At 50.6% G+C, this 121,896-nt stretch overlaps 8 protein-coding genes and 1 pseudogene across 11 annotated transcripts; 6 read left to right on the top strand and 3 right to left on the bottom strand.

Annotated features, from left to right (window-relative positions):
- Window positions 1-10,046: 10,046 nt before the first annotated feature.
- Window positions 10,047-21,047, top strand: Peli3 (pellino E3 ubiquitin protein ligase family member 3). 2 transcript variants are annotated; one of them, XM_047517335.1, is made up of 8 exons: window positions 10,047-10,177; window positions 11,283-11,432; window positions 11,969-12,040; window positions 14,002-14,131; window positions 14,749-14,850; window positions 15,561-15,755; window positions 16,017-16,205; window positions 17,436-21,047. In XM_047517335.1, the coding sequence occupies exons 2-8, from the start codon at window positions 11,284-11,286 to the stop codon at window positions 18,003-18,005; spliced, it is 1,407 nt and encodes a 468-aa protein (XP_047373291.1). In that variant the 5' UTR covers window positions 10,047-10,177; window position 11,283; the 3' UTR covers window positions 18,006-21,047. The 2 variants fall into 2 exon arrangements, with proteins under 2 accessions (XP_047373291.1, XP_047373292.1); XM_047517336.1 differs by lacking the exon at window positions 11,969-12,040 and having other exon boundaries at window positions 17,436-21,046.
- Dpp3 (dipeptidyl peptidase 3) lies at window positions 16,081-44,003 on the top strand. Of its 3 annotated transcripts, none has more exons than XM_047517334.1 (18): window positions 16,081-16,205; window positions 23,683-23,957; window positions 26,097-26,186; window positions 26,779-26,916; window positions 27,502-27,576; window positions 28,196-28,289; window positions 30,915-31,045; window positions 31,153-31,283; window positions 31,355-31,413; window positions 32,286-32,480; window positions 32,636-32,748; window positions 33,029-33,121; window positions 33,703-33,765; window positions 33,858-33,982; window positions 34,071-34,191; window positions 35,209-35,388; window positions 42,334-42,496; window positions 43,442-44,003. In XM_047517334.1, exons 2-18 carry the CDS (start codon window positions 23,688-23,690, stop codon window positions 43,612-43,614), a joined length of 2,214 nt encoding a protein of 737 aa, XP_047373290.1. In that variant the 5' UTR covers window positions 16,081-16,205; window positions 23,683-23,687; the 3' UTR covers window positions 43,615-44,003. The 3 variants fall into 3 exon arrangements, with proteins under 3 accessions (XP_047373290.1, XP_047373288.1, XP_047373289.1); XM_047517332.1 differs by lacking the exon at window positions 16,081-16,205 and adding an exon at window positions 22,231-22,408; XM_047517333.1 differs by lacking the exon at window positions 16,081-16,205 and adding an exon at window positions 22,635-22,728.
- Window positions 44,004-44,698: 695 nt separating this feature from the next.
- Bbs1 (Bardet-Biedl syndrome 1) lies at window positions 44,699-61,433 on the top strand. Its single transcript, XM_047517656.1, has 17 exons — window positions 44,699-44,783; window positions 45,073-45,149; window positions 45,269-45,303; window positions 46,235-46,507; window positions 46,998-47,044; window positions 47,159-47,197; window positions 47,281-47,353; window positions 49,567-49,698; window positions 50,888-50,994; window positions 52,271-52,391; window positions 52,549-52,707; window positions 53,738-53,807; window positions 54,269-54,427; window positions 56,963-57,096; window positions 58,053-58,187; window positions 58,862-58,948; window positions 59,207-61,433. The coding sequence occupies exons 1-17, from the start codon at window positions 44,737-44,739 to the stop codon at window positions 59,291-59,293; spliced, it is 1,782 nt and encodes a 593-aa protein (XP_047373612.1). The 5' UTR covers window positions 44,699-44,736; the 3' UTR covers window positions 59,294-61,433.
- A 32-nt stretch (window positions 61,434-61,465) lies between these two features.
- Zdhhc24 (zinc finger DHHC-type containing 24) lies at window positions 61,466-68,975 on the bottom strand. The gene is made up of 3 exons (XM_047517655.1): window positions 68,652-68,975; window positions 67,179-67,456; window positions 61,466-63,824 (listed from the first exon to the last, which is right to left on the bottom strand). Exons 1-3 carry the CDS (start codon window positions 68,930-68,932, stop codon window positions 63,529-63,531), a joined length of 855 nt encoding a protein of 284 aa, XP_047373611.1. The 5' UTR covers window positions 68,933-68,975; the 3' UTR covers window positions 61,466-63,528.
- Window positions 68,976-69,824: 849 nt separating this feature from the next.
- Actn3 (actinin alpha 3) lies at window positions 69,825-82,495 on the top strand. The gene is made up of 21 exons (XM_047517627.1): window positions 69,825-69,996; window positions 73,396-73,510; window positions 73,650-73,769; window positions 74,283-74,369; window positions 74,454-74,541; window positions 75,002-75,080; window positions 75,162-75,243; window positions 75,960-76,045; window positions 76,375-76,467; window positions 77,003-77,233; window positions 77,358-77,505; window positions 78,523-78,673; window positions 79,224-79,332; window positions 79,421-79,561; window positions 79,791-79,973; window positions 80,415-80,549; window positions 80,642-80,821; window positions 81,207-81,353; window positions 81,442-81,507; window positions 81,956-82,114; window positions 82,203-82,495. The coding sequence occupies exons 1-21, from the start codon at window positions 69,853-69,855 to the stop codon at window positions 82,359-82,361; spliced, it is 2,703 nt and encodes a 900-aa protein (XP_047373583.1). The 5' UTR covers window positions 69,825-69,852; the 3' UTR covers window positions 82,362-82,495.
- Window positions 82,496-82,624: 129 nt separating this feature from the next.
- Ctsf (cathepsin F) lies at window positions 82,625-87,537 on the bottom strand. Its single transcript, XM_047517628.1, has 14 exons — window positions 87,222-87,537; window positions 86,921-87,019; window positions 86,529-86,613; window positions 86,375-86,436; window positions 86,183-86,258; window positions 85,475-85,588; window positions 85,221-85,366; window positions 85,037-85,133; window positions 84,877-84,957; window positions 84,013-84,132; window positions 83,869-83,933; window positions 83,680-83,770; window positions 83,240-83,298; window positions 82,625-83,163 (listed from the first exon to the last, which is right to left on the bottom strand). The coding sequence occupies exons 1-14, from the start codon at window positions 87,432-87,434 to the stop codon at window positions 83,089-83,091; spliced, it is 1,383 nt and encodes a 460-aa protein (XP_047373584.1). The 5' UTR covers window positions 87,435-87,537; the 3' UTR covers window positions 82,625-83,088.
- A 9,421-nt stretch (window positions 87,538-96,958) lies between these two features.
- On the top strand, window positions 96,959-97,752 carry LOC124960446 (60S ribosomal protein L17-like; annotated as a pseudogene).
- Window positions 97,753-104,781: 7,029 nt separating this feature from the next.
- Window positions 104,782-108,721, bottom strand: Ccdc87 (coiled-coil domain containing 87). The gene has a single exon (XM_047518125.1). The coding sequence runs from the start codon at window positions 108,708-108,710 to the stop codon at window positions 106,152-106,154; it is 2,559 nt and encodes an 852-aa protein (XP_047374081.1). The 5' UTR covers window positions 108,711-108,721; the 3' UTR covers window positions 104,782-106,151.
- A 144-nt stretch (window positions 108,722-108,865) lies between these two features.
- Ccs (copper chaperone for superoxide dismutase) lies at window positions 108,866-119,519 on the top strand. The gene is made up of 8 exons (XM_047519475.1): window positions 108,866-108,998; window positions 109,526-109,598; window positions 113,503-113,640; window positions 113,853-114,030; window positions 114,545-114,605; window positions 118,873-118,950; window positions 119,021-119,124; window positions 119,221-119,519. The coding sequence occupies exons 1-8, from the start codon at window positions 108,960-108,962 to the stop codon at window positions 119,372-119,374; spliced, it is 825 nt and encodes a 274-aa protein (XP_047375431.1). The 5' UTR covers window positions 108,866-108,959; the 3' UTR covers window positions 119,375-119,519.
- The last annotated feature ends 2,377 nt before the right edge of the window (window positions 119,520-121,896 follow it).

The following is a 121,896-nucleotide window of genomic DNA, read 5'->3' as shown; positions in this document are numbered from 1 at the left end:
CCCTATGGTAATACTATGTTTAACTGTGAGGAACTGCCAGGCTGTTTCCCAAAGTGACCACACATTCCATTCCCACCAGTAGCGTGTGACAGTCCTGAGTCTCCAGGTCCCAGCTCAGACATAGTTGTCTTTCCCCAGCTTGTGGGTCATACTTTGGCTTCTTTGCATAGCTTTTCGTTGGAGGCTGAAGACTAGATTTGCATTGCAGCGACTCTGCATAGTGTGGCATCACCTCTAGGGCTGTTGTTGTTTGCTTGTTTAGTTAATGGAAGGTTATTTTAATGAAATCACCTCTTTCCCACATCATCATGATGTCGCCCCTGGGAGGAGCGGGGTGCAACCTTGGGTACTCATATCATCCTGGGGTAACAATGGCTTTGGCAGATTCTCCCTGGCCACACCCAGCTGTGAGACTCCGCTATTGCCTGTTGAGTTTTTAATTAATTTTTATCAATGTTTCATGGCATAAATTGCTCCACAAACTGATCCAGTCATCAGACTCCCAGACTTCTTTGCAAGGATAGCCCCTGAGGTCAGTGTTGGTGATTCTTCAGAGTCCAGCAGGGTTCTCCAGTTCCTCTTCTCCAATTTCTCTCCAGTGAATGAGCCAGCCTAAATTTAGCCTTTATCTCCAGAGTTCATCAACACTCCACCCCAACTGCCTTTCACCACAACCTCCACCTTTATTAATTTATTTTTATGTGGTGCCGAGGACTGAAGCCAGTGCCTCACACGTGCTAGTCAAGCGCTTGGCCACTGAGCCCGTCCTGGCCCCAGCCCACCCCCACTGTTTTGAAGAGCACCCTTAGGTTTGAACTGCTCTACAACCTGCTGCAAATGAGGTCAGATCTTTGGGGAAAAGATTTGGTGATCTTTCTTTCACAGCCACTTTCTGTGCAGGGGCAATTCCTGAGCCAGGGCCGGGGTGCTGGCCGGGGAACAGCATACCTCTCCGACTCCCTCTCTGACACCCTCATCCAAGGAATTGAGTGTTGACAGAGAAGGGGTGCAGCAGCCTCAGGTGTCCCCAGTTCCCTTTCTACCCCTCAGTGGAACCCCTGACTCCACAAGCTGGGGAAAGGGGCAACAGTACCCCAAGATTCTCAGGCGAGGTTGAGGATCCATCCCACCATCTCTATTCACCACAAACTGAATCTCAACAACGGGGAGCTGAGCGGGGGAGGAGGGTTGAGGTCTTACTCACCTGGAGCTGAGGCGGCAGGAAGCCAGCTGTTCTTAGCTGCCCAGCCTGGAGTGCAGTTTTCTTTTCCATCTTGCTGGACTGAGGGTGTGGGCCTTGATTTATATACCACAGACTCTTTCTTCTTATTGAATTTTAATAGCTTTTCTTGCATAAATGCTTATTCATTTACTGGATGCTCTTAGGACCATGTCCAGAGGTGAAACCTCAATGTTGTTTTAAGATTAATCTATATTCTTGTATTCAGCTACCTTTTGTCCATTTTCACTGGTTCATTATGTTAATAAACATTGTGTTTGTTTCTTGTCACTTAATGACTAATAAGGGCTTTGGATGACTTATGACCTACAGATAAAGCATCATTAAGTTAGGTGTGAGAGAAGTGGGGAAGGGCCTGCCTGATCCCACACCTCAGCAGGTGATCAGGTGTGTTACGGTTTAAACACAAGGTGACTCCCAAAAGCTCATGTGTGACACAATGCAAGAATGTTCAGGGGTGAAGTAATTAGATTATGGGAGCTGTAACCTAATCAGTGGATTAATCCACTAATATGGATTAACTGGGTGATAACTGTAGGCAAAGTAGGGTGTGGTGGAGAAAGCAGGTCATTAGGGGCAACTTTGGGGTTTATATTTTGTTCCTGGTTAGCAAAGCACTCCCTCTCTCTCTCTCTCTTTCTGCTTCCTGGTTGCCACATCCTGAGTTGCTTTCCTCCACTGTGCCCTTCCACTTAGCCAAAATAACCTTTCCTCCTTCAGGTTGTTTGTGGCAGGTATTTTGGTCACAGCAATGCAAAGCTGACCAAAACAGGCAGCTTGTGGTTTGCTAAGGCCAAAAATTCTTCCATATTCCTCTCATTAAGGGATGAGGCCTGAGTTTCTCCCCTTGAATCTGGGCAGGCATGTGATTGTTTTGAGCAGTAGAGCAGAAGGGACATTATGTGACATTGTGGCTTCATTGGAAAACCCAGCTGCCATGTTGCAGGAGCACTCAAGCAATCCTCTGGGGAATCCACATGGAGGAGGGTCAAGGCCTCCTGACAACAGCAGGCACGTGTGAATGAGCCTCCCTGGAATCGGACCCTCTGGCCCTATCAGCTAACCCCCAGCTGACCTCCTTCCTACAACCCCATGAGAGACCAAGCCAAACACCCAGCTAAAGTACTCTCGAGTTCTTAATCCTTAGAAACTGTGAGATTATAAATGCTTATTTTTTTAAATTTATTTTTATTGTAAGCAAATGGGATACATGTTGTTTCTGTTTGTACATGGAGTAACAGCATACCATTTGTGTAATCATACATTTACATAGGGTAATGATGTTTGATTCATTCTGTTATTTTTTCCTCCCCTCCCACCCCTCCCACCCCTCTTTTCCCTCTATACAGTCCCTCCTTCCTCCATTCTTGCCCCCCTCCCACCCCCCATTATGTGTCATCATCCGCTTATCAGTGAGATCATTTGCCTTTTGGATTTTTGAGATCGGCTTATCTCACTTAGCATGATGTTCTCCAATTTCATCCATTTGCCTGCAAAAGCCATAATTTTATTATTCTTTAGAGCTGAGTAATATTCCATTGTATATATATATATATATACCACAGTTTCTTTATCCATTCATCAATTGAAGGACATCTAGGTTGGTTCCACAGTCTGGCTATTGTGAATTGAGCAGCTATGAATGTTGATGTGGCTGTATCTCTGTAGTATGCTGATTCTAAGTCCTTTGGGTACAGGCCGAGGAGTGGGATAGCTGGGTCAAATGGTGGGTCCATTCCAAGTTTTCTAAGGAATCTCCACACTGCTTTCCAGAGTGGCTGCACTAATTTGCAGCCCCACCAGCAATGTATGAGTGTACCTTTTTCCCCACATCCTCTCCAACACCTATTGTTGCTTGTATTCTTGATAATCGCCATTCTAATTGGGGTGAGATGGAATCTTAGTGTAGTTTTGATTTGCATTTCTCTTATTACTAGAGATGTTGAACATTTTTTCATATGTTTGTTGATTGCTTGTAGATCTTCTTCTGTGAAGCATCTGTTCATATCCTTAGCCCATTTGTTGATTGGGTTATTTGTATTCTTTGTGTAGAGTTTTTTGAGTTCTTTATATATTCTGGAATAAATGCTTATTTTTTTAAAGCTGTGTGGTTTAGGGTAGTTTGTTACTTGGAAAAACTAATATATATAGCTCATTCCAGGAGTGAGGTCAATAACAAATACCTAAAATGTGGGAGTGGCTTTGGAACTGGGTGGTGAGCAGAGGCTAGGAGGACTTTGGGGTTAGTTAGTACAAGTCTGCAAAACTTTGTATTAGTTATTTACAGCTGTGCACCAGTGTCACCACAAATAGCAGCTTAAGACAAAAACCAAAAAAGGTAATTTTTTTTTTTACCCAGAGATTGAACTCATGGGTGCTTAACCACTGAGCCACATCCCCAGCCCTTTTTATATTTTATGTAGAGACAGGGTCTTGCTGAGTTGCTTAGGGCCTTGATAAGTTGCTGAGGATAGTTTTTTTAAAAAATTTTTTAATAACTGCAGATGGATAGCATGCCTTTATTTTATTTGTTTTCATTTTTTTATGTGGTGCTAAGGATGGAACCCAGGTCCTCACCCATGCTAGGCAAGCACTCTGCCACTGAGCTACAGCCCCAGCCCTCAAGGCTAGATTTTGGTTGAGATTCTAAGCAGTCCTTGTGCCTCCACCTCCTGAGCTTCTGGGATTACAGGTATATGTCACCACACCTGGTTACAAAGGTAATTCTTTTAAAAATTTTTTCTTTGTAGTTGTAGATGGACAGAATGCCTTTATTTTATTTTTATGCGATGCTGAGGATCCAATCCAGTGCCTCAGACATGTTAGGCAAGTGCTCTGCCACTGAGCTACCAAAGGTAGCTCAACCCCCAAAGGTAATTCTTATTATCTCAGTTTCTGTGGGATCAGGAGTATAGGTATAGCTGAGCAGGGTCCTCTGCTTAGGGTCTCACATGACTTCAATTAAAGTGTTAGCTGAGGCTGTGGTCTCATCTAAGACTCAAACAGGGAAGGAACCACTTTTGTTGGCAAATTCAATTCCTTGCAGCTCTACTGAGAGCTTCCTCTTCCCCCTGTGTGGCTACTGGCTGGAAGTCATTCTAAGCTCCTAGAGATGTCAGTTCTTTGACACCTGGGCTTCCCCCTACAGGCAGTCCACAAAATGTCAGCTTATTCACAGCAAGCAAAGGAGAGAGATTCCAGAAAGACTGATGCTATCAACTTAGGAATATATTCGAATATTCGAATCACGCACGCCCATCACCTTTGCCATGTACTGTGTCCGTCAGAAGCAGGTCAAGGCCCCACCCACACCCATTAAACAAGGATGCGAATCCCAAGAGGGGAGGATCATGGAAGCTGCCTTAAGACACCTGGTGACCTTCATAAGTCTGACGGTGAAGGCTAAAAGGAAAGTGAGAAAAAATGCCATTGCAAACAAGGAGATCCTCGCTACATAGAGGCAGGGAGTTTAGCAACCCTGTCACCTGTGGCAAAGTGGAAAGTGGAAAATGCACCTAATGAACTGTACGATCTAGTAAACAGGCAAGATGTTGAAGGCACCCCCTCATTTCTTCTTCTGTCTTAGAACAAAATGTGAGAGGTGAGATATAAACAGATAGAGGCACTGCAACACCAAAAAGAACTAGGATTTGATGAGTTTGAAAATTCCCAGGCTCAAAAAAAAAAATGTCTCTCCAGCCAGCAACAATGTTAGAATTAAGAAACTGGCTTCTGGGAAAAGATCAAACAGGACAGTGTCAGGAAAATATGGTATAAAGTTGAAGTCAAGGGTATGACTATAAAATTTCCTACTAAGATCTTAGATCAAGGTTTCCAGGACCCTTAATGGTGTTTTCTATCAGCATAAGCCCAAGATAGAGGGGAATTTAACTCAAAGAGTTTTGGGGGTTTAGTCTAATGAAGTGAACCCAATAAGATTCATAAAAATCTACAAGGATTTTAAGAGAATTGTATTGACAGAAACATTACCAGTTTAAATTGTAAAGGACAGAGGCAGCATAAATGGAAAAGAGGTATTTGGACTCAGACTTCTATGGATGAAAGGCAGACTGAGAAAACTACTCAGCTGCAAACACATGCTATCTTTTGTGGAAAAGGATAGATGACTTGGGGGTAGAGCCAAGATCCATGAATGATATTCTTAGGACTTAACTGGAGTCTTAATAGAAGAATTGCCACTGAGTCCTGCGTGTTTCTCACACTTCCCCCGTTGAACACAAGGTATCACTGCTATGAAAACATAGCAGTTACCCCGTGCCTGCCCCGCCTTGTTTGTTGGGTGGGTAGGGGAAGATGATATATCTTTCTATTCCACAGGTTTTCAGAAGGAAAGGAAAAGCACTTGGGGAGCTGTATCTAAGGAGCCATACCTGAGGTGCCTCCTGTATACCTGGACCAGCTGTCATGATGTGAGGACATTCAAGCATCCCAAGGAGAATCTTTGTGCACAGGAATGGCTGACCTCCTGCCAACATGTAGCACTCACTGCCTAGGTATGTGAGTGGGTCCCCCTGAAAGGGGATTCCACAGCCTCAGTCAAGCTTTTGTATGACAACGGCTCTGACTGACATCTGATCACAGCCTCCTGGGTGACACAAAGTCAGCCCCCAACTTTCAGCAACTCTCAGACACTGAGTAAGATAATAAATATTTATTATTTAAGCCACTAAGTTTTAGGGTAACTGATTATGCATAACGAAGTTTCCCAGGGCCATTTGGTTTAATCCTCCCAATGAACCCAGGTGAGACATCAGGAATGTCATAGATTCAAGCCATCAGTCATTTCATTATAAAAGGGGCAAAAATTATAACTTGCATTACCTTCTAGAACAGAAGTCAGCAAACTTTTTTTGGAAGGTACCATACTATTTTAGACTTTGAGAGACATACTGTCCCCCTCATAACTACTGAACTCTGAGTGGCTTGTAAGCAGCCACAAAGAACACAGAAACAAGTGGGTGTGGCTGTGCACCCATAACATCTACAAAACACCCCCCAAAACAAAAATAAATAAATAAATAAAACAGGCAATGGGCTAGATTTGGCCAGGGAGCTTCAGTGTGCTCGTACCTGCTCCATAACCAAACATCATCTCTTTCCATCATCATTGCACCGTCGGGAGATGTTGTCATCGAGTAAGTTTCAGCTTTTCTCAGTCATTCCAGAGTTAAACTCAGTCCTCTTGAGTCTTCTGTCCTCACTACCCTTCTATTTGGAATGGCCTCTCTGATCTCAGGACACTTCCCTAGTATCGTGGCATTGGAAGGAGACAGGACCATGGACCAGTATTCCAGACTACTGAGATGACCACTTCCCTCCCTCCCTCTCTCTCCCTCTCTCCTCTCCCCTCCTCTCCTCTCCTCTTCTCTCTCTCTTTCTTTCCTTCTTTCTCAGTACCAGGGGTCAAACTCAAGGGCCTCAATGCATGCTAGGCAAACGCGCTACCACTGAGTTACATCCCACCCCTTTCTATCTTATTCTGAGACACGGTCTTGCTAAGTTTTTACTGAGGCTGTCCTCAAATCTGCCATTCTCCTGCCTCAGCCTCCTGAGTAGCTAGTGTTACAGGCATGTACTGCTATGCCTAGCAAGACACCTTCATCTTGCTGACCTCTGGCTGTCAATCCAGGTACCCTGAATCTCCCTCCTATGAGCTGTGAGACCCCACAGGACCCACCAGAATCTCTCAGCTCTGCCCTTTTTGTATACAAAAATTCCAACATTCTTCCATGCCACTCACACATTCAAGACCTCATGGTGATCACAGCACAAGATAGACACACTGTGATTGTCACCCTAAGCCTAGGGCTTCCTGCTGAAGCTATACTGAGAGGTGAGGCCAGGAGTCCTCTACTCCGGATCCCCCAATTTATTTGAGGGTTTCTTTCTTTTCCAACCTCACACTTCTACCTCCAGAAAAGGTTCAAGGACAGAGCCTAGCATCTTAGCTCTCCCCTCCCCACTCCAATCTCCCAGCCCAGAGTTTGCTGCTGCTTCTCTTTGTTGTGCTTTTTCAACATCCTATCTCAATTAGATATTGAGATTCTTCCAATCTTCAGATACTTGAACCCAAGAAACAGAAGAAATAAGGTTTGTATCTTGTTCCTTTCTTCATCCCTTCCTTTGAAGCAATAGGGACAAGACCTAGATTGAAGACAGAAAAAAGGAAGAGGTCACATGTAGAAAATTTAGAACAATACTGCAAAATCATGTTCAAAATCTTCTTGTTTGGGGCTGGGGTTGTGGCTCAGTGGTAGAACACTTGCCTAGCATGTGTGAGGCACTAGTTTTGGTTCTCAGAACTATGTACAAATAAACAAATTAAATAAAGGTCCATCAACAACTAAAAAAAATTTTTAAAAATCTACTTGCTCAACAAGTAGATATTATTATTATTTTTAAACTATATATATATATATATATATATATATGTATTAGTTGTAGTTGGACACAATACCTTTATTTTATTTATTTATTTTTATGTGGTATTGAGGCTCGAGCCCAGTGCCTCACACATGTAAGGCAAGTGCTCTACCACCAAGCCACAGCCCCAGCCCCTAGATATTATTATTATTACTATTTTACATATAAGGAAACTGAAACCTACAGAGATTAAGAAGCTGGGGCTCTTGGCACAAAGTCCTGGATTTAGAACCAGAAGTCAAGACTGGAACTTGGGCATCCATTGGTGGTGTCCCAACTCTCCCTTCCTCTTCCTGACCCCAGCACTGTCCAGGGCACAGATGGACCCTGGCTCCCTGAGCCCCTGCCATACCATACAATTCTAATCCCAGTACTCTATCCTAGAAGAATATGGCACTTCCTCCTTTGTCAGTCTTGGCGATCTTTCTCAGAACCTCCCTCGCTGCTGACCTGTCAGGTGGTAGCAACTGGGACGCTGGTTCTTAGTTCCACCCTTGTTTGGCTGCATGACCTGGACCCTCGGGTCTCAATTTTCTCACCTGTAAACTGCAGATTACAACAGTGATTCAGTACATGGCCACTGAGGGCCTGCTCTGGCAGGCAATGTGCAGGAGGCTGGGGTTATACAAGAGACTAACACTGTGGGCATTCAGCGATGAAAGCCATCCTGTGGTGCAGGATTTGCCCTGCTGATGGGGGCTTCTCAGGGAGGTTCTTTTGATCCGTGAGTGCTTTTTTCCCTAAAGGATGTGTTGATAGGTGCTTTCTTGTTTCATCAGGCTGCTGGAGCCCCAGAACAGTTGGCAAAGCAGTTGGTCTTTTTGCCTCCTATTTTTAGGTGGGGTAGATGTGGTGGGACCCAGGGGGTCTGGGAGATTGGGAGCCTCATATTCAACAAGTTGCAGGGAGGATGGGGGGGCATTGGCAGATGCTCCCTTTCAGGAATGGATGGGAAAATTCCCATTCATCCCTCCCTGATAACAGAAGTCAAAGGCCACCTCACCTCCTTAGTGCACTTCCTTGACTTCCTCATAAAACATATACCTCAAAGACGGCTTAATGGTCCACCCTCTGGGCTTCCCCCAGCCCTTGCTTGTTGTTCCATACCAAGAGATACCGAACAATAGGGGCCTTATCTGATGCAGATAGTTTCTCCTCCGAGCCCCCATTCTAGTGTCCCTAATTATGAAATGTTAGAAATTAGGAGTCCAGGGGCTGGGAATGTAGCTCAGTGGTAGAAAGCTTGCCTAGCATGTGGGAGTGCCTGGACTGCATCCCCATTACTGCCCCCCACGCCCCTGCAAAATGAGGAATCTAGAGTTTGGAGTCACCCATATAGCTGACATTCCCCTCTTGGCCCTTTTCTAGCAAAATAACCCTGAGCAAAGTTATTTCTGTAAATTCGTTTCCTCTTCTGTAAAAATGAATGATTATCATGCCTGCCTCCCCAGAATTAAAGGGTTTTTTTTGTTCAAAACCAGCGATGTCTCTCAGACCTCCCTCGCTGCAGACCAGTGTCAGGTGGTAGCAACTGGGACGCTGGTCACCTGGTATAGGGGGGTAAAAGAGGTCTCTTGCAAGCCCCAGACCTAGAGGGGTTGCACCGCCAAAGGTCTGTTTATCCTTTTGGCATCACAGGCCGGGTGTGCGTGGTGGCGGAAGAAGAGGCACGGTGGGTGCCTCTGGATACCCAGAGACCCAGAACCAGCTGTAGGTCAGATCACTCAGAAAGTGGCCAAGCTGAGCTGGAGACAGGTCTGCAACTCAACCGCAGTCGCTTTCCACGGCCTCTGCTGCTGACGCACACCCACCTCCTTCAGTATTTTCCTTCTCTTTTCTCCTCGCCCCCGCTTCTCTCCTCCTCTAATTCCGTGGCTTCCCCACGTGGGAGGCGGGGTCTCTAGGCAGGAGATGGGATGTCAGACCCCCCAGCCTAAAGCTGGGGAAAGGACCCTCCAGACCCGGGCTCTGGCTCTGGTTCACAGTGGGGTGACGACGTCAGGGTCTCTGGAACCCCCGCGAGTCCCCGGAAATGGGGGCGGAGTCTGGGGAGCCCGAAATGGGGAATGGGACTCGTAGACTACCAGGGAGTTCCTCTGCCTGCGAGGACGCGTGAGGGAGTCCCTCAGCAGAGTGGTGGGCAGGGCTTCCCTGTGCCCTGGGCCTTGCCGGAGGAGGCGTGGTCTCCCGGGAGGGGCGTGGTCTCCCGAGAAGGGGCGTTGCTCTGCGGACTAGGGCAAAGCTAGGCCGCAAGGGGCGGAGCCTTAGGTGAGGCGGGGCTTCCGTGGGCGGAGCCAATTAGGCGGGGCCTCGATGTAGGGGGCGGAGCGTCGCAATTCGCGTTCGTCCCCCTCCCCGCGGCCCCGGGTGTCCCCGTGACGAGGCAGCGCGGAGCCGCCGCGGGCCCGGCCCATCCCGCCGCAGCAGCCCGGGGGCCGAGCGGGGACGAGGCGGGGAGGGAGCAGCACACAGCGGCGATCCGAGCGCGGCCAGGTGAGGCCGCCAGGGCTGAGGGGGCGGGGGCTGCGCCGGGCGGGCACGGGGGGCGTGTTTGCGTGTCTGTGGGTCACCGGGGGAGTGGGTCCGAGGCCGGTGCCTGTAGCTGTTTGCGCGTCTTCTGGTCCCTGCAGTCGCGGGTCGGGGCTGGGTTCTGCGCCCGTCCGGACTCTGCCCGCGGGCCCCCGGTGTGCAGGACTGTGCACGCGCGCGCATGTTTATGTGGAGGGGCCGTTGGCTGTGTGTGTATCTGCGTATGCGCTGGGCCGTCATTGTGCCGCCCCGGGCGCGGGGCGCGGGCCTGCCCAGCCAGTCCCTACAGCATAGGGATGTTTTCCAAACAGGCTGCCTGCAGGAGACAGCTCTGCTGCAGCCTGAGCCAGAGGGGGGAGCGCCGCCGCCCCCACAGGCTTCCAGAGACCCAGCGGCCTGGGGACCGCGGACACCCGAGAGAGGGAGGGGGTGCGCACCCAGGGAAGTCCAGGGGCCTGCCCTCAGGGCGAGGTCAAGATGGAGAGACTGAGGCAGATGGATGGTGAGGTGGAGGTAGACGACAGGAGGAGAGGGGGAGGAAGGTGGAAAGAGAAAAGGACAGTGCTGGGAGGACAGAGAGTCATTGAGAAACAGACAGACGGACAGAGGCCTAGACCTACAAAGGGGCAGAAAGATGATGATGGATAGATGGGTGCAAAGAACCTGACAGATGGTAACTCAGAGGTGCTGGAGCTAAAAGCTCAAGTCAGGAACTGAGTCCCAGACCAGGTTAAGAGCCCCCAAGTCCTGGGTTGCCCTCCTTCCAAGCCCATCCCAGACTGGAATCTTGGTCACCAGCCAAGTTGTTCCATCCCTCTGGCCCCACCAAATATCTGGGACCTCTGACTCTGCCACCTCCCCGTCTTGTTTCCATTCCACCCATCTGCCCTTCGTGGTGTTCCAGCAACCTGTGTCAGTTGAGGGGAGGCAGAGGTGAAAGGTTGCCAATAACAATAGATATTCGAAAGGTCACTCTGCCTTAACCTGGGTCTTGCAGCAGACTGGACCTGGGATTGAGGAGAACTGGGGTGGGAAGCTGCAAAGCTCTCTTCTTTCTCACTCTGACCAGAATGGTGCTGGAAGGAAACCCTGAAGTGGGGACCCCCCGAACCTCAGACCTCCAGCACCCCGGGAACAAGGGCTCTTGCATCCTTTCTTCCAGTGAAGATGCACAGCCGGGCGAGGAGCCCATCAAGTATGGTGAACTCATCGTCCTGGGGTGAGCCTCCCTGGTCCAGGAGGAACGGGCACCCAGCAGCCAGAAGTAGGGCCCCAACTCCCCACAAGTAGGGCCTTCTGCTGTTTGTCCCTTGTTCCCTTCCCAGCTGAAAGACAAAATTGACCAAACCCACCTCAATTCATAAAGATTATTTTATCTTCCTGTTTCTCATAAATTCCTGAGACAACTCTAACAGCCCACTCAAGTTTCTGATCATTTGAGAAAAAAAGTAACATCAGCTGCCTTCTGCAATGCTCCTGCGATGTGTTGTGTGGGGCAAAGAACTCTGGTTCTGCAACAAAACTGCTTGATTCCAATTCTGCCTCTGCGAGTTGCTGAACTTCCCTGTGCCTCCGTTTCCCCGTTTTACAAACAGGGATGATATTATTCCCTACCTCAGAGGGTTGTCGGAAGGAAGGAAGGAGGTGATTTCTGTAAAGTACGTAGAACAGCGCCCGACACGTATCAAGTGATCTGGGAGGCAGGCCTGTGCCAAGCCCTTTCATGGACATTATTTCATTTCAATCTTCACAAAGATGCTGTGAGGAAGGAGGTGAGGAAACCGAGGCTCAGAGAGGGGAAGTGACTGGCCCAAGGGCACACAGCTGGTAAGTGGCAGGGCTGGAATTTGGACCCAGGTCTTTCTTACTCTAGGTCTAGTGCACTCTCACGAAACCACAGCTCACCCTCGTGCTACAGATGGGAAAACTGAAGCCAGGAGAGAGGAAGCAACTGGCATTGGTGGCTGGGCAGTCCTTATCCTTTCCTGGTTTGGGCCTGACCTGAATCCCTGCCCCTCCCTCACAGCTCTTGCCCCAGGCACAGGTCCCTCTTCTGCCTCCTTCATCCATGTCTCCTTGTGGCCTCTCTCTGCCATCAGTCCAGAAGAAACTACTTGATAAGCTACAGTCTCATGATGATGATTATCAAGGATTAATAATAACTACTGTTTGTTGACACTTAGGTGTCATGGGCTTTTTTTCCCTTCATAACAATAATAGCTAACACTTATCAAGGGCTTGCTGTCACTGTGCCCAACTCTGCCAAGCATTTTCAAATGTTTTATCTCATTTGGTTCTCAAAATGAAACTACTAGGTAGGTTCTGAAAAATGAGCCCCATTACTCCAGGCCCATCTGGATCCTGATCCTGGGTTCTGACCACTGCCATCTAGACCACCCCTCTCCCCATGGGAAGAACTGAAAAGGGCAAAAGCAAGGCCTCTCTCAGAGTGCTTGCCTGAGAATAACAGCTGCTTGTTGTCCACAAGGGCTGGCTTTGCAACTGAGGGCAAGGCCACTGATGGGGGAGTATGCAGACCTAACATACCCTCACCAGCCATCTGTTCTCTGCAGAGCAGGGAAGCTCCACCCTGCCTGTGCATCAGAGCGACTGGAAAGCACATTGAAAACACACATTGACAGGCTCACCCCAAACCTACAGAATCAGAATCTCCATGGGTAGGGCCAGAGAATCTGGACTTAAAAAAACTCACCAGGAGATTCTGATTTAAATGGTCTTTGTCTGTTTGTGGCAGCTATTCACCCATCAGTTCCTGCTCCAAAACTTTCTGTGGCTCCCCACTGCCTACAGAATAATTCTTGACTTGTGCTCAGGGCCCTTCTACCAACTTCATCTTCCCCTGCTACGCTTTACAACCCAAATCACCAATCCCTGATCTCACCAAATCCTGCCAGCCCCTGGGCCTCAGCTCAGGTGGAGACCTCCATCTAGAAGGATGTCTGCGAGTCTGGAGTCAGGCAGACCTGAGCTCAAATCGGGACTTTTTAACTTACTAGGCTGGGGCAAGTTTCTCTACCTCCCTGAGCCTCCATTTCTCTTATTCGTAAAATGGGAAGAAAGACACTTGCCTGGCAGGACATTGCACAGATTCCATTAGGTAATTAATAACGTGAAGGGCCAGGAACACAGAGGCAGCAGTACATGGCAGCGACCAAGGCTCTGACTCACCCCATCTTTGCTTCTCATCGTCATTTCCCCGGGACAAGAGCTGCAAAGGTGGGTGGCAGTGTGACACGTATGGAGAGACAGAGGTAGTGGCGTCCTGGACCTGCTCATGTCCTTCATTCATGTTCTAGTAGTGGTGTAATAAATCATAGTTTGCTACAGGTGAATCCTTTCTAGCTCTTTATGGCCTTATATAGGTGTTCCCTCTCCCCAGAAACCTGAACCTAGGGTCAGAATTCCCTCTGCCTCTGGGCCTGGGGTGTGCTTGGCGTGGGCCCAGGGGCATGTTGTTGTGCCTGGGTCCTTGGGAAATTGGAGGCCCCCTCCACTGGTGGCTCAAAACTGATCACCGATATATCATTTCTGCCATCCCAGCATCCAGCAGCTGCCCGGGCACAGCTCAGGCATCCAGGAACACTTGGTTAATTGAACGCAAGACACCCCCCCACACACACACCCAACTCCCCAATCTGCTAGCTTTGGTTGGTTCCCGATCTTGTTTAAGAAGGTTGGCAGTTTTCTTCAAGTCTTGCCGGGGGCTCACTTTCTCTTTCTCTCTCTCTCCTCCTGCAACCCTTTTTTCTTAATCCCCACAACCACAGCTACAATGGGTGTCTGGCAAGTGGGGACAAGGGCCGTCGGCGAAGCCGCCTGGCACTGAGCCGCCGGCCACATGCCAACGGAGTGAAGCCAGACGTCATGCACCACATCTCCACACCACTCGTCTCCAAGGCAAGCAGTTTATCCCAGCAGATGGCACCGTCCTGCCCACCCTGCCCCAGGTCCAGCTCTTCAGCCTTCCCAGACCTGCCAGCTGCAGCCTTGGTGGCGCCGGGGAGTGCACTGTGCTGTCACTCACAGCCTCGTGGCTACCAGCAGAATGGTGATGGTGGGAAATCCTGTAGTGTGCACAGGACTTTACAGTTTGCAAAATGTTTTCTTGACCACCAGACCTCACTCACTGGATGGAAATGATTGTTTTAGAGGTCAGCCAAGGCTCCTAGAGTGGAATATGATGGTTACACAGCAGTAGCAAAGAGAAAAACTTGACCTTAGAGGATCAGGGGTAGAAATCAGCTTCTGCTAGTTCCAGCTGTGTGGAACCAGGTCACTTCTCTCTGAACTGCAGCTCCCTCAACTGTAAAATGGGAACCATAAGTCCATCTTTGGGGTGACTGGAGGATTAAGTAGGATAATAGGTGCAGAGCACCTGCTGTGCAGACCCTCAGCACAGGATGCAGCTGCCCTTCCCCGGGGATAGGCACTGGGCCCTGAGCTCATTTCTGGCTCGGAAACTTACACCTCTCATGGTCACATGCCCTGGGAGGTGACTTCTTTCTCCCCACCAGGCACTGAGTAACCGAGGCCAGCACAGCATCTCATACACGCTGTCCCGGAGCCACTCAGTCATAGTGGAGTATACGCATGACAGCGACACAGACATGTTCCAGGTATGTTCAACCCCTCCACCAGCCTCCTGGCCTCTGAGTCCGCAAGCCAAGAGGAGGAGCTTTGGGGCATGCAGGGCAGTGCTCTGCTCTTCAGACGAGGAAGCAGGTGTCCTAGCATGGGCCACTGGCTGTGCAATGACAAGCAAGGCAGCAGCTGTGTCACCATGCGAACTTGAGATGCCTGGCGTGGGGGCCTTTGGCCTCTGAGGCCAGAGGGCAGGTGTGAGAGTCCTCATATCTGGGTTCAGATGCCAACTTCATCACTTATGATGGGATGACTTTGGGCAAGAGCCACCTGACCTCTCTGGGCCTTGGTTTCCCCAACTGTAAGTGGTACGGATAACAACACCCACCCCACAGGAAGATTAACTGAGGCGTTACACATAATGTGCTTAGCTTAAAGTACTCTTACTAAACAGTCACTGTTCGCTGTGAATATTTAAGCCTTCCATGCCAGAGGTGCCACTTTCCCACTGTTACACAAGCAGATCAACTAGCTTTTACTGAGTGTGGGGGAGGCAGAGAAGGAGAAGCTTCACCCGTGTCCAGTTGGATGTGGAGACCCCATCTGGAAGCCCAGAGCCCCTTCTCTGGCAGCCTTGTCAGGTGGTGGCCCTGCACACAGAACAGCCGCTGGGACACTGGGGAGGGAAGCCATGATTCCAACTGTGTGTGTGTAACCCCTGTGCTTGCCCTCCCCTCCCTTGCAGATTGGCCGCTCCACAGAGAACATGATAGACTTTGTGGTAACGGACACGTCCCCTGGAGGAGGAGCTGCAGAGGGCCCCTCTGCCCAGAGCACCATCTCCCGCTACGCCTGCCGCATCCTCTGTGACCGCAGGCCACCCTATACTGCCCGCATCTATGCCGCTGGCTTTGACGCCTCCAGCAACATCTTCCTTGGAGTGAGTAACCCCCAGGCAGGGACCAGCTCTTCATCAGAGAGTGAGCTAAGCGGGAGGCTGGGGAGGTGCAGGGCCCTGCAGTGGTGGGTCAACCCACAGTCAACCAAACCGTGACCCATGCAGGGCTCCAGGTCAGGTGCTGCCCAAGTCATGCGGGCCTCTCTGGATTGCCTCTGAACTTGGGGTAGAGAGGTAGCCCCTCTGGCACGCAGCCTGCTGGGGGTACTCAGGGATGTGATCTGATCCCTCATGTGGTCCCAGGAGCGGGCAGCCAAATGGCGGACCCCTGATGGCCTGATGGATGGCCTGACCACCAATGGGGTCCTGGTGATGCACCCTGCGGGCGGCTTCTCTGAGGACTCGGCCCCAGGTGTCTGGCGGGAGATCTCGGTCTGCGGTAACGTGTACACACTGCGGGACAGTCGCTCAGCCCAGCAGCGGGGGAAGCTGGTAGGTGGCCCACTCCATTTCCCCGACAGTCCTTCCCAGGCCTGCATAATATGTCCATCCCCCCGCCCAAGGTGGGAGATAACCTGCTGTCCTCATGCCCGAGGGAGCTCCAGTGGGCTCCATCTGGAATCCCAGGCTCAGGGAGTTCTTGGCACATGCCGCTTGCCTCCAGGCAGGAGCAGACCAGCATCCCCAGACGTACCTGTGCAGTGCTGGAGCTCCCTGGGGTGCTGAGGAGTGGAGCTACGCAGACACGCCATGCAGGGCAAGAGCAGTGAGGCTGCGGCAGCTTCAGACATCACGCCCTCTTATGAGGATGACACTTGGCCCACGTGTGAGCAGTTTATAGCCTTGAGTGCTGGCAGTTTGTAGCGTGTCTGTCACTTATAAGCAGGTTTTGCTTTATTATCCTCTCCCAGCAGGAGAGGGCCATTGGAGTAGTTCTGACAGTACCCGCCACGTGGAAGCACCATGTGGCACAGATCAGAGCATGCAGGTTCGGAGCTGGGAGTGAGTCCTAGTGAGAGGTCGCATGTGGCCACACAGGGCTCTTCCCAGGTGTAAGCACACCGGCCAATGAGATGGAAACCTCAGAGAAAAGCAGGGCTGATCTAGAGATTCTACTGGGAGAGCTGAGAAGCATTATTTTAAAAATCTATGCACACGAACTATCCAGATACTTGTTGAGCTATGTGCCAGGAACTTTCCCAAGTGTTTATGTTGATTGATTCATTTAATCTTCATGAGACCCACTTGAGATGGGGACATGGAACCCACCTTGAGGATGAAGAGACTGACACACAGAGAGGTTAAGCTGTTCTCTTAAGAACACAGAGTTGCTGAACTGTGAGGTTACTCCAGAGTCCTTGCTGTTAACCATGAACTCTAGGACAGCTGATTTGACCTCAGTATCTAGCATTCTGCATGAGAGGTGTTTTCCGCCTCTACCATTATGGGACAGCTTTGGAAAGTGTTTTAGAAAAACTCTATTTGGGTCCTAACTCCTGGTTTGACCAGTGACGACACCAAAGCCCAGGCTGGGAGTGAGGGACAGCAGGTGCCTGGGGAGCATCTGCTGCCCTCCCACGTGGCCTCCCAGCCTGCCCTGCTGACCCAGCATGCCTGTCTGGAGAGTGTTAGTGGGATGGACGGATGGCTTGTCTGGGGTGAGGCTGCCTGATGGTGGGGCTGGGGCCTCTAAGGCTAAGGCCCCTCTGCTGCCTCTGGCAGGTGGAAAATGAATCCAACGTGCTGCAAGACGGCTCGCTCATCGACCTGTGTGGGGCCACACTGCTGTGGCGCACTCCGGCGGGGCTGCTGCGGGCACCCACGCTGAAGCAGCTGGAGGCCCAGCGGCAGGAGGCCAATGCAGCGAGGCCCCAGTGCCCTGTGGGCCTCAGCACCCTGGCCTTCCCCAGTCCAGCCCGCGGTCGCACAGCACCTGACAAGCAGCAGCCCTGGGTCTACGTCCGTTGCGGCCATGTCCACGGCTACCACGGCTGGGGCTGCCGGCGGGAGCGGGGCCCCCAGGAGCGCGAGTGTCCTCTCTGCCGCCTTGTGGGGCCCTATGTGCCCCTGTGGCTTGGCCAGGAGGCTGGCCTCTGCCTGGACCCTGGGCCGCCCAGCCACGCCTTTGCACCCTGTGGCCACGTCTGCTCTGAGAAGACTGCCCGCTACTGGGCCCAGACACCGCTGCCGCACGGCACCCATGCTTTCCACGCCGCCTGCCCCTTTTGTGGGGCCTGGCTCACTGGTGAACATGGCTGTGTCCGCCTCATTTTCCAGGGGCCACTGGACTAGGCTGCTGGGGCCTTTGCTATCATGCCCACCTGCCCGCCCAGGTCCCCCACCCCCTGCAGCCCAGATGGAGCTCTGCATGTGGGACTCTACCTGTTGGCACATAGCCTCACCGGTTGGACACATTGGATGGGCTGTGGCCCTCCCCTAAGCTCCGGTTCCCAAGGGGTCCCCAAGATCTCTACCCTGGTCATACTGGTCAGCACCAGTGCTGCCCCAGGCTGATGGAGGGAGTCCAGCCCCATGCCCCTGCCCTTCCTGGGGCATCCCACATCTTGCCACCTACACTGTGCCCCTGGGGGAGTGAAGGAGCTGTGGTTCCTGACCCCCAGCTTAGGCTGGCTGTGCCCTGAGCCTGCCAAGTCAGTAACAGATATCTGTCCTTCTGCTGCTGCCCCGGGCTCCCCTATAAACCTCACTGCTCAGGACTGCCCTGACAAATCCACGTGTCCCGCATGCATGCAGATCCTCCAACCCTGAGCAAGTGCTGGGTGGGCAGCGGGCTGGCACTGGCATTTGCTGATGCCCACCACAGGCTAGACTCTGTGCCCAGTGGGCTCTGGGGATGCAGAGATAATCAGGTTCTCCACATGATCTAGTGGAGGATGGACCAAATTACCAAATAACAGAATTCTTGGGGACTGGGGAAGAGTCCTTGCTGGCCGTGGGAAAGTGAGTGAGGCTGAGATTCAGCTTCCATGGTGGCTCAGAATCCTCCAGGCCCATAGGATGGGATGGATGCTGTGCATACTCTGTGCAGGCTGCAGGCAAGGAAACAGGGCTGAGCGACAGATTCTAGGGACTGGAGCATGGACTGTAGGGGGCAGATGGGGCTAGAGCAGGAGGCAGGGCCAGGCTGATGGGAAGATGCTGGATGGAGGATTTGTACCCTTATTTGTGGACAGCCAGGAGTCAACAAAGCAGGGAGAGGACTCTTGGCTTCAGAGCATTGGCTCTGACACAAGGGCTACCATCACTGAGTGCCCACATGTGCCCCACACTGTGCTAATCGTAATAACAACTGTGTTCATTGAGCACTCACCAGGCACCAGGCTCTGCTTCTCGGAGGTTTTGTTGTTTAATCTTCACAGTAACCCAGGGAGGGAGGTGTTACCATTTGCATTTACAGGGAGATAAAGGCACATAACTAGAAAGTGGCCAAGTCAGGACTTGAACCCACAGCTGTCCATCGGGGTACAGCCTGCCCCTCTCCCTTATGCTGTGGCTTTCCTTCAGTGAGTGGGGCTAAACTGAGCATGGTGTTCAAGTCTGTTTCATCAAAGGGCTGGAAAATGGGTTGGTGGACATCCACTGCTCCATGACCCAGCCCCATGCAAGGCCCATCCTCCCCAGCTTCCTGTCTAAGGAGAGACCTGCCCAGGCTGGCATCAGAAGCTGGCAACCACATCTGCTGGCCACCTGCACCCCAGCCAGATGCAGTGGGTCATCAGCCAGACTGGGGTGTTCTGAGCAAGAACTGAAGGTTTTCTGAGAAGATACAGAGAGTCTCTCCAGAGGAAGGGCAGAGTTGGGAGGGCATCCCAGGTGAGGGAACAGCATGGCAGGACAGGGAAAATACTTGGTGACCAATGAGCTTGGTGTTCAGGAGGTGGGAAAGAGGAATGGGGCTGTGGGTGTTTGGGCTGGGGTCTGGTGAGCCCTGGTTGTCATGGAGTCCAAGTCTGAGTGGACTCCTTATGCATCCTGGTCATGGGTTATCTCTTTTTGTGAGCCAAGAGCCAAGCTGGGAGTGTTGCTAGGGTTGCCCTCTGACCAGCCAGGAAGTCAGGTAGATGGATGTTCTGGAGATATGAAAAAAGAAGGTTCTGCATGCAGGCAGGATCGGGGTATCATCCCAGTGCAGCAGGGATGCCAGACCCTTAGGAGTGCAGATTCCTGATGGTGCCCACCTGGAATCCAAGCGACTCAGGAGGCTGAGACAGGAAGATCTCAAGTCTGAGGCTACCTTGGTCAACTTAGCAAGACCCTGTTTCAAAAAAGAAAAACTACTAAGGATGTAGTTTAATAGTAGAGAGGCCCTGGGTTCAGTCCCCCGAACTGCAAAAAGGAGGAGTGCAATTTCCCCTGGAGGGAACGTCCCAAGGCCACACAGCTGGTTGGGACCAGAGACCTTGGCTGTTGAGAGGACAGAGGGCACCCTTGTCCCTTGTGTGATTAGAAGAGAGAGATGTGATTGCATCCTAGCTTCCTTGCTAAGTACTGCTCAGTTAGCATGGGATGGAGGGCAGAGAGGGATGCTGGAGTGGGTGTGGGAGCATTTCAAACCGCCCTACAGTGGTAGAAATACAGTTCTCCTCAGTCATTCCCTCCTCTGACCCTGTTGGGAACCAGAAAAGGGAACAATCTGATCCTATTTTTGGTAGGGAGTTGCAGACTCTGGGAGGAGAGACAAGGGGCACTACCTGGGTGCTGGAGAGAAATTAGAGGTGATGGCAGGAGGGGTCAGATGGCCCTGGACTTGCCGCAGCTCTGCCACTTGCCAGAGCTTGAAGCCTCATTTCCAAAGTTGTTAAATGGGATGATAGTCCCTCCTTGTCCGGTGGCTGTGAATGTCTGGAAGGCACCTGTGGCATAGTAGACACTTAACACTACTTCCTCACCTATCCCTTTGACATTCTCCTGGGGAAGGGCCAAGACAAGAGATGAGCATGACTCCAGTGAGTAGATGGCTCTACGTGAGTGTGTGTGTGCACGTGCGTTTTGGGGACAGGTGGAAGGGACAGTGTGGTGGAAGGTTTGAATAAGGCTAGACCCTAGTTCAGGGACTCTGGAAGACATCTGTGTGTTCTTAGGGAAGTCAATGAACCTCTTATCTTCAGTCTTTCCATCTGTGCAATGGGTAAAGTGGTATCCTATCTCAGGGGTTTTGCAAGAATTAAATGAGATTCTCCATGACAAGCGGCTGGCCAAAGACCTCAGTTAAGCGCTCCCATTATCTGCAATCATAAAAATGGGATCTTGAGCTTGGTTGAGGGGCCTGTGTACCCGGCTCTTTAGCTTGCCCGAGCTGCCCTCTGGTGGTCATGGACAGCTTTACCTCCTATGACATTTGACTTCACCATTTTATAACCATTTTAAAGACAATGAGAATTGAGAGGCAGGGAAAAAGGATGACTTTCCTATGGACATAGAGTCCTTTATTGGGCTCCTCCTTATAATGACAATTGTCAAGAGAGCCAACCGCTAGTAGCATTGTCGTGCCAAGCAGAACCTTGTGCACCTTTGTGAACGAGAAATTTGGCACCTGTGATGGGCAGTTGCTGCCCTCCACCTAGACGCAGGCATTGCACATACACGCACATACACGCACACAACTCTAGAGGGCAGTACTGCCCAGTCGACAGTCACTGAAGCCTACAATATCCTTGGAGTGGTTTCAGTTAGCCCGGTTTTCCAGCTGATGAAGCCAAGGCTCGGAGAGGTAAAGTGACCCACCTAAGGTCACAGAACCCGTTGGTGATAGAAACCCGATTTGACCTTAGGCAACCTGACTCCGCCCTCCGTCTGACCCGAGCCTGTAGCCATGCTCCCCACTCGGCCCACGTTCAGCACCAGACACTTCCACTTGCATGCCGCACCCAGGACCAGACTCCTGACTTGTTTAGAGTGGACTTCCCACCCGCCTCTGCGCTGGGCTGCCTTCCGGGGTCGCAGGAAACTTTCTTATCCTGCAGGCACCTGGCAAACACCAAGAAACCGCCAGCCCCTTCCTGCCCTCGCCCTGTGTGCTGAGGAAACTGTGGCTTGGAAATGCTTAGCGGTTGCCTCCAGGCCCACACGGGTGGGCGGCGGTGCAGTGAAGCACTCGCGAGTGTTTCTCTGCGCCCCGGCGCTGGTGGGATCACCTCGGTTCGGGCCGGAGCCTGCAGCCTGGATTCCCCGCACCGAGAGTTCTGCGGTCTCCAGAGAGTCTCCCCGCCAGACCCCCGTGTCCAGTGAGGACGCGAGAGCCGCATTCCCATTGTGCAGGTTTCCACCTGCAAAATTGAGGTCGGGGACTGAGGCGAAACCCCAAAGAGCAGGGTCTTGGTTGTGTGTAAGTGCTTCGTCCATGACACGCACTCCAGCCCCGCCCAGGCTCAGGTATCTTGTCTGCCCCGACCAGGCCGCGGCCAGGCGGGGAGCCGAAACGCCCAGCTCCTGCGCGAGCGTGGCCCACGGACAAAAGGCCAAGGCCGCAGGGCCCGGCCGCACAGCACCCTAACGCCTGGGGGCGGGAGCCGGGAGGCGGAGGAACTCGCCTTCGCGCGACTATTGGCTGATGATTCTGCCCATCTTGGCTCTGGGACCGGACAATTGGCTGGTGGGGGCGGGGTTTGCGGAGCCCCAATGAATGGGGGAGCCGGAAGCAGGAAGTGAGTTTGCGAACCGAGCTGCTGCTGCAGGTGAGGAGCGGCGCCTGGGTTTCGGGGTCATGGTGTGTCATCCTCCGGGGACCTGAGCCAGGCTGGATTGAGAGCAGGCTCATTCCCTTTCTGCCCACCTTTAAGTTACACCTTCCAAATCCGTCCCTGTCTCTAGGCCAAGGAAAGTTCCGGGAAGCAAAGAGTTAACACCTGTTTCGGAACCCGCGGGACGCGCTGTGGGGGCGGGGCCTCGTGAGTGGGTGGGGGAGACTGGAAACTCATTCTCTGTCAGCTAGGGGTGGTGGAGAATGCCTTGGGTTCGGAGACCCCCTGATCCCAACGGGGCAGTGAGACCTTTGGTAAGTGCTTGGCCTCGCCAGGTCTCATTTTCCTCCCCACGTGTCCAATGGGTTGTGGACGTCCGACTTCCCCGGCCGAGCATATGTAGGGGGATGAGAACGGGAGAAATGCTGGGAGCCATGCGGGAGGAAGAGTTCATGGGAAGTCATTGCTGCTGTAGGTACATCCTGCCCAGGGCGACCTTATCTAATTTGTGCACACATGTGTTGAGGTTAGGGTTATTTTCATCCTCCTTTCAAGAAGAGAAAAGAGGGATGCGGAGCTGGGGTTGTGGCTCAGTGGTAGAGCGCCTGCCTGGCATTCGTGAGGTACTGGGTTCAATCCTCAGCACCACATAAAAATGAAAAAATAAAATAAATGTATTATGTCCATCTACAACTAAAAAATTTTTTAAAATAGTTTTAAAAAGAAGATGCAGAAAAGAAACAATTGACTTGATTTTTAGGAGTCTAGGGCCAAGTCAGGATTGGAACATGGGGCTTCCAGCTAGAAACCTGGCTTTCTGTCCTTGTGAACAGTGGTGGATGGTGGTGGGGATATGTTGAATAATTCTGAACAAGGAGGCTCGGTGGTCAGAGAAGGAGAGAAGATAGGGCAGCATCTGGACCAGAAGTCTAGAAATGAGGGTTCTGTGCTGACCCTCTGCTGTGTGATTAAGCAAGACTCCTGTCATATCTGGGCCTGTTTCCCCACCAGTAAACTAGGTGGTTGGATTCAGACTTGGAGATTGAGGGGCCACAGGCAAAGTATGACTCAGTAATGTATTTTGTAATCTCATTGGGGGAGTCACCTAACCTTCTCTGAGCATATCTGGTGAATACTGATCCGTTGGTATTCAGTTGGTATTCAGTTTCTCCTGGGCTTTTGGGAAGCTAAACAAGCTCATGGGAGTTCAGAACCAGGTGTACTGTTAGGGTGTGTTAAATGATAGATGTGATGATGATTCCCTTTAGGGCCAATGGCGGACACCCAGTACATCCTGCCTAATGACATCGGCGTGTCTAGCCTGGACTGCCGTGAGGCCTTCCGCCTGCTGTCACCCACAGAGCGCCTCTATGCCCACCACCTGTCCAGGGCCGCCTGGTACGGAGGTCTGGCTGTGCTGTTGCAGACCTCCCCTGAGGCCCCCTACATCTACGCCCTCCTCAGCCGCCTCTTCCGTGCCCAGGACCCTGACCAACTGCACCAACATGCCCTGGCTGAAGGTCTTACCGAGGAGGAATATCAGGTCAGTTCACCCAGGCCAGCCCTCGTTTCCTGCGTGGTGGCTTCTGGGCGTAAGGAACCAAGATGCAGGTGGAGGATTAGACCAAAGATTACAAACTCAGGACCCTTCTCTCCTAGAGCCTAAGTCTCTGTAAAAATACACAAATGGTTTGTCTGTACCTTTGATGTTGTAACAAATCACTTAGAACAGTGCCTACTTCAAGGTAGGTGATGGCTGCTGAGATTATAATGAAGGCAGAGGAAGGAGTCAAGGCTAGACATCAGGCAGTCCACATTCTGAAATCTGAACCAGTTCTGGCTGTGGGCAGAATGTTCTGCCTGCTCCTGGTTTTTGTTTGTTTATAGATCTATTGGCTAAGTAATACATGAATTCTTAGAGCATTGCAGCAATGCAGAAGGGCACAGAATAAAACACAAAGATTGCTCTTTCTCAGACCTCTCCAGAGGTGACCACTGTGGCTGGTGTTTGTATATTGCATGGCTATACCTGTATGTGCACAAGGTGTTAGGTTCTTATTTTCTCTTTCACATAAATGAGATCATGCTCTTGTCACCATCTGTGAACTGCCTTTTTTACCAAACACTGTGTCTTGGAGAACTTCCATGGGTACATGTTAATCCACTTCATTTTTTTTTCTCCCCAGTACTGGGGATTGAATCCAGAGTCTTGTACATGCTAGGCAAGCTCTCTACCATTAAGCTCTATCCCTGTCCTTTTTATTTGTTTTGAGACAGTGTCTCCAAGTTGCCCAGACTGGCCTCAAACTTGCTGTCCTCCTGCCTTAGCCTTCCAGGTAACTGAGAGTACAGGCGCATTCCACTGCACAGGGCTACCTCATTCTTCTATTGGATTTGAAGCATCCTACAAGAGTGTATATTATAATCAATTTAGTCGTTTTTTAAATTGCTGGACTTTTAGATTGTTCCTGGTTTTTCTTACAAACAGTGCCACAGTGAGCGTTCTTGTGCACATGTGTGAGAAAGATCTATTTCTGGAGGTAGAATTGCAGGGTCAAAGCCTCTGTGCATTTATAATTAACTGATTCTGTTAAATTTTCCTAAAAAGCTTCACTGAGTTATATTCCCACTAAAAATGAACAAGAATACAACCTGGTTTTTTTTTATATACTAAATAAAGAGATTGGATTGCTTATCTCTGAAGTGATGTGCTGTTTCTTCTACCTTTTTTGAACTTTGGGTATTCACTTTGCATTCCCAGGCTATGTTCTTTCTACTCATTAAAAGAGCTAGTCTGTGGGGATGCTTATAAATGGGAAGGTGCTACCCAACTGCTACTATTTTTAGTAGGATTCTTTCGTTTGCCAGTAGCAAAAACCCAGCTCAGAGTAGCTTCAATGAATCACTGGTTCACATAACTGCTTCAGGCATGGCTAGATTCAGGGGCTCAGTACTACCATCAGGGTACAGCCTTCATCTCTCAGCTTTGCTTTCTTTCCTCACTATAGCAGGGCTGCTCCAGGGTTTCCTGGGCTGATATAAGAGAAGACCCTTCACCAGTGGCAAGTTTCCTGGTTAGGGCTTATTGGCCAGCTGAAGCCTCATGCTCATCCTTGTAGTCAGAGAAGGTGATTTCTCTGTCTAAGACAGCTTACATACCCACAGGAACTAGGGGGAAGGGGATTCCCCCCACTACCACCACCAAAAAAAGGAAGATTGAGGTCTTGTTACTGAGAAAGTGAGGCTGGTCTAGGGTAAGCAGAAAATGTGGCATAGGAAGATGTTTGAGGCTGCCTGGTTTGAACATTTGATGTTTCCAGTGCCCACTACCTGACAGTTTGGGAGCTGAGGATGAGCTCGCTAGAGAAGGAGGTGGTGTTGGGACTGGGCCTTAAATGTCACAAGGCCATAGGTGGCTGAGAGGGTGCTGGTGTGGAGGAAGCAATGGTGGATGAGCAACTAGGTGTTTTCAAACTTAGACCACCATGACTGGATCACAAGGATGTGGAAAATTGGTCTGTGAGCCAGACTGGGGCTCCCTAGGATCTGGGGCTCCCTAGGATCCCTTGGTTTCCCAGCCTCACCCTTACTGGCTGCACCTCGTGTGCTTGTCACATCAAGTCTCAGTTAGGGACTTCCCTCCAGTGGGAAGTTTCCGATGAAACACCACCTCGCCCCTCAGGCGTTCCTGGTCTATGCTGCGGGGGTCTACTCCAACATGGGCAACTACAAATCCTTTGGCGACACCAAGTTTGTTCCCAACCTACCCAAGGTGAGCTGAGGGAGGGTTGGGAAAGGTGGGGAACAGGGTGCGGGGGCGGGGGGGGTGTGGCGAAGGTAGCAAAAGGAGCCCTAGCTGGATCTGGGACTGAGCAGAGCCTTGGCCTTGTCACTGCCACACTGTGTCACCCTGAGTGTCACCCAGCCTTGCCCTGTGCTGCAGACACATACAAAGGAAAAGCACAGATCTTGCTGACCTGAGGGTCAAGCAAGGGCAGAGTGTGGAAGTGTGAACGAGCGAGTCAGTTCTTGCAAGAATGGAACCTGCTGTCCTGGCAGAGAACGGGAGGAACCTGAGCTCAGGGCATCCCTCCTCGGGACTGTGGGGTTTGCGCCTGCCTGGGACAGATGTTGCTCATACTCTAGGGCTTGTCAGACCTTAATGACCTACACAAGTCACCTGGTAATGTCAGAATGCAGCATCCAATTTGACCAGTCTGTGGTGGGCCCAAGACACTTCTCAGGCACTGCCAGTGCCACTGGTCCCTGGACCACACTCAGGCAGAAGAGCTTGAGGGCGAGAGGGGGATCTGGAGGGCAGGTCTGTGAGAAGCACCACCAGGCCAGTGTTCTTTCCCCCACAGGAGAAGCTGGAGCGTGTGATCCTGGGGAGTAAGGCCGCCCAGCAGCACCCAGAGGAAGTCAGGGACCTCTGGCAGACCTGTGGGGAGCTTATGTTCTCCCTAGAGCCGAGGCTTCGGCACCTCGGGCTGGGGAAGGAGGTGAGGCCCCAGCTGTTGGGGCAAGTGGAGGGCATCCTTTGGGGCCCCTTGGGGTGGAGGGAAGGGCGCTGACAGGAAGGCACTGGGCTTTTTCTCTCGCTGTCCAGGCAGAGCCGCTCTCCACTGCAGGCCTCTTTTGTCATCTGTGAGTTGGGAAGCAGTCTGGATGGAATGCTCTCTGCATGTCCTCCCAGATCTGACCTGCCAAGATGCTGTGTGCAGGAGCGGGGAAGGAGAAAAGCTGGGAGGTGGAAGGCGCTGAGGAGGGGATGGGGACGGAGGGGGATGGGGACGGAGGGCTCCCAGCCTGCCCACCTCTGGAGGCTGCTTGGGCTGCGTGGGGAGAGGGCATGGCAAGCCTGGGGGTGGGCCAGCTATAGAAGTTAGGCAGTGCAGAAAGGCCCAAGACGAGCATCTGTCTGCTTTATAATTTTTTCCCCTGGAAAGAGAGGGAGCAGGCAGGATGGAGGCTGCTGGGAAGAGGTATAGGATGTCTGGGAAGAGAGCCACCAGCTATCCCTGTAAGCCCCTCGCCCCTGACTGCAGTAAGTCCTCTTTCCCACCTTCCCCTCTTTTCCCCAACAGGGAATCACCACCTATTTCTCTGGGGATTGTACTATGGAGGATGCCAAGCTGGCTCAGGACTTTCTGGACTCCCAGGTTCGGGGACTGGGGACTCGTCGTCAGTGGTTCAGTGGGGCTCCTCCTGTCAGCCCCTCATGATCAATGCCTGCCCTGAGTCTCAGCTCACACTCAGAGACATGGGCATCTCGGGTCCTTGAGGTGGAAAAGACTCGGGCAGCCCTTGTCCTTGAGATCAGCCTGCACGAACCAAGAGGACATGATGCAGATGTCCCGGATGTGCCAGGCATCAAGCTGACCCTGCCCCTACCCGGTCACGGGGCCTGATGACAGCCTCAGAGCAGGATGAGGTAGAACATTAGAGCTGCACTTCCAGGCTTGACTCTGGACAAGCTGTGTGACCAGTCTGTGAAAGGGCATCCACCTCCTGTAGCCCTGGTCAGCTGCAGTCATGCAGTGCCTGCCATGTCCAGTCCATGACTAGTACAACTAGTGCTCAGTGTAGGGAGCTGAGCAGGACCCTTGGCCCTGGCCTCCTGCCCGCCCGTACCTGCTCCCTGTCCCGCTGATTCAAGAGGATCCCTTGCCCTGATTTGCCTCTGCACCGTCTCCCTTGCAATGACCTCTCCCTCCTCGCAGCCCCCTACCCTCTCTGGACCTTTTTCTCCCCCCAAATCCCTGCTTTGTTTTTTTCTAGAACCTCAGTGCCTACAACACACGGTTGTTCAAGGAGGTGGACCAGGAAGGAAAGCCCCACTATGAGGTGCGGCTGGCATCCGTGCTCGGTACAGGTGCGCTCGGGCCCCTTCCACTTCCTCTGCAGTATCTCTGGATCCTAGTGGCTTAGGATCCTTCTAGAGGGTCCTTCTCTCCCAGGAGTTTATAGCCTGGGAGTGGCTCCAATCTCCATTTAGGGTCCTCTGTTATCTGTGAGCCATCCTTGTGGATGGGCCAGGGACAGGTCTCTGGGCTCTGCCTAGTCTCAAGCCCACCCAGGAGCCAGGCAATGAGCTCTGCCCCTCCCAAGCCACCAGGACGGAGTAGTAATCTCAGGGGGCTTCCACTATGAGGTGAAGGCAGATGTGCACAGTGTGGGTAGAAATATCCAGGCCCCACGAGGACATTTTCCAGCCCTTCTTTACCTGCCCACAGCCCCCAGCCCCCAGCCCCTGCCCCCCAGCACGCACTGCGCTATAGCGCACTCCAGAGCGTCTGGTTCCTGCGTTCCCCTCTCCAGGCCTTTGCACACTCGTTTCCTACCCAGAAGGCCCTCCAGGCCCTCCACATTCACCCAGCCAGCTCCACCTCATCCCCAAGCCGGTGTGGACATTACCTTTGCCAACACCTTGTCTTCCCACAGCCAAGTCTGTGCTGCCCTTCTTGATTCCCAGGAGCACACCCCGTAATTCCCTGTTGTTTTTTGTTTTTCTGTTTCCCCCACTTGACTACAAGCCCCCTGGAGAAGGGATTGGGAGTTTTCAGACATCATTATCTCCCCAGAGCCTAGCACGTGCTGGACACTCAGGTGCTCAGCGTGGGAAAAAATGAAGTCAAGTGGGAACTTGCCTCCAGATGGAGAGAATGGCGAGAGCCCAGCAGAGTGGTCGGGGAGCTGAGGGGATTGGCCAGCAGTCCGGTTGACTAGGAAAAGGGTGTGACCCAGGCAGAGGAGGGGATCCTGCCAGCAGAGAAGCTGGGCCTGTCCTGACACAGGATGCAGGATAGGACAGTGGTTAGGAGTGGCTCAGTGGCAGAGCACATGCCTGGCATGCACAAAGCCCTGGATTCAATTCCCAGCACCATGAAAACATTAAAAAAAAAAAAAAAAAAAAAAAAAATAGGGCTCTTGGGGCTGGAGCTGTGACTCAGTGGTAGAGCTTTTGCCTGGCATGTGTGAGGCCCTGGGTTTGAGCCTCAGCACCACATATAAATAAATAAATAAACTAAGAGATCCATTGACAACTAAAAGATATTAAAAAAAAAAAAAAAAAGTTTGCCTCTGGAGCCATGCTGCCTGAGTGTATTAGTTACCTATGGCTGTGTGACAAGTACTCCCGCCCCCTGAATTTAACCATACAAAACCACCTTTTCATGCTTTCAGACAATGAGTCTGGAGTTGCATGGAAGGTCCAATAGTCTTCTCTTATCCATGATTTCAAGTTACATGATTTCAGTTCACCACTCATGTTCAACCATAGTCCAAATATGTTGAAAGGAACATTTTCAGAAATAAGCCATTCACCAGGTATAGAGGTGCATGCCTGTAATCCTAGCAACTCAGGAGGCTAAAGCAGGAGGATCACAAATTGGGGACCAGCCTCAGCAACTTAGTGAGGTCCTGTCTCAAAATAAAAAATAAAAAGGGGCGGGATGTTGCTTAGTGGTAAAGTGCCCCTGGGTTAAGTCCCTGTTACCCAAATAAATAAATAAACCATTCAGAAGTTTTAAATGATTCTTATTTCAGTATATTGTTGTTCTATCTTATTTGTAATTGTTGCAAATCTGTTACTATGCCTCCTTATGAGTTAAACTTCATCATAGCAAAACAAAATATATACAGGGTTCAGTTCTATCCTTGGTTTTAGGCATCCACTGGGGATCTTGGAATGTGTCATCCATAAATAAGGAGGGACAATTTTTTATTTTACTGATCACAGACGATAAACAAAATATAGTAGTGTATCCAGGCATGGTGCTGCATGCTCAGGAGGCTGAGGCGGGAGGATCGCAAGTTCAAAACAAGACTGGGCAAATTAGAGAAACCCAGTCTAAAAATTTTTAAAAAGAACTTGGGGTGTAGGGAGGGAGCCCTGGACTTCGCCCCAGAGCCACCGACAGCAGTGCCATGGTTTCCCTTGCTTCTGCGATGAACCACCACAGATTTACTCCTGTGCAGTTCGGAGGTCCAGATCTACGCTTCAGGGTCAGCTGGAGCCCTGGGGGGCATTTCCGTGGTTCTTGCAGCTCCTGGAAGGCCTCCTGCATTTCCTGGCTTGTGGCCCCTTCCTCACTGCACCCCAGCTTTCTTCTGCCGTCTCAGCTCCCACCTGTCACCCCTGCCTCCCCATGAGGACCACTGTGGTCAGTGTTAGAATGTGACTCTTTCTAAACATAGGCTGCTTCCCTGGGTTTGTGTCACTGCTCTGCCACCTGCTATCAACATGACTTGAGAAAACTTTATTAACTTCTAGTGCCTTAGTTTCCCCTCCCCACCCAGGTTGGTATGAGGATTAAATAAGTTAACACATGTAGGCACTTAGAACGTCCCACATTACATATTCCTTTAAGATGAGAGTTCATGCTGATTCCTGCTGGCAGTGGGGAGCACTGGTGATCTTAGTGTAAGAGTGCCGTGGTGAAGAGCCCGCTGAGTATTTTATACTGGCCTCTTCCCTCAGCGGCCCCTCTTTCCTCAGACCCTGCTCTAGATTCTGAAGTGACTTCCAAGCTAAAGAGCTATGAATTCCAGGGGAGCCACTTCCAGGTGACCCGCGGGGACTACGCCCCCCTGCTCCAGAAGGTGGTGGAGCACCTGGAGAAAGCCAAGGTAGGGCTGGCTGGGCTGAGGGGTTTGGGCTCAGGACCCCCTGGGCAGTCGATGGGGCCTGGGGACAGGTGGGTGACCTCAAGCTGACCGGACCTGCTCACTCCCAGGCGTATGCAGCCAACAGCCACCAGGAGCAGATGCTGGCCCAGTACATCGAAAGCTTCACCCAGGGCTCCATCGAGGCCCACAAGAGGGGCTCCCGCTTCTGGATCCAGGACAAAGGCCCCATTGTGGAGAGGTAAGGTGACTGCCTTCCCTTCCCCGCCCCTCCTGCCCACCCTCTTCCATCTGCGCCTCTCTTTCCCCCAGTTACATCGGCTTTATTGAGAGCTACCGTGACCCCTTTGGTTCCCGAGGAGAGTTTGAAGGTAACTTGTGGGGGGCATGGGGAGGTCAGGTTGGGATCCTTTTCCCCCAGGCCCAAGTTTCTGTTCCCAAGTGTCCCCTTAAGGATTTCCCCTCCCTGCTCAGGAGTAATAACAATAACAACAGCCTTGCAAAATAAAACCATTTACCACGTTTTGGGCACTGTCACGGGACACTCACCTGTACAGATTCACTCAGACATCATCATCTGGTGAGGATTTTCATCAGTTGGTGACTGAGCCCAGGCACCCTGGCTCAGAGCCACCTTGCTGTGCTGCCTCTGGAGTGTGGTCAGGGCACAGGCTTCAGGCTGATAAGACGGTGTTCTGAGCCCAGCTTTGCCCATCACCAACTCTGTGACCTGGGCCACGTAACGTGGCCTCTGAGCTTCAGTGAGAGCATGTATGCAGACTGTTGTGCTCCAAGAAGGGACACCAGGACTGTGAACCTGCCCCCAAGCTGCCTCAGCCCCCTCCCCACAGCCCCTGGGACCCCCTGTGCGGGCAGTGTCCAGCCTGAGGATGCAGACTTGTCTGGGCCTACCTTTGTCCTCCGCAGCCCCGAATGGAAGTCTAGGCATCCAGCTGCAGGCCAGGGATTAGCCCAGAGGAGGGAGGGTGGCTCCCACAGCCCACTGGGGCTTGTCTTTGGACCACAGATCCAAGCCCCAGAGCCCGAGGGGGAGAAGGGTTAGTACCTGCAGCTTTCCTCTCCAGGGCCTGGGGCCGTGGGGCTCCAGGGGCGCTCTTATCTCCTGCAGCTAGCGCAGGGCCACCGCACACAGCAGGCATTGAAGTGATGGCCACAGGGGTTGAACTGGGTGGAGTGGATCCCTGCCAGGACCCTGCCAAACCAGCCCACCCCTGCCCTGCAGGCTTTGTGGCCATGGTGAACAAGGCCATGAGCGCCAAGTTCGAGCGGCTGGTGGCGAGCGCAGAGCAGCTGCTGAAGGAGCTGCCCTGGCCGCCAGCCTTCGAGAAGGACAAGTTCCTCACCCCAGACTTCACCTCCCTGGATGTCCTGACCTTCGCGGGCTCTGGCATCCCTGCTGGCATCAACATCCCCAACTGTGAGCGTCCTTGGAAGCCCCACCCCGGGAGCCCTGCGGGAGCGGCCCCTCCTCTCCACAAACCGCCCTGCCCCGGGCACCCTGCCTGCCGCTCCTCTCCCCTGACACTGGACCTTCGTCCTTCTCTCTGGTCCCCTCCCGGCCTTTTCTTGCAGACGATGACCTGAGGCAGACCGAAGGCTTTAAGAACGTGTCACTGGGGAATGTGCTGGCTGTGGCCTACGCCACCCAGCGGGAGAAGCTTACGTTCCTGGAGGAGGAGGACAAGGTGGGCACCAGCAGCCTATAGCAGGGACAGCAGGCTTTGGTCACAGCTTGGCCATCTCCCTTCCAGTGACTGCGAGCCACCATGGAGCCTGTTTGCTCCCTGGTCACAGGACAAAGGTGTCCCTCCCTGCTGGGGTGTTGCCGGGACAGGGTGGGCTGCGTGGGGTCGAGGCTCACTCGGCCTCTCCCGAGCACGTGCATGGCCCTGCGCCTTCCACCTGCAGACCCGCCTGGTGGCGCGGCGGGACGCGTGGCAGCAGGGACTCTGCTTGTCTTGGCAGGACCTGTACACCCGCTGGAAGGGACCCTCTTTCGACGTGCAGGTGGGGCTGCACGAGCTGCTGGGCCACGGGAGTGGCAAGCTCTTTGCACAGGTGAGAGGGCTGCCTGGTGCCAGCCTGATGGGGGAGCGGCTCTGCCCTGCGCGGGGGGCTTTGGAGAAAAGGGCTCCCTGTCTTGTCCTCCCCCAGGATGACCCAGGAGCTCAGGGTCTCTAGAACAGTTCTGTTGGTGGCCTTGAACCTGGAAGAACTGCTGAGGGAGCCCACCTGGAGGGTGTGACTTGGCAGCTCAGGGACAGAGGCTGGGAGGGTCAGTCTTTGGACCTTGCCGAGGCTGCAGCACTGTCTGTCTCCACGCTGCTGGTCTCTGAGCCTGTACCTCCTGGGTATTCTAGGGAGTCACTTATCCCCAGAGCTGTCCCAGCCTCCCACAGTGTGTTGCAGACCTTGACACCCCCTATGGGAGTATGGGAACGGCGGCCGAGGAAGCTGTGGCCCAGCGTGGAGCCACGCAGATGAGCTGAGTCCTAGGATTGAGGTTGCAGGCATCGGTGTGGGGCTGGACCTGCACCCCTGCTGCTCCCTGGCTTGCCTTTCTGGGCCACGCTGTGGCCTGGGGACCCCAGAGCTGAAGGTCCCCACCTTGCTTACCCATGTTCACGACCCTTCTGCAGGATGAGAAGGGAGCGTTCAACTTTGACCAAGAGACAGTGATCAACCCAGAGACAGGGGAGCAGGTGAGGACCGCCTTGTGGAGCCCAGACTCTGTGGAGTCCAGGGTGCTGGGTGCGGGCAGGGGCAGGGCCTGATTCCTGGCTCTCCCTCCCAGATCCAGAGCTGGTACCGGAGTGGGGAGACCTGGGACAGCAAGTTCAGCACCATCGCCTCGAGCTACGAAGAGTGCCGGGCGGAGAGCGTGGGCCTCTACCTCTGCCTGAACCCCCGAGTGCTGGAGTAAGAGCATTGGGCGTGTGGGGGCGAGGGTGCGGCGGGGAGGGTAGGGCCGCCCTGACCGAGCCTAATCCCGGCCCTCCTCCCCCAGGATCTTCGGCTTCCAAGGGGCCGAGGCAGAGGACGTGATCTATGTGAACTGGCTCAACATGGTTCGGGCCGGGCTGCTGGCTCTGGAGTTCTACACCCCGGAGGCCTCCAACTGGCGCCAGGTGGGGATGGGCCTCCCTCAGAAGGCAGAGGGAGCCAAGTCAGAATCTGGGTGCAGGGATGGGACAATGGTACTCACCAGGCAGGCGGATGGGGTTGAGCCCCAGAGTCCACTGTTGGCAGGACGAGTCGTATCACTGCAGTGAGCTTTGGTGCCCCTGCCCTGGTGATCACCTTTCAGGGTGATCAAGGAGACAGTTTGCTGTCACTAACAGGTGCCCAACTGTGCCCCAGGCACAGTGCTCTGCATGAGGCATGAGGGAACTGTTGTCCCCGCTGTCAGCCCTGGGGAGGCACCTTTATTATCCTCACTTCAGGATGAGGAATTCGAGGCAAAAGTGATTCATTAACTTGGTGCTAAGGAAGAGCCAGGATTCAGATCCCTGCCGTCCACCTCCAGAGCCACTAGAGTGGTCTGCTCAGTTATGGCATGGACTTTGGGAAAAGGGTAAATGACAGCAACATTTTAACAACATCAAGAAAGCATGTTTGAGGAGGCAGTGTTGTGTTATCAAAGGTAGACACATTGTAGAATCTGAAAACTTGGATCTGAGTCCTGGCTGTTTCCTTACCAGCTGTGTGGCCCTGAGCAAGTCACTGTGCCTCTGGGCCTCTGCTCTGTTATCTAGAAACTGGAGATGATGGTGCCTAGTTGGTCCTGCTGTTGAGCAGGAGGTAAGATTGTGGAGCAGAAAGTGCTCAGGGTCCTGGCAGTGAGGATCCTTCTGGGTGGCTGCTGTCCTCAGAAGGGTCTGGAGGAGCAGGGGCATGCTGAGTGATGTAGGCGACCAAGAATACCAGGTCCTGCCTGGGACTAGTCTCCCTGTCTCCCAGGGCAGCTTGCCCTCCCTGTGAGCAGAGGTGGGAGGAAACGTTTGAGGTGAGATCAGAAAAAGATCCAGAGGGCCAGGGAAAAGGAAATGGCTGTGATAATTGACAGTGAGCACATGCAATGATCATGCCTGGGGTCAAGCATTTGATATTATCTACAGATGACCTCTTCTCCCCTGCCCTGGTAGGCTCACATGCAGGCCCGGTTTGTGATCCTGAGGGTCTTGCTGGAGGCTGGCGAGGGACTTGTTACTGTCACTCCCACGACAGGCTCTGATGGCCGCCCAGATGCCCGCGTCCGCCTGGACCGCAGCAAGATCCGGTCTGTGGGCAGGCCCGCTCTGGAGCGGTTTCTACGGAGACTCCAGGTGAGTGAAGGCCTCATGCCTTGGAGCCCCCAACCTCTGCCCATCTTCCCATGCTGCTGATGCCACCTCAGGGCTCAAGGTTCATTCCCTCATTCATTCAGCAAACATCCCCCTGTGATAGGGTTCTCACACAATGGGGAGGAACAGAGAACAAGGAAGCAAAATAAAACTAGAAACTAAAAGTCATTAGGACCGAAACACAAGGCAACTTCTTGGGTTGGACCCTGGAATAGAAGAAGGACCTAGTGGGAAACCTAAATGGAGTTTAGAGTTAATGATAATGACTAGACCGGGCACGGTGGCACACACTGTAATCCCAGCGGCTCGGGAGGCTGAAGCAGGAGGATCTCATGTTCAGAGCCAGCCTCAGCAAAAAACGAGGTGGTAAGCAACTCAGTGGGACCCTGTCTCTAAATAAAATACAGAACAGGAACTTGGGATGTGGCTTGGTGGTCAAGTGCCCCTGAGTTCAATCCCCAATACCACCCCTCCAAAAAAAAATTAGTTTTGACCAGCTACCTAAGAGGTAACAAGGAGGGAAATTGCACTCGAGGCTATGGGAGCTCACCAGACTATCTGTGCAAATTCACAATAAATCTTAAGTCACTCCAAGTTAAAGTTTATTACTTATAACAAATCATTAGATGGAAGAATCAAATCTACCAACCCCAACGCCAAATTGAACTGCAACTGAGCATTGAACTGGCACGGAACTTTCTGGGAGCCCCTCTTAAAGACTGAGCCAAGTGGTTCTCTGTATTAGGAAAACCATACAGCACCATAGTGTCTTCAGCAATAATTGTGCAGAAGTTATGAAATACAGAATCATCTTGGGTGTAGCTGTTTGTCATATCAGCCCCATTACAGCTAAGGGCAGAGCCCATGGGACTGCAGTCAGGGACAGCCTTCAACAGGAATCCCAAACTGCCATATTTTTGGCCCACCTGGTTTGATAAAACTTGCAAAGGTTAGGTGTAAACCTACATTGCTGGCTTCTCGGAAGCAACCACAGGCTTAATTCCCACTTGAGGAACTGCCCAGGGAGCTCGGCCACTGCCCTGGGCCTGACAGTGCAAGGGCTCTGGTTTGCAGGGTGCCCACCATTCCTGATCACTCCAACGGTCCGCCTTCTGTGTGCGTGGGTCTGTGTCTGTGGATCCAGCCGGCTGCACAGTGTAGTACGGTCATTCTCCTCGTCATTGTTCGCTGAACCACTGTGTGCACAGCATTTACCTTTCCTTAGTTAGGTATTACGAGTGATCTAGAGATTATTGAGGCGGGTATCTGAAGCAGGGAACTTGAGCATCCATGGATTTTGTGTCCCTGGAGGGTCTGACACCAGGCCCCTGTGGGCGAGGCCTCCACCTGCCTGACTCATTCGTGAAGGACTCGGCCTGCCTCCCACAGCATCTGTGTCGCCAGCTCTCTTGTTTGAACTCCCAGGATCTGACAGGTCAGCCTGATTCGTGGGTACTCAGCACCTTGTAGGTGTTAAGAGCTGTTAGGAGGGAAAGTGAGCCTTTCCCCAGGGGCTCCCAGTTGGTTGTTTGCTCCACTGCTAAGGAAAGTCATTCTAATCCTGCGTCTAGAGAGGGCCCTACCTTCAAGGCCTGCTTTATCACTTGTAGATGGACAGAACGAACAAGGGTCAAACCGGCAAAATGTCAGATAGTTGGCAGAGAACCAAAGGGAGCTCCTTGGAAATAAACTGGGTAAACTGGGATTTTAAAAGACAGACTAACTAAGGCAGGATAAACAGGTTTTAGATCCAGCTGACAGTAAAAGAAATTACAAACCATGTAACACAGAGAAACAAAGATAGGAAATTTAAGAGAAGCTAAGAGACATGGAAGAGAGGGTGAGAAATTCTAATGTACATCTAAGTTCCAAAGGAAAAGGAGAGACATGGTAGAAGGAACATGAGTAGAGATAATAGCTGAGAATAACAGAATTGATTAAAGACATCACTTCATAAATCCAGAAAGCTCAAAAAAATAAAAAAATAAAGAAACAACCAGGAAGGAAAAGTGAAGCCCCTACTAGAAACACCATAATGATACGAAATATCAAAGCTGGAGAAAATCTCAAAGCAGCTGAAGAATAAAGACAGATTGCCTTAAAAAGAAACGTAATTGGACTGAGAGCTTACTTAACTACAGCGGAAGCCAGAGGACAGTGGAATCACATCTGCAGAGCGCTGAGTGGATTACTGTCAGTGCCCAGTAAACTCATATTTCAACAACAGGAGTGACTAGGCTGGGGTGTTGCTTAGTGGTTAGCGCTTGCCTGGCCTTCCCCAGGCCCTGGGTTCCATGCCCAGCTCTGCAGAAGAAACAGCAACAATGAATTAAAGGCAGGTTTAAACAAGCAGAAATGGCTTCCATTAACAAACCTTTAGTAACAAAACTTCTATAGGCTATGAGGAAAGAAGAGAAGGCCAGCTCCAGAGAGAAGGTTTGATAACCCCAAAGAAACCGTGTAATGCAAATAGTACTAAATATAAGGGTTAAAGGTACAATTCAAACTTTGTATATCAATACAAAAGTTCAGTTTGTGGGGTTACAAAGGAGCTTTAAACACTGGACCACAGCAGCATACAGGTCATGGAATAGATACTCTTGTGATATGTTTATAATTTGGGAGAAGGATGGAAAGTTCCACCGATTTTATTAAATGCACTTGTCATAATTTGTAGGGTAAACACTGAAATAATAAAAATAGAGTATAATTCTAAAATACATCCTAAAAGAAAGCAAGAAAGAAGGGGGGAAAAACTATCAGACCTACAACTTCATAACAAAAACAAATAATCTGATTGAAAAAAAGGCAAAGGACCTGAACAAATGACCCACAAGTGTATAAAAAGATTCTTGACATCACTAATCATTAGGGGAATGCAAATCAAAACCACAGTGAGGTATCACCTCACATTGGATGGGTATCATAAAAACAATAAGAAGGAGGAGGAGGAGGAGGAAGAGGAGGAGGGGGAAGGAGAAAGAGAAGAAGAAGAACCAAAAAATAGGGCTGGGGAGATAGCTCAGCTGGTAGAGTGCTTACCTCGTAAGCACAAGGCCCTGAGTTCGATCCCCAGTACCGCAAAAAAAAAAAAAAAAAGAACCAAAAAATAGAAGATAATAGGAAGAGATCCCTTTACATCCATGTTTATTACAGTATCATTCACAATAGCCAGGATGTGGAGATGACTTAAATGTTTGTAATTATTGGGGAAAGGTGGTGTATCCATGCAGTGGAATATTATACAGTCTTTAAAAAGGAAGAAAGCCCTGCTGTATACAACAGCACGGCTACACCTTGAAGACACTGTGCTAATGAAATTAGCTAGCCACAGAAAGACAAATGCTATGCATTTCTACTTTTGTGAGATTTCGAAAATAGTTATAAATATTCTAGAAGCAGAGAGTAGAATGGTGGTTGCCAGGGGCCCAGGGGAGGGGACATGATTTTTCATTCAGCAGTTATAAAGGTGCAATTATGGAGGATGAGCAAGTTTTACAGATGTGCTACAGCACCGTACCTGTAATTTATAGTCTTGTATGCTTGAAAATAGGGCCAGAGGGTGGATCTCATATTAACTGTTTTACCACAATGTAAAAAAAAAAATTTAAAAGTATGAGACATGGATTAAAAAGAAAAAAAGGAACAGAAATGGCAGGGATGTAAGAAGCACAGAATAAGTAGGTAAAAGAAAATTCCAGAATGTCAGTAATGAAAATGCACACTAACCTCTTTAGCTCACCAGACTCAGTTTAAAACCCGGGTTTTAATCTCTTTACTGGGGAAAGCCTTTAAAAAAAGGGACATAGATTGAGTGTGAAGGATAGGAAAAATATATTAAATGAAAGAAAACTACTATAGCTATATTAAAACCACAAGAAATAGACTTCCATACAAAAAACATTACTACAGACAGAATAAGATCTAATGGTGATGACAACAAAAGGTTCGCTTTAGAAAGATGTAAGAATTTTAAACGTGTGTCAAATAACATGGCGTCATTGCATCAAAGAAAATGTTCCGCATTACCAGGGAACTGGACTGACCTGCTGTCAGGAGGGGAAGAAATTTCTCCCTGAGAAATTGTGAGGTCAAGAAGACAAGGAGTAAATCGGGTATAGAAGATTTGACAGAGTAGGTAATAAGCTTTATCTACTAGATGTGTAAAAACCACCAACGGTTGGAGAAGATGCTTTTCAAACTAATAAAAAGGAGCCATCGCCAGGCGCAGTGACGTACACCTGTAATCCTAGTGACTCTGGAGGCTAAGGCAGGAGGATTGCAAGTTCAAAGCCAGCCTCAGCAACTTAGCAAGACAGTCGCAAAATAAAAAAGGACTGGGGATGTGGCTCAGTGGTTAAGCTCCCCTGGGTTCAATCCCTGGTACAAAAAAGGGGGTGGGGGCATCATGAGCCCTAGAGAGAGGGTGTTGCCGTTAGCACTCAACCCCACAGTGAGCATATTCCCTGACTGATGTACTTAAGTTAGGAGTTGAGTGTAAATTAGATCTGAACAGAGACTGGAAATCACTAGAGCTGACCATAACAAATAAGCCAACACGTGTGTGGTGTGACTGAGGTGCTGCCTAACCGCCCTCCGCGCGTGGACCACATTCTGCCTGCTGTGGGGGCAGGAAGGGACCAGTGCAGTGGAGCCAGGGATGCGGGCGTGAGACTGGAGTGGCAGGCGGCTGGAGAGCGGCTGCTGCCGAGCCGCCGAGATGGGTCATCCTGGTAGAGAAGCAGATTGGGTCTCTTCCGTGTTCCGGTCACACAGTCACTCGAAGACATCAGAGGCGTAAAGGTGAAGGCAAGGTTTACGCTCCCAGAAGAGTCGCTCCATCGCCTCGGGGAGCAGAATTCCTCAAACCCGAACAGCCTGAGCCAGCAAGGAAAACACCGCACCCCTTGACCACAGGAAAAGTAGTCTGTTTACCTGCTGCTGTAAAGACGACGAGAAGACACATCTTCAGCTAGGCTGGGCGCAGGCGTGTACTAACAAAACGTTCCTGCTTCTGTCGCCATAGCGCACGCCTGGGACCCAGCAGCTCAGCAGCCTGAGGCAGGAGGATGGCAAGTTCACGACCAGCCTCACAATTTAGTGGGACCCTACACAACTTAGCAAGATCCTGTCTCAAAAGATAAAAAAGACTGGGAATGTGGCTTGGGGGTAAAGCGTCCCTGGATTCAATCCCCCTGCCAAAAAATTTCCTATCTAAAATATGTAGGGATTCTTTTCAAAAACTGAAGAAAAGACAACCCAAGCGAAAAAAAGCAAAAACGAATAGAAGAGAAGGAAATGAATAGGCCACCACCTTACAGGAAGATGTTCAGCCTGGCCAGCCATCAGGGAAGTGCGACTTAAGCCACATGAGATACAGTTTTTACTAACCAGCTTGCAAAAATGTAAAACTGCCAGCATCCGCCTGGTAGACTGAGCAGTAATTAACAGTTATCCCCCTTACCTGGAGGATGCCGAAACTGCAGATCAGCAAACTCTAAGTACTGTTTCATTGTTTTATTTCCTATTTATTCATTGTCCTCAACTCTCTTGGGGACTGTAAATTGGTGCAACAGCTTTGGGAAAAGGTAGCATCATTGTTTGTGGGGGGTCACCCGGGATTAAACTCAGGAGCACTCGACCACTGAGCCACATCCCCAGCCCTCTTATATTTTATTTAGAGACAGGGCCTCACTTTTACTGAGGCTGGTTTTGAACTCACTGATCCTCCTGCCTCAGCCTCCAGAGCCACTGGGATTACAGGCGTGGCCACCACACTCGGCAGGCATCATCTTTTAAAGTGAGGAATCATGTAACCAACAGACCATAGATTCTAGAAAAATTTGTATCTCTTCATCAGGAGAGATACTAGGAGGCTCACAGCAGCATTTAATACCAAAAGCCCAGATCAGGGCTGGGGTATAGCTCAGTGGTTGAATGATGCTCACATGCAGGAGACCCCAGGTTCTATTCCAGCACCCCACAAGCCCACTGCAGGAGAGATGAAGTCGTGTGTGAGAGTGGAATACAATACAGCCATGAGAAAGAGGAGGAATATAGCTGCCTGGGTTAGCACAGATGAATCTCAAGCATAACGAAACAGAAAAAGTGAATCAGTATGTACAGTTCAAAAAGAGGCAAAGACAAATAGGTGATTCAACATAAAATTTGAATTTTACATGGCTGGTGGGCATATGGGCATCTGTTTCATTATCCTTTATAGCATACTGTGTTGTGTATATGAAACGTTTTATTAAAAAAGGGTGATTGGATACCTGCCTTGTCTACACATCAAATGAGAATCATACATCTTGGCTTAGTGGGCTTTTACTATGTGCTAAGCACTTGATCTGCATTCGTCAGTCACTCAGCACAACACTGAGAGAGCAGAATGTTCCCTGTTAGCCATAGCTCAGAGTGAGTTAGCAACTTATCTAAGGTTACACAGCCTGTGACAGCTGAGCGTTTTTGCAAATTGTCCATTATGTGCTGCTATAACAAAATGCCTGAGACTGGGTAGTTTATAAAGAGTAGACATTTAGTCTGGGAAGTCTGAGATCCAGGGATCAGCAGGCTCAGCATCTGATGAAGGCTGCTCTCCTTTTCCAAGGTGGTCTTGTTGCTTTATTATCCAGACAGGAGGAACTGTGTCCTCACATAGTGGAAGGCAGAAGGGCCTGCTGATGCAGGAAGCTTCTTTTATAAGGGCCCAGTCCCATTCACAGAGCCCTTGTGACCTAAGCTCTTCTAGAGGCCCACCTCTTAATACCACCACATTAGCCACTAAGGGTCAACTCTGAATTTTGAACCCAACACATTCAACCACAGCACCAACCTCTGGGGCTGGACAAAGCCAGCCGTGGCCCCTGGCAGAGTCCCGTGGACATGGAGCGCCCATCCTAGACACCTGCTCCTTCCTTCCTACAGGTGCTGAAGTCCACCGGGGATGTGGCTGGAGGGCGGGCCCTGTACGAGGGTTATGCAGCGGTCACTGATGCGCCCCCCGAGTGCTTCCTCTCTCTCAGAGACACGGTGCTGCTGCGCAAGGAGTCGCGGAAGTTGATTGTTCAGCCCAACACTCGCCTTGAAGGTAATGGACTTGGGGCCCCCTTGAGGGGAATCCAGGAAGGCTGCCTGGGGTGGTCCTTCCCCTGCCAGACCTTGGCATTTACCACCAACCACACACACGCACACACGCACGCACACACACACAGTTGGCGGCGGCGGCAGGTCTGAGGAAGGCCAGCAGAGCGTGGGCTCATTGGGAGGCCAGGCCAGTGGCTGGAGAATCATGGAACTGGGACTCTGCAGGCTGAGTGGAAGGAACCCAGAGGAGAACCTGGTAGTGTCCAGGATGAGGATCAGCTCCATCCTTCCTCTGCCTTCTCAAATGACAATTCCATTTCTAAAATTCCTGGCCCTCTCTACATGGCATTTGTACCTTCTGTGCCCTTGCATTTCTTCAATCCACTGAGCCCGCTGTACCCCTGTTGCCTCTGTACACACTGTTCCCTGTGCTTGGCATGACAGTCCCCAGATCTGTGCTTCTCTGGTACATTCAGGTTCCTGTTAAATGGCACCTCCTGAGGGGTGCTCGCCTGACCTCTCAAGGTGATCTTCTTCCATCCCTTGCTGTCCTTCAGCTTCATTTTCTTTGTGTGTCTGTCACCATTGGACATTTTCTCTTCCATCTCATCTCCATGACAGCAGAAACCGCACACTTGGCCATGGTCTAGGTATGAAGCCATTGCTGGACTGTAAGTCCCAGGAGGCCAAGGACTACAGCTGTTCCATCTAACACAGCACCTAGTGTTGATCTTAAATGATGAAAGGGAGGAGTTCCTTTAATATTCTCCCTGTAATATTTCCTTCCCTGAAAGATGACTGTGAAGACTAAGTTAGAAAACTAACTTAGACATTGAGCACAATTTGTAAGATAAGAGCTCAGTAAGAACTAGCGGTCCTGTGATGATATCACTATGATTCTACTTCCTCTTAAGATCTTTCTGCTGCTGTTTTCTCTGTCCACTCCCAGGCTCAGAAGTGCAGCTTCTGGAATACGAGGCCTCAGCAGCTGGCCTCATCAGATCCTTCACAGAGCGCTTCCCAGAGGATGGACCTGAGTTAGAGGAGGTCCTCACCAGGCTGGCCACAGCAGATGCCCGGTTCTGGAAGGGCCCCAGCAAGGCCCAGTCTGTCCAGGCTTGAGAAGATTTGTGTGACCCTGCACCCCCACTCCATCAAACCAGGGCTGCCAGTGGCCCTCCATTGTGTGTGTAGTTAGGGGTCAGTGGAGGGGCAGGGGCTCAGACTTTGGTGCTACCTCATCTGAGGGTGGTGACACTAACCCCTTCCATTTGTCAGCACTTTCCAATTTACCAAGTGCTTCCCCTCTATTATTTGAGCTGCACTGCCATCTGTGGAGTGGGCACACAGGGCTCCTTGTCCTGTTTTCCAGATGAGAAAACAGTAGTTCAGTGATTGGTCTAGATCCTGCAGGTGGTGTGACAAAAGCCAGGGCTCAAAACAGTTCTCACCAAATCCAGTGCTCTTCATGTATTACTTTTATAACCAAAAAAATAAATATGAGAAACAACCACCATCTTACAGTGTGCATGATTCCTCCTTTTTGCCTTCCTGTCCACAACAGGATTTAAAAAAAATATATTTTTGGTTGTAGACGGACACAGTATCTTTATTCATATTTATGTGGTGCTGAGGATCCATCCCAGTGCCTCACACATGCAAGGCAAGTGCTCTACCACTGAGCCACAACTCCAGCCCCCAGAACAGGATTTCGACATCATCTCTAAAAGAGGATGCACAGCCACACATAGGACAATTTTAGCCTCCCTCCTTTGTGACATTTCTTGCACTTTAAATTATTTGAGGAGCCTAAAAACTAGAAACAGGCAACTTGGGCAGGATCCCCAAGATTGTCCCTTAATCCCTGTGTTAGGCTTCCCAGAGCTTGGGCTTCTAGACTAAGGCAACCAGGGTGGACATGGCCCTCTTCAACTGGGTTCACCCTGTTGGCGTTCAAAGTCTATGGGGCTCTTCTCCAGGCCTCGAAGCCAGAGGGCCCCGTCCCTGACCCAGAGATTGCAGGGACCAGAAGCCATAAAGCAAAATAAGCGGAGATGAAGGGACTGCGCCTCAGCACGTTGCACCACCAGCGCGAAGGCCGGCGCATTCAGCATGGGGTCTCCAGGCCCCGGCGGGAAAGCTTCGCCCCGGAACCTTTGTAAGCGTGCTTCCCGGTGCCCGGGCACGATTGGACGCTGCGCCGCGCCAGGGGCGGGGCCGGTTGCCCAGACGACGCCTGCGAGGATGGCTGCTGCGTCTTCATCCGATTCCGACAGCGGCCTGACTGAGAGGTGAACCGGGTTCTCAGGGTTTCCTTTCCCACACTGGTACCGAGAGTGCCTTGGCCGCCGGGCTCTGGGCTCCCGCGGCTCTCGGGCAGCGCCGGCAGCCCTGGAAGGACTCCTGGGGCGGGGTAACCGACGCCCTGGGAGCGCTCGCGTGAGCCGCTGGGACGTGGACCCGACTTCTGTACGCCCAGTTCAGAGCTCCCCGCACTCCTCGGACTCAGGCACGAGCTCCGCCAAAGTTTCCTTCCCCTCTCGTGTTTCTCACCCCTCGACTCTGTCCCCCCTTTTCCAGCAATGAGGCCAATTCGAAATGGCTGGACGCGCACTATGACCCCATGGCCAACATCCACACCTTTTCCGCCTGCCTGGGTGAGTCTCCAGAATCAGGAACCCCTGGTGCTAAGAGGGCGAGGGGGCCAGATAATGATTCCTTGGCGAAGGCTCTGGGATTTTGAGAGTCCAATTTATGGCCTTTTTGTTTATTCCAGCCCTGGCAGATTTGCATGGGGACGGAGAGTACAAGGTAAGTTAGCCCAGCAGAGTTGGGGGTAGGCAAGTACCCATAAGTGAGAGCTTTCCTGTGACTCCAAAGAGACTCCGCGTAATCTGGAATTCACGTGTACAGTGAAGAAAGCACTCTTAGTGTTAGATTTAATTTTTGCTTGTAAAGCGGAAAGAACCTGTTGATTTCCTAATCCGTACTGAAGAAGGTAAAGCAGAACAGAATGCTGCTGGGGATTATATCAAGACAAACTTTTTTAAATTAGTTACCTTGACGTGATTCGTTGCTGGAAGAGCAAATTTCTTAGCTGGGGTCAGGCATTAAAATCTGGGGGGAAGTGAGTTTTGTGTTTATCAAGAGACCATTGATTTTTAAGGTCGGCCATAAGCTGATAATTATTGAAACCGGGTAATGGGTTTATGGAAATTCATTGTACACGTTTCTCTTATTTTGTTTATGACTGGGACTTTTCCATAATAAAAAAGTAAATTTTAAATTCAATTTTAATATAAAGATAATAAAAATGCAAAGAAATAATTGTTTGGCCCAGGGGTAGAGCAGTTGTGTAGTGTGTGCAAGGTCTTGGATATAAGAGAGGGAAAGAGGGAAAGGAAACAAAGAAAAGGAAAGAGATGAATAATGAGTGGACAAATAAAAACATCAGCTACCACCTATTCCTCACAAGCACTTACTGGGTTCTGTAATTCATTATCTCATTTTTTTCCCACTACTTGTATCATGAGGTAATGTTCCAATTTTGCCTGTGGGAAACCTGAGCTCTGAAAGGTTGATTTATAAGCCTGATGGCACATGATTTATAAGCCCGATGGCAAGGCCTTTGTTGGTATGAGGATAAAGAAATGAACATCAGTAAAAAGGCCCAGCCCAAGAGGAGGTCAGTGGAGAGACCTCTTGGACACTAAGCCTGGAGTGAGCCCTCTTTCCCCTGCAGCTAGTGGTGGGAGACCTTGGCCCTGGTGGGAAGCAGCCCCGCCTGAAGGTGCTCAAAGGACCAACAGTGCTGACAGAAAACCCACTGCCTGCTCTGCCGGCTGCTGCTGCTGCCTTCCTCATGGAGCAGCATGAGACCCGGACTCCAGCTCTGGCACTTGCTTCAGGCCCTTGTGTCTACATATATAAGAATCTCAGACCCTACTTCAAGTTCAGTCTTCCCCTGTTGCCTTTAAACCCTCTGGAACAAGACCTTTGGAACCAAGTCAAGGAGGTAAGCAGCACAGGGCATGGGAACAAGAAAGCAATGGCATAGAGTGAGGAGGGCCAGGCTCTGTGCTGGAAGAGTGGGCCCATAGGTGGAACAGTGGTGGGAGGTCCACCACGATCCATCTCCAACAGCAGCAGTGGTGGCCTTCTGGGTGAGGTGCTGGTTCAGATGCTGGAGCAGAACCCAGAGAATCCCTCTGCATTAGCCACACGCTTGCCCATCTGTGGAGCAAGGGAAACCAAAAAAGGCAGTGGTTCACAAGAGAAGAGTAGGGAGCTGGAAGCAGCAAGAGTAGGGGACTTTGAGGGAGGCATCATTAAAGAGGATGATGTGGTTGACCTTGGCCCTGAGGCTGGATTCAAATCAAGGAACTTGGGGCTCAATGCAAGAAAGTTGGGAAGGAAGTAGAAAAGAAGAGGGACCCCTGAAAGTGTGGGATCTCTGAGGGCATGGGTGCAGGAGCTCACAGGCTCTCCTTCTCATACTGTCACAGGACCGGATAGACCCCTTGACCCTGAAAGAGATGCTGGAGGGCATCCGGTGAGAGCCCGCCTTCCCCTTGACCCCTCCCACACCCACTCCTGCATCCCAAAACTCCTACCCCTGGGGGCCATTCTTCTACTAAACCTGTAGTGCTGGCTACTCTTCTTGCAGGGAGAAAGCAGAGGTGCCTTTGTCTGTACAGTCACTCAGGTAAGGATCCTGGGAAGAGCCAGAGGGGAGGGAGTGGCCATGGACTAGGCTGGGAAATGCATGTACCACTTCTCTGTGTCCAGGTTTCTGCAGCTGGAGCTGAGTGAAATGGAGGCATTTGTGAACCAGCACAAGTCCAAGACCATCAGGCGGCAGGTTACACTTTCTTTCTCTTTCTTTCCTTTCTCTCTCTCTCTGTCTCTCTCTCTCTGTCTCTCTCTCTTTCTCTCTCTCTCTCTCACTTTTTCTCCCTTTCTTCCCTTTCTTTCTTTCTTTCTTTTCCCCTCTGGTACTGGGGATTGAACCAAGGGTGTTCTACCATTAAGCTGCATTCCCAGCCCTTTTTATTTTTAGTTTTGAGGCAGAGTCTTGTCAAGTTGCCCAGGCTGGTCTTGAATTTGTGATTCTCCTGCCTCAGCCTCCTGATTAGCTGGGGTTACAGATATGTGCCACCATGCCTGGCACCCCCTTCTCTTTTTATTACCCTGTAAAAAATACTTACATTTTTTAAAACGATATAATATCCGTGGTAGTAAGTTCTATAGCCAAACCTGACCAGTTTGAGTTTGTAGTTTCCCTTCCAGCCACAGAACATATATGGAGTCATAATACAGCAGTGCCTTCTACATGTACAGTTAATATGGACAACTTTTAACACATAAATATACACTCTTATATAACTTACATGTAGTTTTTATTTTATTGAGGGTAAAGGTACTTTGGGAAAATAAAGAGAAGTGTAAAGGGGAAACGTAAATGACTCTAATTTCACTACCCAGAGATTTCTACTCTTACCATATTGGTACATTCCTTCAAAAATACCCCTGTATATCCTGTTTCCCTTGAGTATGTAACATTAAATTTTGAGCCTTCAATAATCTTCAAGAACTCCATTTTTAGGCCCAGACACAGTGGTGCACACCTGTAATCACAGCTACTTGGGAAGCTGAGGCAGGAAGATCACAGGTTTGAAACCTCAGCAACTTAGCAAGATCTTGTTTTAAGATGAAAAGGTCTAAGGATGTAGCTCAGCAGCAGAGCACCCCTGGATTCAATTCCCAGTATTGCAAAAAACCAAAATACTTTTTTAGTGACTCTTGATTATTGCATTGGTTATTCATGATTTCATTCATAGTTTGTTTACATAGCCATTCACATCCCAACATCAGGCAAGAAATGTTTCCCGTTTATTCTCTCCTTATTTTTCATGGGACCATCCATGCCTGTAGAGGCCACCTTAGCTAAACATGCTGGCTAACATGTGCTGTGCTGTTAGCATGACCCTCAGTTCTGTGAGATCAGTGCTCATTCCTGCTGATCAGCAGCTCAGGTCTGCAGTTGTTGGCACCTGAGTACTCTTCAAACTGAGAAGTGGATTAATTATCTGGAAGAGAAGGGGACAGTCTTTCCAAGCATGTGTTATGATTAGATGACTGGGAACCACTAATGTCCATCCATGTTTCTGTGACTGTTCTCCTCCTGTGTGCTGAGAGTGATCTTCTTTATCAGTCTTAACGATGATCACACAGTAGGAAGCTAATTTATCCAAAGAAAAATGTTTTGGTTCTGCTATTTTCCATATGAGAAATTCCTTAAAAAGGGAGCATCATTTTTCTTTTGTTTGTTGTCCAATTTTAATTACAAAAGAACATGTGCCCACTGTAGAAATTCTAAAAAAGCACCATGATCTCATTGTCAGAGATTAACCAGTCTTTGTATTTGAGGGTTTAACCTTCCAGCAATTTTTTTGTTGCTGTTATTTGAGACCTTATCTCAAAATAAAATTTAGAAAGGACTGGGGGTGTAGCTCAGTGGGAGAGCATCCCTGGGTTCAATTCCCAGTACCATTAAAAAAAAAGAAAAGAAAAGAAAAGAGAAAGGAAAAAAACAGGATCACGTAATGTGCTCTTTTCACATTGAAGTATATGATCAGTGTCTTTTCATATGTATAAAACCACAACCCAGGGCCTTGTGCATGGTAGGCAACCACTCACTCTACCACTGAGCTATGCCCAGCCCTCTTCCAGCATGTTTATATATTTTTAATATTGAGATTATACTAACATGACTTTATTTTTTCTCTCCATTAGACACATCCCCTATGTCATTGAATGTTTTAAAATATGATTTTTAAGGAATGTCCTTATTGGTTTGATCATGGAAATAACTTACAATTGACTGAGTGTTTCCTTTTGTTGTTAGGAAGCGTGTTGCATAAACATGTTTGCATATAATTCTGTCACATCTCTGATGCTTCCTTGTCATCCTCCTCCTCCTCCTCTCCTTTGCCCTCTTCCCTTCCTGTGGCATCAGGGGTGTCTGGGGGATGGTGTAGGATTCCTTGAGTGACCCCTAGAGTCCTTCTGCAGACAGTCATCACCTCCATGATCACCTTGAAGAAAAACCTGGCTGATGAGGATGCTGTGTCATGCCTGGTATTGGGCACTGAGAACAAGGAGATCCTAGTGCTGGACCCTGAAGCCTTCACCATTTTGGCCAAGGTCAGTGTTGGGTCTGACTGACCCTGGGCATACCCAAGGCCCAGGCTATAATCTCTCCTTGTGTTCCCAAGTATTTCTGCATAGGACATATTCACTGTAGAAAAATTAGAAACTAATGATAAGTATGAAGAAAAAAATATAAATCCATATCCCCAAATCCCACCACCCACAGATATCTATTATTATAAATTTGACTGGGTGCAGTACCACATGTTTGTAATCCCAACAGCTCAGGAGGCTGAGGCAGGAGGACTGAAAGTTCCAGCCAGCCTCAGCAATTTACCTAGGCCCTAATCAACTTAGTGAGACCCTGTCTCAAAATAAAAATTAAAAAGGGCTAGGGATGTGGCTCAGTTTGTTAAGCACCCCTGGGTTAAATCCCCAGTACCAAAACAAAATTTTTTGGCATATATCTTTCTGACAGTTTCTTATATGGACATAGATATATAACTTTACATCTTTATAAAAAACAGGATCATGGTTGGGCATGGTGGAGCATGCCTGTAATCTCAGCAACTCAGGGGCTGAGACAAAAGGATCACAAGTTCGAGACCAGCTTCAGCAACTTAGTGAGACCATATTTCAAAATAATATTTACAAAGGACTAGGGATGTAGCTCAGTGGGAGAGCATTCCTGGGTTCAATCCCTAGTACCATTTTAAAAAAAGAAAGAAAAAAAATAGGATCATGATATGGGATCATGTAATATGCTCTTTATACATTGAAGTACATGATCAGTTAAGTATACGATCATATGTCTGAAACCACTTCAGCCTTTTTAAAGGCCACACATACCCATTATCTAGAGTAGTGCAACTTATTTAATCTGCCATCTGTTGTACACTTGTTTTCATTTTTTTTTTCACTGTTAGTACCACTGCAATAGACATCCTTGCTTGGCATCTTTGTGTGTTGTAGAAATACTTCCCTATGATGGAGTCCTAGATGCAACAGAGTTTAGCCAAAGGGATAGACTAAAAGGCTTCTGCTACATATAGCCATGTTTCCCTCCAGAAAAATTATGAGTCTAACCTGTGACCAGCAGGGTATAAATGAGGACGTTGGGAGTTAAGACAAGGAAGGAGTTACTTTAGATAAGGAAGCCATTTAGACAACTCAGAGGAGTTACTTCGGACCAGGGAGGGCTGGGGCTCTGAGAGATCAGGATGTTTGAGCCTCTTCTTCGCAGATGAGCCTGCCCAGCGTCCCAGTCTTCCTGGAGGTTTCTGGCCAGTTTGACGTGGAGTTCCGGCTCGCAGCTGCCTGTCGCAATGGAAACATCTATATCCTGAGAAGGTAGCCATGGTCTCCAGGCCAGAGGAACATTGAAGCAACCTGGTTGTCTTGGGGGCTAGCAAGATGAGCAAGGGGGCTTTGGGAATCTAATATGGGAATGAAAAGAGCTGAGAGTTTTATGAAGGAGACTGAGCCCATTAGCATAGAGGGACTATCTGGAGGTTTATGAGATAAGGACTGGCAAAGCAGGAACCTGGTGAGGCAGCCATAATAGGTGAGCAATGCAGTCAAAGTGGAGGAACTAGAGAGTCTCTCATATTTGTTGTATCAGTTTGTGTATGTGACACTTCCTTATGCATTAGTTTGATATTTCATGTATTTTTTAATTCCAGAAATATTTATGGAGCACTATCATTTATTGACCACTGTGTAAGGAATTGGGGCTATGTTCATAAACAAGACACTATAAATATGGTCCCTCTCCTCTTGGGAAAGGCATGTATTAAAGTCAACATTATACACATTCAATTTGGAATTGAATGTGTATAATGAAGGAGAAATGCAGGCTCAATGGGAAAAAAATAAATGGTTAAGGTGATCAGGAATGCCCATCCATGGAGGTGGAATGAACCAGTTGCTCAAAAATGTACGGAAATCTGAACCTGGTGGCATGTGCCTGGAATCCCAGCTACTTGGCAGGAGGATGGCTGAGCCCAGGAGTTCTAGACCAGTCTGGGCAACAGAGTGAGTCCCAATCTTAAAAAAAATAAAATTAAAAATTACTCTGCTGGGCAGAGAGTAACTAGAAGGAGGCCCAGAGACCAGTGGGCTGTCGCAGTCGTCAGATGGGCCATGATGTTGACCTGGACTTGGTGATAGGGAAAAGTAGGACTTTGCCTGTGGTTGGAATGCAGGAATTGTCCCCACTCTTTGGATAAGGGAAGCAAGGTTGGGAGACCAGGAAATTGAGAACAGTGCATCTACCCAGGGCAAACTCTTCATCCTTTTCTCATAAATTAGTCAACTGCCCAAGTCTGCTAGCACTTGCTGGACTAGTCTAAAATAAGCTCACTGAAAGCTCTGTTAAATGTCAAGCTATCATATAGGTCGCCAGAGTGAAGGCAGGAGGGAACAGGGTAGGAGAACTCACATGATGCTTTCCAGTGTCACACATCTACTAAAGCGGTAGAGGTGGAAACAAACCCCTGGGCATCTGCTCTGGTGCCAGGGCCCCTCTGAGGTTAGGCCGGTTAGGCTGTGGGGCTTGGAAGGAGGAGAGTCAGCCAGGGAATGGAGAGGTTTCCCTTGATCACTATGATGTGCCTTTATTCCACAGAGATTCCAAGCGCCCCAAGTACTGCATTGAGCTGAGTTCCCAGCCTGTGGGGCTTGTCCGGGTACACAAGGTCCTGGTGGTGGGCAGCACCCAAGACAGCCTGCACGGCTTTACTCACAAGGTGTGGCCTCTGGCAAGCCCCAGCCCCTCCATATCTGTCCACACAGTCCCCTTGGCTAGAAAGCCCTCCTGACTTCTCCTACCCCACAACTTCAAGCCACATCTTCTTCCTACTCTAATCCCTGAGCCCCCTGAAGACACTGCCTGTTCCATTCCAGGGTAAGAAACTGTGGACAGTGCAGATGCCCGCCACCATCCTGACCATGAACCTCCTGGAGCAGCGCTCCCGGGGTCTACAGGCTGTCATGGCCGGGCTGGCCAATGGAGAGGTCCGTATTTACCGTGACAAGGCCCTGCTCAACATCATCCGCACCCCGGTGAGCCCCACCCCATCACCTGTTGTTGACCTCTCCTTGCCCCAGTCTCCAGGGCTTGTGAATTTTTTTAGCTGCCTCTCCCAACCCTATATCAAAGCTTTTCAGAAACATTTTTCAAGCACTTTATATGTACATCACCATTTGTGGTAGGGTGGGAGATAAAATAGTGTTTTCAGGGAGCTTACAATCTAAGGTGACAGCCAGAAAGAGACCCAGCATATTAACACAGGGCAGACCAGAGCAGAGCAAAGTGCTAGAAGAGCAGAGGGGCCAGTGACTAGGGGAAGAAGCTGAGAGGCAGATGGGGATGAAACTCATGAGGCACTTCACAGAGCAAATGGCCATTCACCTGGTAAATTAGTTTGTGGACAAATCGGGGGAGAATATTCCAGATGGGAGGCATCAGGAACGAAGGTCAAGAGGGACGAAGCGCTCTGATGGGAGAATCCAGGTAGTTTGGTAGGGTTTGGAACAGAGGTTTTTATACTCTCATGAACCTTTAATTTAATTTAGTGGATTACAATCAGCAACATTTTTAAAAATAGCATATAAATTTCAGAGTGTATGCCACGTGAAAACATGATGTGTATGTATAAACTTTCCTGGGTCGCACTCTAAAATCTGAAAGCAACAGGTTTGAACCTTCAGGTGCTGTGAGGGCAGGTGGTTGGAGAAGTAAGGAGGAAAAAACTGCTGGAGGAATCAGGTTGGAGTCCGATATATGGAAGGTCTTAAGTGAACTGATGAGGAGGACAGGAGAGAAGCCATTGGAGTCTGGTATTTCTCAAAGACAACAGAGGTAGCCTTGTGAAGGATAGGGTGGGGACAACAGGCGGGAGGACTGAGCAGGAGACTGCCCCAGAAGTCAGGGTCTGGATCTTTGACCATGGCAGTGAGGCTGGAGAGGAGATGGGAAATTAGTATTTTGGAGGCAGCATTGCCCCCTGGCCTGTCCTTACCTCTTGCCTGCTATATCCAGGGTAGTCATCATCTTCTCCATCTTCTCAGCTTAACTCTGGTGTCTCTATAGGATGCAGTGACCAGCCTTTGCTTTGGCCGCTATGGGCGGGAGGACAACACCCTTGTCATGACTACTCGAGGTGAGGGGACTCAGTTCTGTCAAGGGCATTGGCATTGGAATGGAGGGGACAGGCTGGAGAAAGAGGAGAGAAGGAGGTGAAGCACAGGTAGACCAGCTGTGGACAGACAGGCCTGCAGACACATCCTGTCTGGGGCTGGGTTGCCGTTCGGATGACTTATTAGCACTTTGATGTTGTTGCCCAGAGGCCAGGCCTGGGTTGGGCAGCTCACCCTAATATTGCAGCACCTGCCACAGTGCCAGGAACATCTCAGCACTCCACAAGGAGCTGCTGGTGAATTAATGATAGGACACTATTGAGACATATTTTATTCTTTCCAGAAACTGAGTCTTGTCAGGAAGACAGACAAGCACTCTGTATAGAAATGGCTCTCTAAAAGTTGATTGTTTGGGGCAGAGAGAATGGGAATGTTGGATAGAACTGGGGAGGACAGATGTGTTTCTCTCTGTTCACTTCCTTAGGTGGTGGCCTGATAATTAAGATCCTGAAGCGCACAGCAGTGTTTGTGGAGAGCACAGGCGAGGTGGGCCCCCCACCAGCCCAAGCCACAAAACTCAGTGTGCCCCGAAAGACTCGGCTCTATGTGGATCAGACACTGAGAGAACGGGAGGCTGGCACTGGTAAGATTCAGTTCCTTCTTCCTCCTTCATTGCTCCCAAGAGCAAGGAGGTGGTGGACGCAACCCAGGTGCCCTGGGCAGTCAGAGGGGACCTCTGCCAACCCAGCAAGTCTCACACTCTTAGAAGTCAGAGATAGCATAGGAGGTGCACTGTTCCTCAAGGTGATAGGTGCTATGTGTGAGGGCGGGTGCCCTTAGAATTTGGAGGGACAGCAGTAACTTCTAGCTGCAAAAATTCTTAGAAACTAACCAAGATCTTTCTGCTTGTTCACTTTTTCCTGCTCATTCATTCATTACATGATTATACCAGGCCTTGTGCCGGGTGCCTTGGAGTAGGCTAGTCCCTACACTAGGAGACTTCATGTTGTGTGAAGGAGTAGAAGGGGTTTCTTTGCACTCGTGGCACAAACAGGGCAATAGGAATTTTTGCCTGGGAAACAAGAAAACCTTTGGAGAGAGGTAACATTGATTAATGCCAAAAGATAATTACAAGTCCATCGGACAGTGGGGAGTGCAATTTAGGCAGAGGCTGGGGTAGAAGCTCAGGCCCTGACGGGGATTTAAGACAGCATCTGCCACAGAGCTGTGAGGCCAGGAGGCCAAGTGACCAGGAGTAAATGGGAAGGCAGGTTGAAGCCAGCTTTCAAAGGACCAGGAATGCAAAGCTACATTCAGATGTGTGTTTAAGGAGTGGGGAGCTGGCAAAGAGGTCAAGCAGAAAAGTGTAGTAACTCTTCTCACTGAGTTTTTAAAATTGATCTTGGTCTCAGTTTGAAGCACAGATTGGAGGACAGAAAAAAGAGCGACTCTCATAACCTGGAACATGTTATGGAAGCAATGTGTAGTGTAACAGAAAATAAGGAGGGAGTTCCGAAAGTGACCAGATGTGAAATATTTAAAAGGCACTATCTTTTGTATATACCAATAATATCCAGTTAGCAAACATAATGGAAACATTTTCATTTATAATAGTAAAGAAATCCCTAGAAACAAATATAATAAGAAAATGTACAAAGCCTTATTAGTACAGAAAATTATAAAACTTTCTTCAAAAGCATGAAAGACCACCTGAACGGACGGACTTACCAAATCTTAGGGTGGGAAGGCATGATGGTAAAATTGACAATTCTTCCAGAATTAATCTAGAAACATTAGAGTTACAGAGAAAATTCCCATGGGGTTCATTTTAAGGACTTGATCAGTTGATTCTAAAAAGTAAATCAGAAATTTGGGGAAATAAGAATGAAGGAACTCAGGCCTGGGGTTGTGACTCAGTGGTAGAAACTTGCCTGGCATGTGTGAGGTACTGAGTTCGATTCTCAGCACCACATAAAAGTGAATAAATAAAATAAAGGTATTGTGTCCATCTACAACTAAATTAAAAAAAAAAAAAAAAAAAAATGAAGCAACTTACCCTATAAGATTGCTAATCAACTATGAAGCTGTAGTTGATGGCATTGATGTGGAAGGAGACAGAAGTCATTTAGGAACATCTAGGAAGTCCAGAACAGGCCTTATATGTGTGGAAAGTCGGTGTATGTTAAAGTCGTCATTTCAGATTAGTGGGGAAAGGCACAACTGTCCAAACACCATGATTAGAGTCAGGCATAGCAGCATACACATGAAGTCCCAGCTACTCTGGAGGCCAAGATGGGAGGATCACTTAAGCCCAGGAGTTTAAGGTCAACCTGGACAGCATATAGAGACCCTGTCTCTTAAAAAAACAAAATACAATTAGGATAACTTGCTTCTTAAAAAAAAAAAAAAAAAAAAAGTTTATACCAAACACAAAAGTAATTCTGGTTAGATTAAAAATAAATTGTAAAGGTACTAGAGGAAAAAGGAAAGATAAGTGGGATAACAAAGATGCAAAACTTAAAACTGGCAAAGGTACCTCACACAAAAATAAAAAAGCAAGAACAGACCAAGGTGCTGGGTCTGGACAGAAGAAGCAATGGCAGGAGCGGGGCTGGGGGACTCTGGAGGTGAGCTGAGAAAGGGTCATCTGCTGTTAGCAAACGGTTAGGGTAAAGGTGAATCAAGGTAACTTGGACAATGAGGCTGGCTTCCACAGCGTTGAACTTGAGGTGTTATGGGACACCCGGTGGAGATGACCATGGGCTGTTAGAAGCAGCTGCAGGTCCAGACACCCAGATGCTGCTGGAGATGACACACAGTGTGGAGGTACATGGGAACATCAAGGTCCCTGTTCTTAGGAGCCAGCAGCTGTTGCTCTTTGGGATCGTCAGAGCCAAGGTTGTCCAGGGGACTAGGGAGGGTAGGAGGAGGCCAAGGCCCAGAGTCCAGGAAACCCTAACCTTTAGAGCCAGGGTAGGAGACTAGGATGGTGCAGGCAGCAAGGTGGTGGGAGAACCAGTGGAGAGGAATTGGGGCATAGTCCATAGCATCCAGGGTCACCAAAAGGCTGGTTTTGGCCTCAGTCCCTCCTGCCCCACATTCCCAGCCTCTGCAGATCCTGCACTACATGTATCTCGCAGCCTCCCTCCAGCCTCAGCCTTCTTGTATCCCTTCACAGCCATGCACCGGAGCTTCCAGACAGATCTCTACCTGCTACGCCTCCGAGCTGCCCGCGCCTACGTGCAGGCCCTTGAGTCCAGCCTGAGCCCCATGTCAGCCACAGCCCGGGAACCGCTCAAGCTGCATGCCGTGGTGAGCATCCAGGTGTGGGGCCATCAAGGCCAGAGGGCAGACTTCAGGAGGGCCACACACAGTTAACCCCGAGAGCCAGTGCCACAGACCAGGCCCTGGGCTCCCTCTCTTCTTCCACAGACCCAGGCACCAAGTCCACATCCTCCTGGGAGAGATGCCTTCACCTTCTTCCTTCCTGCGCTGCCCTCTTCTGTGGCTGGCCACAGAAGGGGCTTCCTCTCCAGCTCCCCGGTTCTGTGCTGTGCTCCTAGACATGGGACAGGGAGCACAGAGTGTCACCTTGGGACTCTTCTTCCTAGGAGCCTCAAGGGAGTCTAATGGCATGGTACAGGGAAGAAACCTGTTTGCTTCAGTAGCCACAGGCAGGCCATGGTACTAGAACTACCTAGATGACTATGGCCAACCCGATCCAGCCATAGTCATCTTGCAGTATGCCTGGGCATGGCGGGGGAGGTACACACACCCAGATTTGAATGACCTCAAGGACCACAGGGCTCCAGCCAGCTCTCAGTTGGTCCCTGTGTGTATTGTCTGCTCTACCCAGGTTTCTAATCACTCTTTCCTAAAGAGAGTTCATAGATATAGAGGAGGAAGGGGTTACGGAGGAGTTCAGGGGAGAAAAATCTCATCTACTAGGACGAGGGTGGGAGGTGAGACAGACCTGGGGAGTGGGCAGGAGCAGCAGTGAAGACACAGGAGGGAGTCGGGGCCATGAGCCTGACTGGCTTTGCCTCCGACTTGCTAGGTGACCTCCATCGAGGCCCTCTCCTCTCTAAGCCTCTGCTGACCCTTGTCTGTCTTCTGTCATTTTGATGAAAGCAAATGGACAAAGCACTGGAGCAGCTGTGGGGGTGACTTGAGGACACCTGTGAAGAAGCAGATAGGCAGGGCCAGGCTCCTCGGATTCAGTACCCAAGGCCCTGGGTCCTGAGGGCCTTCTCCACCCACCTCCACAGGTTCAGGGCCTGGGGCCCACCTTTAAGCTCACACTTCACCTTCAGAACACCTCAACTGTCCGGCCTGTGCTGGGGCTGCTGATCTGCTTCCTGTACAACGAGGCACTCTATACCTTGCCTCGTGCCTTCTTCAAGGTACTGGATCTCCCGCCCACCACCCCGCTGCCCTGAGACATGGGATACAACAGGTTAGAGCAGGGTCTTGATTAGATGCTCACCAGTCCCCAACAGCTCAAGGTAAGGGAATGGGCAGTGGCTAGTAGATGGCCAACAGACCAACTCCAGCCAGACACAGGGGGCATCTGGAAGGAGCAGGAGAACTTGCCTCTGCCACCTTTCTCCCAACCTAACAAGCCCAGGGAGACACATAGAAGGTGGGAAGGAAGAGCAGAGCCCAGGTCCTACCTGTCTGTTCAACATGGTTGGGGGCCAAGAAACCTCACCCTGCTTCCCAGCTGCTCCTGCTACAGGAAGAGATCCTCTCTACCCCAAAGGGAATCACCACAGAGTAGACGGCCTGATTTTCCTCCACAGCCCAATTTTGATCCCAGGTTGGAAGGAGAAGAGTCTTAAGACTCTGGAATGTGGAATAAACATCCCTAGCCTTGGCAGGAATCAAGAGATCTAGGCTTAACTGCAGACCCACCTTGTGGCCCTGGAGCCTTGGCTTCCCAGTGCTGCACCGTGTCTTGGCCCAACCTGAAGAATTCTGAATGCAGCTGATGGCAGGCACAAGTGCACTTTGTGGCCTGCCAACTCCTAACTGGGTATGAGGGCTGACTTCCTTACCTCTTCGTCTCCAAATCTAGGTCCCCTTGCTGGTGCCAGGGCTCAACTACCCCCTGGAGACCTTTGTGGAGTGTCTCAGTAACAAGGGCATCTCAGATATTATCAAGGTAGGTCACCCACTGGTGATTCTTGGAAGGAAAGTGGGACCCTGGTGAGGTCGGTGAGGGTGAGTACAGGGAAGGCCCTCAGGGGCTGCAGGGTGGGGGTATGGAAGCTGCAGTCAAGGCCTCCTGGCCTCCCCATCCCTTCAGCAGAGCCCTAGTGGCCTGTCCTTGAGGTCAATGCAGACAAGCTGGCTTGGCCTTTGCAGGGAACAGAGTAGGGGTCAAGGTGCATGCCCCTACTCCACGGCACCTCCTCCACAGGTGCTGGTACTCCGGGAAGGCCATAGCGCGCCCCTGCTGAGTGCCTACGTCAACATGCCTGTGAGTGAGGGGCTGGAAGCTGCCTGAGCCCTGGCCATCAGGCTCCCATGGGATGGAGTCAGCAGGAGCCAGCCACTTTGAGCTGGGCAGGTTCAGTTGCCCAGGCCCTCCCCACACGGCAGTGTGCTGGGGCAGCAACTCCCCACTCCTCTCCAAAGCACCCCCTGCTCGTCACCCTGCCCCTAGGCTGTAGCCACAGACCAGCTCCTCTCTCAGGACATGCCCAGGCATTGTTCCAGAGGCAGTGTCTGCTGCCCACTGCCTCCCCAGCTCTTTCCAGAAACCTCCCAGGTCCCAAGGAAGAGTTCTGAGGTGTTGAGATGAGAAAAGGAGGCTGACCTCCTCCTCCTCCACTTCCCTCTGGCACACCACTCAGCTCTTGCGCAGGCCAAGGCCAGAGTTGGATGAGAACCTGGCCTGAGAAGTCAGAGGCTTTTCTTGGGTGAGACTGAGCCCCGTCAGTCCTGGGGTTCCAGCTCAGCCTTCAGGCGAAGCCCATCCTCTGGTCTCCCTGCTCCACTGATTAGAGAGGCTCCCCTTTCTTTTCAGCAACCCACCGAAGGAATAGCTGCCTCCCCACAGGGCATCTTTCCCAAGGCTTGGACTCTGCCACCACCTCAGGGCTCCAAAGCCCTGTGCAGGTTGCCAGGGGAAGAGGTGGTGCAGGAGGCCAGAGGGTGCCCATGTGCACTTCCAAAGAGCACAAGCAGTTTCTCCTGACCTGAATGCCCAGAAAAGCATCTCTGGAGAGGGAAGTGGAATTAGGTAGAGCAGAGGCAGGCAGTACTGCAAGAGGGGCCCAGGAGACAGAAGTCTTAAAGCCCATCAGGCTGCACTTCTGTGCCTAGGAGTCCAAATCAGCCCTGAGGGTAGCAAGTTCACTGGGCTGCAGGCAGAGCAAGAGAATTGGCTGGAAAGGTTCCCATTAAAGGCACAGAGTGAAGCTGGAAACTAAGCAAAGGCTCCATTTAGACCCCAGTGTTCATAGCCCCTCATGCCTGCCGAGTCCCTGGCCAGACTTGCCAACCTTCCTCACAGCCACCTGAGCCACTTGGGAACCTGCAGCCTTACTCCTGGGAACCTACATCTTTCCCTCTCTGACCAGGTGTGTCCTGGTGTGTGGCACGAAGCTCAGGTTTGCAGGAAGTAACCAGATTCCCCTGCTTCATTCTCCCCTTGTGTAAAATAAGGCAGTTTCTAAACTGCTTTTAGCTCTGACACCCTATGGGCTTGGCAGCCCCTGTGCAGGAAAGGAGTTGGCCCAGAAAGATAATACTAGGCAGGAGCAACTGCACAGCTTTTGCCCTGAAGACCAGGGACTCTGCCAGGCACGGTGGTCCACACCTATGAGTCAAGCAACTTTGGAGGCTGAGGCAGGAGGAGCACAAGTTCAAAACCAGCCTTAGCAACTTGGCGAGACCCTGTCTCAAAATAAAAAGGGGCTGGGGATGTGATACAATGGTTATGTACCAAAAAAAAAGACTTGAGGGCTCCAAACTGGTTGCCACTGTCTGCCTCTTTGCCCAAGATACAGGATAGTGGTGTTACAGCTAACCTCAGCCCTTCCAAGGAATTCATCTGGAGCCAGGTTAAGAGAGGCAACAGGTCTAGGCCAAAGAAAGAGCCTTCCCTCTTCTCTCCACACTGCCCAGCCACTTGGACACAAACCACCTGGGTCAGGATGGCAAAGGGTTTCCACATCAAGCCAGCTGAGGCACAGTGGAAACAGCAGAAGGTAATAAAAACGAAAAGATGTGGGACGGAGAAGGCGTCATTGTTGCTTAGATCTCAAACTGCAGAACCTGGAGGTGGAAGGGTCTGCCCAGGAGGGCGATGAGCCCTCACTGGAGTTGTGTGCACGGGGTATGGGCCGTCCCAGGGCAGGTTGAGTACTGGCCAGACCTTACAGTCCCTTTCACCCAGTCACACAGTGAACTGCAGTATGAACTGTATGAACTCAAAACAAAAACATCTGATCTGGGTTCTTTTCAGAGCTGTTCATCAAGATGAGAAACCTATATTTGGCACCTTATGTGAATTTATATACTACTATCTATTAAGAAATATATGGGACAGGTTGCTGGGTTGTAGCTCAGTGGTAGAGCGTTTGCCTAGCATGTGTGAGGCACTGGGTTCGATCCTTAGCACCACATAAAAATAAAGAACAAATAAATAAATATTAACAAAGACATCTTTGTGAGAAAAAGTATAACTTTATTTTAAACATCCAATGAAGTGATACACCATATTCACAAACTGGAAAATTCAATTTTATGTAGTCCCCAGTTTCCCCAAAATTGATCTGTACACTCAATGGGGTTCCATTCATGATCTCAAAGGGGTCTTTATTGGTTTAAGTTGACAATCGGATTCTAAGCTTTATATGGACCGACAAGGGCTCTTGGTGGATGACTCCCAAAGAACACAAGAGTAGTAGATAAAATCGTTAGTGGACTAAGATAGAAAAATTAATTGTGGCACTCAGAAGATCACCAGGCGACAGGGAAAAGGGGTGCCCACAGCTACTTGCGACAGTTTAGATACATCCCAGAAACATAATATTGAGTGAAAGGCAAGTCATGTAAAATTCAAAAACATGTAACTAGAAAGCCAAGCAAGGAATGATCAAGACAGGGCCCTGAGGGAAGGGGACTAAGAAGGAAATGGTGATTTTTCTCTAACAGATGTGTGGGGTGTTGTATAAAAATGCTCTTGCATTTCCTCACTGTTAAATAAAAAATGAAAATCAGATATTCTGGAGGGCGAGGAATGAGATGCAGAGGCAGAAATGGCAGATCTGCCATGTTTAAGTTCAGCACAGAATGCCAGGCATATGGGGCTCCTAAACTCTTACAGAAGAGCAATAGAACATGCCTCCTGGGAAAAGCAGAGACCCCCGTGGGCATAGGCTGTCAGAGCAGACTCTCCGGGGGGTCTGAGGAGGACCTGCCCTGTCACAGGAGGATCCCAGCTTTATCTGTGGACTTTCACTTAATCCCAGTTTTGGTCCAGCCCTCCTCCCCTCCTCCCCACCCCAGTGCTCCAGAGATAGCTTCTCTGGTCCAGCTTCTCCTGCGGATAACCCCACCTCATCCCAGAGGGGTGGGACGTGGCTGCAAGGGGTGTGCAGGGCTGGCAAGGAGGGTGCCTAGCAGCTCCCGAGACTGACTTGGCATCTGTCCCCACTGTTGGCCTGAAGCCTCACCTCGCCTTCCACCACCCTGGTGCAGTCCTCAAGCCTCTCTGCGGCTGGGAGGGCAGTGGGCTTGCCTCTCCCCCCACTTCCTGTGGGAAGATGTGGTTGCGTTTCTAGTTCTGCTTAAGACAGTGAACAGCCTCCAACCACCTTCCATTTTTCACAACATTGGACTCTTTGGTCTACTTCTTCCACCTTGTAAATTTATCTGTTTTATTTCTTCACTATCATCTTAGTGATACTCGACGTAAGCTGTGATAAACTCGTGTTGACGCTGCCACATTTAACTGCGTTTACATTCACATGTTGAACAAGCAGAGCAGCACAGGCCTGTGCGCTCAGGATCATCCTCCACAGGCAGTAACACACCAGCTGACTCTTTGCCTAGGTTTTTCTCCCACTCACTTCCTTCAGCTGTGCAAGGGTGAAGGCAAAAGCACAAAGACCTGGGTTCACATTCTGCCTCCTCCATTTCTACCCCATCATCTTGTCATGGCAACCAACAGCTTTACATACAGAATAAGAACCCAGCCACTGACCCCTGCACCAGGTCAGCTGAGAGCATCCATGAAAGTGCTGTTGCAGAATTGCCCTAAACTATTAAGTGCTGATCCTGGAGAACATGTTTGGATTCTCAGGGCCTGGATCCCACCCCTACCCAACCAGGGCCAAAGGTTACCTAGACTCCTCAGACACCTAGGTTCTCGGTGATGTCCCAGCATGACAATCAGAGGAACCAGAAACAGGAGCCAGGGTAACAAACTGAGGGACCAGAAACCCAGCAAAGATGGAGGGAAGTCAAGGACCAGGTGTGTACCTTACTAGACTGGCAGAGAGATAGCCAGGCAGGCTGGGCAGCCCCTTGCCAGACCCTCCTCTGCAATTATCTGGCCAAAGAGTCCGAGTTGCAGGGCTCAAGCCCTGGGCAGGGAGTCCAGCTGGGCAGGGACAAAGCCAAGGAAGGGGCTGACGTTGCCCACTGCTGACTTTAAGAGCCAGAAATGAAGCAAAGGTCAGCCTGCCTCCGGCTCCCCTCTGCCCACTTCAGTTCTGGCTCCCACTGGAGTCAGGAAGCTGCAAGTCCCACATCAGCTGTGGTGTGGAAGGTGATCCCATCCCCAGGTAGCGGGGAGGCCAGGAAGGGCCAGAGCCAGACAAGGGCCCAACGGGGCCCCAGAGCTGCCTGCAGGTTGTGGCAGGGACCCAGGTCATAGGAGTGCTGGCCTCGAGCCCACTCCCACGTGGTCTGACCCCGCAACAGCAGCATCCCATGGAAGAGCAGCCCAGCCCCACACAGCAGTGCACCTGCTACGCACGTGTCCATCACGAAGGCCAGGGTGAACTGGGCCAGAGACACTCTGCCTGCAGGGACAAAGCAGAGAGGGTCAGGGGCTGCAGTCTGGCCCAGCCCTCCCAAAGCCCAGCTCCGGCCCTCCCTCCACCCCTACCCTCTACCACAAAGCATAGCTCATTTCTCTGTTCTGCAAATTCTGAGGCTGCCACTCGCTGGCCAGCCTGTGCTGGGAATCAGGCAGCTCACCCCTGCCTGCACGTGACTTTCATCCATGCATCACGAAACTCGGTAAACACCACTGGGGTGAGATGGCAACTTGGCCCTCTGGGAACTCTCAAACAGACATCAAACTGATCTTGTCTTAAGTTAATTACAGCTTCAATCTGTGTCCTAATGGAAAAGTACAGCCTCTTTACCACCTTGGCCACAGCAAGCAAGAAGTACTTGCTGCATAAAGAATAACAAAAGGTTCCATGTTGTGTAATCTACATCTGCAATGTCCTGAATAGGCAAATCCACAGAAATAGAAAGCAGCTTAGTGGCTGTTGAGGATGGGGGAATGGGAGGAGGAAGGAGGGGCTGCTTAATGGGTTCAGAGTTTCTTTTTAGGGTGAAAATGTTCCGAAATCAGTAACAATGGTGGCACTGTATTCACTCTGAATATACTAAAAGTCACCAGAAATAGCCAGGCACAGTGGCACAGGCCTGTAATCCCAGCTGCGCAGGAGGCTGAGGCAGGAGGATCGAGAGTTCAAGGCCAATCTCAGCAAAAGCAAGGTGCTAAGCAACTCAGAGAGACCCTGTCTCTAATAAAATAAAAGACAGGTCTGACGATGTGGCTCAGTGGTTGAGTGCCCCTGAATTCCTTCCCCAGTACCAAAAAAAAAAAAACAAAACAAAAAAAAAACCACCAATTGTAAAATGGCTAAAAATGATTAATATTACTTCAATAAGAGAGAGCCAGCGATGGAGAGATGGCAGGCAGATATACTGAGGGGGGCAGGGGAATCCGGTTTTGTCTACCTTGATAAATTGGGGAGAGAACAATTTGTTTGCAGGTTCCAAGGCAGAAAGAGTTGTCAGTGAGATAGGCAGGTCTGTGCTCTGCAAGCTCAGGAAGAAACCCAGGCTGGACAAGCAGATCTGTGAGCAGTGAGGACCTGGGGGTCTCCCAGGACCCCAGCTGCTGCAACTGTGAGAGTATGTGAAGAAGGAAGACAATGTCACCTAGACCTACGAGTGGGAGGATCCTTGGGCATCAGATAAGAGAAACCAAGCTGGGCGCAGCAGAGTGCCCGTAGTCCCAGCTATCACGAGGCTGAGGCAGGAGGATCGCTTGAGCCCAAGAGTTTGAGACCAGCCTGGACAACATAGTAAGGCCCTGCCTCTAAAGAAAAAAAGTGGGGGGACCATTAAGGAAGGTACGAAGCTGGAGGCATCAGTGAGGCCCGGGGCAGAACTCGTCAAGGACAGGGCAGTCAGCAGCTTTTTAGTCTGAACAGTCTCCTAAAGCAAGAAGAGAACTGGAAAAGTCCTGTGATTTTGGTGGTGAGGCCTGGGCCTATGGCAGTGTCCCCAGAGGTGAGGACAGAAGTCAAGCCAGAGCAGATAGAAGAGTAAGGGGAAAGCAGCTTTGAGTCTGAGGAAGTCCTTCTGGAAGCTTGTGTGTGGGCTGAACAGCATGGAGGACACATGGGTTGAAAGGTCTGTATGAGGTGGGAAGACCCAAAGGAAGCCAGTGGAGGGAACGGGCTGCAGGGCAAGGGTGGGATACCACCGGGTGGGGGCGGGAGGGCTCTGAACAGGGAGGACACCAGTCTTGAGGAGCTAGGGACAGTCAGCCAGGCTTGGAAAACTGAGGACAGGGCCATTTTGGATGTACCATCTGATGTCCTGTTCTCTCTGATGCCTCGGTGGGGGCAGGGGCAGAGAACTGCAGTCAGTGGGCGAGCAGGCTTATGAGAAAACAGGGTGGCCAGGCACAGTTTAAGGCCTGTTGTGGTCAGCAGCCATGGGCATGGTATGGCTCCAACCTGCCACAGAGGACCACATGTCTCTGGCAGCTCTCAGAAGCCAGAGAGGAGCCAGGAAGGCACAGTACAAGGAAGATAAGGAAGGAAGCTTGACTTGTTGGCAGGAGACTGGTGGAAATGGAGGGCTCTAAACTGTACGTGGGGCCGTGAAGATGGGATGCAGCAGATGGACAGAAAGGCGATGACCAGGAGCCTGCAGGGCCAGCAGGCCCTGGAGTAGGAGTCACAGCGCAAGAGTGAAAGATGGAGAGGACAGCAGTGGAAGGCAGAGAGGATGATGGATGGGTGACACATTTGGGGTCCTGACAAGGACTGCAGTTTGGACATGGGAGTAGAAGAAAGTAAAACAAAGATCAAGAAGCTAAGCCTCTGCAGACTTCAGATGCTCCTGGTGTCAGCAGGGCCCAGGGCTGACAGACAGATGGGGAGCTGAGGTCCAAGTCCTCAGTGACTAGTAGTGAAGAGAGGAGGCTGCGGCGACCCCAGGGAAGAGCGGCTGGAGCACTCTGTCTCAGTGAAGGCAGGGGGCACCAAGGAAGGTGCAGGAAGCCTGATCAGGGAGCCAATGTGGGCAGAAGATTCTGACAGTGGACCTCTGGAGGTCCCTGGGGCAGAGCGGGGCTTGGAATGGATGTGGAGGTACAGCGACTTCTCAGTGCAGAACAAGGTTACTGAATGATCCTAAATGTCAGAAGGAAGGAGTCAGCAGAGGAAGCCCAAGGCATTCTGGCAGGGAGAGAACAAAGACTGAACGATCGGGGTGGGGGTGGGGCTTTTATCTTGGGTGGTGTCAGAAGATGCATGTCATCCAGAACATGGCATCTCAACAGCTCCCTGCTCCAAGTCTTCCCTCCCAATTCTCAATGACTGGGCCTTCCACTGCCTGGAACTTTCACTGGCTCCCCACTGCCCCATCAAATCAGAGCCATCTCCAACACCAGCATTCACTGCCCTCCGGTCACCCTCCGGTCCCGGCGACTATCCCAGCCTTTATTCTCTCCATTCCCAAGCTGCCTTTGCTCTGCTTGGGGCCTCTGCTCATGCAGCTGCTATCACTTGAGTGCCCACCTCCTCTAAAAATGCTCTCCCACCACCCAACCACCACTATGGGCTCCAACTGCTCTTTCCTCCTCTGACAACAAGTCCTGGAATACTTCCTGATTCTCCCAGCAGGAATTCTGCCCTTGTCTTGGGGCACTGTTTTAAAGTACAGTTCTGAACACCCAGTTGAGTGCCAGCCTGCCCTTACCCCCATAAATGACACTGGGATCAGATCCCAGGGCACTGCCAGGAAACCAACAGGAAATCCCACCTCCCACCGAATCAGCCTTTACTTCCTGGCCCAATACAGGGGCTCTGCCTTGCTTCAGATACACCCAGCCGCCCCACCTGTGAGCAGCATGAGCCAGGGCAGCAGGAGGAGGGCAGCAGTGTGGAGGAGTGAGTGGGCCCGCAGCAGAGCTGACAGGGCGGGGCCCAGCAGCACGGAGACGTGGAGCAGGACGCCAGCGCCATGCAGCAGCAGGCACAGGAAGGGCCGGTAGTTGCGGAAGCCCACGCAGCGGCCCAGCAGACGGCAGTGGTGGTCCCGGCGCAGGACGCAGATGCGGCAGGCAGAGCAATGCCCACTGCGTGGTGGCACTTGGCTCTGGCACTGGTAGCAGTAACTGCAGGGAAGAAACCACAGGGTCAGTGCCCCCAGCAGCTCTGCATGCCCCAGATCCTGTCCAGGTCAGCCCATGCTGGGGAAGCAGAACAGCCACCAGCCTTGGGTTCCTCTAAGCCTAAGGTTCTCCACAGGTGATTAAAGGCCCGACAAGACCGCCAGACCCCTCCAGCGCTGCCAGTTCTGACTACCCAGCCCCAAGGTCTTCCTCTGGCCTCATAACACCCAAAAGCATACTGCTCACTTGCTTCACCCTGGGCCATGTCACCATGAACTGTCCTCTGCATTACTGTAGCAGCTTCTTGCCTGGTTTCCCTGATTCCACTTCTCTCCTAGTGTAGTCTCACCCCAGCGGTTAGGCTGATCCTTTTAAAGCCTAACTCATGCCCCTCCTCTGCTGGAAACGCCCCACTAGCTCTCCATTTCTTTTCTGCTAAAAAGCAGAGCCTTCAGTGTCCTACAAGGTCTTTACATCTCTGTCATCTCTTCCCTTCTCTCACTCCACTCCAGTCATTCTGGCCTTCTTGCTGTTCCCAAAACATGCTAGCCACACAGCTGCCCCGAGCCTTTGCATAATGGTTTCCTCTGCCTGAAACACTCTACCCTCAAATTCCAACACAGCTAACTCCTTCGTTTCCTCCAAGTTTATGTTCAAATGAGATTCACCTGGACCACCTATTTATATTTATTTTTTAAAATTTCATTTAATTGTAAATTGACAAATTATAGCTATATATATTTATGGTGTACAAAGTGAACACAATGCAGGATAATCAGAGTAATTAACAAATCCATGGCCTCAACACTCACTTTTGTAGTGAGAACTGCCACTTAGAACTGAAACTTGTACTCCCTTTACCCTGCTCTAATTCTTGTTTCCACACCAGCACCGTCTAACATTTTATATAATTTGCTTACTTATTGTGCCTGTAGTTCATTATCTGCCCCTCCCCCACGTGATCGACTACAGGAGGTCGAGAATCTGAACAGTATCTTGCACACCAGGAGGTGCTCAGTAAGTATTTGGGTGAATAAATAGTATTCATTTGGGTTCTTCCATGCCAGGTTCTAAAGGAGTTCTCTGGCTCTAACAACCCGGATGCTGAAGTAATCTGGTTCTAACACCCCAGGTCCTGGCGCCCCTCCCCAGTCCCAGGCTCCCGCTTCTGCCCCGCCGGACCCCGCGCCCCACTCACGCCCAGCCCTGGCCCAGACCGCGTCCGGCCAGCATCACGCCCCGGATGCTGGGGTCCGAGCGCAGGAAGAGCCCCACGTTGCCCAGCAGGTTAAGCAGCTGGAAGGCGGCCAGCGCTAGCTGCAAGGCCCGGGCCAGGGGTCCCAGAGGGGGTGGCCCGGGACCCAGCACCAGCACGTAGGTCAGCTCCAGGCCCACGACGGCGGCCCACAGCGCCGTGAGCACGAGAGGCAGCCGCGTGGGCGCTCCCTCTGCACTCGCCGGCGCCCAGGGATGCCCCATAGTCCAAACCCACTGGCCGTGGAATCCCGAGGACCCGCCGCTTCCGTGTTGGGGCGGAGATAGCAGCAGACGGACGTCTGCCACGGCCAATAGAAACTCGGAAGGAGTGCCGTGAGCGGGGGACTCGAAGGGCGCGGCCGCAGATGCGAAGAGCTGATTGGTCGGATCAATGAGCCTGGAGATGCTCGGAATCCGGTTGGCTCTAGAGTCCAGGTGACACTGCTAAGTCATCGCCCCGCCCGCCCGCGGAGGCTCCGCCCCTCCACCAGAAGGCCCGCCCGCTGGTGTGGCAGGCTGGCGAGCCGGGAGGGTTGAATTGCAGCGGCCGTGGCGTCGGGGTTTCCCGGCTCAGCACATTCTCCCCCCACCCCACAGCCGCCCCGATATTAATAGCCCTGCCTAGACCCATCCAACTGGCTCGGAGCCCCTCCCTATGCTCGGGTGTCTCCCTTCATCACCCCAGAAAACATTCAAAACAGCTCGGCGCCTCCGTGTTTCTGACTGTGAAATGGGGATAGGGCTCCGCTTTCTAACCCCGCAGCGCAGGAAGATGATCAGGAGACCCGGAGGGCAGGTTTTAGGGTGCTCTGCAACCCCTGTTACTATGGTGCTCTCCATTTTACAAATGAGGAAACAGAGGACCCAAGACTTTCCCAAAGTCACACAGCGCCCAAGCCGTGGAAGTGGAACGCGCCCCCCGGATCTCCGCCACGAGATCTACCCCTGCACCCCCCAGCTGCGCAGTCCCTGGCTCCAGGGCAACCTCTTGTCTGGACCCGACCCGAGCGCCCTCGCCCCTATCCGGCCCCACCCTCCTCCCCCATATTTAGTGCGAATCCGATCCGGGGCTGGGCCGGGGCCTACTTAACGGGGCCCGGGTGTCCCGAAACGCGCGGAGCGGAGCCAGGAGCCCAAGCAAGATGATGATGGTTATGCAGCCCGAGGGTCTGGGGGCCGGGGAGGGGCCCTTCGCGGGCGGCGGGGGCGGCGAGTACATGGAACAGGAGGAGGACTGGGACCGCGACCTGCTGCTGGACCCGGCCTGGGAGAAGCAGCAGCGGAAAGTGAGTGCTCACCCATTTCCTAACGGCAAAACTGAGGCCTGGGAGGCCAGGGCACTTGTCCTGGGCATCTCAGCAGGTCCGGGCAGAGCCTGACTTTAACCTAGACTGCCACTCCCCAGCCAGGCTCTGCCCCGCAGCCCTCTGCTGTCCCCAGGGCTGGAAAAGGTCTGGGAGCCCTCGTGAGGAGCTTAGGATGTCAAGGAGAGTTCCTGGACCACTACCGCTCCCTGCCCCAGGGCTCATTTTCTTGGGCCCACTGCCTCAGTTCTGGGGCAAAGATCAGTTTGGGCCAGGAGATTCAAGTTGAGGGATGGGGGTTCACAAGAGTAATCATTCTTTCGGCCCTCCCCACACTCCAAATATTCCCAGGTTCCACCCCAGGGGAACAACCAGGCACACTAGGGATTGTGGGGGAGCAATCCTTCTCAGACCCCACCCTACCCTCTCCTCTGTATTCTCCCCAGGGCGCGATCCATAGTCACTCTGTCTCTTGACAGTTGAGGAGACTGAGGCCCAGAAGAGAAAAAGGGTAGTCCCCAAATCATACACTGTCAAAAAACAGGCCCCCAATCTGAGGATCTTTGTCCCTTGCCCCTCCCCCACTCCTTCACAAGATACCCCTCCCACCAGCGAGGCCCTGAGTCTGCTGAAAAGGCCACCAGGTCGGGAGGAGGGGAGCCCCGGGTCGCCTTACGCAGTAACCTGACTCTCCAACCAGATGGGCACTTTGTGCTGAGGCAGCGCCTTGGGGGAGCTGGAGAGGGGCACATGGCAGGTGCTGCCCAGACCCAGCCCTGTAGGGCACTTGGGCTCCTTTCTCCCTGAACTATTTTCACTCCCAGACTTTCCCTACTGGAGCGGGCAGGACACCTGGTTCCCTAAAGAGAACATTATCCCAGCTGGAGTGAGAAAAATTTGAGAAGTGGTGACTCGGGGTGGCCTGCGGGCATTTGCTCAGGGCTCCAGGAAGGACCAGGGCACCGGGGTGCTCCGTGGAATTTGCAGAATCTGAGAATCCCAGAACTTAGAATCAGAGCATTTCCGCTGGGTTAGATGACAGGAGTTGGCCCCAGGGGTCGAGAGGCTTAGCTGACTGGGCTGGGGTGCCCTGGGGTGACACGCTCCCCCCAGAGTCCCCCTGCACCTGTCTCTAAGCATGGCTGTGGTCCCTGGATTCGGCAATCTCCTGGTGATGTCATCCCTGCCTCTGGCTCCAGCCACCACCTGTTCTGCAACAACTATCCCCCCTCTAACCACCCAGGCCTCTCCCAAATCCAGGTCAACATGCCCCTCATATGACACATGCCAGTTTGTATCTTGCCTTTGTCACTTAAAATATCAGGCACATCCTTCATCCCAACCTACAGCCACCCACCTCAGCCATTCATCCAACAGCTGCACCAGGCGGGTGCTCTCTAAATCAATCAGCAGACCCTGGAGCGGGACATTTGGACCTTTTCTCTCTTGTCCAGTATTATTTATGACAAGGTTGTAATAAACATAAACACCCTGCGGTCAGCTTTAGCCCTGCCCCATCCCAGCTCCTGAGTGCTCCCTTTCTCACTGATGACTCCTCCATCCAGGGGCTTCCCACAGTCCCAGAGCACTCCTACTTCCTCCCTCCTGTTTCTTCTTCCTTCAGCCTCACCCAGAAACATTTGTTTGGTAAATATTTCTTTGGGAAGTCCTACTGTGGACCAAGGCTGTTTTAGGTGCTGGGATTCCACAAGAGGCAAAATAAAGCCCCAGCCTCTGTCTCACCCACCTGATCCTGTCTCATCCTGCTCACGGACACCCTTCCTCTCATGCCCTTGACCTCATCACCACCTCCTCACTTCTCCCTCTGCTCTGCCAAGCCATTGTCTCCACTCTGCAAACAAAATGAGGTTTCTGAAACACAGTTCTGCCCACCTCCCTCCTGCCTGAAGCTTTGCTGGCTCCCTGTGGTTCTAGGATCAAGTTCAAACTCTCCAGCTTAGCGCCCACAATCACACATGACCTGACCCTTGCCACCCCTCCGGCCTGCCTCTCACCACTGATACCCCAACACCCCCAGCTTCATTCCAGTAGTGCTCAGAAAGTTGTAGTCCCACAAACAGAGCAACTGTTTGTCACAGCACACTTGCCTGGGTGGCAGCCCCTGCCTGGAGTGCCCTTGCCTGCCCTTCCCTGCCTGAGGAGCTCCTGCTCTTCCATGAAGCTCAGATGGAATGTGAGCCTTTCCCGAGAGGCCCCCACCTGATTTGGACAGTCCCTCCCAGAGGTTACTGGGCATGTCTATCCCAGCACTTCTCAGACCAATGTGACTGTCGTTAAGAGTCATGTTTGGTCTCACCCAGACATGCTTGTCCCTCTGCCCTATCCAGAGCCAGAGCATCCAGACTACAGGGTTAGAAGGAACTGCAGGGAGAACAAATGCCCTCTCTAGTGCTTGGGCCCCCATCGAGTAACATAAGTATGTACTTAAACTCCAGCGACAGGGAGCTCTCTCCCTGCCATATTTACAGCAGCATCTTTCAGGTCCAACTCCCAAGGTCTCTGGAAAGCAGGATAAGGGAAAGAATTTCCAGGGCCACCTCCCAGGACTGTCTGCTTTGTGGTGTGGGAATGCTTTGAATTCCAGAATCCTGCCAGATTGGAGGAAGGACCAGAGACATCATAAGTCTGACCCATTAATTGTACAAATGCAGAGACCAAACCCCAGAGAGGGCAAGCGCTGACCCCAGATAACAGAGAGTAAGTAGCTGAGCTGGGGTTGAAGCCCAGCCTTGGACTCTCCCAGTGAAAGCAGCTTTCAGGGGCCCAAGATTCGGTAGGTTGGCAAAATAGAAATATTTATTGCACCAGGTTCCAGGTCACCTTCACTCCAAAAGACACACAGCTGTGTACCACTCGCATATCAGATGGAGGCTGAGGCTGATGTGGGGAAGGGTGTGGCTGTCACCTCCAGAGACCAGGTCAGACTGGTGCTCAGTGGATTGTCCACAGCCTGCATAGCGCTTGCACACTCCGTCTCCCTGGAGGCCAGTCCCAACCCTTGGGGTCCTGGGGTGCTTCCATCTGGAACTTCTGATGTCAGAAAAGCCATATCTCTCTGGGCTGGTCCCTGAACCTCAGAGGTACCCCCACTTTTGAATGTGCTAATTTTTTCTGAGCTCTCTTCCAGTGCTTAAGACCAGGCAAGGCTGGAGTGGACCCCGGTCCGACTCCACTTCTTCTCTTCCAGAACAACTACAGCTCGGAGAGGGCGGTGGGGGTGGGGGGCACTAGGCCAGGCTGCACAGCAAGTCAGTGGCCAAGCCTGACCTGAATCCAAAGCCCAGGGCTTTGGGATCTATCCTAAGGAGCCAGGACTGTGTCTCAGGTCCCTACACCCAGTCCCACTGTCTTCTCCCCCAGACTTTCACTGCCTGGTGCAACTCACACCTGCGCAAGGCCGGCACCCAGATTGAGAACATCGAGGAGGACTTCCGCAATGGCCTCAAGCTCATGCTGCTCCTGGAGGTCATTTCAGGTGACGGTGATGTGTGTACAGGGACCTCAGGACTCAGGGGTCTGGGGAACTGGAAGATGATAGCAGGAGAGTGCTGGAGGGGACGATGTTTGGGCTGCTTCTCGTGACTTTGACGCTTGGCCTCTGCTCTTACACTTAGGAGAGAGGCTCCCCAGGCCAGACAAAGGCAAGATGCGCTTTCACAAAATCGCCAATGTCAACAAGGCCCTGGACTTCATTGCCAGCAAGGGAGTCAAGCTGGTGTCTATTGGTGCTGAGGGTGAGGAGGGGCAGCAGGGACTGGGCAGGGCATGGGGGCTCTCCTGACATCAATGGGTGACCGCTGTGAGCCTCTGTTTCCTCATTTTAACAATGGGCATAATCATCCCTGCCTCACAGGAGAAACCGAGAGGAACAGATGTACCCAAAGTGCTGGCACAGCACATGGTGCCCAGTAGATGTTCAACTAATCATTTTAAAACAAGAATAAGGGAGCTGGGGTTGCGGCTCAGTGGTGGAGCATTTGCCTCGCATGTGTGAGGCACTGGGTTTGATCCTCAGCACCTCATAAAAATAAACAAAATTAAGGTATTGTGTCCATTTACAACTAAAAATATATATTTTTTTAAAAAAAAATAAAATAAGAATAAGTGTTTACAGAGTGCCTGCTAGGGGCTCACCTACTAGCCAGCTCTGGGGTGCAGAGCAAGAACCAGAGGGGACGGTGCTCTCAGGCCTGGACAAACAGGCGTTGAGCACCAGCCAAAATGGGCCCCTCACTTCCTCCTTGCAGAGATCGTGGACGGGAACCTGAAGATGACCCTGGGCATGATCTGGACCATCATTCTCCGCTTCGCCATCCAGGACATCTCAGTGGAAGGTGAGTGGTGGGGGAGGAGGACAGGAAAGGGCTGGCCCAGACCCCTTCCCAACTAATGCTCCCGTCCACCCCTTTGCCATCCAGAAACTTCGGCCAAGGAAGGCTTGCTCCTGTGGTGCCAGCGGAAGACAGCCCCATACCGCAACGTCAACGTGCAGAACTTCCACACCAGGTCTGTCAGTGGTCAGCGCTGGGGCAGAGAGAAGTCCGTCCTGATCAGTGAGGGCACAGAGTTGTCCCCCCCACCCTCTCCCAAGCCCCAGGGAAGGGAGGGGTCACAGCCAAGTTGCTGGAGCAGTATCTAAACATAGAAGGACTGGTAAATGTTTAATCAGTGGAACTGAATTCAGGAGGATCACAGAGAATTCCTGAGTCTTTAAGACATCCCCAGAAAGGCAGGCCGCCAGAGGGAAGCTGGAGGCCAGACACATCCAGAAATTGGTCTGGTCTAATCAAAGGGCATGTGGGGGAACCTGGCGGAGCTGGGAGATGGTCTGAGCTTGGTGACGAGGGACCTCACACACCAAGCCAAGAAGTGCACACTTTACTCCATTTTGTACTCGGGGCGTCCAGCAAGGCACAACTGGGGCCTCGGCTTGAGCCAGGCCTGACACCCACTTCTCTCTGTCCAGCTGGAAGGATGGCCTGGCGCTCTGTGCTCTCATCCACCGGCACCGGCCTGACCTCATCGACTATGCCAAACTGCGCAAGGTGGGCTTCTACTGCCCCAGCCCCAGCCCTTGACCTCTGCCCTCAGCCAGCCTTTCAACTCTTCCCTTCACACCCACCTAGGATGACCCCATCGGCAACCTGAACACTGCCTTTGAAGTGGCAGAGAAATACCTGGACATCCCCAAGATGCTGGATGCTGAAGGTGAGAGTGAGCCCCGCCCAGGTGAGGCCTCCCCTCACTCACGAGTAGGCCCTGTCCAACCTCAGCTGTGCACCCTGCTCGGCCCTCCCCCTGGGATGCTCTGCCCTACCACCAGGTCTCTGGTCACAGTTATTCCTGCCACTGTCCCCCTCCATCTTGTCGCCCTGCCCTCTCCTGCCTTTCCCCTATGGAATGGCTCCACCTTCATATCCTAGCCCCCTGGATTATCCGGGATAATCCAGGTCCCCCAAGACTGGCAGCTTCTCTGGGGCACATCCTGCCTCTGGACCCTGTGCCCAAGCAAGCCATTTAGTCACCGAAGCAGCAAACATTTTCTGAGCACCTGCTGTGTGTTGAGCCCTGGCTGTGTGGGCACTGATAAAGAACTGGTCTGCCCATGGACCGAGGGGCTCATGGACTTGGGAGAAAGACTGACAGAGTTACAGGGTGGTTACGGGTACCAGGCAGTGTGGGCTGGTCCCTAATGAGGGCCACAGTGTCTGTTCACTTACCCATGGCCTCATGCTTTGCTCACCTTGGCTTTGGGGATGAGGAAGATGCTGGGTTTGGGGTAGCAAACTGTGCTGTGAATAGATGTCACCACCCCTCCCATCCGAGGGGTTCCCCTCCCATCCGAGGGGTTCTCTGCCTGGCAGGGGCTTGAGCCATTCTCCACCCCTGGCTTTGGTCAACATGCACCCTGTTGCCCTCCCCAGACATCGTGAACACTCCAAAGCCAGATGAGAAGGCCATCATGACCTATGTTTCCTGCTTCTACCATGCCTTCGCGGGGGCTGAGCAGGTAAGGGGGCCTGCTGCTGCCCCAGGGCACTGCTGCCTGGGCTGGGCTCGCAGACCCGAGGGCCCAACTTGGGCAGCAGTCCAACATTTGGCAGTGCCACATGGTGTAGGTGGGCGTGCCACTGTCCCTGCTACACACACTTGGTCTTTAGGGAGTTCAGGAGCAGAGTCCTCTAACCTGGAAGCTCCCTCTCCACCTAAGAGATGTGCACCCCCATCCTTCTCCCTATTTGCCTGGCCCAGGTTTTCAAGAGTCTTATAGAGGGAGGCTGGGTTGAGGCATCCAAGGCAGTTTGTCTTATGCCAGCCCTCCTGCCACCCCGATCACAGGCAGAGACAGCTGCCAACAGGATCTGCAAGGTGCTGGCCGTGAACCAGGAAAATGAGAAGCTGATGGAAGAGTATGAGAAGCTGGCCAGCGAGGTGAGACTGGCCCAAGAGAGTCCCCTCCCACTGTGCTCTGCCCACCTTGGCCCTGCAGACCATCCCAACCCCATTAACCCCAGCATGGGCCTGCAGAGCCTCCCTCTTCTCAGAGTAGACTTAGCCTCTCCCCAGCCTCCTCCTGCTCCTCCCCACCCATCACCTGCCCTTCTGACTACCCAAGCTCCTGGTTAGTCACTGATTCGCTCCTCATTTATGGATCCCTTAGCTCTGGGTCAGCACGATCCTGGCCCCCAGACTCAGAAATTAACCACCCTGGAGCAGGCAGTGCAGCTCAGTGGTAGAGCATGTGCCTAGCATACTGGGGTTCAATCCCCAGTACTGAAAAAAACAAAAACAAAATAATTAACCACCAACTCCTTTCCTGATCAGGAGGGACAGATTGCCTGTAGGTGTGAAAGTTGCCCCATGAGGTCTGACCCTCTGGCCAGCCTCCGTGTGGGTGGAGAGGGGTGAGTGATGAGGGGCGGGTCTGCCCAGAGCTCTCAGCTTTGCCCCTGCCTGGCCCTGGCAGTTGTTGGAGTGGATCCGCCGCACCGTCCCATGGCTGGAGAACCGTGTGGGCGAGCCCAGCATGAGTGCCATGCAGCGTAAGTTGGAGGACTTTCGGGACTACCGGCGCCTGCACAAACCGCCCCGAGTTCAGGAGAAGTGCCAGCTGGAGATCAACTTCAACACGCTGCAGACCAAGCTGCGGCTCAGCCACCGGCCCGCCTTCATGCCTTCCGAGGGCAAGCTGGTCTCGGTGAGTTAGGCGGGCGTGGGGGAGGCCCCAGCCAGGTCCACATGCCTTGCGTGACTGTGGGCTCTGTATCCCTATCTGTACAATGGGCGAAACTCAATGGAGGGCACTTCTGCCTGCCCCACAGGACATTGCCAACGCATGGCGGGGGCTGGAGCAAGTGGAAAAGGGCTATGAGGACTGGCTGCTGTCAGAGATCCGGCGCCTACAGCGCCTTCAGCACCTGGCTGAGAAGTTCCAGCAGAAGGCCTCTCTGCATGAAGCCTGGACCCGGGGTAGGTACCCCTCGTGGGGCTGAGCCTCTCCTGGAGTGGAGTCCTAGCAAAATGCACAAGACCAGGGTAAGTACCCTGCAGGAAGCTGGAGACCAGATTTCTAGTCCCACCCTGACTTGCCACTGTGCAACCTCAGCCCCTCTTTGGACCACAGTTGATCTATAAATTCAGGACCTTCCCGGCCTTCTAGGCTCAGCCCCTCTCTAGGTCTCTGATTGTCATTTACCATTGTATTTGTATATGTAGCAAGTGTCCAAAGATGAGTCAGTCCTGAACTCTGACATCACTTGTCATACTCAATGTATATTGGTGCAAATATTGCATGCATCAAATATATCACTCTTGATCAAATCAAATCATTCATTCAGTATTCTGTCCGATGAGCCCTACCAGTTAGAACAAATAAAAAACTTGCTATAAAAAAATCAATGAGTCTTGCCTAACAATAATAAACAAACTCAAAGGAATTTTGGACATAATGAATAACAATCATTTGGTGTAAGGATTTCATAAAATTTCAGCTAGCTGTGTGACCTGGGGAAGTCATTTATCACTTCCTCTGCAAAATGCACAGGCACTCAATAAAGTGTCCCTACCACTATTATGGTTGTTGGTTTTTAATTGCAAAATTATAATTATCAGTCACAAAGCACTTTTACATTCATTATTCATTCCTCCAACAAATACTCGTTAAGAGCCTACCAAGTGCCAGACACTGTGCCAGGCGCTGGGGAAACAGTGGTGAGCAAGGAAATCAGGTCAGAGGCTTATGGGGCTCACAAAGTCCTTGAGAGGTAGTTGGAGACCAAACAGTTATAAAAACTGTGCCAAGGCTAGCCTGGGTAGTGCTGGGTCATTCACAGGCATGCCACTTCACTTTATCGCTCCGGGCGTTTCAGAGCAAACCCCTGGGGTAGCCCGGCAGGTGTCATCACCTGCCCTCACAACCCGGACCAAAGCCCCTGCTCCTGCCGCGGCCGCCCCTGGGTGACCGCAGCCCGGCCTCTCTCGGAGCAGGGAAGGAGGAGATGTTGAACCAGCGCGACTACGAGTCGGCTTCGCTACAGGAGGTACGGGCGTTGCTGCGGCGCCACGAGGCGTTTGAGAGCGACCTGGCGGCGCACCAGGACCGCGTGGAGCACATCGCTGCGCTGGCCCAGGAACTCAAGTAGGCGTGACCCGCTGCTGGCCCCGCCCCCGGCGACAACGCCCCACCCGGCTCCGCCCCGCTCCCCTCTGCCCTGAGACCCTCGGTTTCCCCGGGTTTGGTAAACAGCTGTGGTTCCAAGGTGGTCCTCCCGCATCACCACTAGCTCCGCCCCTCCGGGAGCCCCAGCCCCATCCCGCTCTGCTGCCCCCACTTCCCCGCCCGCGCTCAATCTGCCTCACCCCGAGGCCCGCCCGGTGACCTGGCCGGTCACTTCACCTCGGAGACCCAGTCTGCTCCCCCAAATCTCCCCATCAGCTTTGGCCTAGCCACTGCCTCTTCTCGCATAACCACACCCCCATACTCCAGGCGCCGCCTCTCCATCCAAGCACGTCCTGGGACTGGAGCTGTGGACCCACCGTGCCCACCTTCCCGCAGGGACACCCTACTTTATCCCCCACCTGTCCTGGCTCCCTAGGCCTTCACCAGGCACTGGGCCCAGCCCCAGGAGGGCAATTGGGGAAATCAAGTCCAGGGTCTGGTCCCGCACTCATCCTCTCTCTCACGCTAGTGAGCTGGACTACCATGAGGCAGCCTCAGTGAACAGCCGCTGCCAGGCCATCTGCGACCAGTGGGACAACTTGGGCACACTGACCCAGAAGAGGAGGGATGCGCTAGAGGTGGGGGCTAGGGCCAGGGAGCTGGAGCCAGGCAGAGGCCACCCCTGCTAGCAAGGTGCTAACTAACAGCTGTCCCCTGAACCCCTAGCGGATGGAGAAGCTCCTGGAAACCATAGACCAGCTGCAGCTGGAGTTTGCGAGGAGGGCAGCCCCCTTCAACAACTGGCTGGATGGAGCAGTGGAGGACCTGCAGGACGTATGGCTGGTGCACTCTGTGGAGGAGACCCAGGTGGGTGGAGGCACTGTGGGGATGGGGGTCGCTGGGTGGGACAACAGGAAAGCTGGCCCCAAAGCTGGGCTCCTGGGGGGTAGGGATGGTAAGAAAATCCCAGTTTCAGAGTGCTGGACAGGGAGGCAACCTGCCAGGACTGCTGGCTGGCCTGGGGCACACTGCTGCTCTCTCTGGTGCCCACAGTAGGTGGGAGATGCTGATTGATCCTTCTCACCTGTCACCCAAGAGCCTGCTGACAGCTCATGAACAGTTCAAGGCAACATTGCCTGAGGCTGACCGAGAGCGAGGTGCCATCCTAGGCATCCAGGGTGAGATCCAGAAGATCTGCCAGACGTACGGGCTGCGGCCCAGGACCACCAACCCTTACATCAGCCTCAGCCCACAGGACATCAACGCCAAATGGGACATGGTCAGTGCCCCCAGCAGCCCTGCCCTGTCCACCCCCACCTGCACGTTCAAACCACCCTGGAACCTCAGCTGTCCCAAGATAGGAGAAATAAAGCCCACCACAAGATCTGGGATCTGCCACAGACTGCATGGCATCGATAGGCCATCTTGCCTGTTGCAGCCCCGTCTGTAAAATGACAACAGCAGCAACTCCCACCAGAACTGATGTGCCAAATTAAATTTTTCATAAAAGCACCTATTTATAAATGATGTCATCAACCCTATTTTAGAGACGAGGACACCAAAGCCCACAGAGGTTGAGTAATCTGCCCCAGAGCTTGCCTACACAGTCTAATTCAGCTCACAGCAACAGAGGATAAGGTTGAGGGTTTGGGGCCCATCTCCCCTCAAAGCCATTGCTGGTCCCCAGAGCTGGTCTTGTCATAACTGCTCTCCTTCCCAGGTCCGAAAGTTGGTGCCCAGCCGTGACCAGACACTGCAGGAGGAGCTGGCACGGCAGCAGGTGAATGAGAGGCTCCGGCGACAGTTTGCCGCCCAGGCCAATGCCGTAGGACCTTGGATCCAGGCAAAGGTGGAGGTAAGGGCTTGGAGAGAAGGGCCAACCTGGGGCATAGGCCAGGGCTGGCCCCAGGGAGTTGGGATCCTTCATCCCACCTGGGTACCCTGCAGGAAGTGGGTCGGCTGGCAGCAGGGCTGGCCGGCTCTCTGGAGGAGCAGATGGCGGGGCTGCGGCAGCAGGAGCAAAACATCATCAACTATAAGAGCAACATCGACCGTCTGGAGGGTGACCACCAGCTGCTGCAAGAGAGCCTGGTCTTTGACAACAAGCACACTGTCTACAGCATGGAGGTGGGGACCCACCCTCTGGGGAGGGACAGAGGCCGCATGAGCTGGGGAAGCCTAGGTGCTCAGGAGGGCCCCCAGTTCAGCTTGGCAATGTACACTGTACCCACGAGGATACTGAGGCTCACGATGGAAAGTGAGCTATTTAATCACAAAGCGGTGTACTGCCAGGCCAGGATTTGCCTTGGCCAGTCAATCAATACTTAACACATAATAAATCATCGAACTTGAAGGCAGGAAGGGTTGCTGGTTGGTCACTCAGTGGAATCTCCAGATGGGGATAGTGGCCCAGTGAGGGGGAGGCCCAGGGTCACACAGTAGGTCAAGTGTGGAGCTAGAATACTGGCCAAACTCTGGCTGCCCACTGATTGGACCATCTCCCATTCTCCAGCACATCCGTGTGGGCTGGGAGCAGCTGCTCACCTCCATTGCCCGCACCATCAATGAGGTGGAGAACCAGGTACTGACGCGAGATGCCAAGGGCTTGAGCCAGGAGCAGCTTAATGAGTTCCGGGCATCCTTCAACCACTTTGACCGGGTCAGCAGGGGCCCAGCTCATCAGGGTAAGAGATGTGGGGACTGATGGGGCTTGGGAACCGAGGCTGACATCCACCCACCCCCTACAGAAGCGGAATGGGATGATGGAGCCTGATGACTTCCGAGCCTGCCTCATCTCCATGGGCTATGACCTGGTGAGTGCCCCAGCCTCTTCCCAGGAGTGGCATAAATGGTCCCGGTGCTGTGCCCTCCCATCATCTCCTCTATGCCTCACCATGCCCACGTGAGGCCACCAAAGATTCAGAAAGGTAACTTAACTTGGACCTGGTTCTGCAGCGACCTCCAGGTCTAAGCTTGTACTTTTTTTTTACCTCTGAGAAACAGCATATAGTGGGCTGTGGCCCCAGAAAATAAGTCAGGATCAATGAGAAGCAAGGGCAGGAAGCAGGTTTCAGCCTGGCATAGAGGACTGGTAAAGCCAGTTTGATCGAGGTCTTTTGGAGGAAAGGAGCTGGGGAAGCCTACGTGATCAGGAGGGCTTGGGTTCTGCTGGGGTTGTGCATGCCATGGCTGGACAGAACCCAGAAGGACACTGGGAGCCCTCCTGGCTTTTGTACCATGGGCCTGCCTGTCTTTCTGCAGGGTGAAGTGGAGTTCGCGCGCATCATGACCATGGTGGACCCCAATGCAGCTGGGGTTGTGACCTTCCAGGCCTTCATTGACTTCATGACCCGAGAGACAGCCGAAACAGACACAGCTGAGCAAGTTGTAGCCTCCTTCAAGATCCTGGCAGGAGACAAGGTGAGCCCCAGGTGGTGGAGGGCTGGAGGGCTAGAGGGCTGGGGCAGGGCACAGGACCCATGGGCCCTCAATGCTGCTTCTCCCCCAGAACTACATCACCCCGGAGGAGTTGAGGCGGGAGCTCCCAGCTGAGCAGGCTGAGTACTGCATCCGCCGGATGGTGCCCTACAAGGGATCCGGTGCTCCAGCTGGAGCCCTGGACTACGTGGCCTTCTCCAGTGCCCTGTATGGGGAGAGCGACCTCTAACCTCAGCCCCTGCAGTTCTTGACAGAAAACAGAGGGTGCTCCCTGTGGCTCATCCCATCCATCCGCCAAAGCCAGGGCCTCACAGACCAGCCAGCCGAGTATTTCTGAATAAAGACCCCGTGGGCTTCTCCTCATTTCCTTTTGGTTCCTGAAGCAGCAGCTGAATCTTCTGGCTCCTGAACGGAACTACCTAACCCTTCTTGACCCGCCAGGGGTCCCCCCATTCCTCCTTGCCCCAGGGACTGAGCACCCACAACACTGGGGACCAGGATACCTCTTTATTGCCGTTAGAGAAGGGGTGGGTTACAAGTTTCCTGGATGTGGAAGGGGACACTGTCCCCAAATCCAGGGGGACCAGAATATGCATAGCATCAGACAGAGGAAAACCAGGACAGGAAGCCAGAACCTGCTGAGGGCAGAGCTGGGCTTAAGATGAGAATCTTTTCGTCCTGTTCCTTACCCGAGCCCCTTGCTCCAGCTGCAGCTGCCATGAAAGCATCCTTCACTCCATCCTTCACTCCTAGCTGCCACATCCAACAAAATGCAACTGGGGGACTTCAAGGTGGGAATGGGGCAAAGAGAAGTAGGGGCTCAGCCCCTTGCTCACCCTGAGGTACCCAGTGCCCGCCCCTCAGCCAACTGTGCCTCCTGGGGAGGAGCCTGGACGTGCAGGTCAGGCTGGGAAGGGTCACTCTGATCAGCACCAGGTCCTGCACCAACGGACTCCTCAGTTCACCACCGCAGAGCTGGCCATGGTGTTCACACCACAGGCCCCGGACCCTCGATGCAAGTAATAGTAACCCTGAGGGAGAGGAAGCTTGGTGAAGGTGCGTCAGCAGAACGGGCTGAAGAGTGAGGGCCACGCAGGCAAGACTCACCTCCTCGCCCCAGTCAGAGCCCCAGCTGTTCTTGATGGCCCAGAAAGGAACCTGGGAGCCTGGAAGCAGTGCAGAGCACAGGGGTTAGGGGCTCCGTTCTCATCCACACCTGAAGCACTTTATGAGCTTCAAATACCTGCAGTGGGCCTACTGTGCGTGAGGTACTAGAAAAGGAGCAAAAAGCAAGAAATGCCAACCTACCACTCTCATGGGGACCTGGTGCAGCTCTGAGGCACAGGAGGGCACTTGCCACCTGTCTTTAACAAAATGTCATCCTCCCCAGCTTTCCCATCCACAGAGGGCACAGATGATCCCCCATTGTTGGGGGTGACAGTGTTCCTAGGCATTCCCCTGATTTCCCTCTCAAGAGGCCTGGGATGCTGCCATCCCACCCTGGCCTGTGCCCTGGGGTGGATGGAGAGTCAGTCAGTGAAACTCACGGTTGCCATAGCCCACAAGCAGCACAGCATGGTCGATGAGCCAAGGGCTGCAGAGGGGCCGGAGTGGGTGGGCGATCCCATGGCGGTAGAACTGGGGAGGGAGAATAAGGAGGAGGGGGGCCAGCTCTGAGGAGAAGGGAGGGAGAGGTAGGCAAGAGATGGAGCAAGGGCTGTGGGGCAGGGCCTCACCTGCATGCCAAAGGCATTGATGGCTACAGAGATCGGGCCCCTCTTGGCCAGCCAGGCCGCCAGCTCTGGGAGGGGGAGGGGCAGCGTCAGTGGGTACCTGGGCCCTGCTCAGCGGGCCTGGCCTCACCCCTGCCCCTCACTCACTCTGCTCGTTCTGGCTCAGCTCCACGGAGTCATTGATGTAGACCCTGGCCTTCTCTGCTGAGAATCTGCAGGTCTGCATGTGGCCCCGGTAGCTGTAGTCGTCCTCTGTCTCCAGCCCTCCTGGGGGTGACGGGGAGAGTGGACTCCACTTATGCTCAATCAGAAGCACGCCGAGCCCCTTACACACCAGGCCTTGCGTTCACCACCCACCCTGGCCTACAGGCCCTCCCCTCTGAGGACTCTTCATGCTGACACTACCAGGAGGCGGGAGGACAGAGCAGTGGTCACCAGCAAGAAAGGTGGCAGAGATGGGACTCAACTCCCTGTTCTGTCTTCTGCTGATGGCTCATCTTGGCCCCCCTGGAACTCCTGATCCTGACTTGCCTTTCCTGCTCTGAGAGTCCCCTCTAACCTAGCCCAGGCCCCTGCTAGACTCCCAGACTATTCTGTGTCCAGCCCTTTCTCTTTCTGGCACTGCAGCCCACTGCTGAACTGAACTGCCAACTTAGGTCCACACCTCTCCTCAGGTGTGAGGTGTCTTGCACTTGGTTTAGTAGCCTTTTAGAAACACAGACCTCTTAGTGGCAAAACCATCAGGCCCCCTGCCTACCAAGTCCCATGACACACCTTTGCATATATTTCCCCACTTGACATTTAAGGCACTCCTACCAGGTGGGCCTGGTTCATTTCCCAGATGAGGCAACTGAGGCTCTGACAACTGCCCAAGGTCTTCCACCAATCAGGATCGGCATTAAGACTCAAACCTAGTTTTGCTCCCACACTCAGTCTCCCCAACTCATAAAGTGACTTCTTGTCAGGGCAGAAGTAGTGCCTCCTGCCCCTCCTGACCCCACTAATGCATACCCAAATTCTTTATGGCCTCGTAGGCATTGGAGGGCAAGCCACCCATGCACGCCTTGTCCACCTTGTCACAGTCCAAGAGCTCTAGGAGACAGAAGGCTGGTCCCGAGGAGCCCTCTGGAGGGGCTGGGCTGGGGACAGGGGGCTAGATCGGGATGCTCACCCTGCTCTGAGAGGGACAGCAGGGTCCCCTGGTTCAGGAACCACTGGCCCTCCACATTGCCTGTGACCGAGAAGGCCCAGCAAGAGCCACACATGCCCTGAAAAAGATGGGCATTGTCAGCACCAGGTCCCTTCCCCAGCCTCCATGCCAGTGCACATCTCACCCTCACTTCCAGGGCTCTAACCTGGTCTTTGACTTTGGTGACAGCTCCCTTCCTCCTCCAGTCCCACTCAGGTGGGGCGGGGTCACTCACGGTCTTGGTTAATTGCATCTTCTTGACAGACTCCTCTTTTAAGAGGGGATTCAGGTAGATGGTGTTGAACTCCTCCTCTGTAAGCACCACATGGAGGGAAAAAATATCAGAAATGTGCTCTGACCAGGAGCCTCGGGGACAGGCCCTCTCCCAGGTTCTATGAGGGTCCTGGCTATCACCCCTACCTGTGAGGTCACTGAACTTGGTGACCCCGTATTGAGCTGTGCCACGGTCCAGGGCCTGGATCTTCTGTGCTCGTACCATGTTTCTGACAAAGATAGACATTCGCCACTTGGCTTCTGAGGACCAAAGAGCAGGCGAGGAGGGGCTCAGAACCCAGGCAGATCATAAAAGGAAGGGCATTTGTGGCTAACGTGCAGGGGTTTCCCAGGGGAGAAGGCAGTCTCTGAATCGGGTCTGAAGCTCTTCTGAAGGACAGAACCCTGTGGCAGGTGGGACTGGCGGAGCCACCCTATCAGCAATGGAGTGAGAGGTGTGATCAACTTTCAGGTCAAACTGGAGTGCTGACTTCCCAGATGTGAGGCAGTAACTGAAATGGGGTCTCAAGAGCATCACACAGGGGTGGCCGTAGGAAAGGCTATGGTGCACCCAGCAGAGAAAATCTAGCTTTTACCCCATCTTATCTTTTCCAGAGAGAGAGAGGCCCATGGTTTCTGACCAGGAAAATAAGATGGGAAAATGATAGTTCCTTGGGGTGACTGCCTAGTCCTGGAAGGCTGAACTAGAACTCAAGGACTGAGGAGTCCTTAAGAGATGTATAGTTTCCTGTGTCCCCCTCCCCAACGTCAAGGCGCAATGTTGGGGGAAGGCCCTGATCTGACAGAGACAGACATAACCAATCAGATCAGGGGTCTGGGAGGCTGGGACCTCACCCTCCTTGGTTTCATAAGTCCGGTTATAGGTGGCAACAAAGTCCTTGAAGATAGAAGTCATCTTCATGGAAAAGTCCTAGAAAGGCAGAAGGGTCTTTACAAGGACTTAAGCCTGACCCAAAAGCCCTACTCCAGGGTAAAGGGAGAAGGGGTGAAAGGCAGCAGCTGGTCTCCCAGATATGGGCTCCTCACCTGGGGTGGGAGGTTCTTGCTCAACAGTGGAAGGACAGAATCGAAAGTCTCACTTATGTCATCTGGATAGGGTTGGAACAGAGAGGAAATTAAGACTAAACCCTCAGTGAAGTCTGATGTGGGCTATCCCAGCCTCCCTGAGCTATCTCAGCACCTGTAACCTTGGTATCCACTGGACCACAGTCCCGACGCAGCAGCATGTGTCTTCCCAGCTCGTTCAGGATTTCAAAGCTGCAAAGCTGAAAGGAGAGGAAGAAGCCAGTCTGGGGGTTGGGATGGGAACAAGATCGATCTAGACAAGAGAAGCTGGAGGCTCCTCAAATGAAGACTACCCCCAAAGCAATCATCCCTGCAGTGCAAGGTGAGGCACAGCCAGCACCCTAATACCACTCTTTCCGAGCATCTTGTCCAGTACTGGGGGCTTGGGAAGTGATTCAAATCAGGGTAGCTGCTGCCTCAGATCCTTGCTCTTGACCTGACCCATCCATCCCAAATGTTGCCTGACTGAGCCGGGGTGCGGGCAAGTGCAGGAGCTCCATCACTCACCAGGGTTTTCTTGGACACAGGGAGCTGACACACAGTGGGGTCGTTGCAGGGTGGCTCCTCCAGGGTGGCCTCCAGGGTGTACAGGGTACCCCCGCCCTCCTGGATGAAGGAGTGGATGAGGTGGGCACAACCACCCTTCTTGGTACCCTCTTTGGGTCCACGGCCCCACCCGTGCCACCCTGCCCGTTCCGGGTCCGTCTCCGTTCATTTCTCCGCCGGAAGGGCCCCCGCCCCAAGTCTAGGCCACAGTTCCCCCATCCCGCGGAACAGGCCCGGCGCCCCGCTGCCCGCGCGTCCTCACCCGGCGGACGCGCCCGCGGACGGCCGCCAGCACCGCCCGCGACCCCGCAGCCCGGCCGCGGTTGTACATCCTGAGCGCGAAGCGGGCGGGCGCCAGCAGCTCCGGGGCCGGGGGCTCCCAGGCCTGCGCGCCCGCCGCCCGAAGCTCGGCAGGGGCAGGAGCCGCGCCGGGGAGCAGCCACAGCAGCCACAGCAGCCGCAGCCAGGGCGCCATGGCGAGGGCGAAGCCGGCGGCACGGACGCACGGACCCGCAGACCAACCGACCCCGCCACTGACCCAAGGCCGGAGCCGCCGGCGCCCCTCCCCACCGCGCCGGCGGGCGGGGGGCCAATGGGCGCGGGCCCCGGGCGCCTGCGCGCTCGCTTATTTACGGGAGGCACGTGGGCGAGCAGGGTCGGCGGGGGTGGAAGGGGCGAGGACACTGGCCTGGGAGTAAAACCAACATTATTGCCCGCTTATTATATGTTGGGCGTTGTGTGTCCCCGCCCTTTAATCTTCTTAGCAATCCTGTGAAGTAGGCGCTATCCGCACTTTACAGGTGAGGACACAGAGGCTTACAGAGAAAAAGGGTTAGCCCGACTTCCGATAGATCTGAAGTTGGCCCCGCAGCCTAGGTTCGTGGCTTAATCGCCACTTTGAGGCCCCTCTTCTCATCCGCGGAGTGGCCGGTGATGTCACGGGTTCTGGTAGTGACTCGGGCTATCTTAAGGATCACAGACTTATGCTCACAGACTCAGTCCTGTGAGCATTCTGCCACCACTAAAGCAATGTGTGTAGGGTGGGACCATTTCTACAAGCATTCAACTGCTGTGTCCGGGGACCACCAAGGGGAGTGTAAAAGCAGATAAGAAACAACAGGGGGGGAAGTCTATATATATAGGTTTTTTGGGGGAAATGAGCAAAAAGTTTATAATCAGAGATGTGTGCTATGGCAAGCCACAGAAGTCCCCCAAGAGAGACGGGTAAGGAAGGCTTTTATTATTAAAAGGGAGACATTCGCAAAGACAGGTTGGATAAAAATCCATTGGTCTTGGTTTCTGTAGGCAGGATTGGCATCGGCCCATTGGTGGGGAAGCTGTCACTGGGAGCTTCTTGTCTGAATTGTTGCGGTTAAAGATGCTAAACTTTGGTGCAGGAATCTGTGCATACGTGTGAGGCGTGCAAAGCAAAGGTGTGTGTGTGTGTGTGTGTGTGTGTGTGTGTGTGTGTGTTTTAAGTCCTAAAGGCAGGCGAAGCGTGAGCTCTCCCCTCCCCCACCCCTTTCATGCTTTCCTGGCTGTCCTGAATTTGCCTGAATCTGACATGAGCGATTTCATCTTAGGATCAGCAACTTTCACTAGAGAGCCATGCACAGATGCATTAGGCCTTAGTGCTCCGTTCTCAGAGCTCAGAGTGTAGTGGAGAGACAAAAGAGAAAAGGATATTTTCCTGCTAGATGTTCCCAGCTGGGGGAGAGGAAACAGGGAAGAGAGTTTAAGGGAAGTGGATAAATCCTAAGAGGGTGTGGGGAAGGCTGATATGAAGATCTCATCTGAACCTGACTTTTTACAGCAACAGAGGGTTAGAGAAACAACGCGACATCCAGCTGCTCAGAAATTAGTGCTGGAACCAGAGGGGAGCCAGCTCATGCTAGTGGCTGTCAGCTGAGGTCTCAGAGGGAGGACCTGAGGGATCCCAGCAGATGCTGATCTCTGCCTGCTTGTGCCCTTCTCTTGGATAAGCTCTTTGGGACTCCCCTTGTCTCTTACAGGAAACATTCCCAGGTCCTAAAGGTAGTTTCTATTCCCAGCAGCAAGGTCCATTCTTGCCTCCACTCCAGCCTCAGTTCGTTTACACTTTGGAAGTGCAAACTCTTGGACATCTTGGACCCCACACACTCACTCTTTCCTCAGCCCAACTCTCAGACACATTTTTAAAAATTATATATTGACAAAACCCATGTGCAGTGGCACCTATCTTTCATCCAGCAATTCAGAAGGCTGAGGCAGGAAGATCCCTGGAGGAAACATGGGCAACAGAGCAAGAACCCATCTCAAAAAACAAAAACATTATTTAGTGACAAATTATGGTTGTGTATATTTATAGGGTACAAAGTGATGTTGTGTTATGTGGAGTGATTAAATCAAGCTAACTAACCTATATATCATTTGAAATATTTGACATTGTTTTGTGATGAGAATATTTGAGATGTATTCTATTGGTACCAAAATGTACACTCAATTATTAGCTATATTCACCATGTTGTGGAATAGATCTCAAAAAAAGCAATCTTGTTCCTCTTGACTGAGGTGTTATATCTTTTAATTTTTCTTCTCCTCATTCCTCTTCCCCTAGCCTCTGCTAACCACCATGCTACTCTGCTCAAGTTCAGTTATTTTAGATTCCACATTTATAAGTGAGAACATTAGGTATTTATCTCTCTGTGTCTGGCTTGTTTCACAATATTTCCAATTATTATTTTCCAGTTCCATCCAGGTTGCTGCAAATGACAGAATTTCTTCCTATTTAAGACTGAATAATATTCCACATTTTCTTTATTCCTTCATCCATTGATGGACAGTTAGATTGATTCTGTAACTTGGCTACTGTGACTCATGGTACAGTGAACACAGACATGCAGACATTTCAAAATCCTGATTTTGAATTTTTGGGTAAATACCCAGAAGTGGGGTTGTAAAACACCAGATACCTTTTAGTTCTTAGTTTTGAAGTCACTTCCTCAGGAAGGTGTCAAGAGCAGTAACAGAGGATGGGAGAGCAGTTACTGAAATCAGGGGTCTCTGATGACCTCGTGGCTGTGGCATGCCTCATTCCTGGGAATGTTTCTGTGCAAGGGCACAGGATGCTTAGCTGCTGTAGCAATGCCCTGCATGAGGAGGCTCTGTGCAAGAGCCCTATCAGTTCTAACCTTGATCTCAGGCACACAGCTCCCAGGATGAAAGAAATTTTTATGCTAGACAACTACAGTGTTTCACCAGCTCCACAGCTCCACCACTTCTTGTCTGCCTCTTTTAACAATGGACTTTCTTGAGAGCTCCACAAAGCTCCTAACATTGCACTTTGCAACTGTGGATCGCAACCTCGAAAAAGCTACATAGGATGTCCTTGTTTCTGTAACTTTCCTGAATACAAAAAATAATGGTTGCGTAGTCTTTAAACTGATAACAAGATATATATAAATAAAGATTGGTGGCATAACTCTTTAGACCTGCATCTCCATCAGAGAGCACACTCCACCTGATCCCAGCTTAATCTTCAAGATCTGTGTCTGTGAATCTTTATTTTCCAATCCCCCTTCACCCCTCGAGGGACCCTAGAGATTGGTCATGCTGGTCTCAACAGGAAGGCACCTGCCACTGACTGTGCTCAGTGCCGTTGCCCCATACCCCCAGATTCCCAGTCAACTTGAACTTCCTCTTACAGTGGACTGCAATTCCCTGTTTCCTGGTAGTGTACTCCACTCCCAGGATGCTCTTTGGGCGGGGCCCTTGTTACTCACTACTCTTTCCTCAGTACCTAGCACAACACCTGATACACTGAACACCTGCTTAATAAGTGTCAGATGAACTAAAGATTCCTTCGGCTTGCCCTGAAGGAGTGTGATGTCACCCAACTGTTGTTCAATGAGTAGCTTCACTTTCTAGAAGGATGAAGACTGTAATTATGGTCCACGCAATCCTGGCAAGAAAATGTAAGAAAAATGCCTGCTGTCATTGACCCAGCACCCCAGCCATGTTCTCATAAGGCCATTTAAGCTACACTTGCACACACTTCATCTCCTGAAAGGTCTGAAGCTGAATAAATTAAAAGCCTTTATGGGAAACAGTCATCTCCCCCTAGGCTGATGTCTGATACTGGAGTCACATGACAAGTATTGGGTGGAAAAGTGACTCATTTTCTTCCCAGAGTGATGCATGAGAGTGTAATTATAATTAATGGAGTAGGAGGAGGAATATTTTTTAAGTCACACATATATTACCTCGGGCTATTCTCACAACCCTGCCAGAAAGAAATTATACAAATTCGAAAGAGGAAACTGAAGCCCAGGGGCACGTCCATGTTTGGAGGCTGAGCTAAAAAGAGGGGAGCAGCAGAGATGACAGAAGGAATGGACACTAAGGAGGGGGAAGATGAGCAATGTCATGGAAGCAGACAAGAGTGCGTTGCTAGAGAGAGGAAGTGCTGACTGTGATAAATGCCATCCAGAGGGCAGGTAAGATGAGGAGAGGAAATTGGGCCACATGTGGGTCGTTTGAAGACCTCATTAAGGGTGGTAGCCAGGCACAGTGGTGCACACCTATAATCCCTGCGACTCAGGAGGTTGAGGCAAGAGAATCAAAAGTTCAAGGACAACCTCAGCAACTTAGCAAGATTCTATCTCAAAATTAAAAAAAAAAAAAAGGTTGGGTCTGGAGTCTGGGTGTGTAGCTCAGTGATAGAGTACTTGCCTAGCATGTGCAAGACCCTCAGTTGGATCTGCAGTGCTGCAAAAAAAGGGGGGTGGGGAGAGGTTTGCTGGGTATATAGTTCAGTGGTAAACACACCTGGGTTCAATCCCCAGTTTTTCAAGCTGGCCTCTGCAGACCCCCAGGTACAGGCAGATGTGCCAGTGAAAGCTGGTGATAAACCGAGCATGCTCCTTCGAGCACACTCAAAGGACTATGTAAGTCAGTCACCCAGTCACCAAGGAGTAGCAGAGGGGAGTGGGAGGTAGTTGATAGTGCATGGTCCTGGCTACTGCTTTAGTCAGTCTAGATAAGGACCTTGGAATATGCTAGTGAATCTTTATGTCTGAAAAGTATGCCCTTGCACATCAATTTTTATACAGGGATTGAGTGCCCAGCTGTCAGTAGAACATGAGACTCTTAACACGGGTGGGCAGTTTGTTATTAACTTATTTTCTACTAGAACACATCTCCAAAATATTTGGGGTAGTTTGCAAAACTTGGAGCACTTCTTTTAACACCTGAAATTGCAATGAAATGGCAGTTGATTGCTGCTCGTCGCCAGGTCTCAGGGTAAGGGGTTGACTTCACCCTCTTTTGCCACGAGGGTTCAGAAGGGTTTTGCATCCTTTACATAGAGTCCAATGCTGCGAGTGAATGAAAATAGCTAGGGCCAGGCATGGTGACACCTTCATGTAATCTCAGTTACTCAGGAGGCTGAGGCAGCAGCATCGCAAGTTCAAGGCCAGCCTGGGCAACTTAGTGAGACCCTGTCCCAAAGTAAAATAATAAAAATGAAAAGGTCTGGGGATGTACCTCAGTGTTAAGGTGCCTCTGGGTTCAATACCTAGTATAGAAGAAAGGAAAGAAAAGAGGCAGGCTAGCGGGTGGCCCAGTACCCAGATCGTGGCCAGACAGAATTAACCTCTCCAGAACAAGAGGGGGTGAACTGCAGGGCTTCCATTTCTGGGAATGTTCACATGATTCATGTGAGTGGCAGTTTACTATTGATGGTCTGAATCTGTTCCAGACCCATTTCTGTGTGGACCTTCTGTCCTTCAAGAAAGGTCAACCACTTACAAGAAGTTTACCCAATAAGTGACCTACTTCAGGTTTCTAAGCCTTTGCTTCCCAGGATAACATAAATCTTTTTCTGGGATTAGGACATGGGCGGCAGTGAGGAGAGAGTCAAACAGGGCAAAATCATAGACTTTGGAGTCACATTGACCAACCTGGGTTCTAATTCTGGTTCTGCCACTTCGAGGTGGCTGTGTGACCATGAACAAGTTACTCTGCCTCTTTTAGCCTTTGTTTTGTTTTGCAGTGCTGGGACTCCAACCAGGGCCTCACCCATGTGAAGCAGTCCTCTCTTTGGGCCTTTTTGAAGAAATAGAAATAGGAAGAGGGTAGAAATGTACCTCATTTATTATGTCAGTTCTAGCCTTCTAGGGAAAAAAGCACTTGCAAACAAAGTCCTAAAAGGAAGCTGCAGAAGCCCAGGTCTTGGGAGGCCCACAGGAGGAGAGGGTCCAGAAGGCAGAGCTTGGGCAGCAGTACTTTGACACACACTAGAGATCTTTTGTTTTGCTGTCCTGGGAGTCAAACCCAAGGCCTTGTGCATGCTAGGCAAGCACTATACCACTGAGCCACATCCCCAGCCTCAAACTAGAGGTCGTGAAGGAAGATTCCTGTTCCTGGAAATTGGATTTGGAAATGGGCATGGGTATTTTGGGTGATCACCTTGGTCGGGCTCTGATCTTTAGTACATGGTGTCAGGGATGCTAGACCATTTGGGACAGTCCCACATAACAGAATTATTCCATATCCTGCATGACCTTCTAATGCCCCATTGGTTGTTAACATAAATGGAAAACCTGTTTATAATTTTCTGAGCCGAAAACCCTTACTCTGTTATGTAAGTGAAAACATAATATTACGAACACAGTTTTAGTAAACTGAATTCTACAGGAATGCTACTAAAATGTCATCCAAGGGTAGAATTTTCCCTGCATGAGTTCAGGTCTTTATGAACGGTTAGTTGCCATTTCAGAAGAATGTGTCTCTGATGGCACCATGTCCCTATCAGCCTGGACTTAGAGCAATTCCTCTTTACAGTGACCACTTTGTTGTCTCCTAGTGTGATCCTGACTGAGCACGTGCATGCAGAAATGCAGATTTCTTTAGCATAAGTTCCTTTCATTTTTCTTTGATTTTTAAAATTATGAAGGATGATATCTATTAATTTGATTTCACTCATTTGACAAATATTGTCCACCTGCATCCTACCCATCAGGCACAGTCAAGATGTTCAGAATGTACACAGGGTATTGTCAAATATTTGTAGTCCAAAGGGCATGTTGGATATGAAATAGTTGTGATCCACTGGCCCCACATATGACCTGGGACACATCTCATCTCTCTGAGCCTCAGTTTGTGTAGATTTGTGTAGGGATTTGTGTAGATCACATGAGATCATTCAGATGCAGTGTATGCTCCCTGATTGGTTGCTGTCAACCCTGTTGCTGCGATAGCTGATTTCTTTATGGCACAGGTATAATAAGGCCTTTTATTTTTCTTAAATATTTCTTGAAACACCATATCCTAGCTACTACATTTTTATTTTGAGGCTCCTCCTTTCCCTCTCACCTTTCAGTTTTCCAGAATTGGCAGTGATTTATTTGGTTTAACCTTTTCCCCTCCAGGCAGGGCAACTAGTCTGGAAGCCACTGCTCTTATACTTCTCACTGACACATGGGGGCGCTGTTGAGTTTGAGTTTGATCCTGCACCTCTTTGGAAGAGTTGTACTTGACTTCAGCTTCTAGATCTCAAGAGTAGCCAGAGGCACATGTCTTCATCCCAACCCTGCGTACCACACCACCATTGCCCCAGTCTTTCAATCCAGAGATCTGGAATTGTCCTTGATTCTCCCCCTACCTTCATGCCTCACATCTGGCTCATCTTCAAATGCTCGGAATCCCAGTATCTCCCCAATCCAAAATGCTTCTCTCCATTCCCAGGGCTACTACTGCTCATGGCCAGGCTGATGCTGCTTGTCTGGCCACGTCCTCTCCTGCCTCCAATAGTCTGTGCTCCACACAGCAGCTTGAGGTACCCGCAAAGGTAACCTGGCCCAGGAGTGGGCTGTGATGGCCAACCAGATCCCCGTGCAAGAGCTGGACAGTACATGCACTGGGAGCGCCACCTCAGCTGTCAGCCCAGTGGGACTTGCCTTTGCGGAGGTTGAAGAGCTACACCCCCTCCCCCAGATGGCTGCACACATCTAATGACAAATCTAAAGGGCCATCCCAGCTTCTGCCCAACTCCTTGCAGGGTCAGGGGATGTGTCCCTTGAGATTCCTTGGCACCTCAACCCTCCCCCCGGCCCCCCCTCACCCCCCACTCGCCCACTCCAGTCTTGCTTTATTCTCTTCTCTTCCCCAGGTGTTGATCCTGAGCGCCCTCCCTAACAGACTCACCTGCTAATCTCCATCTCAGAGTCTGCTTCCTGGGGATCCCAACCCAGGCCAGATCACAGCCCTCCCTGCACTTAAAATAAAATGCACACTGGGTCACGCCCACCGTGGTGTGGACATGAACCGGGCCTTCCTGTCTGAACTCGCCTCGTGCTCCCCTCACTGGCCCTCTTATTCCCCCGCCACAGTGACCCCCTTTCTGTCTACACACTAAGTGTCTTCCTGTCTCAGGGCATTTGCACTGCCTGTTTCCCAAAGAAATTTTCTCTGTAAGACAAGAGTCCTTCTTAGCTGCCTTGCTCAGCCTGAATGTCTTAGGACACTTCTCCTAAAGAAGATCTTTCTCCCTAGCTCAGAACATTTTATACATTTCAGCACTTATCATACCCTGTACCTATTTTTTTTCTTTTTTTTTTTTTATTTTTAGTTGTTGATGGACACAATACCTTTATTTTATTTATTTATATGTAGTGCTGAGGATTGAACCCAGTCCCCACTCATGTGCTCTACCACTAAGCCACAACCCCAGCCCCTTATTTTTCTTATTTCCCACTACACTGTAAACTTCTGAGAACAGGGGTCCAATTGTTGTTTTTTGGTTTGTTAGTTTGTTTTGGTTTTGGTGGTACCAGGATTGAACCCAGGTCTGCACCACTGATCTACATCCCCAGTCCTTCTTTTTTTTTTTTTTTTTAATATTTTTTAAAATGTTGAAAGACCTTTATTTTATTCATTTATTTTTATGTGGTGCTGAGAATTGACTCCAGTGCCTCATGCATGCTAGGCAAGTGTTCTACCACTGAGCCACAACCCCAGTACCCCCAGCCCTTTTTAAATTTTATTTTTGAGAAAAGGTCTTACTAAGTTGCTGAGGCTGTCCTTAAACCTGCCATCATTCCTGCCTCAGACTCCTGAGTAGCTGGGATTACCACTGTGCCTGACCTGATTCTCCCTTGTTACTATCCCCAATACGGGAACGTTGCCTGACCCTCAGGACCGTTTTATCCATCAGATAGCACAACCTCTGGGCTTTCCAGAAGCTGTGAAAATATTGAATACTGTGGAAAAAATTCTGCTGACTTTATAAAATGACCAGGTGTGGTGGCACATGCCTATAATCCCAGTGACTCAGGAGCCTAAATCAGGAGGGTCCAAATTTTAAAGTCAGCCTCAGCAATTTAGTAAGACCCTGTCAAACAAAAAGTTGCAAAGGGCTGGGGTGTGGCTCAGTGGTTAAGTGTCCCTGGGCTTAATCCCTGCTACAAAAAAAAAAAAAAAAAAAAAGTTTTAAACTGCTATGAATTCAATTGAATATCTCCCAAATAAATTAATTTTATTGATGTGATTATTAAATTTAATATTCATAAAGATTTTGTTACAACCAAAGAGGATTTGTAAGTCAGAATTTTTTAATCCAAGATTATCTGGAGGATTCAAGATGATTGCTTTAAATATTTTAACAAGCTATGTGTGGCAGCATACACCTGTAATCACAATTATTCTGGAGGTTGAGGTAAGGGGTCAAGGTCAGCCTGGGCAATTTAGTGAGACTGTACCTCAAAAGAAAAAAAAAAAACTTTAAGAAAAGGGGTGGGAATGTAGTTCAGTGGTAGAGCACTTGCCCCCCCAGTACCAAACACACACACACACACACACACACACACACACACACACATACACACACACAAACCATAGCAAATCACTATTTAAATGTTACCTGAAGTCAGATGATTTCTAAAACAAATAAAATTGCAAAAGAACTGTGTTCAGTATCTGCTCTGACTGAGGAGGCCCAGGGTCCTGCAGTGATCCTTGAAAATGGTTTGCCACTCTCTTGACCTGGAAAACCCTACAAATTATGCAAATCGAGAGGTTCACATTTTCATGCTCACTTTTTGCAGTGCTGAGAACTGAACCCAGGGCCTTGTGCTTACAAGGCAAGCATTCTTCCAACTGAACTATCTCCCCACCCCTTCATGTTCACTTTAAGAATACCCATGAAACTGAGCAGGCCATCAAGGGTATTCATATTCAAAAAGTCACTAAATCTGAAAGATATCACTTTAAAGAAGCAATGTGTTGTGCTGGGGTTGTGGCTCAGTGGTAGAGCACTTGGCTAGCAGGTGTGAGGCACTGGGTTTGATTCTCAGCACCACCTATAAATAAATAAAATAAAGGTCCATCAACAACTAAAAAAAGGAAAAACAAAAGAGAGAGAGAGAGAGAGAGAAGCAATGTGTGCCATTCCAGCATTATAGTGGTGGAGTTGGGAGGTGTGCCCAGGCCAAACAGTGGGGCTGGACCCAGGGTCGGTGGCCCAAAAATTTTTGCTGCACATGCTTAAAAATGAGGAGAGTAATGCTGAACTCAAGGGTTTAGACGTAGGTTCTCTGGTCATCAAACACCTCTAGGTAGACAAAGCACCCAAGATGCACCATGGCACCTACAGAGCTCAGGGTTCCATTAACCCATGCCTGAGCTCCCCCTGACACACTGAGGTGATTCTCACTGCAAAGGAACAAACTCTTCCTCAACCAGAAAAGGAGGTTGCATGGAATAAAAAGATATGCCTGAAGAAACTAAAGAAACAAAAACATATGGCATGGGAATAAATTCAGCATAAAATAAATGCAAATAAAAGTTTTATAAAGTTCCTTGCAAAAATATTACAGTTGAATCCCACAATCATGTAGAATTATTATGCACTAGTGAAAAGTTTTTTAAAAATATTGTAGTAACATGTTACTTAATGTGAGATGTAGGTGCCTTTGATCAGATATGATAAGATTGGAGTCACCAAAAGTTTGGAAGACTAAGGCTAACAAAGTGAGACAACCAGCCCTCCCCCTCTGAAATGGGCAGGTATGCTCCAGGGACCTTAACTCCTGACTTACTAGCTACTGAAAGCATGCTATATGCTTTTCCCATTTAACTCATGGCTCCCTCTCCATTGAGAGCATGATATGGGGCTGGGTGTAGCCCAATGATAGGGCACTTGCCTAGCATGCAGTTCAATCCCCAATACTAAAAAAAAAAAAAAAAAAAAAAAGAATAAATAAGTATATATGCCCTTCCCTACCCTCTCTCACTCTCAAACCATCTTATTAGCTTTAGAAACCAGGTGCATCCTCAGATCCAAGAGATCTTTCCATGACTCTCCAAGGACAAACAACATGAAGGATAACACTTGCAGAGGAACCAAAGCAGTAAATAATTCCTGGGACCCACGGCTCACCACTCGAATGACGGGTATTTTCTTCCAGCATCTTGTGTTCTCCTAATAGCTCCTTATCCCAAGGCAAAGATTACACAGAGAGACGCAATACTGGGCTCCATACTGACCATCCCTTACTCAAGGCTGAAGTGCTTGCACAGGACCTGCAAAGAAAACACCTTGGAAAATGTGTCCAAAACCAATTAAAATTGCTAGACTCTAGCCCAACCCTGCAATTCTTACATAGAAGCTCTCTTTTTCAGAGAGCCAATTTGACACTCTCTCAGCCAATACTGTCTCCCTTTTGCTCAAATAAGAAGTCTCAGGGATCTTGTTCCTGTTGCAGCTGTACCTTTAACTGATTCTTCTGACGGAGAGCTTGTGAACCCACCCAGCAGGTAACAAAGGTTTAAAAATGGTCATGCCTGGCACTTAGTTGGCTTCCCTTATATTTGTTGGATGCATGGATGGATGGATGGATGGATGGATGGATGGATGGATACCTGAATGGACAGATTCCTGGATGAAGAGGCAAGCAAGGGAGTGTGCAGATGAATGGATGGAATGGAGATTCTGGGCCCCAAGTCTTGAACCCAGATTTCTTTCCTGGGGTGAATTTGTCTCAGGGGTTCTTGCTCAAGGTAGGGTGGTTAGTTCTGGTTCACCTCCAGGTCTTCCTGCTGAAACATTAGGTCCTTACTCCCACCCCTAAAGGTTCCAGAGTCTCACACAAAAACTGAGCCACATCCCCACTGCTTTGTGTGCCAAGATCTCAGGTCACAGCAGTTTAAGAGAAGGGTCTTGTTACATTCTAATCCCAGAATGACCTCTGACTTACCTCACCTTTGCATAACTCAGAGGAGTGATTTGAGAACAGCAGCAATAATAATGCGTGGCCAGGGCTTACATTGTGCTTAATGCTAAACTTTTCCCAGAAATTGTCTTTTAATTTTTTTTTTTTTTTGTGGTGCTGGGGATAAGCACTCTACCAACTGAGCTATATCCCCAGCCCAAAATTGTCTTTTAATTTAAAAGATCATCTGAGGTGATCTGAGGTCTTCAGGAGTAGAAATAGGCAGGACTGACCTCTTTCTCCCTCAGTGGAACCCCTTTTAAATCTCTGCCTTAGCCAGCTGGCAAGTTATCATTTGTGGGGTGGGATAGGATTGGTCAGATGAGGTATGACAATTTAAAACTTGAAACTAGACCCTAGTCTGGACCGGTACCACCATTTGTGGGACTGCAGTAGGGAGCACGTGTGGACGCCTCTGGTGCATGAGTCTCAGTTTGTCCAGAGAAACCCAACATCCTATAGCAGGAACCAGCCACAGGCCAGGTGGTGGGCCTCCAGAGGTGGGGGGGGGCAGGGTGACATATGGGCCCTCCCTGGGCAGGGGGAATAGACCATGGGTGATGGTGGTTAGAGAGTCAGCAGCTGGCAAGGCCTCCTCACTTCCTCACCTGCTGGACACAAGCCCAGAGGCCCATTCCCCAGAGGCCAGATCTTGGTCCTTGGCAGGTGTCTCACTATAAATAAGTAGATCTCCAAAGTGAGCTGATCCTCTCCTTTCACCTGAGCTCCTTAGTCACCAAAGCTTACTTGGTGCCCTATAAGACTGAGAGATTAAATAAATCACCCAAGGTCCACAGCAGATCTAACCCCAAGGCCTGTGTCCTTTCCTCTACCCCATACTGTCCACACTTAAACCAGGGAAAGTCCCCACTCTCAGCACCTGTCTCCTCAGTTATAGGACAGGGTTCATTGTCGTTAAGTAGCTTGTTGAGAAGAACAAAGGAGTCCATGGCAGAAACGTCCTCAGATCAGGGCCTAGCATGTTTTTGAAGGGTTTTCTTCAAAATACGAGCTGCTGTTGTTGTTTCAAAAGTTGCCAGAATCAAAATGGAACTGCTAACAATAATAAATAAAACTGGGGCTTGGGGCTGAAGCTCAGTGGCAGAGCGCTTGCCTAGTACATGTGAGGCACTGGGTTCGATCCTCAGCACCACTTAAAAATAAATAAAATAAAGGTATCGTAGCTATCTACAACTAAAAAAATTTTTTTTTAAACTGGGAAGTTGTGGAAGAGTGATCTCATGCATGCCGACCCAGTGACAAGAACTATCGCAAAAGATAGCCAGAACACCCACCTTGCAAGGCTGCTGCAGGCTTACTTAGAAAATACTTCTGTGAGGACATTTGCCCAGCAATTGGCTGTACAGCCTTGAACTGACCCTGTCTTGTTATTGATCCTTGTCACTAAAGATTATTGTTTCAAATATAACTCTTGTGCTGGACATGGTGGCACATGCCTGTAATACCAGCCACTTGGGAGGCTGAGGCAGGAGGATCACAAGTTCAAAGCCAGGCTCAGCAAAAGTGAGGCGCTAAGTAACTCAGTGAGACCCTGTCTCTAAATAAAACACAAAACAGGGCTGGGGATGTTGCTCAGTGGTTGAGTACCTCTGAGTTCAATCCCCAGTACCATAAATAAATAAATAACTCATGTAATCCTTTCCGTTTTGTCAGTGGGCACAGGACCCTGATAGGCCAGGAGATATCAGTGTCAAAAAAGAACTTTTGGTGTCCTGTTCTCCCCACAACCAAGGGTAGCAGAAAAACACAGGCTCTTACCCAGTGTCTATCACTTATTTTTTTTTTCTAGTAACAGTTTTTTTATTATTGTACCAGGGATTGAACTAGTCCCCAGCCCTTATTTATATTTTATTTCGAGACAGGGTCTCACTGAGTTACTTAGGGCCTTACTAAATTGCTGAAACTGGCCTTGAATTCTTGATCCTCCTGCCTCCCAAGACACTGGGATTATAGGCATACATCACTGTGCCTGGCTGAATTGTCTGTTTTAGTTGTAAGAGTAATGTATTCTAGATACAATCCCTTTATCAGATATATGATTCACAAATATATTCTCCCATTCTGTGATGTCTTTCACTTTCTAGATGGTGATATTCATGGAAGTACAAGTTTTAAAATTCGATCTACCACTGAAGTAAATCTGCTTCTCTGAGGATTCTTTATCTGTAAAGAAAGCAGTATCAGCATGGTACCTTGCAGGTCTGGGCTAAAACTGTAATAGATGAGGCAGATGACACTCAGATCCCAGGCCTGGTCTGGCTGGACGGAACCGTTCCCTGCTGAGGCTCTCAAGAGAGGAGGGGAGTAGTGTGCCTGAGCTCAGGGTCCCGCGTGATCTCTAGGTCTCTCCATGCCTCTTTCCCTCTTACTTCCATTTGTGGTCTCTATCTCAATTGCTCCTTGAGAGCACAGACTTGTTGGCTCTGCCAGTTGCTGTAGCGTCATTGCCTGGCACAGTGCCTGACCCATAGACAGCACCCATCCACTACATGCTGAATGGGGCTGAGGCTATAGCTCTGTGTAGGGCACTTTCCTAGTGTGCTTGGGGGCCCAGCAACACACATGCGCGCACACACACACGGAATGAATGGATGAAGAGCAGATGGAATTCCTCACCCAAGGTTACACAAAGAATGAAAAAGCTGGGACTTCCAGTTCCCTGGCCAGGATGCACTTCCCTGATGCCTTACTCAGTGATATTAGGTGAACTTGGTATTTAGTGACTTAATGGCTTTTTTTTTTTAAAGGTTAACTTTTGGTTAAAATGGTAAGCAAATCATTCTGATACATATTTTAGGCCCCAGATACTTTTACTCTACCAGCAAGTGTCTGGTAACTCCAGCTCAGCCTTCTGGAATCCAGACTCCACTGAGGTACCACCTCCTCCCTTACCACTCTTCCCTGACCCCCCAGGTCTGTCAAATGTCCCTTTAGTGGGTTCCCACTGCACCCCTCACTTAACATATTATTGAAATTGTCTTCCTCACTAAACCTTAAACTCTTTGGTAACAAGGCTGGGGTCTGGTTTCCTCTGGTCTCCTCTCCCCTGTGCCCACACAGAGAAAATTGTCTGACTGTTACCCAGGAGTGGCTTGATGAATGTACTCTGAACCTGAAAGAATAATTACATGAGCCTCAAGTCTGACTTCATCCAGATGCAGCACTAATGAAAAGAGAATTTTGATCATATTCAGCTTCTTCTGGGGGCTTCAACTGAGATTACTTATTTTCCATATTTTATGCTAAGAAACATCACAAAGGTGAAGAGGGTGAACCTAGAGCTAGCATTTTGGGTCTGAATCTAGATTGCCACATTCCAAGTTATGTGACCTTGGGCAATTTATAGAACCACTCTGTGCCTTGGTTTCCTCATCTGGACTTTGAAATGTTAATAGTACTTATCTCCTGGTATTGTCATGATGATTAGATGAAGTCTCCTTTTCAAACCAGTTAATAAGTGGATTTATTTAAGGAAAATGATAGTACAAAGTAAAAGTGGCTCAAACACAGAAATTCCTGGGACCAAGAGGGGAGGTCTGTGAGCTTAGTGGTTTAGTGGAAACAGTGACAGGTGGGCTCCATCCCACTCCCCATGAGTACCCACGTGACCTTTGGCACTGAGCATAACTCTATGTGTCTCCCCTTCCCAGAACAACCAAGTCACCAAAAGGCAGTCTGCTCATCGAGCAGGTTGCCCTCAGTTTTCTAAGCTGTAGTTTTACTTCTGGCCTTGACTTTGACACTTTTTAAGTTAATAAACTTTCCTAGTCTGCTGCCCTCCTCTCCTTTTTCCTGTCCTGGTCCCAGCACATCCCATGCCCCTGCCACCACTTTCCCTTCTGCCTTTGCCACCATCTCTGCCCCTTCTCTACTTAAAAAAAATACAACAGGGACTGAGGATGTAGCTCAGGGGTACAGTGTTTTAGGCCCTGGGTTCAATCCCCAGTTCTGGGGGGAAAAAAAAAAACACAAATAAGGTCCACTAGTTATTTTATGGGATTTTCCGGGGCCACACTATTTTTATAACACTGCTAAGACACTATTTGCCGTTTTTCCGAAGTGTAGAGTACCTCCCAGAGGTTCCATGATGTGCGACACTGCAGCAGATGGCTTGCGGAGTGGAGAATAGCTTGTCTTCTATAAAACCAGACATTAAAGAGATTTGCAAAAGTGTAAAATAACAAATCTTATTCTTCATAAAAATACAATACTTCTGTAAACATGTAATGATGTAATGTGATTTGTGTTAAGTGGATATATATTTATCAATACATATATATATATGGGCTGGGAATTGAACCCAGGATCTCATACTAAACACACACTGTACTATTTAACTATGCCCCCAGTCCAATAAACATATTTTAAATATGCAAAAAATAAGCTGTCCCTTTAAAGTAGATGATTTGGGGCTTTTAGAGATTTGGGTTCTACCTCTTGTAGGCAGTGAAAAAACTATAGCACATCATCCCAGGACAGATTGGAAGTATTTATCTGATATCCAAGAAGACATCGCAATCTTGCAACAGCTGCCAACGATTGGAGGAAGAAACACACCATCTTACAATGCCTAGGCTGCCTCAGAGCATACCTGGAGCCAGCCTGACAGTTCCCATTCTAGTAACAGCACTGAGGCCTTGCATGACAAGAGCAGGGGATGACCAAGGGTCAAGGCACCAAGATATTCTCATTCCTTAAGCATGTTGGTATCACAGGTTATGAGAGCTGAACTGACCATTAAAAAATACAGTGGGCAAAGAGCATGGACAATTTTACAGAAATGGAAATACAAAAGGCTTTTAAACATATGAAAGATGAATTTCACGCATAAGGGTTATGAGAACACAACTCAAATGGGATACCATGTTTCACCTACTAGATAGGTAAAGATTTTAAAATTGGATATGGGCTGGGGATGGAGCTCAGTGTTCAAGAGCTGGGTTCGAAGGCTTGGGTTCAATTTCCAGCACAGCAAAAAAAAATTTTTTAATTAAAAATACACAAAAATGAAAATTTGATAACATACTCTATTAGTGAGCATGGGGAAAGAGAGACATTGTCATGCAGTGATGGATGAGCACAAGGGTTGCGACCGGGGAAGGGTGATGGATGATACCTATCTAAAGTACAAACGCTTATGCTTAACCTAATTCCATTCCCAGGTACTGAAACTAGAGCTAGAGATGCACTTGCTAAATAGATGAACGAGGATTTTTCTTTTGAGATGCTAGGGAATCTAACCTCAGACCTCATCTGCGCAAGGCAAACACTCCACCACTGAGCTACATCTCCAGCCCTGAACAAGGATTTTTCTAGAGCATCATTTTTGTTTGAAAGTGTCCAATAACAAGGGACTGGTCAAATGAAATACACACACACACACACATACTGTGGAATGCTGTAAAGCTGTGAAAAGAACGAGGCAGTTGTATGTATACTGATATTCACGTATGAATGAGTTTGAGGCATATCAGGTTAAAAAAAAAAAAAGGATGAAACAATGATCCAGACTGAAACCATTGGTGTAGTTATAAATTGCAGAGATGTGTACAAATAAGTTTATTTATGCACAGGCTATATCCAAAATAGTTCATTTGCGACTTAAAGGCCTTACCACTTCTAATTTGTTCAATGACAACTTGTCTTGACTCTTGGACTCCTCTCTCCCCATCACTCTGCAGACCCTGACCACCCTGCTGTGTGGCCAGAATACCTTACACATGGCCTACCTAGGCTCTGCCATGGCCACCAGGAAAGTTCTTCTCCTGAATGTCCACAGAGATCACTTTTCACCTCTTTCAAACTTTTGCTCAAGTCTTCCCAGTGAGGCCTGCCCCTGGCCACCCTAATTAAAACTAGCCCATCACCCTGTAGAGTTCCCCTTATCCTGCTCTTTTCTTTTCCACAATGCTCATCACCTTCAAATGTTCTATAATTCAAAGTGCTTAGGTGCTATGTTTATGGCTTATCGTCTGTTTTTTTCCTAGTTGAATGGAAACTCCACAAGGGTAAGGGTCAGTGTTTTGTTCACTGATGTAGACCAAGCATCTAACACCTAGCTGATATTCAGTAAATAGTTCCTGAATACGAGAAACTGGTAATAGTTGTTATACCACGGAGGAGGGAAGCAGGGATCTGAAGGAGGCATGGAAGGGAGATTTACTTTTTAAAAATATTTTTAGTTATAGATGGACACAATACCTGTATTTTATTTGTTTTTATGTGGTGCTGAGGATCAAACCCAGTGCCTCACACATGCGAGGCAAGTGCTATACCGCTGAGCTACAGCCCCAGCCCTGAGATTTACACTTCAGTACACACCTCAGTATACTTTGTACCAAATGCTTGTATTAGCTGGTAAAAATTTAATTAAAACTTTGAGCCTTACCAATAAAATGCAAAACTGGAAGGAGTAACCTGTACCTAACCCACTTCATTTGACATGATGATCCAAGGGCAGTTAGCCAACTTGCCCAAGATCACATGGCCTGGATTTAAACCCATATCTGACTCCTGAGCCCTAGTTCTTAATTGTTATGCCATTAAGCTTCTTAATTTAGGACTCTAATCAGCCAATTTAAGGTTCCAAGGTAGGAATGCTAAAGGACAAGAATGTTCCAAAGATCATGGTTTGTCTGTCTGATGTTTTCCAAGAGATAGTCTCAGTTCCTTTGGTAAGAGATCGTGGTTGTATTCTACCAGGCTGTTGACATAAATGGGAATACTGGACTTGGGGATTCTTTTGTGAGAACTTCCCTGTCAAAGGCTTAATCTCAGTCCTTTGTAGTTCGAAGTGCAATGTTCCTGAGTCCTGCACCCTCAGCTAGAGATACCCATATTTCTTCTTCCAAAGCCATCAAGAGGTCCGGATGAACTGCTGGGTGTTTGGAGATGAGGGAGGGATTTGAGGATGCTTGGTCTGGTTAAAGGGGATCGGGAGTATTCCCAGGAACTAGTAAAGGCTGGCTGTTATGCCTCTTGAACAGGGCTGATTGCTGGGAGGCCTTTTTGTCCTGGCTCAGGTAGTGAACCCGCCGCTGCTGTTGGAGCCAGTAGAGCATCTCCACTTTGTCCCACTTCATTTTGTCCAGGTAGCGCTGCCCCTTGAAGGTCACTGGTTCACCAAAGATTAATTCAATCTCCTTCAGGAGGATAACCAAAGAAGGCTCCATTTGATTGAGCTTCCTGTGGAAATAGCTGCGCAACTGATTCTCCTGTAGGAGGTGACTCATGCCCAATTCAGACCTTTGGAAGAAGCGGTTGGGGTCAGAGGCCTGCTGTTCAAACCACTCTAGTTTCCCCAGCAATACCTCCCGCAGCTGAATGGGCTTCAGGGCCTTTTCCCAGGCCCTCACCAATGCAGGCAGCTGCCTCAGACGGGCTTTGGAGCTGTACTTGATGGCCATGTCCAGCCGGCCCTTGTGGGGGACCTCCAGAACAGACCACAGTCGTTCCAGACGCTCCTGCAGGCTCAGGATCTGGTCCTTCTCCCCTTCCAGCCTCTGCTCTAGCACTGTGTTCCAATCCCACTCTCCTGGCACAAAGTCTGGCTCTTCATCTTCTAACAAGGGAGGGGGCCGCTGAATCATTGGGGACTTTTTGATGCGTACTGGAACCTCCACAGGTACCTCCTCTTCAAACATTTGGAAGATGACATGGAGGAAATCTGTCTCCTGATTGGTGAGGTACTTAAAGTAGTCATCCACAGACAGGGTGGATTTCCACAAGTTCAGCCAGATCTTATTTGACCGCTTCTCCCAGTTTTTACTTGCCTGGGGTGGTGTGGGAGAAGGCATCCTCTCAGGGTTGGACTGGGAAGCATTTATTCTCTGGTAAATTCCAGTCAGATCAGGGTTGACTATTTGAAACTGTTTTTTATGGCGCAGAAATGCTGAGGACAGGAAGTTTGACCAGTCTTTATCTGCTGCAGGCTCAACCAGAGGTCCTTGGTCAAAACAGAAATGGTCATTAGAGACACGGTTCATCAACTCCTCATAGACCTCCTTGGTACTAATGCCAGTGAGGCGATTGATATCCATTTCTTCAATAACTTTGGAGTCCAGTTCACCAGCCAGGTGGTTGTATAGGACTTTGGCCCCCTCAACGTGGAAAGAGTCCAAAAAGTTTCTATCAGAGAGCCGCACAGCTGCTGCCTGAACAACAATTTTATTTTTTAGCTTCAAAGTATTGGTCACTGGCTGTGGATAAAGTGGAGGGGATTTGGGGTGCAGGAGGTCCCACCGCCTGGAGGCTTCTTCTTCCTGGAAGCTCTTTAACATTCTCTGCAGCTCCTCCAGGTGATGGGCAGCAGCTGGGTGGTGGGTCACAACCCCCAGGAGTGGGGGCAGGCCAGAGTCCAATGCTGAGTAGTGAGTCCACTCCAAGTTCATGTTCTTTATCTTCTGCTTCAGATCCGCAGCCACAGTTTCCCCAGTAAGCTCTGGTTTGCTTTTTCCCGGAGCCAAGACCAGAGGGGTTAAGGGACGAGGGGGGAGTGGAGAAAGACCCAATTCATCTGCCAGCTTCCAGCCCTCACGAAGACAGGGCATGGACTGGCTTCTCTGTAGCTGGGAAAAGACATGTAAAGTGGGGAGGAGGGGACCCCTACTGGCGGGAGTCACAGAGTGGCTGGGAATTGGCACCATCTGTGAAGAACTGAAGTCCATGTCTTTCTCTTTTCTTATGGTAGGCAGCCTGCGGAGAGGCTTTCTACTCTTTAACTGCGGGATGGACTTCAATTCCTTCAATGGATCCAATTCAGGCTCAATAAAAAACTCCGGTGGGCGGCTGAGTTGGACCAGGTAGTTCAGGTTGAGGCTAGAGCATGGGACTTGGGCGAAGCCGGTGCTGTGAGGCCAGGGGATCGGGCAAAGCTTGAAAGATCCAATGGGGCAGGCTGGGGGCCGCTTGTCCATGCTGCTGTGGGTCTGCTCTGCCTTCAGAAGGGTTTGGAAATCCGCGAGCAGGCAACGGTAGACGTCGGGGCTGGTGAGGAAGACTGTGCAGTCCCTGGCAAGGCTGGCAGCCAACCGGGTGAGGGTGGCTGATTCAGTGAAGACCCTCGACATGGTCGACATAGTCACCAGCAGGTGCAGGTAGCGTAAAAAGAGCTGCTCACAGCTGAGCAGCACGTAAGCCTCGAGCCGCTTCCTCAGCTTCTGGTTGTTCTCGTAGCTCAGACCAGGTTCGGCAGGAGGCTCCCGCCAACTGCACTTTAGTTCGTCCAGGATGACGTTGGTGAGACGGAGTCGGCCTTCTGAAGGCACCCAGGACGCCATCCCGCTGTTGGCCAGCAGCTTGGCCACCTGGCGGCACAGCGGCGCCACCCTCAGCTTCGCCAGCGGCACGGTCTGCAGTATCGAGGCCTGCGGGCTGCGCTTCGGAGGCTCTGGGGCCGTCGGCCTGCGGGGTAAGAGTGACAGCGGGCTCAGCAACTGGTGGTAAAACCGATGGAACTCGGGATCTATCTTCGGGGGCTCCATCTTAGCGCAGGCGGAGCCCTCTCTCCTGGCAGAGGACGCCAAACGATCACTACGGCAACCAGGGCTCGAAGGCCCGAGTGCGCCTGCGTAGCCAGCGCCCGCCGCAGACGCGGGCCAGGCCCTCGCGTGCGCACGCGCCAGGAGGCGGGGCAAAGGGTGGCTCCCGGGGCTCCGCCCCCCGCGTCGCTGCGCCGGGTTGTCCTCCGGACTTAAGTAGTTGGGGTCAGCCGGGCGGTGACCAGGTCTAGGATGGCTTCGAACTCGGGGGACAGTGGGACCCTGTGCACGGTGAGAGCGGAGCTTCGAGTGGAGCCCCGCCCGGCACAACCTCAGCCCCTGGGGTGATCGTTATCTTGGGAAGCCGGGAAGTGGCAGGCACCAGGGCCGGCGCCTGTGACCACCCGGCGCGAGGGTAGCGAGGTCCGTGGCGTGAGCGTTGCTGGGAGAAACCACGGCCCTAGGATGATCAGGAGAGGCGATGAAGAAGGGGCTCTAGCCAGGCGTGGTGGCGCACGCCTGTAATCCCAGCGACTCGAGGCCGAGGCGGGAAGATCGCAAGTTCAAGGCCAGTCTCAGCAACTTAGCTAGACCCTGTCTCGAAAAAAAAAAAAAAGTTTAAAAAGGGGCTGGGAATGTAACTCTGGGTTCAACCCCCAGGAGACTACCCGTCCCCCAAAACAGAAGGGACTTGAAGAGGGGTCACGTGAGGCACGTCTCAAGGCGGTGGAGTGATCACAGAGAAGGTCAGGTGGTGAAATATGGTCAGGCCAGATAGGTCCCCAGTCCTCATAGTCTGGTCTCTGCCTCCCTTGCAGTTGGAGTTCGCGGTACAGATGACCTGTCAGAGCTGCGTGGACGCGGTGCGCAAGTCCCTGCAAGGGGTGGCAGGTAAGAGCTGGATAAACCTTTCTGGTACTCTGGGAAGAACCAAGCCAGTCTCTTAGTCCAGCCCTAATCCCATTTTACAAATGCAGAAATGGATACCCAGAGAGTGAAAGGAATATTCTGAGTCACAAAGACCCAGAGGCAGAGGCTAGCATGCAGGTCTCAAGCTTATCCTGCCAGAGCCCTGTACTGGTTCTAACTGCCTGACCTGCTCTGTCCTGAGCCTCTGGTGCCCTAGAGTGAGGAGTCAGAGTATAGCTCCTCCTATGGAGGGAGTTTCCTGCAGCACAGGCAGTTCTTGCTTGGGCAACAATCTTGACAAAGCAAACAGCAGCCTTGGCCCTGGTGCATTTTTCAAAGACCAGCAGGTCTGGAGGTGACCTGGCACAATCAGAAAGATTTGAATGTAGAGCCACTGGCATGGTCCTGGCAACTGGCTTCCTTTGATTCTGTTAAATGTTCATCCAGCCATTCTGTAGGGATGGGCCAGACACTAAGAGGCTTTTAGGGAGAAGGTTCACCCCTGTGCTTTGGTAAAGATGAGCATGTAAGTCTTGCCCAGGTGGCATTTACAGAACAGGAAGAGTGGTTCTGAGAGGGAAGGAGATGAGGTGGGTTCTGAAGCAAGGACAGTGACCCTGCACCCTGCCTAGGTGTGTGTGTGTTGGGGTTAGCAGGGTGCACTCTGGAGTCAGAGCTGTTTGGGTTCAAATCCCCTATTTGCCACTTACTGTAGACTTCATACATGTGACTTTTTGTGCCTACATTTCTGTAGTGTTTAAATTGGGATGATATAGAAGTTACCCTGGAGAATCGGTATGAAGAGTAATTAGCTAATACCTGTAAAGTACTTTAGCAAAGTCTTGGGCAGGTAGTAAGAGCCCAGTAAATCTCAGGGGACTATCAGAGGAAGGGCTTACAGATGGTGGTCTGCTTGGAGGGAGATGTGAGGGGACAGTTTTTTTGTTTTTGTTTTTGCAGTGCTGGGGATCAGGGCCTCATGCATGCTAGGCAGGTGCTTTACCACTGAGCTACATCTTCAATCCTGAGGGGACAGATTTTTTTTTTTTTGGTGCTAAGGGATTGAACCCAGGGCCTTGTGCATTCAAGGCAAGCACTCTACTAACTGAGCTATATCTCCAGCCCAAGGGGACAGATCTTGACGCTGAGTTTATGAGTGGGTTTAGGTTCTTTTTTGGGATGACAGGTGAGGGTCTGATGGAGATTGAGCCTTTCCACTGAGATCTGAGTGTCTGACCAAAGCTTTTCCAGGACAAAGTGCCCTCCATTTCCTTTGAAACATTACTGCTGGGAAAGCAGACAGATGGAGTTTTTGTTGGACAGAGGGCAGTCCTCAGCAGGTTTCTTAGGCACCAGAAAGAGACTTCTGGTGACCCTGTGTTTTCTGGTTTGGCCAGCCAGCTTGGGTTTCTCATGGTCTGGTCAGGGGAATTTCAGTTTCCAGAGAGAGGGGAGTATTGCCTGGGGCCTTGGGAAGGAGGGCTTTGCTCTCCCCACAGGAGTGAGTCTAAAGGGCTTCTAGCCCAAGGCTCACCCCCTTGAACCCTTATCACTTGCTCTGTAGTTCCTGTGGCCTCTTCTCTTTTCTCCTACTAGGCCCTGAGCTAACCAAAGTCTGGCCTAGTCACACTCAGAAGTTCACCAGCCAAGATGAACTTCTTTGCTTTGCTGGATAATGAGACTTCTGGTTCAGACTTAGGTTAGAAATTCAAAAGGGACGTAGCTACAAGGAGCTTTAGAAGCAGAAAATCAGCTCTTCTTGGAAGACACCAGGGCCTAGAAACCCATCTAGACCAGGCCATGAAGAAACCTTATTTGTTGTGTGTACAAAACACATTCAGGCCCGTATACTAATGGAAGTTCCCCTTGCCTCTCCCTGGCCTGTACAAGAACCTCATCTCTGTGCTCTCTGTTGCCTCTGTTTCCCGTCCAGTAGCTTTTCTATGTTAAATTCAGGGTGATTTTTTTTTTTTTTTCTTAGTTTTTTTGCGGTACTGGGGATCGAACTCAGGGCCTTGTGCTTGCGAGGCTCAGGGTGATTTTTTAAAGACATAACTCAGATAACATGAATTAGTTACTTGAGGCTCTTTTCACAAGAGTATATGAGAATCTTGCATCCTGTACACAGGGTGACTGCAGGGAATTCAAGGGGCAATGAGGACTCCATAGGTTCTTTTTCTGACACACTGACTTTAAAAAAAATTTTTTTTAGATATTGATAGACTTTTATTTTATTCATCTTATTTATATGCAGTGCTGAGAATCAAGCCCAGTGCCTTACACATGCTAGGCAAGTGCTCTACCACTGAGCCCCAACCCCAGCCCCACACTGACTTTTGAACTTGACCCCTGCAAACCACACAGAGCTCCTGCCCTCACAGAGCTAGCAGCCTAGAGAGTGAAACAGGATTATAGTCGTGCAGAGTGAGTTACTTGGGGAAAGTAGGAGCTGCTACAGGACAAGTGTGTAGGGACCCAGCCCAGCCTAGAAGTGAGGGGCTGCTTCTTGTGGTGAGTGGAGTGTCTGGGTTAAGTGCCTGCACTCTGGAGCAAGGCTTCCTGGAGTACCCAATTCCATAACTTACTACAGTGTGACTTCAAGCAAGTTTCTTCATCTCTCTGTGCCTCAGTGTCCTTACCTGAAAATAGGAATAATAGTACCTAATTCACAGGGTTACTCTAGGTATCAAATGAGTCAGCAGTGGTAAAATAAATCATCAAGGAGGACCTGGCCCTTGGTGCCTGGTCCCTCAGCCTCTGTCAACATCAGTACTCATGGACTGGGGAGATAGTTCAGTCGATAGAGTGCTTGCCTTGCAAGCACAAAGCCCTGGGTTCGATCCCTAGTACCACAAAAAAAAAAAAAAAAAAAAAAAAAAAAAAATCAGCTTTCAGGACAGTAGTGATACGCACCCTCCCCACTTTTAATGCATGTAACAGCTTTATTGAGATACAATTCACACCTCATAAATTCACCTATTTAAAGTATATGATTCAGTTAGCATATTCAGAGTTGTGCAGCCATCACTATCAATTTTACATTTTCATGATTTTATACAAGAAGTCCTAAACCCTTTAACTTTAATACTGTATTAATTTCTTGTTCCCCTACCCTGACTCCTAACTTATTTTCTGTCTGTAAATTTGCCTATTCTGAACATTTCATATAAATGGCATGTGCTTGGCGTGGTGGCACACGCCTATAATCCCAGCCACTTGGGAGGCTGAGGCAGGAGGATTGAAAGTTCAAGGCCAGCCTCAGTAAGGGAGGACCTGTCTCAAAAACTAAAAAGGGCTAAGGATGTGACTCAGTGGTTAAGTACCCCTGGGGTAAATTCCTGGTGGTGAGGGATATGCACAGACGGATGACTGGGGATGTAGCTCAGTGGTAAAGTGCCCCTGTATTCACTTCCCAATACCCCAAAACAGGATTCATTTAACATATGTGGTCTTTTGTGACTGGCTGTGACATAGCAAAGTGTTTGGAGGCTCAGGCATGTTGTCACGTCGTATCCAGACTTCATTTCTTCTTATGGCTAATATCGCATGGTATGGATATTGTTTTTGTTTATTCATTCATCAGTTGATGGACATTTAGGTTGTTTTCGCCTTTTAGATGTCACAAATAATGTTGCTATGAACAACCCACTTTTATAAAACTATTTGAAGAAGAATTTTCTGTTTCAAAAGTTATAAACAATGCCTAATTAGTATGCAGAAAGTGCTCACAGAAAGCTTCTTCAAGTTCACCCAGCTAGAAGAAAGCCTCCATACTGACCTCTGACCGTGGGAAGGTGGGTTGAGTTATGGGTGTCTGTCTGTCCCCTGCCTGCCGTGAGCACGGGTGCCACCCCTGTGCCGCCTTCTGCCCTCTCTCTCCTCCCAGGTGTCCAGGGTGTGGAGGTGCAGCTGGAGAACCAGATGGTCTTGGTGCAGACCACTCTGCCTAGCCAGGAGGTGCAGGCGCTCCTGGAAGGCACTGGGCGGCAGGCCGTACTCAAGGGCATGGGCAGCAGCCAGCTGCGTGAGTGACCACTGTGGCCTTGGCCTCTGACTCTCCGGGAGGGAGGTAGTGCACTGCTGGCACAAATCTAACCAGAGGATTCTCAGACTCTGGGTTGGAGTGGCTTTGGGACAGTGTGAAAGTCATGTGAGACTCCCTGCCCTTCTTGAGCCTGATGAAGAGGTAAGGCAAGGTGAGGTGACAAACCAGCCTGAGTGTCCAATACTTTGCAGAGAATCTGGGGGCAGCAGTGGCCATTCTGGGGGGCCCTGGCACCGTGCAGGGGGTGGTGCGCTTCCTACAGCTGACCCCTGAGTGCTGCCTCATCGAGGGAACCATTGATGGCCTAGAACCTGGGCTGCATGGACTCCACGTCCATCAGTATGGTGACCTCACGAGGAACTGCAGCAGGTACATCATCTGTAATGTCCCTGATAGTGTCCTCAGCTGTGTGCTTTCATACCTGATCCTCACAAGTACCCCAGGAGGCCCAGCCTACAGATAAGAATCTGAGGCTCAAAGAGAGTAAATGATTTTACTAAAGATCCCAGAGGATGTGAAAGGTAGAGTTGGGATTTGAGTCAAGGTCTGACCCTGAGGTTCCTGCTGGGAACTACTCACTGTATTGCCTCGCAGAGGAAAAGAGACTCCTAGATACAGGAAGGGCTGGGTCTGTGACAGGGTGTTTGTCCTACTGGGATATACTTAGTTGTTTACTCCTCTGTGACTCTCCTGGACATTATTATTCAGGACGGAACCCAAATCCATTCTTCTGCCCAAACCCATTCTTCTTGTTGCCATTTGCCCAAAGCCTGGAAGGGCATAAGCCTGTTCCTTGAATGAAACAATGTAGATAGAGAAGGTGGTGAACCAGCTGGCCTGGGAGCTGCTGTTTTGCTGCCCACCTGCTACTTTTCCTCCTTAGCTGTGGGGACCACTTTAACCCTGATGGAACGTCTCATGGAGGCCCCCAGGACTCTGACCGGGTAAGTGTTGATCTGGGCTGGGCTCGGGTGTAGAGAGAACCCAAGGTCTCAGGGGCTTGGGCAGGCAGCTTCTGGGCTTTGGCATGTGATGGGGTCTTTTCCTCTCATTTCATTTTATTCAGTTTATTTTTTAAAAAAAAAAAATTGTTTCCTTTACTTCAGGGAGTCAGTCAGTCACATGCCACCTTAAAGATTTTTGTCTTATCTGAGTAGAGCTTGTACTACTCCTCAGTCGTTTAAGTTGACTCATTTTTTTTCCTTCAATAAATTTAGTTGTATTATTTTTATTATTTTCAATCAATCACAGAAAGTTTCAACATGTTCCAAAGTAGAGCAACAAATTTCAAAAACTCTCAAGTCCTTGTCATCTAGCTTCAGGTTACCAATTCACTGTCACTCTTATTTCATCTACATCCCCAGCCCTTCTCTACCAGTATTCTGAAACATATCAAGACCTCATTTCATATCACTAAGGAAGATTGATTGATTGACTGACTGACTGACTGAGATGGGTTCTTGCTATGTTAAGCCCAGACTGGTCTTAGCAATCCTGCCTCAGCTTCCCCAAGAGCTAGGACTGCAGGCTCACAGTAGCTGAGGTAAATTTATTTTTAACTAGAAACTTGATATTACCACATAAAAATGAATCAACAAAAGTTTAAAAAAAAAAAAGGTTATTAAGCCTATTAGAGACTGGCCTGACAGGTTTGGGGACTGAACCTACTTTATCTTTGTCAAAGTGTAGATTAGAGGACATCAAAGGGGTGTAGAAGGCCTGTTCACACTAACCTGAGACTTTCTTCCTGATGTCTTCCCCGGGGCTGGGAAGTCATTGAATGGGGGATTGCATGTTCCTTAATGCCCTGTCACACCTCTCGGGATCTCCTTTCTGGTGGGGTGTGTCCTCCCTTCTCTTGGAGACACAGCCCAAGGGCAGGTTCTGGTTCCTGATGCTGGCAGACTGCCAGCTCTTCTAATATTGCAGGACTTAGGGCCTTGTTTTTATTTTCTATCTTTTGTTCACATCTGCCTCTCATTACTCATGAGATCTTCAAAATTTGTTTACCTTATAAAATACTTTCTCTTGCCTGTATATTTTATTTTTATATTTAATTTTCTTTACATATGAATTTTTTTTGGGGGGGTACCAGGGATTGAACCCAGGGACGCTTATCCACTGAACCACATCCCCAGCCCTTTTATTTTTTTATTTTTGAGACAGGGTCTCACTAAATTGCTCAAGGTTCTCCCTAAGTTGCTGAGGCTGGCCTTGAAATTGCAATCCTCCTGCCTCAGCCTCCTGAGTTGCTCGGTGTGCACCACCATGCCCACCTTTATTTTCTATCTTGATTAACATTTTCAACCTCTGACATAAAACCAGTGAAACCACGGTACAGGTCTCCCTAACCTCAAAATCCAAAGTCCCGATGCTCTAAAATCTGGAACTTTGAATTGAGTACTTTTTTTTTTGGAGGGGATGGAAGTACTGGGGGTTGAACATGCTAGGCAAGTGCTCTATTGTTGAGTAGAGTACATTTTTAAGTTTGGAATTTTGGATTAGAGATGCTCAACCAGTAAAGTGTATGAGTCTCTTCTAAAATCTGAAACACTTGGAAATCAAACACTGACCTCAAGCATTTTGGGTCAGGGTTATTCAACCTGTATGTTTGTTATTTCATGTAATGGATTATTTTGGATTTTGGACAGCACTGTCCTGTTTCTAGTGGTCAAAGTCTCTAATTTCACCCCTGAGAAGTTGGGGAGGCAAAACATCCTCAGGGCTCAGGGCATAAGTGATCTCTTGCCTCAAGTCAAATGACTCAGTATTAGTGCATGAAACAGCAGACTTTGATCACCTCACAGTTTCTCTGGGCCAGAATCTGAGTGTCTGGCTCAGGATCTCCTGGGGCTGCAGTCATTGAGGGCTCAGCATCGGGAGGATCTGTTCCCCAGCTTGCTGGGGTTGCTGTTGGCAGGCCCCGGGTCCTCCCTGGCTGTCCTCCCTGGCTGTCGACCAGATGCGTCAGCCCTTTGTCACGTGGTTCTCTCCCTAGGGTAGCTCACAGCACAGCAGCCGGCTTCCTTCTGTGCACGTGAGCGAGAGTGTGAGAGCCTCCAAGACTGAAGCCAGGTTCTTGTAATCTGATCTAGGAAGTGACCATCCAACCCGTGCTCCGTGGGGTAGAGCACACAGAATGTGAATAGGGGAGGTGCATCTCCACCCTGTCTGCCTCCTTGAGCCTTGAAACGGGTGGGCAGGTGGAGAGCATGAGAGTGGGAATGGCAGACCTGGCAGGGGAAACCCCAAACAAAGCCAGGAGGCGTGGCACAGCAGGAGTGTTTCTGAAGGTCAGGAAACTACCTTATGACCTGTATCTTTGCCCCAAAGTGGATGGAGTTGGCAGCCATTTGTACCCCAGGAAAAAGTGAGCAAGAGCTCAGCAGCCAAAGCTGCCACGAGATCTCCAGGTTCCTTTTGGGGATCAGCACCTGGTTTTGCCCAGATGGAAATGAATCCAGTGTGGGAATTTATATCCAAGCCTGCACATCTTCTGATAGTCTCTAGGCTTCCTTCCCTGTTCTCCCTGCTTTCTTTAGTCTTTCGTCTTCATACACTGTGCTGAGGGATTGCTCAGGAGCCTAGAGGAACCATACCATGCTCCTGCCTGAAACCCTTCTTGGCCCCCCAATGCCTGAGGGTACAGACTGGGCCCAGCTTAGTGTGGCATTCAAGTATTCCCTGGCCCAATTCTACTTGCCTGTGTGCTGAGGGGAGGGACTGGAAAGGCAGCTTCTCCCTGACTCCCTGCAGGGTCATGCCGCCAGTGAGCCACACTGCCCAGCATGCCCCCAGCCCAGGCTCTGTCACCTCCCCCACCTTGATGTTTTTGCATTGAAATCCCCAACATATCGCGGCATAAAAAAAGTGCTAAGTGCCAACCGCAGATGCCCCTCTGGACATGAAGATAAAGCAGAACCAGTATTCTTGCCACTGTCAGCCCTGTCGCCACGTGCTGGTGTGCTTTGCTGTTCAGTAGCAAGGCCTGTGCACCAGCCCACACTGGCTCCAGCACTTGCGTTTTCCCAAGTGTCAGGTCAGGGGTGATTTATTTGCACAGATGTTTGTGGCTTACTGGCAAGGTCCTGTCACCCTGAGACCCACCAGCTGTTGTCCTCATCTGTGTTTCCTTTCATTTATTTTTGGTACTGTGGATTGAACCCAGGGTGCTTTGTCATTGAGCCACATCCCCAGCTCTCTTCACTTTTTATTTTGAGACAGGGTCTCATTAAGTTGCTGAAGTTGGCCTTAAACTTGCCATCCTGCCTCAGCCTCCTGAGTCATTGGGATTATAGGCGTGGGCAACCATACCCAGCCTCACCTGTGTTTCTCAATCATATCTATTTCATATCTGAGATCTTTGAGGATGGAGACCATACACGTTCCCTGTGTGCCTGGCAGAGTGTCTGACTGGAGGTGTTCAGATGAATTGGGATGCTTTTTCTGTTTTGCAGGGGGTGGGTACTGGGGATTGAACTACTCAGGGGCACTCGGCCACTGAGCCACATCCCCAGCCCTATTTTGTATTTTATTTAGAGTCGGGGTCTCATTGAGTTGCTTAGTACCTCCCTTTTGCTGAGGCAGGCTTTGAATTCACCATTCTCCTGCCTCAGCCTCCCAAGCCACTGGGATTACAGGCGTGCACCACTGCGCCCAGCTGGATGCTTTTTCTTACCTTCCAGGGAGAAGTGGGGCAGAACCAGTTTCTGGGGCCAGGACAGGCCCTTTGCCCTCTCATGTTCTCTCTGTTCCTCGAGCCAGGAGTCAGGGAAGTGATGCTGGCTGCTGTGATGGTCAGAGAAGCCAACTATGGCAATTTAAGCCTAGGGGAACTGATGACTGCCAAGGGCCGGCAGAGGCAACAGGAGGCTGGAGAACTGGGCTTGGAAAGAAGCAAGACTGGGCTAACGAGGCTGCAAGCAGGGCTGGACAATGTAGGAAGGACAGGCTGGCCCAACGGGGCGACTGTCCAGGACAGGGATGCTGGCACTTGCCAAGGCACTGGCATTTTCCCCCAGGATTTTCGTTCAGGGGGGGAGTGTCCAGTTGCCTTCCTGAGAGTCCTAGACCATCCCTTGCTCCTATTGGACTGGACTCACAGAAAGAAATTGGCGGTTTGGGGAAGTGGGAAGAGAAATCAGATACTACAGAGCCGAAGGTAGCAGCCGCGCCCCCTGTAACCCTTCTCCCCACCATGTCTCACACCAGCACCGCGGAGACCTGGGCAATGTCCATGCTGATGCTGATGGCCGAGCCGTCTTCCGGATAGAGGATGAGCTGCTGAAGGTGAGCTGGAAAGAAGGTGGGGCCCTTCCTGACAGGACAGTGGGTCTGAGACTGTTGTCACTCTTCAAAGGTATGGGACGTGATTGGTCGCAGCCTGGTTGTCGATGAGGGAGAAGATGACCTGGGCCGGGGTGGCCACCCCTTATCCAAGATCACAGGGAACTCAGGGGAAAGGTGGGTAACTGCCCTCAACAGGAGGCTGTTCTCTGCCAGCGGTGCACATGGTGGGTGCCAGACAGGAGTCCACTCTGACCATACATCCTTCCCCAGATTGGCTTGTGGCATCATCGCACGCTCTGCTGGCCTTTTCCAAAACCCCAAGCAGATCTGCTCCTGTGACGGCCTCACCATCTGGGAGGAGCGAGGCCGGCCCGTTGCTGGCGAGGGCCGAAAAAACTCAGCTCAGCCCCCTGCTCACCTCTAAGCAGGGCCTCACCTGGGGTCTGTTCTGTCCTCCCTGCTGAGCACCTTCCCCCTGCAGAGGAAGAGGAGCGAATCCTGCTTGCTCAGTCTTAGGAGGGTTATTGTGAAGTTCCTTTGGCAAATTAAACTTTTATTTTCATATGGAACTTTGCTTTTGTCTCTCTCTGTGTCCCTTAGTGGACTTGGTGAACATAATCTCTCTGTCTCTGTGCTCTGCCCCAGGGTCATTCCTTATCTTTGGAGCCAGAAAACCTGAATTAAAATCCACACACTGGCCAGGTGTGGTGGCACACACCTGTAATCCCAGTAACTCGGGAGACCGAAGCAGGAGGATCAAAAGTTCAAAGCCAGTCTCAGCAATTTAGCAAGACACTGTTTCAAAATAAAAAGGGCTGGGGTTATAACTCTGTGGTTAAGCACCTCTGGAGTCAATCCCATACCAAAAAAAAAAAAAAAATTCACAACCAGGCTTCAGGCCCCTCCTTCTCCTTAGGGTCATAATGAGGGCCACAACAGTTGTATTTCTGTGTGTGGCCTCCCTTTTCCCCTCACTTGGCCGACTGGAATCAAATAGACCTGACCCGTGCTGGGATCCAGCTTTAGTTTCTCCCTGCGGTTGGACTTATAACATAGGAATGTAGGAACTTCGGGTGACCCTCTTCTCCCTGCCTTGGCAACTGAGGATCAGAAAAAGCAAGTTGACTGAGGAGGAGGAATGAGGCAGGTGCCCGGAGACAACTTAAGAGTTGCCGGAAGACCCTGGATTCGTCTTCTCTGGGCTCTTGCTAAGGTCAGCTGCCTCTTGCCCTGGGATTCAAGAAACAAGCCTGTAGCCCCCTATACAGGACCCCACCTCCCTTTAAAATTAATCTGGCTCAAGTTGATTTCTTTAACTCACAAGTTAAAAAAACTCTTAATTAACCTAATTAAGTCTTAATTACTAAGTGAGTGCTTGGCCGAGAGCCTGGTACATGGTAGGTTAAGGGAGCAGTGAGTGTGATTCTGAGGCCACATGGGCCCCTGGAGACAGCCCCGGAAGGTTCTTCTTTTAGCCAGCAGCTGCTAACCAAGTAATAGCACATGGGCCTTGAATTTGGGGATCCCTACTTACCTGTTCCCCTGACACCCCCATCCCCACAGTGCCATATCAGGCTTTCCTATCCTTAACAAAACTGCTTTTATGACCTGTTGAGCTACACACTTTGCCCCTGTGCTGGCTGCTTGGAATCAGGAGGGGGTTTTACAGTTAGTTGGTTTTGGCTTTGAGGCCCCTGGCTTTGCTCCCATTCCCCAGGCCCTGCCTGTTTTCCACTTCGAGGCTGCTGGCATCACCTCCAGCGCCAGCCTTGGGCCCTGTTCCTTCTGGCCAGACCTATGCTGGTTGTTTTCCTGTCCCGCTTGGTCCCTAGGAGCCAAATCCTTTTAAGCCTGGGACCGAGGATGTCTTTTTGGCCCTTGCAGAAATTCCTGGGTTCTGTCCACAGCCAACCCCTGACCTCACACCTCCATTCGGGAATTACAGCAGGGCTTAACTCAAGAGAGCTGAACTACTCACCATTCCCTACCACTCAGCATTCTCAAGAGATCCCATGCCCATTAGCTGCTCTCTTTCTGAAATCTTAGCTGTGTGGTTTCTAAATTGTATGTAGCAGAACACTGTCAAAACATTTCAAAGCCCCGTCTGCAAAGCAGAAGTGGATCTGCAGCCAAAGATGCTTAGTCCTGTCACAGGACTCCCCCAAGCCCTCGAGTCCCAGGGAGCACAGTTTGAAATCTTTCCAAACTCAAGGGCTGGGGTTGTGGCTCAGTGGTAGAGCACTTGCCTAGCATGTGAGGCACTGGGTTCCATTCTCAGCACTGCTTATAAATAAATAAAGGTCCATTGACAGCTAAAAAATAAAAATCTTTGTAAATTCAAGCATTTGTTACCCCTCAGTTTTTACCATGTCCATAAATCATCTGTGCTATAATTTACCACGTACTTTTCTTTAAATTGATTCACTTTTAAACTTACTTAAAAAGGAAATTTCATCATACTAGCTAATATCTATATTTTGCTTATTATAGAATACTATTAAGTTCCAGGCTCTATCCCAAAACTTTCCTTTTCTCTTTCCTCCCTTTTACCCTCCTTGCTTCCCTTCTCTTTTTATGTACTGGGGGATTGAACTCAGGGCCCCATGCATGCTAGGCAAATACTGAGCTATATCCCCAGCTTTTAAATTTTTTAATTTTGAAATAGGATCTGGCTAGGTTGCCCAGACTGGCCTTGAACTTGTGATCTTCCTCTGTGAGCTTTCCAAGTATTTGGAATTATAAGCATGTACCACCTGCCTCTGATCTGAAACACTTTAAATACAGAAATGTGCTCAATCCTCTCGATAATAATATGAAGTGAATACTATTATTATTCCATGTTACAGATGAGAATTGAAGCAGTTTTTATATAACTTGCCTGAGGTCACAAAGCTAGAAACATGGTGGTCTCAATTCAGACTCAGATGGGATCTGATTTTTTTTTTT

Source organism: Sciurus carolinensis, chromosome 11 (assembly GCF_902686445.1).
Source record: "Sciurus carolinensis chromosome 11, mSciCar1.2, whole genome shotgun sequence".
In the NCBI taxonomy this organism is placed as follows: Eukaryota; Metazoa; Chordata; class Mammalia; order Rodentia; family Sciuridae; genus Sciurus; species Sciurus carolinensis.
Note: the sequence above shows the minus strand (reverse complement) of the source record. Positions and strands in the feature narration are given on the sequence as shown.

Bases quoted from the DNA above. Each gene is read 5' to 3' on its own strand.
- Ccdc87 (XM_047518125.1), bottom strand. From the start codon at position 108,710: ATGGAGCCCCCGAAGATAGATCCCGAGTTCCATCGGTTTTACCACCAG.
- Ctsf (XM_047517628.1), bottom strand. From the start codon at position 87,434: ATGGCGCCCTGGCTGCGGCTGCTGTGGCTGCTGTGGCTGCTCCCCGGC. The intron at 85,589-86,182 runs GTGAGGTCCCAG...TTTGGTCCTCAG, and splicing joins GACTTATGAAACCAAGGAGG to AAGCCAAGTGGCGAATGTCT. The intron at 83,771-83,868 runs GTGAGGCCCTGC...CTCCCTCCCCAG, and splicing joins TCAATGCCTTTGGCATGCAG to TTCTACCGCCATGGGATCGC.
- Ccs (XM_047519475.1), top strand. From the start codon at position 108,960: ATGGCTTCGAACTCGGGGGACAGTGGGACCCTGTGCACG. The intron at 114,606-118,872 runs GTAAGTGTTGAT...GTCTCACACCAG, and splicing joins GCCCCCAGGACTCTGACCGG to CACCGCGGAGACCTGGGCAA. The intron at 119,125-119,220 runs GTGGGTAACTGC...ATCCTTCCCCAG, and splicing joins ACAGGGAACTCAGGGGAAAG to ATTGGCTTGTGGCATCATCG.
- Zdhhc24 (XM_047517655.1), bottom strand. From the start codon at position 68,932: ATGGGGCATCCCTGGGCGCCGGCGAGTGCAGAGGGAGCGCCCACGCGG. The intron at 67,457-68,651 runs GTGAGTGGGGCG...TCTTCCCTGCAG, and splicing joins GGTCTGGGCCAGGGCTGGGC to TTACTGCTACCAGTGCCAGA. The intron at 63,825-67,178 runs GTGGGGCGGCTG...TTGTCCCTGCAG, and splicing joins CTGGCTCATGCTGCTCACAG to GCAGAGTGTCTCTGGCCCAG.
- Bbs1 (XM_047517656.1), top strand. From the start codon at position 44,737: ATGGCTGCTGCGTCTTCATCCGATTCCGACAGCGGCCTGACTGAGAG. The intron at 44,784-45,072 runs GTGAACCGGGTT...CCCCTTTTCCAG, and splicing joins GACAGCGGCCTGACTGAGAG to CAATGAGGCCAATTCGAAAT. The intron at 45,150-45,268 runs GTGAGTCTCCAG...TGTTTATTCCAG, and splicing joins CACCTTTTCCGCCTGCCTGG to CCCTGGCAGATTTGCATGGG.
- Actn3 (XM_047517627.1), top strand. From the start codon at position 69,853: ATGATGATGGTTATGCAGCCCGAGGGTCTGGGGGCCGGGGAGGGGCCC. The intron at 69,997-73,395 runs GTGAGTGCTCAC...CTTCTCCCCCAG, and splicing joins GGGAGAAGCAGCAGCGGAAA to ACTTTCACTGCCTGGTGCAA. The intron at 81,354-81,441 runs GTCAGCAGGGGC...CACCCCCTACAG, and splicing joins CCTTCAACCACTTTGACCGG to AAGCGGAATGGGATGATGGA.
- Dpp3 (XM_047517332.1), top strand. From the start codon at position 22,357: ATGGGGGAGCCGGAAGCAGGAAGTGAGTTTGCGAACCGAGCTGCTGCT. The intron at 26,187-26,778 runs GTGAGCTGAGGG...TTTCCCCCACAG, and splicing joins TTGTTCCCAACCTACCCAAG to GAGAAGCTGGAGCGTGTGAT. The intron at 34,192-35,208 runs GTGGGGATGGGC...CTGCCCTGGTAG, and splicing joins AGGCCTCCAACTGGCGCCAG to GCTCACATGCAGGCCCGGTT.
- Peli3 (XM_047517335.1), top strand. From the start codon at position 11,284: ATGGTGCTGGAAGGAAACCCTGAAGTGGGGACCCCCCGAACCTCAGAC. The intron at 11,433-11,968 runs GTGAGCCTCCCT...ATCTTCACAAAG, and splicing joins GGTGAACTCATCGTCCTGGG to ATGCTGTGAGGAAGGAGGTG. The intron at 16,206-17,435 runs GTAGGTGGCCCA...TGCCTCTGGCAG, and splicing joins CCCAGCAGCGGGGGAAGCTG to GTGGAAAATGAATCCAACGT.